This window comes from Ochotona curzoniae, unplaced genomic scaffold, assembly GCF_017591425.1.
Source record: "Ochotona curzoniae isolate NIBS_2020 unplaced genomic scaffold, NIBS_Ocur_1.0 scaffold_4701, whole genome shotgun sequence".
NCBI classification, from domain to species: domain Eukaryota; kingdom Metazoa; phylum Chordata; class Mammalia; order Lagomorpha; family Ochotonidae; genus Ochotona; species Ochotona curzoniae.
In genome coordinates this window covers 54995282-55139460 of record NW_024467122.1, presented here as the reverse complement: position 1 = coordinate 55139460, position 144179 = coordinate 54995282, and the positions used below count along the sequence as shown (strand labels likewise).

The 144179-nt window shown below is 38.9% G+C and overlaps 3 protein-coding genes across 5 annotated transcripts; all 3 read right to left on the bottom strand.

The window, feature by feature from the left end:
* Nucleotides 1-1222: 1222 nt before the first annotated feature.
* On the bottom strand, nucleotides 1223-13057 carry DUT (deoxyuridine triphosphatase). The gene is made up of 7 exons (XM_040969365.1): nucleotides 12807-13057; nucleotides 12192-12330; nucleotides 10157-10248; nucleotides 8298-8342; nucleotides 2786-2860; nucleotides 2585-2655; nucleotides 1223-1569 (listed from the first exon to the last, which is right to left on the bottom strand). Exons 1-7 carry the CDS (start codon nucleotides 12997-12999, stop codon nucleotides 1513-1515), a joined length of 672 nt encoding a protein of 223 aa, XP_040825299.1. The 5' UTR covers nucleotides 13000-13057; the 3' UTR covers nucleotides 1223-1512.
* A 23536-nt stretch (nucleotides 13058-36593) lies between these two features.
* Nucleotides 36594-115336, bottom strand: SLC12A1 (solute carrier family 12 member 1). 3 transcript variants are annotated; one of them, XM_040968498.1, is made up of 26 exons: nucleotides 114880-115336; nucleotides 106226-106360; nucleotides 106007-106082; nucleotides 100897-100992; nucleotides 98598-98737; nucleotides 97108-97218; nucleotides 96167-96278; nucleotides 94725-94852; nucleotides 89154-89238; nucleotides 86538-86689; nucleotides 85138-85245; nucleotides 84698-84821; nucleotides 82811-82912; nucleotides 79804-79959; nucleotides 77201-77300; nucleotides 76565-76676; nucleotides 66636-66776; nucleotides 64066-64172; nucleotides 59763-59845; nucleotides 51090-51233; nucleotides 47916-48047; nucleotides 47571-47682; nucleotides 45782-45868; nucleotides 38778-38913; nucleotides 37467-37534; nucleotides 36594-36848 (listed from the first exon to the last, which is right to left on the bottom strand). In XM_040968498.1, the coding sequence occupies exons 1-26, from the start codon at nucleotides 115294-115296 to the stop codon at nucleotides 36713-36715; spliced, it is 3300 nt and encodes a 1099-aa protein (XP_040824432.1). In that variant the 5' UTR covers nucleotides 115297-115336; the 3' UTR covers nucleotides 36594-36712. The 3 variants fall into 3 exon arrangements, with proteins under 3 accessions (XP_040824432.1, XP_040824429.1, XP_040824430.1); XM_040968495.1 differs by lacking the exon at nucleotides 100897-100992 and adding an exon at nucleotides 100284-100379; XM_040968496.1 differs by lacking the exon at nucleotides 100897-100992 and adding an exon at nucleotides 99697-99792.
* A 6272-nt stretch (nucleotides 115337-121608) lies between these two features.
* On the bottom strand, nucleotides 121609-133189 carry CTXN2 (cortexin 2). The gene is made up of 2 exons (XM_040969074.1): nucleotides 133024-133189; nucleotides 121609-122081 (listed from the first exon to the last, which is right to left on the bottom strand). The coding sequence occupies exon 2, from the start codon at nucleotides 122022-122024 to the stop codon at nucleotides 121779-121781; it is 246 nt and encodes an 81-aa protein (XP_040825008.1). The 5' UTR covers nucleotides 122025-122081; nucleotides 133024-133189; the 3' UTR covers nucleotides 121609-121778.
* Nucleotides 133190-144179: the final 10990 nt, after the last annotated feature.

The following is a 144179-nucleotide window of genomic DNA, read 5'->3' as shown; positions in this document are numbered from 1 at the left end:
TTTATTGGAAAGGCAGATATACAGAGAGGAGAGACAGAGAGGAAGATCTTTCGTCTGATTTCACTCCCCAAGTGAGCGCAACGGGCCAATACTATGCCAGTCCGAAGCCAGGTGCCTCTTCCGGGTCTCCCACGCGGGTGCAGGGTCCCAAAGCTTTGGGCCGTCCTCGACTGCTTTCCCAGGCCACAGGCAGGGAGCTGGATGGGAAGCAGAGCTTCCGGGATTAGAACCGGCGCCCATATGGGATCCCGGGCGTGCAAGGCAAGGACTTTAACCACTGTGCCATCGTGCAGGGCCCGAAAGTGTATGTTTTTTTTTTTTTAAAAAAAAGCGTAACACACCAGCAGAGCTGCCACAGATTTTAATCAAGGTAATGCACAGAATCACCTCCAAGTGTTCCATGAAGTGCTGTTTATTTACTCAAGCACATACTAGTGATGGAAAAACCCGATGTTCCAAGCACTCATTGATACATTTATTTTAGTTTTTCCTTGCATATGGCCTATTTTTGCCTCTTAAGCAAGGAGAAATTTGTGAATGATAGTTAATCCAATTTGCATAAGAGCATAAAATTCAGGAATAAATGAAAATTCCCAAGGTACATGGAGTACTTTCACTAACATCCAATACCTTATATAGGACATATCAAAAGGAAAATTAAAAAAAAAAAAAAAAAACTTTTTAAAGATTTATCAGATTTATCTTTTGTTGGAAAGGCACATCATATTTATTTATTTAATAATATAAGAAAGTCAGATTCATACAGAGAGGAGAGACAGAAAGATCTTCCATCTGCTAGTTCACTCCCTTAATGGTCACAGCAGCCAGAGCTATGCCAATCCAAAGCCAGGAATCAGAAGCTTCTTACAATCTCCCATGTGGATGTAGGGTCCCAAGGATTTGGGCCAGCCTCGACTGCTTTCCTAGGCCACAGATAAGGAGCTGGATGGGAAGCAGAGCATTCAGGACACGAACCAAGGCTGATATGAGACACTGGTGCTTGCAAGGTGAGGATTTAACCACTGAGACATTATGTCAGGCTCAAACTGGGGAATTTATAAAAGAGTCTTAAGATTAAAAGCATTCTTAGAATAATAAAGCAAAAGGAAGAACAAGATATAACTTTTCTCTCAATTTACTCAATAATTTGTATCTATGAAAGAATTCAAGTGTATTAATAAAAAAAACATACCAAATGTTTCATAAAGCAATTATTTAAAAATTGCTGGCGAGGTATCCTTTATTGAATTAAACAATACAGTACCACTTTAAAATCTGAAATTGATACACATTTCACTTTGAAGTCACAACAGATTTACATACAATCATCAACTGCAGAAAAAAATAGGGAAGTAACTTTGTACCAAAGATGTTTTCCTTGTTCAAAAGCAAAGGAGATAATTCTAGAAGCTAAAGCCATTAAGTTTACAGAAGTGCAAAATTCTAACACATTAAAGAAAAATTCTCTCTAAGAAAAGCATGTCTTTTCATTTTCTGTTCTTGGCATAAATCTTAATTCTTCCCAGTGGAACCAAAACCTCCGGAGCCCCTTTCAGTGTCATCCAAGGCCTGAAAGAGAGGAAGGTGGTAAGCCACACATCTAACTTCACGTTTCTTCAGTTCTTCCTTCATCTCAATTGGAAGACTTTTATTCTTTTTATATCTTTTTAGCAGAGATTTCAAATAAAAAAAAAAAAGAAAAGAAAGAAAATTGGCAGCATCCACAGGGGTGCCAGTCTGTGTACTGGCTAGTCCACTCCTGATCCAGCTCCCTGTTTGTGGCTTGAGAATGTAGTGAAGGATGGTCCAGATCCTTGGGACCCTGCACCCGTGGGAGACCTGGAAGCTCTTGGCTTCATTGTGGCCATTTGGGGAGTGAATTAGCAGATGGATGAGTTCTCTGTAACTGTGCCTCTCAAATAAAAAGAAATTTAAAAATTTTACAAAAACAAAAAACAAGGCATGGTACAGTAGCCTATTGGCTGGGGTCCTCGCCTTGCACACACCAGGATCCCATATGGGCAGTGGTTCTAACCCTGGTGGACTCACTTCCCATCCAGCTCCCTGCTTGTGACCTGGGAAAGCAGTCAAAGAATGGCCCAAAGCCTTGGACCCCGCACTCACGCCAGAGACCCAGAGGAGGCTCCTGGCTTCTGATCAGCTCAGCTCCAGCCACTGCAGAGAGTTGGGGAGTGAATTATTGGACAGAAAATCTTCCTCTCTGTCTCTCCTCCTCTCTATATATCTGACTTTCCAATAAAAGCAAATAAATCTTAAAAACAACAACAACAAAAAAAAAAAACAAAAACAAAACAAAACAAAGCAAAAAGTTTAAAGCTCAATTAAAAAAAAAAGGCTAGGGACATAATAGAATAGCACAGTGTATTCAATTTATCATCCAAAACAATCTCACATAATAACTACCTAAAAAAATATTTCAAGAATCTAAAACCAAATTTTTAATTTTCCTTAGAATTGGTCATGTATTATCTGTCTACAGACAGCAAATTGAATCATCAAAATTCTATTTCTTAACTTAATATGATATATTATCATTCAATATCTACTCAGCTTTTATACTTACTTTAACTTCTTCTATTTCTGGATAAAAAATCCGTTCACAAATGAGCTGTGCAATCCTGTCACCCTTTTTCACTTCAAAGAAAAACAAGCAAAACGTTACTGATATTTTGCTGTTGAATTTTCTAGCCAGCTTTTTTCAATGAGAATTTGAACATTCTGTTATTCACATATGCAGAACTCAGAAAATTCACATTTAACATACCTTCAAACTTTTCTTTGCCAAAATTGAACAATACAACACCAACATTTCCTCTATAATCTTCATCTATGACACCAGCTGCAGGAAAAAAATACAGATTATTTTTGTAAGATTTTCTCAAAAACATTCCTATATAACACTGAGATTTCTATGACTGCAACTAAGTAAGTGAATGTGACTGTGCTATGTAAAGCCTTGAACTAAGACACATTATAACTAGAAAAATGAATTTGGAAAATAGGCCTGAATCTCATAACCTCCCACTCTTAGCTAAAGCTGGTGAGCATTCACTTCAAGCTGAGGGCAGTGATTACCATTTCCAATCTACTGTTTACCCACCACATACTTGCCAAAAAGACTAGGAGAAAATGATGATTTGTGTTTTAAAGTTTTTCCTGGTAGAAGTTTTCTTCTAATATCCAGATTGAAATATGACAATCATAAATAAAAATGTCAAAGTCTGAGGATCTGTAGTGCTGACACACTTAAACAGCAGCCTTGCAAATATCTGAATACTTCATTTTTGTTCATATCCTTCTTCTGTTTTTAAATGGAAAAGCTGTTCATTCTTAAAGCATGATCGAGTCACAAGATACTAGCATGCGAGTTTAGTAATGAGAACACACTCACATGTCACTGGTATCTGCTTGTATTGTAAACACAGATGCCTTTTTGCAGGGGAGACCTGAGCAGCCAGCTCACTGCAATAGCCCAGACAGCTACATTTTACCAGACCTACTGGCATTCAACTTTGGCCCAAGAGTTTAAATGTTTCCTTAAAACCTGGTTACAAACAAATTAAGTGTAATAAACCTTCTCATTTCTCTTCCTCATGCTGGAGCCCAATGCACGTATTATTTAAAATGTACAAGTCAGTGGGTTATAGCATATTTCAAGTTGTGAAAAATCACAACCAACTTTAGAACAATTTCACCACTCTAAAAAGAAGTTTCTGTTTCTTAGTGGCTGAGTGACCACCGTGACTCCCAATTTTTGTTATGCATATGAATTCTTTGCCTTAGTTTGCACAGGTGCACAGGACCCATAGGAACAAACTACCAGAAGCAAGTAAAGCCGAATTTAAGGACTAAGATTCCTGATGCCAATAATTTTATGAGTGTAGATTAAAGGTACATAAATTTTTAACAGCGAAGAAACAGGATAAATCTGGAAGTGGGATGAAGAGCAGCAAAGACAGTTCATCTCCGAATCTGGAATGAAATTCTTGTTGTACAGCAAAAAAACTTAAGTCAGCTTCAAGAATCTTTATTTTTTTTTTCCACTGCCATCTGTCCACTAATTTATCCTTATTATGAAAAATAAGATGGGACCAGCTGTTTTCCATATTATCTATATGGAGAAAACTGAGTCTGAGAAAGACAATGTAGACTGACCAACTTCTGATGTTTTGGGTCTTTATCAGAAAAATATTAGTTACCCCAGAAATATTATGAATTATACACATAGAGTAAAAGCTAGTAATATTTGCTCTATCACCCTGAGTTAGCCAAAATTACAGTGATGTACGTAACACATTACTTCTTTCCACTGAGAACGTCACAGGAGCACGCGTGGCCGGCCGTGCAGGTCTGCTTTGCACTTGGGCAACCCACATTCCTGTGCCTGTGTTTGAGTTCCAGCTCTACTCCTGCCTCCAGCTCACTCACTGCTGATGCAGTGTCTGGAAGACAGCAGGTGACGGCTCAAGTGCTTGGGTTCTTGTCACCCATCTAGGAGACCCAGATTAAGTTCCAGGACACCATCTTCAAGCCCCGCCCACTTGAGGATCTCACAGGTGTTTGATGACATAGCAGCATCTGGGAGCCCTGTACCTCTCCAAGAAGAGATTTTTACAAGCATAAAGCATCACAGACATCATCTGAGATGAATATATACGAATCGGATTGACTCTTAGATAACCCCAGCTTGCTTCCACACTTTACTGCCAGAAATAAACAAGGCAGTCCTTCACACAAATCCTTGTACACATACCTTTATCCTTTTCATTCTTGTCAAGCAAATACCAAAAGACACTCTCCTGGATGAAAGGGTATATTTTCAATTTTGAAGCCTATTGCTAAATACATCGCAAAAAAGATACATTCAAATTTCCAATAGCAATACTTAAGAATGTTCATTTCCAATACTAACACCAGATGGTAGTAATCTTTTAAATTCTGGCAAATATGTAGAATAAAAAAAAATGATATCTCTATTTTGCTTGCATTTCCTGAACTAGTGACAATGCTTTTTACTACCTGTTTATTAGACCTTTGCATGTGCTCTTAAACACATTATGATTTTTTTCATTGTCCTTTTTCATATGAATTGCAAAGATGCGCATATTTTTTAACTTAATGGTACACAGACTTCCTTTTTATAAAGTTCTCTGCACAACACTTTATCAGGAATACTCAAGCTAAGATTTTATGCTTAGGATACAAAAACATGAAAAGCCTTTAACTGATTAAAAGAAATGAAGTCATATGAAGTCAATGAAAATGCATGGCAAAAGAAAAAAAAAAAAAACCTCATGATGTTCTTTTAGCCTGAATGCCAATGGTAGAAAAACCCAAATCACCCAACTGTCAAAAAACCTAAAGACATTCTTTCTTTGCATACAGAATTTAAACACCAGAAATATTTTCTTCTTGAAAAAGCTGGAAGTATCTTGAAGTTATCACTGGAAAAATCCTGCACTGGAACTGGCAGAGTGATTAACTGGCTTCAGGTAAGAGTTTCACTGTGTTAAGACTCTGGCATGTCATTTGTTGGAAGCCTTTTGTGAACACCATCCACACCTACCAGATGTGAATTCTGAACCGAATCCTGCATATTCATCTTTTCTCTTTGACCCTACTTGCAGCCTGGGAGTTGCAACAATATCTCTCCCCAGGAACAGAGCCTGTTGCCAACTATGATAAACCTGTGCCCAAGAGACATTTTTAAGATGTCTGTGCCCAAGATCACACCACAGTGTGATTTCATGAATAGCACCATATCAACCACTAGGCAAACTGACTTTTCACTTCTTTTACATGAATTTTTTTCCCAGAAGGATGTTACACAGATTAAAAATTATTGAGAAAAAAGTTTCCACATTAAAAAATAATAATAAATTAAAAAAACCTGTGAGGTCCTAAAAAGGCAGGGATCATAATTGCAGTTTGATATATGCCCAGAATTGTTGGATTGTTTACATGCATTACGGTTTAATCTTTCTTCCATTCAGAGACAGGTTCACTAATCCACATTGTGCACATGAGGAAAATGAGGCTTAGAAAAGCGAATTTTAATAAGTTAGTGACAGAACTAGAACCAAGTCCAGTAGTCACTCCCAAGTCCCCAATCCTTTTGCAACTTGTTGAAATTTTCTTAAAAAAAAAAGCAATTTTTACGTGCTCAAACTTTTACTTCAAAAGGGTATACTTGACATGATAAATGTAGTTTTGAAAATCGGTGAGCTCAACCAGAGAGAGGACTGTCAGGGGAAGTCTTTCATCTGAAACTCAGGCCCAGAACTGGGGGCTCCCTCTTACCACACAGCACCACCTAGTGTCGTCAAGGGGGGACAGCAGCAGGTCTGACAGAGGGCCAGGTTTCAGCACTAGAGGTACTGAGCCTTAACCAGCAACCCATTTCTATCTTGTTTACTCTCATCAGCAGGCAGAACCTTACTCAACACCCTCAGATGGGTGTGTTAGAACAGAGCTGGGGATGGGGCAGAGTAATGTCCATGACTAAAGTGCAGAGGTATGGAAGAGCAGAGTGACACTAAATGGATGATTCTAGCTCGGTTTATTTGACACAGAGCTCTGTCAGATGGGGGATATTAATCCTCCGACCACTTCCCAGATAGCAGCAACAGCCAAACCGAAGTGCTAGTAGCTTCTTCCACGTTGTACACGTGGGTGCTGGTGCTCAAGCACCATACTGCACTGCTCTCCCAGGAACTGTAACAGAAAGCTGGATCTTACTCAGAACAGCCAGGACACAACCGAGCACCACCATGGCCACCAGCCCCAAGTCTCCAGTGTCCAAGATGAATCAACGTGGCCTACTACTCTGAGCCAGTTTCCTCATCTGTTAAAGTCTCAATAAACCGACTGCAAAGACAGTAGGAGAAAAATTCTAGCACGCTCAGTTATCTGAAGGCCGGAAGATGTATTAAGTAAGGTTCTCCCTATCGACGAGGACAGAGAAGACGGGCATGGAAGCCACATTAATGTGAACAAGTAATCTTCAGCAAGGCAGCCCCATATTAAGAAGGTAACATAGTCCTACCATGAGAAGGTGCTTAGAAATGCAGAAGAGTGGTGGGTTAGCAGAGGCCCTGCGATTCTTGAAGAAGGGGCCATGAGGAAAAGCTAAGTTTGGGAAACAGTAATTACTCTCTGTTAAAAGAGAAATTGGCACCACTGGGGATTTTCTTAGTAGAAAACTTCAAGAAGCAGTGTTTTCCAACTCTTATTTTGTAAACATGGATGAACTCTTTATTAAGAGCCAGAAAATTCTTACAACATAGTCCTGGAACCAGTTCATGTCCCAGCTTCTTTCTGATTCAGCTGGTGGCCTCGGAAAAGCAGCAGACCGCAGCCCCAATGCTTTGGCCCCTGCCACCTACATAGGAGGCGGGGAAGAAGCTCTTGCCTTCCGCCTTGCCCTGCCCTGGTTGTTGCAACCATCTGAGGAATGCTCTCTCTCAAATCTTTTCTTCTACTGTTTCTTAAGTCTTGTATGGAATGGCGTTTTCTTTTGTCCCTTCCCCCTCCCCTGCACAGGTTCCCCTGTATTATGTCCTAAGAATTGTGTAGTCCTTCAACAACAGTCACAAGTCCATTGTTTTTTTAAGCATCATGACACTGTAGTAGTATAGGCAATGGTATAAAGTCCAGCATTCTATTGTCAAGATGTATTTAATAATTTCACTGGGAATCCATCTTTGATTCATTAGTGGAGATATAAACTGCAATCAATCTTCATTTCATGGTATACTTGCCTCCATTATACAGATTCTCTAGATGAGTGTAAGTGTGTGTGTGTGTATATATGTACATATATATATAATTACCTATATATCTACTGAGTTTGTATTTTACATGAAAGCTGCCTTATAGCAGATAGAAAACATGATATTTGTTCTTCAGGACTGGACCATTTCACTGAGCATAACGGTTTCCAGAAGAACCATTTTGTTCCAAATGATAGAATTTCTCAAATAAATCTACAAAAAAGTTGTTTTCTATAAGAGTAGTTATTTTTGGATTAAATAAGGGTTATCATTGAACCAAAGCAAAAACTTCTATCAGCGCCTAGTTAACCTCTTAGTAATTAAACGTTCTCAGATAGTATTTGAAACTATATCCTATCTGTCCACTACTTTTGACATGGAAATGTCCGGAGGCAAAACAACAATACTTCATCTTCTTTTCTTGTAAACAAAACCTGCCATTTGAAAATATACCACCTTTTAAGCAAACATATTTATGGAATAAAACAAGGAAATGCATATTACCTCCTACGTCTATAAAGTGTTTTGCAGCCAAGCCAGAACGTGGAGCTGGAAAACAAAACATGTCAGTTTTTCTAAGAGGGCAGCACAGCGTAATTAATGACACTTAAAGCAAATCACTATCCTCTCCTCCAGTATCTCCATTTTCATCTTAATTTTAGCAGATGGCTACGAAAGAATTCTCATACTATACTCTTACTGCCAAGGTTGAAAAGCTTAATCTAGAAAAAATTCAGTGACATTTCATTGAAAACCAATTCCCAGTGAATTGAGGATTTGTGGACGTCTATAATGAACTGAGAGGCGAGCAGGTAACGGAAGTCTAGAGAGGTCTGCCAGAAGCTTGACTAACACAACACAGGAGCCTGCAGCTGGCAGGGACAGAGTGCTGCTTGAGGATGGAAGCTCAGATAGGGACGAGGAAGGGGGTAGGGCGGGAAGGAGACCCAACCAGGCAACAGCACAGCTTGGCTCTAGGACTGGCGCTCGGGACTCAGATGCAAGAAGACGTGCTTGGACGTAACACACGGTGGTCTGAATACATGAACAAGAATAAAAGGCCAAATATTAGCAAGGTAAAATGCCCAAAACATCAAAAATTCAACTCTAGTCTTACCTTATTCTTAAAATGAAAACATAAAAAAAAAAAAAATCATTCAGTCTGTGCCTTACATCTGCTGACCATTACTTACCCTGACTTCCAGTATTTTCTTTTAGGATACATGAAGTCAGGCAATTTGTCACAAATGCTGCCTCTTTCTGCCCTGATCCAAGAGGTTTTGAAAGATCAGCATTGTGGCAAAGCAGGTAAAGCTGCTGCCCTGCCATTGGGGGAGCGAACCAGCAGATGGAAAATCTCTCTCTCCCACTTTCTGTGAACCCTTTCAAATAAATAAACCTAAAAAAAAAAAAAGTTTTGAACACACTGGTGACATGTGACTTGCTAAAGCAAATCAAATCTGTTGATTTCCATTCCATTCCGCCCCAGCTTTTTCCAACGAGGCATTTTATTCTAGAACATTATGTCTAACTGATCTGTTAGTGTATCTCTAAGCCCAACCACAAAGATTAAAAAAAAAAAAAAGGTTCAGTTGGAAGATATACTCTGGGAAACCAAGCGTGCAGGACTGTGACACTCATAAAATGCCAGCTATAATTATCCTAAAGCCCTCATCTCTTTTCTTAAACATGCAGCAGCCACTCCCATCACTATCTTCACAAAATCTGATCTCTAGGAAATCTGATTCTTGAAGGGTATTGTTGGCAGTAGTTTCCATTTAAAAATCATCTAGATTTTAAGTTTTTCTCATTAGCATGAATTCTGACAACTGCCTGAGCCAACAGGAGCCTCTTCAAAGTTCCAGTGAAGTATCAGAGATTGAAGAGCAAAGGCAGGCGTTCGGTGCAGGGATTCAGGCACCATCCCAACACCCACAATCCTTTCTGCAGTGCCTGGATTCCAGCACCAGCTCCACTTCTGGCCAGTTCCCTACTAACTGGCACCCCGGGAAGCAACAGGCTCAAGTAACCAGGCCATGCCGCCCACCTGGAAGACCCAGGCTCAGTTCCTGGCTCCCCGATCGGACCCGGCCCACTGGCAACCACTGCACAGCGTTTGGGGCATGAACCAGCACTTTTCATCTGTTTGCTTTCCAAATAATAAAAAGCGACAAAGAAATAAAAAGACAAAAAGCAGTTAGGTTAATGAAGTCAAGTCAAAACACTTTTGCTATCACATGGTACTTCTGAGTTTTAGGAAGCAATCAAAACAATATCCCTGTACTTAGCAATAAAGTTAACATGAAAGACCTTATTACAAAGGAAGAATTTAACCAAAATTACCGATACCTTAAATCACATACCTACTCTTCCATAGCACCCAGAAGGAAGAGATATTTGAATGTCTGTTTTCACAACAGCTTTTTCCATAGGTGGTATTGTATAATCATAGGCACTAAAAAGATATCGAAAGGGAAGAATTGGTATTTATTTATAACAGTTTTTATTTTCTTTCCATGTGACTGTTACACACTGAATAGCTTTAAATATATTTGATTAACATAGTTCATACATTTTACCTTGTTATTACTTTCAGATTCTTCCCATTTCAGTTTGTGAAGTAGAAATTTTCTTTTAGCTTACTATTAAACTGATGATAGCTTTAGACATAATTCCCCATGAGTTTATTTTGGTGGAGGGAATAGATTTCCACAGTGTAAATGTCTTCACCTCTAAACAAAATGCCATTGGAAGACTCCAACTGAAGTACTTATCAGCATGAAAAAAAAAGTATACGCTTTATTCACAGGAAAATGAAGAATCAAGGGAAAGACATTTAGCGGACACCAGGCACTCAGGAGATGCCATTATATTCCCACAACAACCCCACACAGAAAGAAAATGGGTGAAGGAGCTAGCGGGACGACTCAATTAATTAACTCTCTGCCTGCAAGCATCCGCATGCATTAACTTCCCATCCAGCTCCCTGCTTGTGGCCTAGAACAGAGGGCGGCCCAAAGCCTTGGGACCCTGCACCTGCGTGGGAGGCCCAGAAGCTCCTGGCTCCTGATCAGGTTTCAGTCGTTGTGGTCATTCGGGGAGTGAACCAGTAGATGGAAGACCTTTCTGTCTTTCTCTGTAAACCTGCCTTTCAAAGTAAAACAAATAAATCCCGATTTTGAAAGAAAATGGCTGAACAAAATGGGGGAGGGGTGGGAACAGTGTTAGAGATGCATTTTATTTCTTCTGCTTGTAATTCACCAAGTTCTCCAAGCTGAAGCCAAACTTCACTGGAGACAGCCACTGCCAAGCAACGGAGCCTAAGGTCCAGCTGGCAGAGGCCGCTGCGTGCTTTCAGTGGAGCACCCTCCTCCACAAGAATTCAAACATTGGGCAACAAGCAAAGCAAAAGGTACTTCCGTCAAATCTCTTAAGGTATTACTGCATGCCTGCTTCTCTCACTTAAATCCCCTCTTTAAACAGCTAAGACCCGATTTACTGAACAGATAGGTTATTTCCAGGTCACTTTCAACGTACAGAAGGCCACGCAATTCATTACATGGATGTTGAAAGCATATTAAAGCAAAGACTCCTGCAGGACTCAGAACAGTACCCAGGCACACACCTGGGAAGGATCTGGGCAAATGACTGACCATCTGGGTACTCATTACGAAAGCACGGCACCCTACACTTCCGTTTCTGTTAGGGACACCATACACATCTTCCTTCCCTTCTGCAGGGCCTGCACCAGATGTGCTCGCTAAATTCGGGGTAAAAAAAAAAAATGTGCAATTCAAAGCCTGGGACAAATAACCCGCTAAATTCAGGGTAAAAAAAAAATATGTGCAATTCAAAGCCTGTGACAAATAACCTTCTATCTTTACAAACTCCGAAAGGTGTAAAACAAAAAAATAGGCCTACTCATTTAAGTCAAGAATAACAAGAAATCGTAAATGGAAAAGTTTCTAGCACAAGTAAAGGGCTGAACACTTAAAAGGGTATGGCTGGCACCCCTGCTTTTCACAGTGGGACCCCTGGAGAAGTGGATGTGCCCGGAACCCATGCTTGCAGGCGGGCAGAAGCCTTCACCAACCCTCGGGCGGTGCGTTCAGGGCAGCATGGCAGTGGGCCACGAGGTCCCAGGCAGACCCCATTCTCCTTCCCTTTCCGCCTGCACAGACAATTCACCCCTGCACACTCACCCTCCCGCCCTTCACCCCGAATCATGGAACTCAGGCTAGGGCTTCCCAGGGCCATTTCCAGCACAGAATGTTAAGAATTTGACCTACACGCAAAAAAGGGTCGTTTTGTTCCCCTGGGTTGTGCGGCCAGCGTTTCAACACAAACTGACAAGATTTCGCGCGCTGGCTGCACGTGGGGACCGGGGCCCGCACTCACCTGTACAGGTCGTAGCCCGCGGCCCGTGCAGACCCCCGGGTCGGGGCCGTGGCGTGCTCCGAGAGCCGGGTGAAGCGCAGCCGCAGCATCCCCTCCTCCGCAGGCCGGGCCCGCTTGCTAGGGGACGTGGCCGCAAAGTCTTCAGAGCAGGGCATGGCGGAGCGGGCAGAGCGAGGGGCGCAGGAGAGCGCACGGTAAGCACACGCGCGGGAACCGCCTCAGACCCTAAATTTTACCGCCAACGCCTGCCGGACCCCGCCCTGCTCCGGACGAGTCCATAACCCCAGGCGAGAAGGGGTGGAAAGGCTCACATTTGAGTTGGGAAACCATTTCTGTGAGCACATTTGGGTGCAGAAAGGACAGAGCCTCTGAAAATCGATCGAATGCAGAGCATAACCGCAAGTAGGGAGAGATCTTTGGCCATTGCGCCGGCAGACACCGAAAATGTCCCCCCAGTCCCCTCCCAGTTCAGGGATGGCACAGCCTGTCGCGCGCGCGCGGGCCCCAGGCCCTTCCTCCCGCGGGGCGTGCAGCCCCCGCCAGGGCCCCGGGACACGCGGGACGGCCCCTCCGCGTGTCCCCACCAGTCCTTTCAGCCCGGCCCCCCGGCTTTACCGGCTCGGCTGCAGCCTCGGCTCCATCCGGTAGAACTGGACAGCGGCCGGGGCTGCGCGGAGGGGCCGAGGGGCGGGCCGGGCCTGGAGAGCCTCTCAGTCCCACAGCCCAGCCACGCTTCTGAAAACCTTGAGCCCAGCCAAGGCGGAAGGAAATAGCAGCGGAGCGCGGTACGAGGAACGAGGGCAGTCATTTCCTCCGAGGTTTGGGCTGGCTGGTGGTCGGCGCCCGAGGACGCGCGCCAAGCCCGCAGCCTCCATGCGTCCCGGCGGAATGACCTCGGAAGCAGTCACCAACTGCTGCCGCTGGCCATAGGGTCCCGGGGCGTGTCCTCTGCCGCCTCCCGCGGCCTCCCATCAGCATCTTCTGGCTGCAGCGTTTGCCGAGGGTATCCCGCTAGGTTCTGTTCCTCGGCCGACTTACCTGGGGCGGCGGTGTGCGCCGCCATGATGCCCAGGGTCCTGATCTGAGAGGTGCGCACTGCGCCCGGGACCGCTGCCTAGGCTCAGGGCGAGATGGCACGCTCCATTGCCTGCCAGTAACCGGGCGCCAGGCGCTGTAGTTTGCCCGCGAGAGAGGCGGAGTGAGCGCGGCTGGCAAGGACAGCACCTTTGGGAGTCTGGACCTGGAGGGCGGGGTGCGGCAAAGAACTCTATGGTGAGGTTTCCAGCACAGATCCTCGGCCACCGTGGTGTCGTATACAGTGAGGATGAATACCAGGATGGTCTGGATCGTTGTCAAATCACTTTTCTGGGACCCACGAATCCCCGGTTCTCTCCAGAACAGACTCCAGAGTCATATACTATATGTTTCAAAAGAAGCAGACGCCCTAAGGGCAGATTCAGAGAAATGGCCAGTGAAAATTTCCCGTCAGCTTCGTGGCGGAGCCTTTTCACGCAGGCCCCCATCATCTTTTCAGTGAGCTTTTCCCTTCATTGTTGGCATGCTTATTGAGGCTATGGAGCACACTGCTTACACTCTGGCTTGGAATATTGTTAATACCCTGAGACCTCCTCCAAGTGAGGCCCCTTCACCACCCGATCTGCCCCCCTGATGGCTTCCCAGCCCTGTCTTAGACCTTCATCCCGCTCAGCACTGATGTGTCTGGACCCACTGGACTTTGACCACTGGGTGTTGAGTTTACATCCATTGTGAAGCAGCCGCCCTTGTCTTCTCATCACAGGCATTTTCTAGCGCATTATCTTGATTTTTTTTTTCTGTTTAGACAACAGAAGTGTTTGGATTTCTGCTCCTGTGCATTGTCTGTTTGCTGGAGTAGGTAATCAGCTCCAAGAGGGCAGGGACTTGATCTTTTTTCCCATTTGTATTTCTGGTGATTAGAGTGATGCTTGATAAATATTTGTTCCCTGGTTGAATGATTGCCATCACGTAATCCATCAGCTCCTTCTATATCAATCTTCTACGAAGCCTTTCTTTTCTCCCCTGCAGTTCTTTAATTTTAAGCAAAGGTCCCTGGCATGTCTTTTTCAAGGCCTACAATGGAAAACAACATTGCTCCCCTTACTGACTCCTCCACAGTTTGCTCCTCATCAAATTATACTTTTCAGGGACAACACTTCCCGTGGTTTTGGATTCTTCCAAATTGAAGATACTTCTCTATTTCTATTATCTAAACATTGGGTTATGTATTCGAAAGAGTTACAAAGAGGAGATTTTCCCTTTGCCAGTTCACTTCCCAAGTAGCCACAATGACCAATGCCAGATCAGGCTGAAGCCAGGGGCCAGGAGCTTCTTCTGGGTCTCCCTCTTGGGTTGCAGGGGCTCAAGGACCTGAGCCATGTTAAGCTGCTTTCTCGGGCGTATTAGCAGGGCGTTAGATCAGAAATGGAGCAGCTGGATTGCACGTTGGTGGGCAAGTGGGATGTGTGCACTGCAGGCTGCAGCTTAACTGGCTGTGCCGCAGTGCTGATCGCACATGTTCCTTTTTTTTTTAATACCATGAATTTCCTTCGGAATTAGTGTAGATGAGGATTGAAGACTCTTACCCCTTTCTCCAACCTGCCACTACTTTAATAAGGATGTTCAGGTTATCCCCATCAAGTTAATAAGCACCTTTTTCTTTTTGTTGTTGGTAGTGGTGTGGTGTATTTATTTTACCTGCTGCTTGTTATTTTTCCTAATGTTAAGTGGATCCAGTGCCCGTGTGACAGCCAGTTAGGCACTAGATACACCAGTTACTCTGCAAGTTGTATTTCCGCCCAGAGCCCGCCCTCCTTCCTTGCTCTTCTCTTCGCTCCAGTCTGTGCTGGTGGCTGCAGTCCTGCTGAGTAGCTGTCATCCTGGCACTTCCTTCACTGCACCCCTCCTGTAGCAAAGCTTTGGTTGTATGGACTAGTAACGTCTTGGTTTACATCTTGTTTGACTGAAATCTTTTCCCTAGTAATTTCCTGTAAAAATTCCCATGAAAGATAAATTAAGCCCTTGCTTGTCCTAAAATGCAGTGATTACAATGAGTTCCCTTTCCCTCATTCGTGTAACTTCCTTACAACCAGTAGTGACTTCTGCCCTGTCTTTTATAACACTACTATATCATTTAGTGCTTAGCTCTAGATAACCAGGGTATAATCTTACGTAAATGCATTTATCTTTTGCGTTAGTAAGAGCTCATAAACTTATGGATCTTTAAAGTACCTACTTCAACAATTTATACAAAATATTTGACATACTATCTAGTGCCAAAAAAAGTATTCCATTAATCTAGATACAGAAAGTGTTTATTATTGTCTCTTTTTCATATGAGGTTTCTTTTAAAAAGGAAAAAGGCAAAAAACTAGAAGGTAATAAGAAGTTATGATTGGAGCCAGTAAACTTTTAATGCTGCATTTTGACAACTTGCATTTTGATAACTTGATATGAACATACTAATTAAATTTTGGATAGTGCAGTTAGGAAGGACTAAAGCTATTCCAACCTTAGTTTATTTCATGTTGCTGTCTTCATCAGCATATAGTTATCCTATCAGTCATGTTGATAAGATAATCTGTGGCAATACAAACCTTTTGACAATGCAAATTAGTATGTTGTAAGCAAAGTTATCTTCCCTATCTTGTTCATTACAGGGATTTCATACTTATCAAGGGCCTATATGGTGATTATACTAATTGCTTTAAGAATATTTACTCATTTAATCACAACAGCCAGTGGAAATCAGGACTGTTATTCCCCATTCTTCCCCCACCACCCCCCTTTTTTTAAAAAGATTTTGTTATTTTTTATTTGAAAGCAGATTTTTTTTTAAGATTTATTTTTATTATTTTTTATTGGAAAGGCAGATATACAGAGAGGAGAGACAGAGAGGAAGCTCTTCTGTCCTATGATTCACTCCCCAAGTGAGCGCAACGGGCAGATACTATGCCAATCCGAAGCCAGGAGCCTCTTGCGGGTCTCCCACGCGGGTGCAGGTTCCCAAAGCTTTGGGCCGTCCTCGACTGCTTTCCCAGGCCACAGGCAGGGAGCTGGAAGGGAAGTGGGGCTGCCGGGATTAGAACCGGCGCCCATATGGGATCCCGGGCGTGCAAGGCGAGGACCTTTAACCACTTGCGCCACTGCGCCGGGCCCTGAAAGCAGATTTTACAGAGAGAAGAAAAAACAGAGAAAGATGTTTTCTATCTGCTGGTTCACTCCCCACTTGACCACAGTGGGTAGAACTGAGCCCATCCAGAGCAATGAACCAGGAGTCAGGAACCTCTTCTGGGACTCCCACATAGGTGCAAGTCTCAGGGACTTGAGCCTTCCTCTGCTGGTTTCCCAGCCCATAAGCAGAGCTGGATGGGAAGTAGAGCAGTCAGGACACAAACAGGTACCCATATGGGATGCTGGCGCCACAGGTAGAAGAGTATCGTGCTATGCTCCCCAGCTGTCTGTTTATCATCCCACTTTGACAGACGGGAGAACCCAAACCATAGAGGTAAAATAATTTGCCCAAAGCTATACAGATCACAACTGGGGGTTGGGGCTATGGAGCTCTTGGACTCTGTTCCCCAGGAGCAGTGTGTTCTTCAGCTATCACTCAGGAATGGAAAAGGTGAAAAATCTTAATAGAAGACTGTCGTCATTTCCCATACTATTTAGTTCTGTATCTGAATTCAGAATATTCCGGTTTGGGTCAAAATACCTACTTTTCATGCCACAGTTCTCCCTCACTAGAAATGTATGTAATCCAAGAATAGCCAGCAGCCATTGTTGTTGTCGTATCACCAGAATTTGAAAGTGCTATTAAAACGGTTTAGTTCAAGGGATGGTGTGATGGTTCAACTGGCTAATCATCCATCTGCTAGCATCAGCACTCCATATGGGCTCCAGTTTGTGTCCCTCCACTTCCCATCCAGGTCTCTGTTTGTGGCCTGGAAGAGCAGGAGAGGATGGAATCCTGCTCCTGTGTGGGAGACCCAGAAGAAAATCCTGGCTGCTGGCTTTGGATTGGCCAAACTCTAGCTGTTGTAATCATTTGGGGAGTAAATCAACGGATAGAAGATCTGTTTCCCCTTCTCTCTGTAAATCTGCCTTTCCAATTAAAAAAAAAAAGATAAATAATCTTAAAAAAAAAAAAGTTTTATCCATAATACTGTAAGGAAATCTGAAGTGTCTCATGTTCCCTCAGGAGTATGCGTAGCCAAAATTCAAAACACTAATGTATAGTTTGTGAAAGCCACAGGATTGTTTTTGTGAGGCTCTTGAAAAGAGCACAAAGGTCCTAAAAATACAAAAGTACTTCAAAATGTGAAAAAAAAAAAAAAAGTGGAAGTAAAGCATGATTATGTTGATGCAAAAAAGTGAAATCCCTTGGAGGCTTGGAGTTTTTTCAGGCTGCACATTTTCCATAACATTTCCAAAAGCCCCTTCTTATTTCATAAGACCAGCACGTGGATCTTAACTTGATAAGCACTCAATAGATTGGAATTAAATTGAGTGGCACTTATATAAGCAAGGAAGGGGCCAGCAAATAACACAACAAGCATGTATTTCTACAAAGCTGCTTTGGACTACCTCACAAATTAATACCTCTTTGTACTTCAAAAATTCAAGTGGCTCAGAATGTACCAACACAGTTCTCTCTAATACACTGAATAACCAATCTTTCTTAACTAACATAATTATCATGAAAAGCTGACTCTGAATTATGGCTTACATGTAGGAGTACCAGGGAACAAAATTTCTGTAATTGCAATCTAGAGAACCATTGATTTTTCTTTTAGAAGTATCATTGAGCTTGCACGATTAACCACATCAACAACCAGTTGGCTCAAGGGGCAAGGGACACAGAATAATTAATTGAGGGGAGTTGGGTTAATGCAGATGTCCCAACCCTGTCACAAATTGTCTATTCTGTTTCCCAAGTGAGGGTGATTCTGCTTAAGGAACACTGCTTTGGGGGTTCTTTACTGAGCAGCTACTGAGGTCAAGGTATCTTGGAAAGAATTTCTTCACACTTAATCAATATACCAGCTTTGCCCAAATGACCTCGCATTATCTTAAAGGAGTGACACCAGGGCTATTGTTCTTAGGAATAAATTAGTGGTAAAATTTAATTAGGGATAATTATTGACCAAGCAACAGTCACAGTCTTTGTTGCATAGTTGAGTGGAGACCATTTAAGCAAATATTCAGAAAAAGATGCCTCACGACACTCCAGCAGGACTGAAAGGCCAACACTCATAGCTGTCAAGTGAGATTTTGAGTAGGAAGTAACACATTTGATAGTTTTATTTGCAAGATTAGACCAGGGGAGAGATAGAAAGTGGTTCGGGTTATAAAAGGTATGCTTGCAAGCTCTTGAAGAACTAAGCCAGCTCTAGACTTCCACTGCCTGTCCTGGATCAAGGGATTTTTTTTCCATGTTGTATCTCCTCTCATCTTGGAAGAGTGTATAATTGAACTGGAAAATTAACCATATAATGTGAAACAAGTAACCTTTCAATATGATCTTTGGCTTATAAACCTCAAAGTATAGTGGAAGCTCAGGCAATATTTTGGTCTGTAATTATATTGGACCCAATGTCAAACTACTCATCGGGAGAAATCTGCATTTTTTTTTAAAAAAATAAAGATTTATTTATTTTTATTGGAAAGGCAGACTTCCAGAGAGAAGGAGGCACAGAAAGATCTTCCATGTGCTGGTTCACTCCCCAAATGGCCACAGTGGCTGGAGCTGAGCTGGTCCAAAGCCAGGAGACTGCTCCAGGTCTCCCACATGAGTGCAGGAACCCTAAGGCAGAGAGCTGGATGGGAAGTGAAGCAACAGGAACATATACTGGCTCCCATACGTGATGTCGGCACTTACAAAGCAAGGATGTAGGTACTGAGCCAGGTCCAGAAACCTGTATTGTAAACTGCAGTTACTGATGCAGATCTGAGAACCAAAAGAATTTTAACTCATTTTCTAGGAATTCAGGAGTTAAGATAGCCTTTGTTTAAAATACTCAGTCTTGTCACTTAGTTCTGACCAGCTTGTGTTGTATTAAACATAAATTGATCAATCAATTGGTTCATTGTTTTCCCACGGTTCTTCAGGCTGGAATTCCAACATCAGGATGCTATCACTGTGGGATTGTGATGAGGGCTTTCCAGCTATTTGATGACCGTTTTTTCTGCATTCACAGGGACTTTCCCTGGCTTAGGATACCACTGTGTCACATCATTTTAACCTAATTACATCTCAAAGGCCCAGCTCAAGTACCATTACACTGGCAATTAGGATATCAACATAAGAATAGGAGGGAGTAGCACAGTACCCTAGCAGCTAAAGCCCTACCCTTGCATGCACCAGGATCCCATGTGGGCGCCGGTTCTTATCCCATATAGGCAGCTCCGCTTCTTATGCGGCTCCCTGCTTGTGGCCTGGGAAAGCAGTCAAGGATGGCCGAAAGTCTTGGGATCCTGCACCCACGTAGGAGACCCATAAGAGGCCCCCTGCTCCTGCCTTTGGATTGGCTCAGTTCCAGCTGTTGCAGCCACTTGAGGAGTGAATCAACAGCTAAAAGATCTTGCTGTCTCTCTTCCTGTCTGTATATCTGACTTTCCAATAAGAAAAAATAAAGAATAGGAGGGAGATACAAGCACAATGAGAACCAAGATATATAAATAACACTGATAGACATATGACTGCTTCTGAAGACTATACTGTTGTAATAATATGGGGAAAATCAATCAGGGGTGCGAATTTGGGGAGGGAGTATGGAAATCCCATTCCCTATGGCTTTGTACCTTAGAAATTCAAAATAAAAAATAAATGCAATTTTAATTTCTTTCACTAAAATTAGTCACTTTATGTAAGTATCAGAAAATCATTCACTTAGCTTCAAAAGGTTCATGGAAATGGTTATTATGAAAAAATTAACCATGGTGTGAAAATCTTTTGCATCATAATAAGCATGTCTTAATTCCATTTTCTATCTTTTTAAAGGTTTTTTTTTGTATTTTAAAAATCAAGTAAAATGTCACCCTTTTCAGTAAATAATGTCTCAGTTTTAAGCACTTTAAAAAGAGAAATATATTCTTGAACAAGTGCCTAAATTATTTCTTAGTATCGACACATGTTTTCAGTTTAGGAGTGAATTCTAAGATGCCAATTATATTTACCATGTAGTTTCTGCAGGGGATTGTCAGCTTCCCAGGAAAGCAACAAATAATTCTCTTGTTTTTTGACCCTGAAGAGAGGATAGTATCATCCGAAAGCCAGATCCCTGCTGAATTTTCCTGCCACATTATTCTTTTCTGCGCCCATATGGGATTGTGGCACGTTCAAGGAGGGGACTTTAGCAGCTAGGCCATCACTCTGGACCCCAAATTCTTGATTGTATATGAGGAGTTTGAGCATCCCTTCATTTTGGTTTCTCCAATAGGAGAGTTAATCTTTCACAGATAACTGGGGTAATGAATAACATGTCTATGTCGACCCGAATGATGTGAAAGTTTCTTTAAGGAGACTAGAGGAATTAAAAGACTAGATTAGTAGAATGAGCTGAGCTTGCAGGCTTTAAAAATTGGGCAGAAAATTTAATATTTGATGCTATCAGTCAAATATCCTTAAATGAAAGCCATCTTTAAGCCTTATTCCATTCTGAAAAGCATACTACATAGAACAGATTAAAGCAGAGCTTTTGCTATTGAGATGGTATCAGAGTACCACAAGCTTCCTATCTTCCCTGATTCCCAGACCCAGGAAGAGCACCACAAATCTTCCAGTGTTCCAGAGTGCTTAGTTGGTAGGGTAGGGGTTGGGGAGAGCCGTTTATGTATTCTTCATCAGGAAAGCAGAATGAATACAGTGATATTTGATAAAGACTTTCATGGAACAAGATTTTCTCAAATTACCAGAGGGGCTAGAGAGATTGAAATTTTTCTGTTGTGCTAATCCAAGCTTAAGGTGATGAATACTGTACAGGTTTTCTGTTGGTGCTGGAGCAAATCACCATGGCCTTGAAGGCTTGAACTTTATGTTTCTTTGTAGTTCTGTAAGTCAGAAGTCTGACATGGGCTTCACTGGGCTAAAAATAAGGTGTTGGTAAAGCTGCCTTCCTTTCTGGAGGCTCCATGGGAGAATCTGTTTTCCTGCTCTTTCAAGCTCCTATGGATTGCCTGCATTTTCCTGTGTTTGACTTTACTTCTGCTGTCTGTAAAACTCCCAACAGCAAGTTGAAATCTTCTCAAGCTGCCACTGTTATCTCTGGTTCTCTGACCCAATCTCAGAAAGCCTCTGGTCTTTTAAGGACGTGTGTGAGTAGATCGGACCTTCTCCAGGGTAATCCCTCAAGAGCTGTAACTGTAATGATGAAATGTCTTTCTCATCATGAAAGGTTAATATATTCACAGGTTCTGAGGCTTAGATGTTTCCATCAAGCAATAATTCCCTTTTAGCTGGATGATGGCCCAACAAGTCATTGTAATATGGTAGAGGAGTAAAAGAGATGGAGGAAGATCCTGAGATCAAGTAGTAGTCATTTGGGCAGCTTTATTCTTCTTCAGCTGTTGGAAGGTGTACAAAGGTCTGTGCATGCCTCTTTGCTGCCTTTAGAGGAAACAACTACAGTCATGAAAGAATCTGGGTGACTTCCAGCTATGATCCAATAAGCCTTAGAAAAACAGATCTGACCTATCCTTGAGTGTCCCAGACACAAGTCCCCCTCTTCCTCCCTGCCCCACTTTGTACCAAAGCACTGCTGCCTTCTGTTGGCTCCTGTTGCCCATCCATTCCTGAACTGGTCCCTGATTAGTCCTACTTTCTGGGACCAGAGAGTAAGACAGACAGAATGACTAGAAATTGGAGATGGTGTTGGGGCCATACTGGGATTGGTATGTGGAGATCCTGGTTTACACTAGCGGGTGATTTGGTACAGTCACAGGTTGTGGCAATCAACTGAGCAGAATGTGCACACAAGAGCCTCCAATAGGAAGGATTCCTCGTTAAGACACAATCATGAACAATTTTGATCTCTTTATTTCGCAGCCTCATTGGTTGCACCTGATTTCCTCCATGACATCCAACAACTGTTGTATGTTCTTTTCCCTTGGCAGCACACAGTTTTTCCAAATTAAAAAAAAAAAAAAAGGACAGGAACAAAAAGGTTATGCATTTCATTTCTGTCTGTGTAAACAAACCAGACCCAGTAATTACCATAGCTCCAATTTCTTCTGAAACTTTCCATATTTAATGTGCACACCGTTGTTGTTGCTACTAAGTCTCTGCATATATCCTGGAAAGTTAATCCTGAATTAGCAAACAGGAAAACTGATTAAAGTTGGTACAGGTCCATGGTTTTCATATTTATAAAATTCAGAATTTCTGTGAAGAACTGTGTAATGCAAATTGAATTATCTTCCAGACTAATAACAAAAAAGAAAAAAAAGGGGGGTAGGGGCAGCAGCTGGAAACAATGGTAAAATAAGGGTATCCATGCAGGGAGATGTATAAATTATGTGTGCTTTGATTTTAGTTGACTGTAATTCAGTATTTTTCCCCATGAAACGTCCTTCACTTACGAGGCTGTACAAACTCAATGCTCTTCAGTCTAAAGTGAATATTATCCAATCTTCATAGAGTAACGTTTCCTCAAATTTTAGACTTTCACCAGCAGTTTTTCACTGAGCTTTGAAGATAGCATTCATTACCCGTCTTCATGAGTTTTTTAATCACTGTCTTTCCTGATGGCTTTTGGGCCAAAAAAAAAGAAAGAAAAAGAAAAGCTAGGAAAGTGAGAGACAGTTATTTCTGTGCCTGTAGTTGGTAGCCTTGGTGAAATTGAGTATTAAGGAATTTATGTAGAAAATTCATGTCTACATTTTATTTTAATATGTTGGAATCATTACAGTCTCTGCTACTTAGAGTTTTAGTTCCCTGTCAACCAATCCAGTGTCCTTCTACAACGTGTTGGGTGCCCCATGAGGCTGATGGTATGGGCCTCACCGATGAGCTCTGTGTCTTCTGGATTCCAGATCTGGATAATGGAGAACTCCAGGGTGAGACCAGAGTAAGGAGTGAGTAAGACTAGGTCCCCTCTGGTTGGCAGCATCGCACCACTAGAGACCACCGCTCTTGGAAATGTCAGACTGTCCTCATGACTCTGGAAATTACTTTTATTTCACTTTTTCCTGCCAGGCCTGGTGAAGTGGGTAACACTGCAATATTATAGGCTTTTGACTATGTTCTCCTTTATGGTTTTGATTTCTTACATATGACCAATACCCTTTTGTAAATCCTTAAATTACCCTCAGTTAACCATGTCCTCTACATCCTTCTATGGTTCTTACATGATTGGAATCTGGTTTGTTCAGTCCTACTGTTCCTATATGTAAATACATCTACATTCATCTCACATCCAGGGCCAGCATCAACATCTCTTACTGGGACTATTAACTAGTCCCTGCTTCTATTCTGTAGGTATCAGAATCTCCTAAAAGTTTCCCATCACCTATCTAATGGCTAAGGTCCTGTATGATCAGGCTCATCATTCAGTTTCATCTTGAATCCCATTTGGCTCCTAGGTTCTAGCACACATAAGACTCCTTTGAGCTTGGGACATGTGCCCAGGTGTTCATTCTGTGTGACTCCATTCTATTCCTTGCTCTCGATTTATTAGGCACTGTCAAAAAAGAAGATGTACAGAAGGAGATTGGCTTAATTTGGGTTATTGCAGTGGGAAGAGCACCCCAGATTTGAAAATTAGAGCATGTATTAGTTTTCTATTGCTAGTATTAAAATTGCCACATAACTGGTAACTTAAAACAGATTCATTAGAATTCTGAAATGAGTTTTATGTGAATTGATGGGGCAGTTGTCAGACTTTGTAAGACTTTGTAAAGTCAGTGGTTTTTCCATTGTCTGAAATGGGACGCTGTTAGATGATTTTGATAAGAGGAGTGACAAGTTCTGTTTCACTTCACAGGCCTGCTTGAGCTGCTGTGTTAAAGTGAAGCCAAGGAATAAATTCTCATGCAGGAGACCATGAAGGAGACTTCCACGGTGATAGAGGTGAGCAGTGATGCAGGAATGCAGCGGGGGGGATAATGAGAGGTGGTTCCATCCTGAAGCCAAATGAAAGGAAGCCTTGGAGGACTCCAAGATCCATGGCAAGCGTGGGGCTGCCACATAGTACATGAAGAAGACTGCACAAGAGCAGCTCTGGGAGGGAATATCAAGGGATCAGTTCTGAAAGTATCGAGTCCAAAGGGCACAGACAATACATTTTGGGGACATAATGTACTTTCTTCACACATCTGTGAGCATTAGGGAGTGTCAGCATGACCATCCCTAATGTGCTGCCTGCTGGCAACTGGAGCAGTTAAACATCTATCCACACTCATCGCCATTCACTTTGAATTTCTCACATGGCCTGAAAATAGTTCTACCACCTCTTTCTTGGGAAGAAGTGCAATAGGGAAATCTGAAAAACCTGAGTAAATCATAACAGGGAAGTCAAAGTCAGTTTCCTTTTCTTGATTGCTTGAACATCCAAAAGATCAGATAAACCAAATTTGGAGGCTTAGGAGAGCCACTGCTTTTGGGGAGATAGCCGCATAAGAACAAAGACCTTTGCTCTGGCCTCTGAGACCTGCTGCTGTGCCACACGGCCGGGCAGGGACCAATATCTTTCTCTCAAATATCATCTGCCTGGTTTTGCCTCCTAACTATCTTCTATTGCAAATTTTTCTAGACTCAGAAAAGTAAATTCTCATAGCCTCAGAGTTTATTGCGCTGTCTCCAATGCAATGACATTCATGGCCAGGCCGTTAGGCCTCAACCTCTGACAATTTTTTCAGCATTCCTCATCTTGAACCTCTCACCTAACCTGAAAATACACTGTTTAAATCTTAGGTTAGAGCTGCATATATATTCTGTTTAGCTTTTGAAAGAGTCAATCCATGTAAATTAATTTTCCAGGTAACTGAAACTTAGCCATCTGTTGATATTAGCCATGTGGACAAGAATTTTTCTGAGGATAAAGTGCATATATCCTTGCTTTCTTAAACAGGATACAGAATATAAGATTGAGCCTTTACAAAGATGGTAGGGGGGCTGCATGGGGCTCCCTTGCTGGACCACCACTCCCACCAGTGAGTGTGAGAGCTGGGATTGGGGCAGATCAGGCTGGCCAGGGCTACAGTACCTGTTGGCCTCATGTGAGTAGGATCAGGGGAAAGCCAGGTTGGGTCAACTGTTCCTACTGGTATATGCATAAGCCAGAGTTGGTGTGGGATAATCGAGGCTTGCTGCAGCATCAGCTGGTAGATGCTGGCATGGATGTGTGTGTGTGTGGCGGGGGGGAAATTCTGTGAAATCAAACTGCAGAACCACCTTGAGAATACAAGATCTGGGAGTGGGTGGGGGATGAGAAACTGTGGGCACCTCCTTCTGGGTTGCGACTCTGACTGGTGAGCATAAGAACCGGGACTGGGACAGGCATGGCTAGACAGATTGGCACCTGCTGGCATATGTGTAGGCTGGATAGTGGGGCTGGTCTGGTTGAACTAGGCTTAAATGCCCATATTGGCAGGCACAGGACCCTGGGCAGGGGGCAGACCTGGTAGGGGATATTGCGGGTCACTCCAATTAGGCTACAACTGCCCCTGGTTTGCATGCGGGCCACATGTATGGTGGGCAGGATTGGGCTGGACTGCAACACCCATTGGTTTGTGTAGAAGACAGGTCTGAGGACAGAACTGACTCAGCAATTGCAGCCACCAGCATATTTATAAGCTGATTGGGGCGACAGACTGTGCCAGACCCTGTTCTGGCAAGCACACACAAGAATCAGGTCTGGGGTCACCTCAGATGAAGTTTCGTTGGGGATCCCTCCAACTGAACCACTGGACTCAGAACCCAACCATGGAGAGAACTGCAGGTTCCATGGTCTGACAGTGGAGTGCATGTGTCAGAGGTGGGCCTCCTAGGTGGCTTAGAAGGAGCAGTGGACAGCATCTCCAGGTGCACATGGAGGATACAGCAGTACATTGGAACCTGCAGAAGACACATGGTAGCATAAGGAGGATGGAGGACAGAACAAAATGAACAACTACCTCAGCCAAGTGTTGGCAGCGAATACCTAGGCAAACGGAGGCTAAAGTGGACTATGTCAACCAGTAGATTCTGGAGAGATTTCATCGTGATTGGAGTGCTGAGATCGGCAGTAATTCAGAAAACCTCTTGAGCATGACTCTAGGAACATACCCCACATCAGGGACCTTGGGATGGCATCGGGTGGCTGTCACCCATGCCAGCATGTGGTGGTGGTTGGGAGGCTGGGTGTGGCTTCTCTTTTTATCTCACCCCTTTCCACAGATGCAGGAAGGAAAAAAAAAAAGAGATTGTGGAAATAATGATCTTACCCACCCTTCTGTAGCACCTTAATCACCAATGTAAAAATCATCAACAAGAAGTTGTATTTTGTTAGCTATAACTTAGAATAATAAAAAGAAGTTATTGAAAAAAAATTGAGCCTTTATGCCATCTCACAAAGTGACATCTCCAAGCTTTCTTGAGGTATGTAGTCTGTGCTGCATGTTTCTATGACCTCAGATTACTGAATTTCTGAAAATTATTTTATTCTTTCAAATGCTATTTTCCTATTTTATCCCTCGTATCACGTAATCCTAGTTACTGCCTTTTTTGTGTTTGGAAATTGTTATTGTTACTTCCTGTGATACTGTTTTGCAAGTGTAGGGATTTCACGCTCTCCACCTCCCCTGCCTCCCTCCCTATCCTCCTCTTACACCATTTCCCCCCATATTTTTATAATACCACTGTCCTTCAGCAACAATCCCAAGTCCAACATTTTGCTTCTTAAGTGTGTTATGGTACTGTTGGTATTGTCAGTGGTGGAAGATCTAGTTTCATATTGTCAAGGTATGTGTAACAGTTTCGTCAGGAATCCTCCTTTTATTTGGATTAGGGAGACATGCTGCAATATATCTTCACTTCCACTGAGCTAATCTCCATGTATAGTTCATCTATGAGAATGTATCTGTTTTGTGTTTGCATGAATGTTACCTTATATCAGAGAGAACATATGATTTTTGTTCTTTTGAGGTTGATTTATTTCACTGAGCATAATGCTCTCCATTTGGGACCATTTTATTGCAGATTGTAGCTTTTGTTCTTTAAATGGCTGAATGTTATTCCATTAAGTAGATGTACCACAACTTCTTTGTCCAGTCTTCCTTTTTTTTTCTCAGTGTAATAACCAATGACTTTTATCATAATAGTACATTGGCTTCTATATTTTTTTTTACCAAATTGTAGAATTTATCTAGAGAAAAAATATAAATGGTATATTTAGGATAGTATTATTTTGCATTCTAAAATGCCTTAATGAATGTATGCACACTAAGCTGCTAAAGGCATCCTATATATTAGCTTGTAATGCCATCTCTGGCTGACAACTCCAAAATTTGTTTTTGTCTTTCTCTTTTTTAAATTATTTTGTAATACAGTTCCCCAAACCCCCTCCCCCCCTCTGATTTTTCCAGTATTATTACAGTAGTGTAGTCCTTCATGAAAAGTCCCATCAGTCTGCTTTTAAGATGTATCCTAACATTGTAGGTAAAGACAATGATAGAGCGTCTAGCATCCTATTGTCAAGACATATTTAGCAATTTCATTGGGAATCCATCTTTGATTTGCAACTAGAAATGCATATCGCATTGCGTTTTCACGCTGGTTATGATAGTTTCTATTATCTAGCTACAATTCATCCCCTTAAATGAAAAACCATAAAACAAAATCAGCAAAAGGAACAATAGAAAATTTACAGCAACATGAAGTTACTATAACTTCATGCTACTGAATGACCAATATGTTACTGAAGAAATGAAAAAAAAAAAGTCTACAACCTTCATGAAAGCAATGCTACTATACGACCTATGTGTCACTGAAGAAATTAGTAAGACAACTTTTTTAAAGAAATATAAAAACAGAAATACCAGAACCCATCAGAACCCATTTGTTACATGAGATGTAGCAAACACAGTATTAAAAGGGATGTTTATAATATTTTTCCACCATTATCCCTTGTGTTTTGTAGTAAAATAGTCTATCAAGTGTTGTCTTGATCCCAACTTTCTGCTCTTTACATGGGCCATTACCCTGTTGGCATAGGCAATGGTAGAAAGTTTAATATCATGTTTTAAAAAATTGAATCAGCGGGTATGTGGTGTAGGATCACCTTTTTATTTTTACAGTAATAATTGCTTATTTGCTTTATAAATAAGTGAAATGGCATAATAATAGAGATTGTTCCATTTGTTTTTCTTTCTTTAAACAACAACAAGTAGCAATTGAATTTGTGAGCTGTAGATACTGCCACAGTATATATATATATATATATGCTTTTATATATATATATAACATCTGATGCTTAGTTCAGGGTTTACCACAGTCAACCAGATCCTGTCTTTAGCTATTAATCCACATTATCTCCTCTGTTTGCAACAACTCAAAAGGGCAGAGTCTCCTAATAATCCCTGTATTCCTCTTAAGAGCCCTGAGTCTGAGAAAGACTAAATAATAATCCCTCCATTGGCAAGTAAGAAACCAGATTCAATGCTTGTTCAGCTCCACATTTAGAGCTCTTGATTTTACTACTCTGCTTTTCTCCCTCAATTTCTTTTTGTGATTTTTTTTTTAGTTACTTTAGACAATTCTTAAATCTTGGGCTGAATGTTAGCTTTCATTTTTCTTATCTATGAGTCCATTTATAACTGTAAGCTTACCACTTATTCATACTTTGTCAAAGTAAAATATACTTCTTTGTTGAATTCTTGGTGTCATTTTGACTAAGTAGTCAACAACTGCACTCTGTTTTCTGATCTTATTTAGAAGGATTTACTCAGAATGAGTAAGGTTTTTTTTTTAATATCACTTTTATTTTTTTGAAAGACAGAGTTAAGGAGACAAAGGCAGAGACAGATGTCTTCCATCCATTGTTTCATTTCCCAAATGGTCAAAATGGCCAGGGCTAGGCTAGGCCAAAGCCAGGAGCTTCATCTCAAGTCGGTGCAATGGCAGTCACTACACTCAAGTCAGTGCAGTGGCAAGTGGCATCCCCTACTGCTTTCTGGGACAAATTAGCAAGGAACTGGATCAGAAGTAGAGCAGCTGGGACACAAACCAGTGTCCATGGGATGCTGGCCTTGCAGGTTTTGGTTTAACGTACTATACCAATGTACATACCAACGAATAAAGCTTTCCTATTGTTGTACAATTGTAAATAATGTCAGCTTTTTCTGTTTTCTGTTTGTTTTTAGATCTGCTTTTTTATTTAAAAGGCAGATTTCCAAACAGAGAAGGGGAGATGGAGAGATCTTTCATCTGCTGATTCATTCCCCACTTAACCACAGGCTGGTCAGGGCCAGGCCAAGCCAAAGTCTAGAGCTGGGAGCTCCATCCAGGTCTCTCACATGGGAACAGGGGACCAAGGGCTTGGGCCATTATCTGCCACTTTCCCAGATGTATTAGCAGGGAGATGGATAAGAAGTGGAGCAGCTGGGACTTGAACCAGCATCCACATGGGAAACCAGTGTCACAGCAATGGCTTAACCTGTTACACCACAGTGCTAGCCCCAGTCATGTCACTTTTACTGTATTGTGATTTTAAAAAAGTGATATTCACTGTTACTACCCTTTAAAATTTACTGTTTTCTTCATTTCTAATACACAGTTTGCTTTTATAAATATTCTATAGATGTATAAAAGATGATATATTCTCTGTGGGTAAACATTATTGGAACTATTAAATCTACTTTTAATAATGTAGTTTGAATTCTTCCTATACTTGATCTGTCAAAGACAATGACATAGTGAGCTGTTTCCTATGAAAATTGACTTTCTGTGACTTCCCTTTTGTTCTCAGTGTTTCTTGTATTATTTATGTCAATGCTGTACTGTTTGCTTAGTGTTCCATTATTATAGTTACATCATGGCTATATATATTTTATAAATATAAAATAATACTCTTCTGTCCTTCTTAAATCTTTGTCTTAAACTATGAAATTACGTGTTTTCAACCGTATTCTCTTTGAATGTTGTATTCATTTTGCTTTAATTTTTCTCTTGGTTTTTAGTGATTGACTTTTAGCTTTTTTTCCAATTGTGTCTATAATGGTTACAGATAAGAGCTTGTACTGTTTTCTTTAAGCTTTACTCTTTGTTAATAAAAAAGAGTTATATATTTATTTTCTCTATGTTTCCTACACATTTTGTTCTTCTATTGCACGATCCTGTATTACTTCTCTCTTTTCTAATGATGCATTTTAAATCTTTATTTTTGGTGTTTTTTTTCTGTTTGCTGTTGTTGAGAGGCAGAGACAGCACTCCCCCCAACCCTGCTGTTATACCCTCCAAAGGCACACAATGACTGGAACTGGGTCAGGCTGAAATCAGGAGCCAGGAGCTGCATCTGGGTCGGCCACGTGCTTGGCATGGATTCACCTGCTGCCTCCCTGGATCCTCGTCAGTAGGAGGCTGCAGTCGGGAGCCAGAGGCAGGAGCTGAACCCAGGTTCTCCGTGTGAGATACACATGTCCTAACTGCTACACCAAATGCTTGTTCCCAGCTTCCCCTCTTATATGCTCTTTGTATCTTGCAATTTTCCACAGCATTCTCTTGTTTTCTGGTGCTGCTAAGGAAATGCTCCTCCACAATGCCCATACATACTTTGAGTGCCCATGCATCTTCTTTTTTTTTTTAAAGATTTATTTTTATTATTTTTTATTGGAAAGGCAGATATACAGAGAGGAGAGACAGAGAGGAAGATCTTCCGTCCGATGATTCACTCCCCAAGTGAGCGCAACGGCCGATGCTATGCCGATCCGAAGCCAGGAGACTCTTCCAGGTCTCCCACGCGGGTGCAGGGTCCCAAAGCTTTGGGCCGTCCTCGACTGCTTTCCTAGGCCACAGGCAGGGAGCTGGAAGGGAAGCGGGGCTGCCGGGATTAGAACCGGCGCCCATATGGGATCCCGGGCATGCAAGGTGAGGACCTCAACCACTGTGCCACCGCGCTGGGCCCCCATGCATCTTCTTAAGGAAGCCATTTCTAAATGTCTTTGGTATCTGGCGTAAGAGATCCTGGAAAAGGCACAGCACTCTCTTATTCACACACCCAGCCTCAAATTGCATCTCCTGCAATTACATGCCAAGCCTTTTATTCTCAGATGCATGGGTTACAGGCTGACTTTAGAGAGCTTGCTTTTAACCGCTTCCCAAGTGAACTGAAGACTGGATGCATTTCTAAAAATGTGTCCTGCATATAGCATCCTTCCTTAGTTTCCTGCCATGGAAGCAGATTTTTCATATTTTTCATGTCACTTTGATCATTTCAGGAGAGATCTGATAGGTTATAGAGAAGCAGAATTAGATTGCTTTGCTCCAATGTGTGCATACTGCACAGAATTTAGTCACCCAGGATTTAGAGTGTCTACAAGACACCCAGAGAGAAAATGAAGGGAACTGTTGATGAAACTTAGGAATTTAGCACTTGGAAAAATCTGGGTATAAATATAAGCTTAGTTGTAGAAGTCAAATCGCATAAATGAGAGGGACTTCTTAGACGAAAAAGTTCCAGAATCTCACAGATAATCAGACAATATAGATCCTGATCCCTCTCCCAAGAGGTTATGATTCAACAAGGCTTAGGTATTTTTCAAAAATGTATACTTCTTTTCAAAGCTTCCATCAAGAAATTTCCAGAATATTAATGAAAGAATTCATGGCAATATTTGCAGTATAGTGTTCATATATGTGAAAGTTTTATATGTATATATTTATAGAGATAAGGCAGGTTCATGAATGGCAAAAAATGATGAAGATTTTGAAAGTCATTGTGAGGAAAGGAAGATACAGAATGAAGGGACAAGGAAAACTAGACACCTGGGGCCCACATTGTGCTACTACAGGCTAAACTGCAGCACATACTTCGAATCTAGCTCCCTGCTAATCCACCTGAGAAGGCATTTGAAGATGGCCCGGAGACTTGGTCCCCTTCCACCCACATGGAAGATCAAAATGGAGTTCCTGGTTCCTGGGTTTTTATAAATATTCTATAGATGTATAAAAGATGATATATTCTGGATCAGTCCTGGCTGTTGTGGCTATTTGGGGAATGAACCAATGGACAGAAGAGCACTCTATTGCAAATAAAGAAGTAAATCTTTAAAAAGAAAAATAAAATTGGAATCAAAGCCCGTGATTTCAGAACTTTGTCCTTCTTGCTCAGAAACCTGCGTGCCGATGGAAGAGATTATGAACACAAGAATTGATAGAGTTTGTTGTGTTAGGGAAAACAAAGCACAATGTTAGGGTATAAAGGTTATAAAAATTTGCTACTATCTGACCCTAACCCCTGTCATTTCAATTTTGTGCTCCCTCCCTCATTCCTTTTCTTTTTTTTTTTTAAGGTTTATTTATATTTTTATTGGAAAGGAAGATATACAGAGAGAAAGCTCTACCATCCACTGGTTCATTCCATAAGTGGCTGCAACGGCTGGATCTGAGCTGATCCAAATGAAACCCAGAGCCAGGAGCTTCATCGGGGTTGCCCGTGCAGGTGCCGAGTTCGAAGACTTTGGGGCATATTCTACTCTTTCCCAGGCCACAAGCTGGGAGCTGGAAGGGAAGTGGAGCAGCCAGGACATGAACTGGCTCCCACATGGGATCCTGGCACATGCAAGGCAAGGATTTAGCTTGTAGGCTATTATGCTGGGCCCTCATTCCTGTTCTTAACCTCCAAATTCCTACTTCCTTTTTACAATCCACCTTTAACCTGGAATGCAAAGGATATCATTCCATCCTATTTTCTTGCCAGTAACCATTAGAAAATTAATGCAAGTCACAAAACTAACAAATGGTGAAACCAAGATTTGAGTACAAATCTATCTAAGTTTTGTTTTGTTGTTGTTTGTTTGTTTGCTTCATTTTAGCACTATCATAATTACTTGGTAGACGGGGAAGACGGGGAAGAAGGATTTGGTGCCCCAGCAACAAGCAGTGCTGTTAGCAGGAATCTCAGTGGCAGGACTGCAGCACTTGAGGCCACACCCTCTTCCCATCTGGGCAGTACGAACACCTGTCCTTTTCTACCCTACCCATGACCACTCTTTTTTTTTTGTTATTGTTAAATTCCTTTTGCTTTCATTTTTAAAACTATATTTGTTTCATTTTATTACACAGTGTCATAGGCTCTGGGATTCCCCCAAACCCTTCCCCCACATTGAATTCTTCCACATTGTTACAGTAGTATAGATCATAACCAGTCATGATATCGTCATTGTGGACATGGACCATGCAGAGAGTCCAGCATCTTATTGTCCAGATAAATTCAACAGTTTCATTGGGAAACCATTCCTGGTCTGAAAATAGGGCTGACAGAATATCATCCCCTCTAATGAAAAACCCCTACACAATTTCAACAACAATTTACAACATCATGAAGTTAATTGACATGGTATTAAGTGACCAGTATATTAGAAAATACAAGTTCTTAACCACATCCTGTAACTACTTCATTGACATCTCAATTATAGTTTATACACAGGTGACTGCTATACACTTTAAAATAATTATATGGTACTATTCAGCTATCTCATGTCTATTTTCATTTGTATATTTAGCAGCTTAAAGTATTCAAATGTAATTTCTACTGAACAATGTGGAATTTAGGATAGTCCAAACAGGTTTATACCTCAAACAAGCCATATGTTAACAACTGAGTTTTAGGAGGGATGTGCAGAGAAACCTTCAATACCTTAGTGAGGAGTAACTAATCTTTGTGTCTTACCTAGTTAGGTATATGGGAGTCCAAACTGACTGTTTCCTCTCTGTTTTAAGCTTTCCTTATGGGTCTCTGTTTATCTGATCTATTTTTTGTGGGGGGTTGGAGGGAATGTTCCAGAGCAACCCTGATGTCATTGCAAGAGAGGATGGGGAGCCCAAGTTGAAATTGAGTTAAGACCAAAGAAAGCTCCCCTCCCATGTTCTGAAGGAAGTTTACTGTTCTTTTGTTTCTGAGGACCACTTAGGGCTCCTGGCTGTTGTTCCGATGATATTAGATCCTGCGAAGATGGATCTGGGCTTCTTCCATCCCATGTACGAGATCTGATAGGTAATGGACGACCTCAGAGTTCTCAGCCTGTGAGGACACTCCAATTCCCCGTGGTCTCCTTGACAGATGGAATATAGTCCTTGGTGCCCATATTTGTAGTCCTTGGTGAGGATCTGGGAGTCTCCACAGTTGGGATATAAGCCTCCTCCTGTTCTTCTGCTCCACTCTGGGGTTTTCCCCCCGCCCCCGCTCTGCATATGACTTCCTGTTAAGGGACTGCAAATGACCACTCTTAAAGGACATTTTAGCCCCAGAATTCCTTGTGAATATGACTGTAAAATTCCTTGTGAATCTTCCTCCATCGTTTTTGTTTCTTTACTCCTCACTCTCACAGGTTTTTATTTATTTATTTATTTTAAATATTTATTTACTTTTATTGGAAAGTCAGATTTACAGAGAGAAGGAGAGATGGAAAGAAAGATTCTCCATCTGTTGGTTCACTCCCCAAGTGGCTACACTGGCCGGGCCAGAGCTGATCAGGAGCCAGGAGCTTCTTCCAGGTCTCCCACACAGGTTCAGGGTCCCATGGCTTTGGGCCATCCTCTACTGCCTCTCAGGCCATAAACAGGGAGCTGGATGGGAAGTGGAGCAGCCAGAATACAAATCGGCATCCATGTGGGATCTTAGCGCATACAAGGCAAGGACTTTAGCCACTAAGCTGCTGCAGCAGTCCAACTCCCACAAGTTTTGATCCCAAAGGCACAGTATGCGCTAAACTCTCAGTGTCCATTTCCCAAGGAAACCAATGTGTAATGGCTCTGCAAACAACAAAGGCCAGAGTTTTCCATGATAGAATTCGTATTACTTCTCACTCCCCCAAACGCCCTCTCAAGTATTTCATTGAGATGCTAGGTCCACATGACACTGGTATTAGCAGGACTAGGTCCAGTCATCTGGATGTCAGGTTAGCTGGAATTTAGCTAAGTAAAAAGGCCCTACATTTGGAATAGGGACATCTGTTTGCTTAAACTTTGCAGATTGTTTCTTCTCTTCCTGTAGTTCTCATGCAAGCAGAAAAGTCTAGCTGGCAAGTCTGAATCTAGGACCCCAGTTGTCAACTATCGGTACCAGACCACTGATGGAAATTTTCAGGTTCATGTGTGATATTCCATGACACTGCGCTTTTAGTGACTGAGCAGTAAAAGTATGACCTAGGCCAAAGCAAATGAATTTCAGTGCTTTTATTTCAGGTTCATTTTTCCACATATGTTTTCACAGATTAACAATCAAAGTATGTCAAGAAAAGAATCAAGTCATTCATCGGAAAAGCAATTTTTTTTGTTGGATTGTCAATATGATTAAACATTAGAGGTGCATTAACAGTTGAAAAAAAATCAGTTGCTATATATCTCAAATTTTATAAGCCTTCACACTTCACATTGTAACTATTCTGTTAAATCCATACAATCACCATATATCATTCAAGACATATTTTGTAATGATAGTTTCAAAGTTTGTGGTACTTTATTTTCAATTACATATCTTAAAGAACTTACTTCATTTGTATTAATTACCTAACTAGAAAAAGGATACATAGTAACATCATGATGGAAATTTCTAAGTATTTAGTAGGACGGGTAGGTAGAGTTTACATGTTAAGAATAAAATATATTTAATTTAATCAAAACCAATGTTGCCTTCTAATCTGGGTAATATACTTTTCAGTCAGTAGCAAATTCAAGCTAACTGATTGGTAATCACTTAGATCACTCTTAAGTATATAATCAGTTACATTAAATAAACTAAGTACTTTTAAACATTTTATAGACTCAGATACTTCTTAAAGTTTTCAGTTATTGAGTTTTAAATCTTTGTAGATAGAGGCTTCTCAGGAGGCCAAGGGTTTTACACGTTTTACACCCAGTTGGTCTTCTTCTTTGATAACCACCCATGGTTACTCTCTAGGCCTATCAATAAGCATTCATTGAGCACCTGCTGTGGAGCTGAGGCCTGTATGATGGTCTAGAAGCTACACTGTAAAAACAAAAGATTAAGGATGCCTGGAGAAGCTTACAGTCAAATCAGTGATTTTCATCATCTGGGTTTGTTTACTATTTATCAACAATAATGACAAAAATGTTTTTTTAGGAGTAGCATTGGTTTTGAGATCCCCTTTAAGCTAATCAGAAAAAACAAAACATCCGGTAACTAAGAAAAAGTCTAATATGGCACAATTTATGTAGATTATGCTAGGACAATCTCCAGAAGTTTGTATATCCTAAGATCAGATTTGCAGCATAAACTATTGCCACATATTATTAATTAATCCTACATTGTTATTTTCTAATCTTTCATGTTTTATGAGTAAAATGTCAAAACATTTTTGTGATTTCCTCTAACTAGTAAGACAGGAGGAAGGTTCTTTGTGAGGAATTCCAACCAAGCCATATACAACAAATCTGATATAGATCCTTTTCTTGCCACTGGAAGGCTCCTAATGGCAGAGAAGACAAACAAAAGAGAAAATGAGAATCACCACATGCAGTAACCTTCCTAGCACTTCTGAATTATTTAATAACCAGTGGCCTGAAACTTTCACACCTTTTTCTCCAAATAAAGGCACTGGAATAATTTTGAATATAGATATTTTCAATATATAGTTACAGAACGAACTACAGACCAGAAAAATAGACTTAGATATTACAAAAACAAAACACTGTTCCTCTAATTTTTAGGTAGAAATTATTTTTCCTAGTAGTTTAAAGCTCTTAGACTTAGGATAAACCTCAGAAGCCAGCTACCCAACCAAACAATCTACCAGATCATTTTGATATTATGTGGGTTGCAGGTGGGCATATGTCTTTGGCCATATGGGTATGGCATGACTGGCAGAAAGTCCACGCCAGCCCCTCTACAGCCCATGGGCTGAAATGTACAGGCATTGTCAGGCTCTCAGGGTAGTACTGATTTTCTTTTACTGTCTAAAATCTCACATATTCCTACAAAACATCTGTATACCCAGCTGAAGGATCATAGAATTTGAAAATTGGTCAACCCACTTGCACCTAAAGATTTCTCTGTACTATTACTAGACATTTGCAGGGATACTTACAGGACAATGAGATTGGCAGCTCTCGAGTGCTCCTGCAAGAGCTCATTCAGTCGGACTTGGCGGTAACTCTGTGGACAACATTCAGGGTTAGCTGAGTGCAGTTCTCCCCGGACTATGAATCAGAATTTATTTTCTTCAACTCACAAACAGTCAGACAGCCTCATTTAGGCTTGGAAGTTTTCAATGCTCTAAAGCCTCACAAGAAAATTTAGAGATATAAAAGAATGAGACCAGATTCTCATTGTGCTACAATGTCTTATTCAATTCTGGGGTAGGGTTGTGGGAGAAAGCAGTCTTGAATAACACCAAGGGTAGAAGTGAATGACTGGTTTTAGGGAACATACTTTTGGTTAAAGAAAATCTATCAAATCTTGATATGATAACTCATGAACATAGACCATATCCTAGGCTACCATTTCTGTAACTCTGTGTTTTGTCAGTACAATGGATTGGTTACAATTAAAAAAAAAAAAAAGCTATCAGAGCCTCACTTGGGAAAATAACCGTTTTGCAATGGTGAGACTAACATTTATTGTTACATTTCACTGGCTCAGAAAATGAGGCTCAGATGTGTGATTTGGTCAATTATATAAGTTTTTGTAAGAACTAAACAGCTTGTTTCACATGGAACTTGATTCTAGTTTGTAATTTTTTTAAAAACTAAATCTGAAAAAGCTTTTAGTATTGCTTAATCTTTCCAAGTTCACCTCCTCATAAAGTTTGTTTGGATTTTGTAGTTTACAAGTTCTTATGGTCCCTTGCCTTTAATGTGCAACTCAGGAGTCAGTACTGCCTAGTTTTCCATTCTTATTATCAGTAAATTCATTTGGCACAGGCTAGAAGAGTGTAACTTCGTCTTGCTGGGCTCTCTTGCTCACTATTTGAAATCCATCTTACAGTGTGCACCAGCAAATCCAACTTTCTTTGTTAGTTTTCATACCACCTTCATCAGGCTAGAATTCTTTATTATTGTGAATAAACTCAAGTGTGAGTCAGCCTACTTTTATATTACTCTGTGCACATACTGACTGAAATTGTTTTAGATTGATGGATTTGTCATCTATTTTTAAAAATTAAATCTGAAAGATTTAACAATATGTACTTTAAAAATAATTTCATCTTTGGAGAACAAAATGAATATTGTTTTCTAAATCTCCATATCCAGTAATGTGATTGAAAAGCACTTGAAAATTATGGGAACCCTGGATCTTGAATAATGCAATTCAATAATAGTTACATTACTTCTTAATCTTTAAATCAAGAACTAGTTAGATAGCAAAGTAAAAAAAATTAAGGAAGACAAATCCTTACCTTTTCCTTCACTGCTTCCAATTCTGCATCTGTAATTTTCCATGGAGTTTCTCTTTTTAATTTCTCAGCAGTTGTTAAATCTTTGCAGCTTTCATGGAGACGATATGGTTCAATCATCTCTTCAAAGAGTTTCCAGCTGAAATTGGAATTATAAAAGAGGCCTCACTGTGGGAAACTAACTTATTATTTCATGGATAGTGCAGGTATGACTGGCTCTGTTGGTTTGGAATCAGAGCTGAATGTCATGCAAACCTTTTAAGAATTATCTGTGCAGGGCACTTACTGTGAGAAAAACTGTGGCCATAGAACTGCTTCTCCAAGGAAAAGCTTTAATGTATTTGAGGCATTATTAGCCTAAATATTAGATCTTCAATATTAAGGCACAAACACATAGTTAGTAATTGTTCAGCAAATATATATTCTGCACAGTGTAATCAAAGACAGTTTAACCCATAAGTGAATTTCCATCACCATATTAAACAGTTTCTTTAAGAACCATTTGTAAATGAATGTAGATGAACTAGGCTTCTTGGAGGTTGGATAGGACAACTCATGGCATCCCCCACTCTTGGCTGGAAGCTGAGGGCAGGCAGCAGGAGCATAGCAGTGGCTTCCACCGTCTTTATGGTTCTCAGCAATTTGGATGTTTACTGCAAACTACAATGTTCTTAACCTTCTGGTGTTTGAAGTTGCTGCCTGAGAGTTTAAGATGAGCATTATTCAAGTCAATTATAAGGAAAGAAAAAAATTTAGTAATATTTTAATGGCCAAAAATCTGGGACATGGAGGAGGAAGCTAAAGTAAGTATCAAAATGCTAGATCATTTTAATACTTGCTGAAAATTTTCCATTTCTGTCTTATATAATACTCCCATAAGGTTTACTTAAAAAATAGCATAAAGGAAAGCTTATAATCTATGACAGTTGTTATCTTCAACTGCTACTTTAAGGGCATCTGTAGTATAAACATATTCTTTGTTTTTTAATAATGTGCCTTACTCATGATTTAATAACTTTGGAAAGAGTGATCATTAGAACCCATATGCTCTTAGGCTGATAAATTAAAATATGATGCAGTGAGTTCAATTATCTCAACAGCTGGCCTGATTTAAGACTTATAGACAAGAAAAAGTATGGAGATTACAAATGAGTAGAGTTGTCCTTAGTAGTGAGCCTTTGTTAGGGGATTGAAGAGACATTTAATACAGTAGACTTCTGTTGTATTGCTTTATTTAGAAAGAGCTGAAGACAGGAAGAAAATCAGACTGATGTACTTTATTATTTTTGGAACCATTCAATACTCTATTTGCTATTACCTTGAACGGTGGTTAGTCAAGTAGAAGAGTGCTGGCCTTGGAGAGTAGAGCCGTGTTCTTACTCTACCTTTCCCATTTCGCAACTTGGCCTGGATAACCTCACCTATGGAGGAGGAGTGACCAAGGCTGTTGGGAGCTATGGGAAAGTCAGGGTGTAATGACAAAAGGCTGTCATAATGACAGAAGGGTGTAATGTTCCAAAAGGTGCTGAACAGCCAAATAATGGAGGTTAGTATTGGTAGGCTCAGTGTTTAAGCTCTACATATATGTATTTCAATTGGGATGAATTTGCATCTCAGCAGAGATCCCTGTTAGAAAACAGTACAGAAATAATTTACTAAGAAACAAAAGAGGGATGAAAGTTTCTGGTTATCTCCTCAGCAACCACATTATGTATTTACCATTGTCATTTGAATGCTGTGTCTGCCAAAAGGCATGGCCAGATGGGTCCATAATTCAGGCAGACTTGAACTGATTGGCACCCAGTGTTACCTTGACCTCAGTGAATGGCTGAGGCCTTAGGTGAGTTTTGCCTTAGCAGAATCCAGGACCTGAGTTATTGGGGAAGAAATGAATTTTTTCTCCTACTGAACAGACATGAGCAACTTTGTAGTTCTGGTTGCTGTTGGTAGCTGTCTTGCTTTTCTAAGTGAAATCAGCTTCCATGGATTATTTCATAATGAAATATAGAATAGGAAAATTGAAAACTAATTCTTGGTAGTAAACTTAACCTTTTAGATCAAATTTAGTCTAAAAACCAATTTATAATTGTATTTTTAGTTAAATACAATTTAGTCAATTTCCCATCATGTGTGTCACTATGCCTTAGTTGTTGTTATATTTGCACGATAATGGATACAGTAGGTTATAATAAGGCTGCCTTTGTCTGTTCTTTTTCTTTGCGCTCTTACTTCTCCTTGTCTATGTTTAGCGTTGATTTCTTCAGCACAGAGCTCAGCCTTGAGCTGGCTGTTTTCCAGCCTTCTAACCAGGTGATCCTAAGATGAATTAAAATTTCTATTTTGAGTCTTATTAGAGATGAGCTTTCTCATAAATACGTTTATGCTTTTTTAGAATAATTCAAACAGTATAGGATATTAAATACAAATGAAAATTCAGTGTTAAAGATAAATAGCTTCCCTGCTTTTGCCATCTTTGTTTCTTACAAGAAAGTTTTCAAATTTTTAAAACATAAACACTTTGCTCCAGTCCACTGAGATTTCTTCCTTCAAAATAATGTGCTAGAGTTGTTTTTGTGTTTACTGCAGCATCTTTGAACTAAATCACATAGTTAATTACTTCTAGTTCCTCTTTGATTTTCACATAAAGATTGTTGTCTTTTTGGCCTATGACTTTCAATTCAGTTTATACAATAAAAAGCAGAATTTAACCACAAGAGCTTTTTAGTTTCTCCTAGTTCAATTATTTTCTCATTAGCTTTGCTTTTGTATTCCCTTTCACCCCACCCTACCAAATTTATAGATAATGTTTCTGTGACAAAATGCCTCCATCAAGCTTTGCTGATATTTTATGAGTTGTTGAAAGATTTCCTAAAGTCAACTTAAGGGCACTTAACATTAGTCTCCAACATGGAAATCATTGACAAATCCACATGCATTTCCTCTGGAGACCAAGAAGGACTAGTGACCAGTGGATTGTTTTTAATGATCATTAAGGGATGTCAAGTAATGAAAGGACACGTGAGAGCTGAAACAGAGCCAGTGGTTACTCTCTAAACGACAGTCCCCATGGTCTGACCTGCATTCGCCCAAACAACACCCAGAAAAATTTCCTTTTTAAAATGATTGAAAATATGCCAGATATACAATCAGTGGTCACAGAGGAGATATTCGTTGTTCTAAAATAAATTTGCTTTTCTTCATAGGAATAGCCATTGCCAACAATAGTCACTGCAGTAGTCACTGCAAACATCAGTTGTGTGATGTTTCATTAAACGCTATGGCGTCGGTTAAGCAGAAGGCTGAGAGTACAGGCTAGGTCCTCCAGCACACGGGGGACTTCTTTTCCTTGCACTGGGGGGACATTAGTTGCAAGCATTCTCTTATTTCAATAAGGATTTTTCCCTTCTGCACTTTCCTCAAGAGCTTGAAATGGTCGAGAGAATATTTCTTCAAAATGTTGACAGTAAATTCATTTACTTCTTGAGGAAGGGAATTATTTTCATGACAGGACTATGAGGATATATGAGATTTAAAGATAGAAAAAAGAGGGGGGGAAAGCTCATTATGACTGTTACCCTAAGGGTGGGAGAGGCTTAGTTAACAGAAAAGAAGTTAACCTCAACATCTTCAGTAATAAATGGGAGAGAACAAAGGGATCTTAAGGTGGTGACCATGGCAGTTGAGCAGAAACTAGTAAGAAAGAGAGGAAAGGAAACAATGACTTGAGTAGAGAAAATTAAATTGGTAGGTTAAGAAATAAAGGAATATAGGAACAACAAAATTATCAGCACGCAGAGATAGTCCTTTCTTATTGATCAGGAAAACAGTATGAAGCATTTTCCTGGAAGAAGAGTATGGCCAATTTGTGCTCTGTCTTATAAATTCCAAAGCCAGTAAGAATCACAATGACTAACCTCTAGACATCAGAGAATAGCCCCCTTCTGCTGAGTATTGGTATGCTTGGCCCTGTTGCTAAGTGGAACATGCTAAGGTTACATCACTGCAAATGCCAAGAGACAATGATTTCAGAAATTAGAACTCGGCTAATGAAAAGTGGAAGTCTCCTAGAGATGACTAAATGACAACCTAGTTCATAGCAGGATGTTAATTCCATTTATCAAGAAGATTTATACATGTGCTCTTAATTTTTAAAGTATTTGTAATTATACAACCAGAAGAATTTAATGTATTACAAGTTTAGATGAAAGAAGAAAGTATCTCAAAGTAAGAACCAGGTTAACCCTGTCAATTATGGCTTTCTTGCCACAGTGGAGACGTTTCCTAAACCCATTAAATGAACCATAACCTTACAGGAATGAGCACCTTAAAGGATATGAAGTCATGGTTTGTCTAGCCAATAAGAATGTATCTTAAATCTGAGTGATTTCAAAAAGCCCCTAATTTGATATACGATAATAATAAATACAAAACCAGCTGGCACTGTGGTATATCAGGCTGATTCTCCACCTTCAAGCAGTGGCATCCCATATGCACACTAGTTTGTGTCTCAGTTGCTCTACTTCTGAGCCAGCTCCCTGCTTACCGCCTGGAAAAGCAGTAAAGAAGGACTCAAGTCTTGGGCCCCTGTGCCCACATGGGAGATATGAAGAGGCTCTTGTCTCTGGAGCAGCTCAGCTCTAGCTGTTGTGGCTATCTGGAGAGTGAACTAGTGCATGGAAGACCTCTCTTGTCTCTTCTTCTCTCTCTGAAAAAACCTGCCTTATTAATAAAAACAAATAGATGAATCTTTAAATAAAAACAGTAAGTTGTTTGTGAGTTTTACAATTACACAGGCTTTCCAATCTTCTTGCACTTTTGGGATTTCCAATGAAAATCAACACTATAAATATGTTTGAAATATCATTGTTGTAGACTGAGTTTTTGCATCCTCACCAATTTCATATGTTGAAGTGTTAACCTCCATTTAATGATATTTGAAAATGCAGCCTTTGGATGTAATCAAGTTTAGATAAGGTGGTGAGGTTGGGGCCCATAACGGGATTAATGCCTTAAGATAAAGAATAAGGGACCTTTCCTTCAGCAGTGGGGAAAACCGCCAGATGCAAACCAGGGAACTGGCCCTCTACAGGACTGAATCAGCCAGCACTTTTACCTTGTACTTCCTACTCTTCAGAGCTTAAACAAACATCTGCTCTTTAGGCCATGTAGCTTACGGTATTTTTTTTTTTTCTATCAGAATGAGCTGATGGAGATGATTCTAAGTTGATAACAAATGAGGGCTAAAATGAAGTCATATTCTGAAGGTATTTTGTTTACTTAAACTTTTTTTTTCCAAAGAAAATATTTAATAGTGGAGTGAGGGGAGAAACCTAAAGAGAAAGTGAGAATTCCCATCTGTTGGTGAGAGAGCTTGGGACTAAGAGCAGGCCAGCTAATGGCATCCCACAGCTGCTTGCTGCTCCTCCTTCGCAGCATGTAAACTCTAAACAAGGCAAGGTGGCAGGCCCTGTAACAAACACTGATCACTGATGACCAGATCTAGGTTTTGATAAAAACAAGCTGGAAGGGGTTCCATTACAACTGTCCCCAGCCTTGTCAGTAACTAATGTATAACCACTACTATTGTTCCTTGGAGGCAAAGTGGTAAAGACATAAAAGCCCCTACCTAGACTGCAAGTCTCAGCAGCTTCAGTCTCTTTTCAGCAGCCCTTCCAATCTTATCTGGAGCTTCTCTTTCTCTTACCTAAAGTTTCACTTTCTCTACTCTCACAGGTTTGTCTGGTCTTTCGAATCTTCATCGACACCAGGACACAAACTCAAACTCATCTTACCAGATCTAGAACACTAGTTCATTATCTAAATGCTCACAGTCATCTGGGGGCTAAAGCTAAGAGCTGAGGCTGGGAACCGGAACCCAATTCAGGTTTCTTTCTGGTATGTCAGGGAACCAGCTACTTAAGTCATTAGATGCTGCCTCTGATGCCTCTTATCAGGAGTGTGGAGAAACAGCTAGGACTTGAACCCACACACTTTAAAATGGGATGTGGGTATTCTAATCAGTGGTTTAACCACTAGGACAAATACTTTCCCGCCCCCCCCCCATTTTTTTGAAGATATTTAAAATTTTGTTTGTATGCATCAACGGCAGAGATATACAGAGAAAAATACAGAGATTCACAGAGATCTTTGATCTGCTGACTTAGTGTTCAAGTACCTACAAAAGCCCGGGCTGGTCCAGGTTAATCTAGGAACCCAAAACAAAATTCAAGTCTCCTGTGCCTCCCCTGTGGATGGCAGGGCTTGAAGTACTGGATCCTTCACCTGTTGCTTCCTAGGGTGTGCACTGGCAAGAATCTGGAATCAGAAGCAGAGCTGGGACTCTAACCCAGGCACTCTGATATGGGATGTGGGTATCCCAAGGAGCAAATGAACCAGCTGAATAAATGAACCAAGTATCTGCTGGTTGAGGATACTTAAGTGGTTACTTCAACTATGCCATTTTCTTTCAAAGCCAATACATTTCTTATTTTTAGAGATCCTCTCCCCCAAAGTTCATAGGCCTTAAGCACTTGAACCCTTTTGTGGCTTATAGCTAAAATGGACCTGGAGGGTTGGTACTGTCATTGTACCAAGAAAACACAAGCTTATTTCCACTTCTTCTGTGTCAGCACTCCCCATCCAAAATGTCCCAGTAGTACCTCAAATAAGAAACTAACCTTGAATGCTCAGGCCAGAATAATCTAACTTTGGGCTTCGTGCTATTCTTGCTAACTGAGGGATCAAGAACAGCAAGAAGAATTCTAATGTGTAAGAACACCAGTCTGAGTTTCAAGAACTGTCTCTGTCAAGCTCAACTTTATCATAAAGCCTTCCCTTCCCTTTGGAAAGTACTTGATAGTTCTTTGTCATTATGTGAAGATCATCATTAAATTCTATCAGGAAATTACTGCACTAAACATGTGACATTTTCATTCTTTGATAATCAACATAAAAGAGAATGAGGGATAACTTTAGGGAATCAACAGATCTTGTTAAGCATTTCATACCTTTCCTTGTTGGGTTTAATGTTGATATCACCAATGATATGGATGTCTGCAAATTTTATCCTAAATTTGCTCAAAAGAGAAGCCATCCTGAAAATGGAAAAGAAAAACACTTCATCATTGTGTATTTAACTATTTTCAATCAAATATGTTTTGTGTTTGAGTTAATATATCAAAGAAAATCATGTCTTATTTTAGCTTAGTTGTCAGTCAGGCTTTATGGTTAATGCTAGATTTTCATTATTGTACTTTGTTGGATTCATTAAATGTAGTTCAAGTTATTCCACTGAAAGCATAAACTCTTATAAGTACAGACAGTGGAAACATCAACTGTTACTCTGCATTCATGTGCCAGGAAAGATGATGCAAAACTCACCATACTCCTTTATTACTTAAAGATAGCAAATCTTAATATTTATTGACTACTTTGTTACTGATAATTTTTGTAGCCACAGATAAATTACTGACAAGCTAGTAATTATCATATGTTACATGGTTATATGTTGGAGGTCTTTGTCCTGACAACTCATAATTTTGATATAATTTCAATTTTATGGAAATGCTGCAAGCATAGTGTGAATAACTCCCAAAGTCACCAGTTGTTTTTTATTTTGCCCCATTTGATTTGTCATTATCTTTGTTTCTCTCTTTATCTGCTGATTTTCTTCTGTTTTACAGTATCTTACAAATATCAGGCCCCTTAAATATTTGGATGAATGCTTCCTAATGACAAGGATACTCTCTTATAACCATAGAGTACAATTTTAGCAATTAAAACATTTGACATTTACTTCATGCTATCAGCTAATCTACAAACTATCTTAAAATTTTATCAATTGTCTGCACAAGATAGTAAAGGCTTTAAGAAACAAACATTACTATAAACATATTAAATTCAATTTCACCATGACTCTTTATGAAAAATTAAATACATATAATATGTATGGATATTATATTGCTGCAAGTAAAAATAAATTCACAAACTCATTAATGTATTAATATAATGAATATACATTGATACACAACTATAACCTTCTGAGAAAGAGGATAAAATATAAAAAAATTAATAAAATTCTATCATTGTTTTGTGATTTCTGGATATCACAGGACTCAGGACTCCAATATGCCACAAATGATTACAGATGATTCTCAGGTTTCCTTCAGAGATCCCTGGATATATCATATTCCGGGCAGGCTTATTCTTTAATTCACATATTAGTTTTCAATGGCAGATGAATGAAACAGACTTGCAATTAAGAGTGCCTTAAAAAAGTATTAGAAGAGTTCTCAAAAGGCATCCATCTAAACTTTTCCAAACTGCACACAAGCAACTGGAGGCCAGATGTACATGCTGACTGCTGTGGACTCTTGCGATCCTTTGGGGACTAGGCTGGTGTGAAGACTCCAGTGCAGTCTCTCCCATCTAGTTCTTTGCTGTTCTAAAAGGGACTACCATGAATTAGCAGGCATAGATCCCACAAATACCAGAACACTAATTTGTTCATATTCTTTGTTTCTTAGATGTGATTACTCAGAGCAAACAGTCAGTATACAAGATAGTGACACTCAGCTCTCTTTTTGAAAGCATTGTGGCAGAAAAGATGAGGACTTGAAGGCAGTGATTAGAAAAATCATGCAAATATTTTATTGACCAGAAAACCATGTAAACGTGTGGCTATCTTGGTGGCTTTGTCTTTCCATCTAGTGTGCCTCAAAGATAACCAAATTTCTTAGAAATTAAAGCTTTAATGCAAGCAACATCTGAAATGACTTAACATAGAAAGCTACTTACGCAATTTTTTCTTCTTCAATGCGGTTTATCTTCCCCCCAACATAAATTCTTAGTTTACAGTCTTTCCATTTTTTTCTGAGAGTCAAGATATAGGGGATAAGGAGTGTTAATCCTGTAATAAAGAATAAATTATGACAGAAAGCATGAGTAAACCTAACTATAAAACTTTGAATAGCTATGTATCTCTATTCATTCTCACACCATGACTCTTAAAAATTTATAAGCTGTAAGAACATAGAAATATTATTATCTAACTGGCATTGTTTTCATATACCATGCATTGTAGTTTGTTAGATTTATCAGAATAGAAGCTCTACTCCCTAAGGTATATGCTGCAAGGTTTACCTCCATCATCAAACAACCACCAAACATCAATTGTGCCTTTTCCTTGTTTCTTTTTAAATTGAGTGCTGGCTTCCACCAGTTTCTGGTTGAATTCTCCCACATGCATCGACTGGATTGTGTTGATGCTGCTGTCTGAAAGGAAAAAGAAAGTGATGCATCTATTTGTCCTTTGAGGATAGAAACAGGATAACTTTCCGATAAATCCATTGATGAAAATAAAGAATGAGTCATGAGTTCATGTATTTTGTATCTGTAAAGTTAAAGGAAAAATCTCAGAATAATTTAGATAACCTTAAATAATTAAAAGAGAAATTTGATAATGATTTCCTGGTTATAGCTTTTATTAAAGCAGCATATTTTTTTCAGATCCTTAGTATTCTGTCCTAAAACTATTATTTTGACATAAGAGAATGTTAATAAGCTAACACAAAAGCCACAATATCCCTGTTTTCCCAAATCTAAGCTGTAATTCAACTAAGTATTTTCAATTTTACTTGCAGAAGTTATAGTGATTGGTTTTCTACAAATACACAATGAAGTCTGACATGTTTTTAGAAATATATTCTATGTGGGCCCGGCGCGGTGGCGCAAGTGGTTAAGGTCCTCGCCTTGCACTCCCGGGATCCCATATGGGCGCCAGTTCTATCCCGGCAGCCCCGCTTCCCTTCCAGCTCCCTGCCTGTGGCCCAGGAAAGCAGTGGAGGACGGCCCAGGGCTTTGGGACCCTGCACCCACAGGGGAGACCCGGAAGAGGCTCCTGGCTTCGGATTGGCATAGTATCGACCGTTGTGCTCACTTGGGGAGTGAATCATTGGACAGACGGAAGATCTTCCTCTCTGTCTCTCCTCTTTGTATATCCACCTTTCCAATAAAAAAAATAATAATAAAAATAAATCTTTAAAAAAATATATATATGTATTCTATGTATCTGAAGAGTGGCAGAGAGGGAGAAATAGAAAGAGATCTTTCATCCGTTTGTTCACTTCCCAAATGGCGGGAACAGGTACTGGTGCTCTCTTCCACTGCTTTCCCAGGAACATTAACAGGGAGCCTCAGCCTAGCCCAGCCGTGGCTGTTACAGACATTTGGAGAGCTAAGTCTGTGGACTAAGTCTAAGTCTGTGGACTAAGTCTGTGTATCTATATGTGTGTCTCTGTCTCTTTCATGTCTGTCTCTGTCTCTTTAATTTTATGTCTCTCTAATTTTCATCTGAATAACTATTTAAAAAAAGAAAAAAAAACCAGAAAACATGGAAAGAAAACTGTCCTTATTTCAGGTAGAAGTGCATATAGAATACTGCAAAATATTTAATGCAATTTCCAGTTTAACATGAGCACAAGGAAGTGTACCAGGAACTGGGCCAGGGTCTGAGGAGAGCCCTTGCCACTATATATATATATATATATAACACTATATATATATAGCATTCCTCATTTCGATGCCTTTGGAACTTGCGACTTCATTGCTCTGTTACAAAGATGTGGTATCAGTGTGGTGCTCAGAATAAAGCTGACAGCCTCTTCAGAGCTTCCTGTCTGATCTATGAGGTTCTGAAGACACTTTGTTCTCTGTTGCTGTTGCCATGTTTTGGGCCTGTCAGTTTGAAGCAATTATCCTGTATTGTTTTTCTATTGCACGGACTGCTGAGAGTGAAAATAAATTTATTTGCAATATGGGCCAAACTCTGCCTTCCCTTCCATGCACATCACAAAGCATCCCAGGACTCTGATGAGTGCCTTAGAGGCAGAGCTGTTCTTGATCTAGAACTCAAAAGAGCTGTCAAACCAGAGCACTGAATGGGCCTGCTTTAGAGCCGCGTGTGAACTCTTAGATATTGAAAATAGTGCATAATATGGTTTTCCTGTTCTCAACAATGAGACATGCTGAATTTCAGAAGAGTACATTTTTGCCCAAACAAGTACTGTGATGCACAAACAAAGCTTCCAGAATAAACAACAAATACTGCTTTCATTAGTGAGGATGTGAATTATTTCCTTTCTCCATTTCATAAAGAAGAGCACTGGGGTATGCGTTGTCTTTTCAGATTGTACCACTTAAGCAAAAAATCAGAATGGAAGGGAGGTAGTAGTTAGTATCCTGAACAGTCTTATGCTTGCTTCATCTTTAGATTCAGACATATCATTTTTCAAGAAAATGTCATTTTAAAATGACTAGTAAAGACTCAGTTCTGAAATGGGGAGATATAGGTATTTCTCGTCAATCTTTGTAAATATATGCGTTATTAAGTTATAGGTGAAATTTTGTCCTTGAGCTATTGAAGAACAAGCAAACGGAGCCAGTCCAGTTGCAGGGTAGGAGAGGGCCTCTTTGAAGGGTTAACCACCCTCAATGCAACCTGGAAGACTGTTTAAGACCTGCTTGGACCCTGCTGTTCGACTTGGAGACTTCAGAGAAGTTCTCTTCCCTTAGTCTCAGAGTATGACTCTAACAGCAGGATATTTGTTCACGTTCTGGTTTTCTACCAGCAGAGGTCACTGTGGATTTCATAAAACTCAAGTTGCATTATTTTGGAAAGCAAGCTATTAAAGAGAAACAAAAGTAGATATTTGAGTCACCTGTTTATAAAACCCACAGCAAGCTCTCCCAACCTTTGGCTCTGTCTTTGTAATATATGCTAGATACTCAGAGATAAATGTACCACTCCAGCGCAATCTGTAAGGAGGTTAGTATTAGTGAAATTCTAATTCCAGCATTTTGATATACGATGATAAACATGCCTTTCTGGAACTGGGATTAAATTTGAACCCACTATTTATGTGTGAGTCAATTTTAAGTCCCTTGAATGTCCACAAAGTAAGAAAGGTTGTGAATAAAAATGTCTAGGTATTGGTTCTTGAATTTTTATCCCCTCTGTGTTTTAACTAAGAAATGTCTATTTTATGGCAAGTAGTCTAAGCACTATGTGATTCCCAAACCAAATAAAATGATTTTAGAATAAAGTTTTATGATAAGATAGCATAAAAGTACTTTAAAATATGGATAAATGTCAGTGGTGTTTATTTCTTATTCACATCACCTATTTGAAATAAATCTTTCAGTCCCTCCCTACCCTGAATGCCCTTACTGTCTTAGACACTGATTTGTGAGCCTTTACAGATGTTCAGGTCGCGCCTTGTCTCGTATTCTCTCTTGTAACTTTGCAGAAGGACGTACCTCTCTTAGGAGCTGGTTTAGGGATGTTCAGCTTGCCAACTTTCTTAAACAAGCCCCGGATGCCTCCAGCACCTTCTTCACCCTCATTGTCTTTGATAGTGGCCTCCAAGGCCAGCCTCTCCTGTTCCAGTTTCTCTAGTTCATCTGATGGAAGAAGACAGAATCATGTACTTCATTCTGATGAACAAATGCCTAGGAACAATCTTAGAAATTCTTTCAGTGCTTAAAATTATATGGAGATTATGCATAATGTGATTTTTTTTTCAGAATGATTATTCAGAAGTAATATATTTTAGTGAATTATATTCAGAAAGTCGTTATATCTGGTTAAGAAAAGCAGTCTAACATGTTAAGTTTCAGTACATGAAATCATTCCTTGTGTGGCTGGTGTTGTGGTATAGTCAAAGAAATATTCTAAACTAAGGTTTCTGTGTGCCAATCCAAGTTCAACTTGCTAAAAAAAAAAAAAAAAAAGAAGTTCCACAACATTCAAGTATGGGACAAGAGCTAAACTGTGCAACCTTTGGTGCCCAAGATTCAGACCCACTATCAAGCTTTGATGTTGTGTCTGTTTGCTTTTATACCTTTTCTTGATTCTGATTTTAACAAAAAGTTTTCTACCTTCTATCTAATGCATGAATCTTTCTTTGGCCTCAGCTTATATTGGATCAAGGTATGTATTTTTTTTCTTTAGATTTACTTTATTTATCTGGAAGGCAGAGTTATAGAAAGAATAAAGAGATAGAGAGAGAGGGAGAGAGAGAGAGAGCGAGAGCACGCTTCTATCCACTGGTTCACTCCTTGGTTGGGCTAGGCTAAAGCCAGAATCCAGGAACTCCCATCTGGATCTCTCATATGGGTGCAGGGGCCCAAGCCCTTGGTCCATCTTCTGCTAATTTCCTATGTGCATTAACAAGGAGCTGATCAGAAGTTGAAGCATTTGGGACTTGAACCACTGCTGGCACTGCAAGCAGCAGCTCAGCTTGCTGTGCTACAGCATCAGCTTCAAAGCAAATACATTTTAAAAACAGTCCTATAACAGTGCTGCACTGATAGCCCTTTTTGCTTCCACGGGCAAGGTGGCACACTATGGCCTGCCAACAACAGTGCCTTGGAAAACAAGCAATGCTTAGAGAACAAGGGGAGAAAATGTGTTGTAAAACATTGTTGGGGCTTCTGTAAATGTCAGCCCTGGGAGCCTACTGCCTTTATCCATGAAGCTATACAAATTCAAGATTTATCAATTATGTACTAACCAAGTGTGTCAAGACACTCACATTCTTAGATGATGCTCTTATTCAACTCCATGGATTCTCTGGCCCCTTTCCAGGTCTTAGCAATTAATCTTTGGCCAGTGGCATGAGATTTAAGGTCAAATCGCCCATGTGATTTTCTGCAAAGCTTCAAAAGGTCCTCAAGATCAGCAGCTGTAGAAAATCTAAGAAATTAGACTGATGGGATTAAAGCTGAGCCAGGAGTTGCTCACCCCTAACATTGGAAAGGTAGACAGGCTAGATTGCTCTGGGGACCACAAACCATTTTACTTCTGCTGCTGGTTTTCAGCGACACTAGAGGTGTCTCATTTACTTTTTCTGTGCCTCAGATTTTCTGTCTGTGAAATGGAAAATTGTACTCTTCTCCCTTTCCTATTCTCTTACCTTTATAGAAAAAATAGGCAACAATTTCCACATCGCACTTGGAATGTCTTAAAGAACAGAACAACAACTGCATCCTCTAAGAGGTGAATTTATGCTGCTTCTGGGAATGGGCCTAGCCATGCCAAGGAAATTGAGTATCTTGAGAAACCAGGAAATGATTTTAGCAGTTTTTATTTATCTTCTACTTTTCAGGTGTTGAGGACTGTGCTATATTTTATTCCTCCCAAGCAACTCTGAGATGGATATTATTAAAAACAAAACAAAACAAAACTGAGCCTCAACAGTTAACTAACTGGAGTTAGCGTTGCAGGTTAACACACTTTGAATGCAAGGATATCTGCTTGATTCTCAATCCTGTGTGTTTCCCATGAGGAAGACTTTGTTTCTGATTAAAATTATTTCAGCATTGGTTTACTAAATTGCAGCTGTTCAGCGTCATGTAAACCTAAGCACTGTCAGTGCATGATGTCACGCCAAGTAATCCCCCAAAGTGATGACCCTTGTACGTGCTATTTTACTATTTTTTTTCAAATCTATTTGAAAAGCAGAGAGACATAGAAACATGTCATTGTAAAACAAGGATCCTAAAGATATAGAAAGATGAGGCAGGCTGTTCTATAGAGACAGCATGGGTAGCTACACCTTCTTGTCTGCATTGGGTTACAATACCATAGCTGTTAGTCAGCCTTCAGGGTGTTGAAGGAGCCAGGTGCATTCTGCCTCCCCCCGCCCCCCTGAACTTCTTTGGGATAACTACCAGGGTTACCCTGGGGAGAGGGTTCTTCTCATTTCATTTTTCTTGGCAGGCACCCGCATACCCTGTGATTAGCCACTAATTGCCATGCTCTTTGTCCTTTAGTTTGGACAAAGGCAGAAAAAAGATAAATCCTCTTTTGTAGGGGAGTCAGCTGGTTGAGCAAGCTGGGAGCTGCTCCAACAATTTGCTTACAGGTCTGTGCACAGCCCTTCCAGGGCAGAGCAAACTGTAAAGTCCCAGGCTTGAGAGACAAAACCAAATTTTGCTTGAATGATTCAGATTTAGCTGCTCCCTCAAATACCGTACAGAGGTTGGCAGCGTCTGCTCTAAAGGCCAAGTCTGTTTGCTTTGCCATCTTGGATTTTCAGGTCCACACAGTGGTGTGATCTTCATTTGTACAGCGATTCTGTAAGTTCTTATTAGAGGTAATTCTTAATTATTGACTTTACAGGTAATTAAGGCCTTCTTCCATGCACTCCCTTTTCTTCAAATTTCAGGGTTAAGTAGCAGTGATGCTTTGATTATCTGCAAGTCAGAATGATCTGTCTGGCATTCCGCTTGCCTCTACTTGCTTGGGAAATTAGAAATAGATTTTGTTGGGGGTGGGCATTTGGCTTAAACCACCAGCATGCCACATGGGTGTGCTTGAGTCTGACACCTGGCTTCTCTCCGGGCTCCAGGTGCTTGCTCATGCAGATGCTGGGAGGCAGCAGTGATGGCTCAAGTGATAGGGTTCCTGCCATCCATATGGGAGTCCTGGTTTGAGTTTTCATTGTGGCTTTGGCCCCAGCGAGGGGCTGTTTCAAGCATATGGGGTGTGAGCTAGCAGATGGGAGCACTCTCTCTATTTGTATCTGCTTCTCAAATAAATTAAAGGAGAAAAATCTTCACAAAGACTGTCAAACACTACTTTCAACAAGGATACTGGCCAGCTGGCTTGGAAAAGTCTGCTAGTAGTACACAAAGGGGTCGAAGCCAAGGGAGTATCTGAGGGAGTATGAACAGATTCAAATTGATTTCCATGAGGCTAGCAGTAAAAATCACTCATTCTACCACAATTGCAACCATTATCATTATTATATTTTGCATCTTTTTAATACGAGGGGCAGAGAGCAAGCATGCATTTCTCTCTGCTGGTTTGCTCCCACAAATATCTACAACAGCCTGGAAGGCTAGCCAGTTGCTAGAAATACAAACCCTATCAGTTGAGCTGCCACTATCACTGCCTCCCAAGATCAGCATTAGTAGGAAGCTGCAGTAAGGAGTCAGAGGTAGGACTTGGAGCCAGGTGCAGGGGGCTCTAACTGGTGGCTTAACCGCTGGACCAGATGCCCACTTCCATTACTACATTTTTCATGTTCAGCAATTGCAAAGCCCTTTTCACACAGTAACTCATATGGAACTAAGTGCAGATAGGACTGCTGCCCGCTATCCTACTCCCCGTTTATTAGTGAGATTAGGAAATAACGTGATGAGTTCATGGTTTCACAGTTAGTGATCCTGGTCTCCTGCTTCCATAACTAATATTTACACATCTCTGTTCTTTCTTGACATATCCCAAGTGTAACATCTATCTGTTGAAGTAGAACTCAGTTTCGTTTTTTCCAGAGACCATTCCTGAATGTCGTGGTTAGAATGAATCTCTTCTACATTTCCATAACACCCTACTTAAGCTTTTATTTTGTGTGACTCTAGTAAATAGAGTTCTGAGAAATGCTCTGCATTATTCACTCCAGACTGCAAACTATTGGAGGGCAGAGCTTCTGTCACAGTCCATTACTGTAATTAATTGAACATTTACTGTATGCCAAGGATCATGACAAAAACTTTATGTCCATCACAATCTTTAAGCAACAAATCTGTGTGATAGGTCCTATACTTATTTTCATTGGAAAGTGTGATCAAGTGAAACACAAAGGTAAGTAACTTGACCAAGATCACACAGCCAAGAAATCTCAAAGTCTCAAAGTCTAAATCCAGACCTGTCTATTCCAAAGTGCACATTAGGCTTCATATAAATTCTCCCTCATTCTTTAGTGATATCCAGTCCTCCATGATAGAGTCTGGGCCCAGGTTTACTTCTGAATGGCACTCAAGAATTACTTTTTGAAATAAGTAAGGAAATTGGTCAGTCCTCTTGATATAACTCAATACTTCTGAAAGTGTCATCTTGATAAGGGAAGAATGACAAGGACAGAATTGTCAGGGAGGGGGTGTGAGAAAAGTATAGACAGGAGATAGCTAAAAAAAGATTATGACTTAGAGTCAGTATTATACACATAGTCGTAGAGGGCCTGTTGGAGCTGGTGGTAGTATACCAGGTTGGAGAGGACAGAAGGTATGAGAAGTGGAATTAATTGAAAGACTGAGAGGCAACTGGGGAAAGGAAAGCACTTGGGAATCAGGTAGTAAAAGTATGAATCTTCTATATTAGATAACTCCATATGATATATCATGATTCATGAAGTTACACTGAGAGACACTGAGAAGGTCTGCCATCTTCTCTTTTTGAAAAATAAATTTATCTTCCTTTTATTTGAGAGACAGAGTGGGAAAAGAGAGCAAGAGAGAGGGAAAGTGATAAAGAGCGGTAAGGATATCTTTTCTACCTGCTAGTTCACTCCTCCAAATTCCTGCAACAATCTTGGCTGGGTCAGCTCCATGCCCAAAGTCAGAAATTTACTTCAGTCCCCATGTGAGTGCCATAGTAGGAAGCTATGGGAACCAGAATTGGGTCTTGAAGATTGCCATTTTACTATGAGATATGGACGTTCCAGCAGTGACTTAATCACTGGGCCAAATGTCTCCCCTACTGGCCTTCTCTCTTTTTAACATTCTCAAACAAACATTGGGAGGTTAACATCTTTAGTTCTTATACCAAGAACAAAGACTGACTTCTGAGTTGTATTTTCATGCAAATGCCAAAACTACATTGAACAGTAGTTAACAACATGTTCAACTGCGTTATAAATTCACTGTACAATAACTCATTAGAGTGGCTGGATTTTGAAATTTAATTTGGTTGTCCCAAATATTCTATTCCCAACCATTTTTTAAAATTACAACCTTTTAGAAATAGGCAGGAGTATATGGATCACAGCTCTGAAGGAATAGTCAATTATCTGACAGCAAAATGGAGAGCAGGGAAGTCCTTAGGGGAACCACATTCTATGCCCATTTCATAGCATCTGTTTTCTGAATTAATTATTAAGTTATGATCCTTTCCTTGGTGAATGAACTCAAATCCATAAATGCTCATCTGAATCAATGTGCCAAACCCCAGGTGAAGTCCAGTTGCATTGAAGGCAGGAAGCAATCCTGCAGTGGTTGCCTTCTAATGAAGTAATTATTTACTATGCTGCCATCTGTCTTTATTTTGCCAAGCTACTCGATCAGACACAGCAGTATCACCATGCTCTGAGATAGTTATAAATTGTTCCATGCTTACATGGAATACTTGACCACAATATACTGTGAATTGTGTTTCATCCCTAGTCCTTGCCAGTATAATCTGGACTTTCTGTTGTAGATGGCAAACTTGATAAATACCACCAGAAAGCTAACAATGTAAAATGCTATGTTTTTTTGTGCTGTGAAGCAATAAATTAATTTATTAGGAGAAATTATCAGTCATAAATAATGGGCAAGTTGTGTAATATATAAGTTAGAATGCTATAAGCATCAATCTTATTTATATCAAAAGTTATTCTCATATAAGCCTGTGATACAGTATGGAAATAATTGTCATTACTGGTAAATTACCTATAAAGCTGATTTCTATTCACTGCTTTATTAACTACAGTATATGGGCACTCTGAATTGCTAATATTTCCTTTAAATTATAATCTGTGATGACATTGTGGTGCCTGTGTTACAAAAGCTATAGTGATAATCATTAACATAGTGTAATGCAATACTTAAGATTTATCAGGCTCTTATTAAGCCCGGTACTGCAGTATAATATAATGAAATGCAAGCCTATTTCTTCCAATTCAAAATCTAATATGCGGTTTTTCTCATAAATTATATAAACTTCAAAATAATGCATGAAAATGTGGCACAAAGTTAATTTCTATCATTATGCTGTTGTTTTTCCTCATGCTCTTCTTGTATTTGTATAACAATGTTTTTGTTCACCCTAGATAGTTGGTACTTACAATAATTTTATTAGCATCCAACTGTATTTTTCCTTTCTAGCTAAGAAGCAGAAATAGTTGAAACATCGAAGTTGATTTAAATAGGATATGTTTCCTGGGAAATTAAAGGGGGGATGCATTTCACTGCTGGGATTCTTTGAGGAACTCTACAGAATTTGCTTGGTGTGTTGTTTCACAGAAATAAACTGATAGTACATTTTGGTGGATAGAACAGTGATGGGTGGGTGCAATATTTTTCAACTATATCACATCTTTCAATTTTATAACACCAAAACAAAATGCAAAGCAAACGTGGAATCTAAATGCAAAATGTTTTGGCATTCTCATTCTTAAGATAAATACTGCAGCAGCACAAAAGCTAGGCAAAAAATGAAGATAAGGCCTAATGCTAGTTTCTTGTAGTTGTCCTTAGAGGCGCAGGCAGACTGCCCCTAGGCTGAGGATTTTAAGGAATATGTGGAAACTATTTTGTCCTAATCCTGCATCTCGGATTTCACCACTGTCTGTCAAGGTGAAAGTTATCCTCTTTGTCTAGCTCTTTCTTTTCAAGGTAGTAAAGTGGCCTCAAGCAGCTCTGCCAATTACCAGCCTGTGACCCCTGGGTAAGTCTCAGTTTTATCAGCTGTGAAATGGAGGTGATGATAATGCTTTCCCGATAGAGGAGTTGAGATGATAAATGTTGTATGAGTCTGTGGAGTGTGATACATGGCACAGAATAAGGGTTCAGAAATGTTGGCTGTTGTTGCTACTCTCCATTCCTAGTGAGGCTTCCTTGGTTCAAGCTGTTGTCTCTTGTTTTGATTATTGCGGATGTCTTTTGACTTCAGTTCTCTCTGAGTCCTTGCCTTGTGAAAATTAAGGAATATGAGACACAAAACTCACAACTGACCACGTTGCTCTTTCACTTATTCCTTTTCACTGGTTCCTCATTATCTACAGCAGATGGCACATGCCTACTTTTCAACATGACAAATGAGGCTTTTCCAGTTGGAATTCTTGCAGGGTCAGCTTCATAGCCAACCATTGTCTGCTTCACAGCAATCACCCTAGTGATGTGACTGTATCTAGAGGCTCATTTAGCTCATTGCTCCCGTGTCTTCATCATTGTCCGTGTTCTCCTCCTGACCAAAAGTACCATTCCCCAAACTCTCCTTCATATTTTCTGTCTCAACGTTGCCTGGTTAGCTCCTACTCAGAGCTAACTCCTAGCTCTCACTAAACCACACATGAAACCTCAGTTTCTCCTGGGAGCCTCTTTGTGGTTAGGTATCTCTTATCTCTTTCTCATAATACCTTACTTGTACCCATGAGCCACTAAAAATATCCATTTCCCTTTCCAAGGCTGTGCATCTTTTGAGTGTTAAGATAGTAATTATTAAGCTTGGTCTATCCAGGACCTGTGTCTGCACTATCCATGCCCAGTATGCAACAGGCAATGAGATTTTACCTTTTGTCTAAGTGTTGTGTAGACAGTGGTCTTTATTGTGAAGTTCAGCTGAAGCAATGAACCGTGGATTCATGTCCTGAATTAATCTTTTAGTCATTATTTACATGTTTCTCATTTCATACACAAAGAAAGTATGTTTAAATTCTAAGACGAAACAAGTATACCAAACTCTACAGAGTTAAAGCTGAGAAGCACTAATCTGAACTAGTGTTTCCATCTCTGACATAGATTAGCAGTTCACAGCATGATGCAGCCAGGCTCATTTCCATGTTAGCTACAAACCAATTCACAGGCAAAATACATGTTTTTTCTGAGGAAGGAATTAATCTTCATTTTCTGGAACATCTTGCAGAAATTAATTCAGCAGGCTATTTTGCTGAAGCTGTTTATTTTCTTTGATGCTGGCTTTGTGATTTTGTGATAAGAAAACTAATTGATGACAACCTAAAATTACTGTATGTTCTGGTTAGCAGGGCCAAGACCACTTGTGTTAGCAACTGGAAAAAACACTGGGAAGTGCACAATTGTGAGTTAGCACTGCAATGTAAATCCCACCATTAGGGAATTTTGTCTATATCATGACATGCTGTGTCTCTATTACCACTAGAAGACCAACATCAGGCACATAAAAGATGCTCAATAAATATTACATACCTTGAACCTGAAGAACCTGAGAAATGTCAAAACCTTGGCTGATTCTGACAATGACCACGCCAATCTCAAAATCAAATGCATCACTGAAAGGAGAAGTAAAGTTGTTAGTATTTCCGTTTTTAAAGTATTTATGTGAAAGGCAGACACACACATACACAACAAACACACACATCCTCTGGTTTACTTCCCAAATGCCTGTAATATCTGCGACAGGGCCTGGCTGAGTCCAGGAGCTGGGAACTCAGTAGGGTCTCCCATGTGGATGATAGGGACACAAATGCTCGAGTCATCATGTCCTACTTCCCAGAGTGGGCATTAGCAGGTCAAGACTTGAAACCAGACACCCTAAAACAGATGCAGGTGTCTCAGATGATGTCCTAAATGCTAACTTAACTGTTCCTTTAACACTGAAGTTTTGGACAGATATTAAACTTGTTTTTAGACTTTTGATGTAATAAATACTTTAGAATATAGCCAAGAACTTATGCCTTTAAGCCTTTTAAAAACATATTTTAGGTAGAAGTAATAAAATCATTCACTCTGAACAGCATCTTTTTTTTCCAGATAATACTATCAATTAGAATTCTAATTAAGGGCTCATCATATAGTTTTACATAATTGAGTTGCTTTTACATTTTTATTTAAAAGGCAAATTTTTATAGAGAGAGAAGAGATGGAGAGAGAGGTCTTCCATCTGCTGGTTCATTCCTCAAATGACCATAAAGGCCAGAGCCGACCTGAGCCGAAGCTGGGAGCTAGGAGTTTCTTCTTTTCCACATGGCTGCAAGGGCTCAAGGTCTCAGGTCTCCACTGCTTTCACAGGCTGTAAGCAGAGAGCTGGATCGAAAGTGAAGCAGCCGGGACATGAACTAGTGCCCACAAGGAATGCCAGCATTTGCAGATGGAGGATCATTAGGCTAAGCTATTGCACCGACCCAGAATTGTTTTTATAAAATCAGCAAAATAATTACCAGCATATTTATAGCTGAGTTAATGGCCTGCAAAGACTTTGAAAATATTATTTATCCCCCAACTCCCATGAGGAGGGTTCTTCTATGACATTTTTGACATCAAGTTTATGATTAAAAATGACTCCAGTTTATATCATGGATTTTGGATAGGTCATTGGGAGCAATACTTTTTCATGGTAACCTGTGTAACTGAAGATGGATCTTATACCTTGTCTATTTCCCAAACATTGGAAATAGATTATAATAGAGAAGTAAAGGCTCTCTGATTTCTACTCCTGTAGTACATTTTTTCCATGAATGAAGATAGAGGCAAGCCAATTAATTATTTCAGTCACAAAAAAGCTTTTTCTTGGGTGGATGTTTTTGCTAGCAATTAAGATGGGTTAAACATGCAACTAAAGTTCCTGTCTCCAGGTCCTGCAGACATACACCCTGGGAGGCAGCAGGGATGACTACTGCCCATGTTAGAAACCTGGATTGAGGTTGTGGCTTCACTTTGCCTTCAGTGTGGGAGCACACCAGTAGATTGGAGCATTCTCTTGCTCTTTGCTGCTGTCTCTCTCCTTCCCTTTCTTTCCTGTGCCTGTATCTCCCTGCCTTTCAAATAAATAAATAGAAGCAAACATTTGTCTTATCAGTTTCTTGGCTCAATCTCCTGTAGATCTGAAATGCAATACCTTTTACTATATGCCGCCCTGTCCCTAGAAGCAATGCAGTGTGTTTACCTTACCATAGGAAATCAAATTTCCAAAGGCCAAAACGGATATGAGTTGTCAGATAATTTTGTAAATAAGCTCACTGTAATGTGAACATCCACTCAAATGTACACTTAACAAAACAGATCCATACTAGTGCAAGTTTCCACCAAGTAAATTACTCATACACAAATATTGTTTCAAATTTTCCTTGACCATAAACCATAGAAAAATTTGTCTTACAGAAAAAGTTCTAGATAATGTGTTAGATGTCCCAGTGCCTAAACCATGTGAATACATCTCCTTCTGTGGTTAAAAGGACGTTGTAATGTGATCAGGTTCACGCCTTTGGGATGGGGGGATGAGCTAGGATTATCTGAGTGAACCAGGGTAATCATAAGGAGGAGGTCATAGTGCTGTGATAAGAGAAGACCTTGACCACTGTTTGCTAGTTGTTAAGACTGAGAAGAGGACCTTGAGTGAAGCCTACGTGTGGGCAGCTTTAGAAGCTGGAAAGGACAAGGTAAGGAATTTGTCCTTGAGCTTCGTGAACACAGCCTGGCCCATACCTTGGCTTAATTTAGCACAGGGAGATATGTGCCACTTTTTTAACCCACCTAGCTCTGAGATGAAGTGCATCTGTGTTGTTGTAAGCTACTCAACATGAGGAAATTTGTTAGGGCAGACATTAAACACTCATGCACATGCTAACTAAACGATTCTTAAGAAGAGGAAAACAAAATCTCGCACTCAAAAAAAAAAAGGCAAAACACTATGTTCTTGAAATAATATCCTCATGTTAGCAACTATACTGTTCTGTAAGTCATGAAATAACAAAAACCTGGAAAAAATGCAGTAGAAACACACAACTGCCTTATATTCACTCCACTTTATTACCAAGGTCAATTATTAATTAGTTCAATATTGCTAGGTTTGGTTATTTTGACCCCTTTGAATGTTAAGAATGTTTGGCATTGGGGGGAGGTTGGTTGGTAGATGATCTTAATAATTTTTTATTGAATAATGGATTCTTTGATTGAAGAATCACATTGCCATTTGCTTCCTTTCCTTCCCTCTTTCTCTGTTCCCCAGTGCACTTCCAAGACTGTACACTTCAGCAGTTGACTGTGATTCTAAGTGTATTAAGTGCTGTGTACTGTTTATTTAATATTATAAATTAGTATTGCCATATAATACTAAAATTCTGGCTTTAACCTAATGGTTTAGCCTTCATCTTCTAAATCAGAAGGAGCCAGCTGGCAATGCATAGTACCCAGGGTTTATATCTTTGGTAAATGATGCATTTAATAAATATATAGCCTCCTTACATTAGAAGGACTGTTAAGTGAATTTCAGTTTGGTCAGTATTGCATAAAATTCAGGAAGATGAAAATTATTTTCTCATACTTCTTTTAAATAGAGCTAAGAATGCCTTTGTAATTATGTCACATAAATCTGCCTAAAATGAGGACAAGTGAAATGCTTGTTATTGCTGGGGGCAGAGGAAATAGCCTAGTGTGAGAAGCATTAAGCATGTGATTGTTTTGAAGAGTTAAAGATTTCTTCCCTGTAGTTGTACCAACTTCCAAGTGCTGTCATACCTCCCAGGGCATGTTCTGAATGCTGTGGTGCAACATCAGAGCCTCGCCACATCCCAGGCACAGAACAACTTGCTTTCTTTTTGTTGACAGAAAAGATGGCTGTCAGGCATAACATTGCTTTTGTTGTGCAAATATTTTCAAGGCTAGAAGAGAGACTTTCTAGAATGTATCTTTGTGTAGGGAATTAATTTTATTTTACTTAAAAAAGGAAATCAAACCAGGTAATATTTTGGGATACATATAAGCATACATGCTTGTGGACACACATACACACTTTTGGAGGTAACAGTATTGGAAGTTAAGTTTGAATTTGAATGGTCTTGGGTTGGAATCCCAACTCTGTTATTTAACTAAACTGTGATTTTTTTGCATGTCACTTACATTTTAATGTTCCTGTTTCCATTTCCATTAAGAACAATAATGTTATTCCATACTTTTCTAAAGATAATGAAATGGGATAGTTCATGATAAGGATGTTAGCCTGGTGCTTGCTAGTCTGGTAAGGTTTCTTATCATGATCTCATTTCCAGGAGTCTCCAAATGTTTAGTGGTTGAATGACTCACCACCTTAAATTACATTCTCTGCATAAACTGATTTTGATACACCTGGTTGCACAAGCAGCTGGATTATAGGATCCCTTGTTGACTTTGGGATAGTGAATGTATTACCCAGTGCACAGAAGTAGGACTGACTTGAATGTTATCAGCCAAACCAAGATTCCAGGTGTTTTGGAAGAAAAATCTCTTCATTACCCAGCTGTTCTTTGATTTTACTTTCCTAAACATGCTGAAATTGTAAACATTTGCCTTTCCTTTGACACTAATGTCTCCCCTCACTATCACCTGCTCCCACACTCTCTCATCTCTTCTATGTTTGTTGGTGTTGTTTTGCTTTGGTAAAGAATTTAGAGTATCAGGAGAATGTGCTTTTCTTGGGCAATTTGATCTGACGCAGAGTGTTGTGCGCAGTACAAGTTATGCACTACCCTGGTTAGTGCTTCATAAACAAGAGAGCATCTTGAAGGCCATCACTTACTGTATAATTCCCACGTAATTCTCAATCTCTGTCAAGGGAGATTTCCTCCAGTTTCTTTTATATCCCATCACGAGCGTGTTTGGCTTCATTCGTCCTAAGCCTGAGGCCTAAAAAGAGGACATAAACACTTGGGCAATCCTTGCTGTACCAGGAAACTACCACGGCAAATGAAAACTAATGTCCGAAAGAGCACCGAAGTAATGTTCTGAAGATTCTGAAGATTAGATTACATTTTAGTGCATGTCCTTCATGCCCGTACCCAAGCATAAAATAGGAAAATTAGTTCTAAATCATCTCAGCCATAAATGGATTCTGGATGACAGAAATGTAGCTTTTCTAAATTAGCAGTCATTTGCATTTCTTCTGACACACTCATTAAAATGGTTCAATAATTTAAAATCAAGTGGGGGTCGGCTTAACTGTTGATATGCATGTTGTAACTTAGTGGTTCAAAGCTCATTTCTACCTGTTACAACCATAATGCCGTTTGCAATAAAATACATGTTTGGAAAATTCTTACTCTAAGGATCACTGAAATTTCTGCCTATATTATTTATTGAAGAGTGACTGGACTGTGTCTCTAAAAGCTAATCATCTTGCATGGCAGTATCATTATTAGCCATCTTCCATATCAAAAGTTTTGTTTCCCCCATTAGATGGTTTTCAGTTAATGAAATTTAAATTGGCAAGATTATAAAAGCACCTTTTAATCACTACGTGCTATTGGCAAGATTATAAAACACCTTGTAATCACCAGGTGCTATGGTATGTGTTGCAGGAGAGTAGTGAGGCATACTCATTGGCCTTAAGGTAGAGGAGAAAAGATACACATAATTCTAAAAAAATAAATACAAAGGCAATAGAAACCTACACAGAAGCACAAAAGCAAAATCTGGGATTCCAGCTGAGGGCTTACAGCTTCATGGGATAGGTGGCATTTGCTCTGAGCCTTGGAGACTGGTTAGACCTTGACAGGTGAAGATAAGAGGAGCAGTGAGAGTAAAGGAAAGCCATTCTGGATCACAAGAAAAGTGAAAGAAATGACCAGAACAGGACATTGTAGACGTAACAGCAGTAAGTTGAAGGAGATAAATGCCAATGGAAGGTTACTGAAATATACTTTACCTCCAGGATATTTGGTGTTTTGTTTTTGAATGAAAACGAAATAGTTCCTTAGAGCCAACATTTGGCACTTAACAGGTATGTGGCAATATGGATTAGATACTCTTCCATGACTATAGTTTGGAATGTTGTCAACCGTATTATTATTTCTTAGATTAAAGAAAGTTCTATCCAAAATGTGATCACTGGTGTTGCTTCCATGTGATACCACTCTGCCCTTCTGCCATGAGCTTCTTCCCTCTGCTTGTATCTGAAGGAATTTGTGTGAATTTGTGCATGTTCAATTTTTTCACCATTTCTTCCAAATTAACAATTATTTTTCATACCATATATTTTCTTTCCCTATTCTTATTCTTTATATGCATTTCCATCCATAGTTGAAATTTTTATTGTTTTACAGGCTGTGGTGTAATTTTCTATTAAATGTGTAACCTTCTCAATATATTTAAGCCAACAGCTACTGCAAAGTAACTATTTCTGAAAGAAGAATCAGCATTTTGCAGTGAATACCTATTTCCATGGTTTAGTGAATTAATAAAATGCAAGGAGCTGCTCATGGCTGGCGGGTCTTTCAGAGACTGCTTCCTTGCATGTGTAGCTACTTTGTGCAAGTGTTCTTTAGACAGGAAATCTTTAAATTTTTTTAAATGTCTACATTATTACAGATTAACCAATTTACCCCTTGTGCATATAAGTATTTGAGTTACCTTGAATTTGTGTATTTCAAAGTATGGCACTTAAAAAGCCAAAGATACCTATACTTGGGCTTTTCAAACATAGAAAAGCCAAAATGTTTAGAAAGCCAAGCTGTACAATTTCTGAGGATGCCTTGTATTGGTTAAATGTTTTTCTGGCACTCTAAATTATAGAGATGGAAACGAGGGAAAGATTTTATGTATCTTTTATAGAAGAGATAAAGAAGGAAAGAATAATGGAGAAATGATGTGCCTCACATTGAGCAGTAGGAATCCAACATTCTGAAGATAACTCGGTACAAGGACATTTTATGCCTAGATCACCACGCATTAATTTTGGTTGAGTCTAGCATCTACCCTTACACCATTTGCAAAAGAAAAAAAGAAAAAGAATGCCTAACTTGAGCTTTGCTATCTGCAGTATGACATGCAAAAACAGTTTAAAGTTTTAGCAGGATCCCTACCCACCAGCACAAATTTGCATTTCAGTAAGTGTGGGGACCTAATGTATGCTGGTGGTCTAAGGCAATCTAATTTTCCATTTCCAACATATCTCATAGTGATAGAAGCCGCCCCCCCCACCAACTTTTGTTCTAGCTCTGCTTAGCCCCAAGAATTAAGAAAGAACTCCCTAACCATGTGTATTGATCTCTGAGGTGAGTTGCTAAGCCACAGCCATTTCACTGTGAGAGCTTCATTAACATGGAGTGCTAATTGTTGACTATGTCTGCCTTCCTTCAATACCATCCTTACCTGAAGGAGACTTCGGACACCATCCCTAAAATAGTCTGCTGCCACCGCAGCATAAAAAGCCTTGATTTTGTTCTTTATAAGCCACTCCTGTTTTTTCGCCATGCCACTGTTCATCTCCTTAACGCACAGCTTGCGTGGTCCCTGTACAACACAATGAAATATTGGTTAGAAGAGCTGCTATTATACATCACACTGCTGTTGTTTTCTAAAGGACAAAAATAGCTAGCAATGCCCTATTGAGGCAAGAAATGGGAGAGGGAAAAATACCTCACTAAAGAGGGTTCATGCAGCTTTAACCTTTTTGGGGGGCAGACTGTGAGCTTACATTATTCACTTTCCACCCCATATGTCTAGATTTATTAACACCCGGTTAATGAGTTTTCATGCTGAATGTAAGGAATCACTGAGGGCATACTGGTACATGAGGAAAATACTGAACATGTAAAACACGAGACTGAGGATAAATACACAGTCAACTTCTGGCTCAACAGCAAGAGCCACTTTCACACCAAAGAAATCTCAGGTACAAATCGCTAAGAAATGAGCAGAGTTCTTGGGAGCTAGAACATGGTGAGCTGTGAATCCTGCTATGAACTGCATGTCTTGACAGTTCCATTAGGTTGATATATTGCTTTTTGTGTGGTCAGACTACCCTTGAAGCTATTCCTTGTGTAAGTGTGACACACTTCTGTTCAGCTTAACATTTCTTTTTCACTCAATACATTTGATAAAAACAGAAGTTCACATACCTATGGCATAAGAAGAGTTGAAGAGATTAAAAGAGGCAGTTATTATGATAGATAAGGCATTTTAGAATTTCCAAGTTTGAGTCTGAAAGCCAGTTTTTAGCTAACGTTCTGGTCATGTTTGTTCTTTAAAGGATCAATGTAGGTTTTTATTTTTTTCTTCTCCTTCCTAAATTTAATTCAAAAGATATTTCTGGGAGTAGGCATTTGACTTAGCAGTTAAGCCATTGGTTCCAATACCTCCATCCCATTTCATAACACTGGGTTTAACACCTGCATCCACCTGTCAACTCCAGATGCCTATTGCAGACCCTGAGGGGCTGGCTTTGTGATGCAGCTGGTTAGGATGATATCCCACATCAAAGTGCTGGCTGCTCTTCTTCAGTCCAGGTTCCCTGGGAAGAGAACAGATGATGGCCCAAGTGCTTGGGCCCTGCCAGCCATTTGGCAGACCCAGATGGAATTCTGCGCTTCTGGCTTTGGCATGAATCAGCACTGGCTGTTGCAGCCATCAGGAAGTGAACCAGCAGATGGAAGAGCTATCTTGTTCCATCTCTCTCCTCCTTTCATCCCCTTTTTTCTATTACTGTACCTTCCAAATAAATAAAATATTCTGGAAAAAAATAATACAGACCCTGAAAGACAGAGGTCATGGCCCAAGTGGTTGGTTTCCTGTCACAACGTGGAAGACCTAGGGTGAGTTCCTGTCTTCAGCTGCGTCCTTTCTTGACAGGTCATTGCAGGTGTGGGGGGAGTGAACCAAGATATAGAAGTGCATGCTTTCTCTTTCTCTAGCTATGTCATTTTTTCTATCTATGTCATTTAAAAATTTTTCCTTTTTTGTATTTTTAATTTTTTCTTTAAAATAAAATAAATTAATATTTGCTTTTATTTATCTGAAAGAGTTGCACAGAGAAAGGAAGAAAGACAGAGATGGAAAGAGATCTTCCTTCCGCTTGTTCGTTCCTAAATGGTCGCAGTAGCCAGGGCAGTCCAGGCCAAAGCCAGAATCCCAGAGTTTTTTTTGTGTGTCTCATGGTGGTGCAGGGGCCCAAGAATGAGGACCATCTTCCATGCTTCTCAGGCACATTAGCAGGGTGTGGATCAGAACTGGTTAGCCAAATCTCAAATTTGTACGTATATGGAATACTGGTGTCACAGGCAGCAGTTTAATCCATTCGCCAGGTCCAAATAAATAAATTTTTTTAAGTTACCGTGATCATCTATTACATGTAAAAAGTGTTAAAAGTTCTACATTCACTCCATAATCATTTTAATTCATATATTTATATTTTGTTGTGATGCCTTCGATTTCACATAAATCACATGCTATCAATACACAGCATTTCTAACAAGCTCCTAGATGACATGCATGCTGCTTGTCCTGAGACCATATCTGGAGTCATGTTTTGTAAGATTTTAGATAGGAGAAAAAGAGCACTGGGATATATGAAAAAATGTCTAAGCTTTACAGTCAAACACAGATATCTAAGAATGAAGCTTGGCTATCTTGGAAGTCATTAATTGTTTCCAAGCTGTGAAGTAGAAATGCACTGTCTGTCATAAAAGGTTGTTTGGAGTCGTGAAAATAAAGTTCCAATACAACGTCTGGAAAATAGTAAGAGCTTATTCCAGCACGAATTTTCTTATTGTAAATGAATGCTCACAATCTCGTTGAAGTCTCAGATCCCATTGTCTTACTGTGTTTGCTCTATAACAAAGCTGCAAGAACAGTATGCTAAGAGTCAGGATCTTAGGTTTAGATTTGTGTCTGGCACTGACTATTCTGGGTGTGTCATTTGTCCTATCTTGATGTAGTCCCAGCATTTATAAAAATAAGGCAGCTGCCTGAGTCGTCACTGCCCAGTAAGATAGTCATTATCCAGTATTTCTAGTTTGCTTTTGAAACGTGGCTAGTCCACACTGAGATGTGATGAAAGTGAAAAATATGTACTGGATTTTGGATGCTTAGTACCAGGAAGGTAGTAAATATCTCAATATTTCTGTATTGCCTATATATTGAAATATTTTGGATATATTAAGTAGTAAATATGTTATTAAAAACAACTGTATCTATTTCTTATTTCTTTTTTTTCTGGTGACTTGAACATTTTAAATTGCTCATGTGGCATGCATTATATTTCCATAACAGAAAAGGAGATAAGTTCTGGAGTCCCTTTCATTTTAATATTCTACTTAGATGAAATCAACGCCTTTATATGGCTATTTTTACAATATATTTCTACAATGCCAACTTATAAACTTAAAATAAATACCTTCATTGAAGATAAAAGATGCAGAGAATCAAGAAGTATAGTTATTAAAACAAAAGACATGAGCAAAAAAAGATACATTTTATGGATCAAAGGTGGCCCAGATTTTCTAGTCTGTCAATGCGTTTTCATCCATTAGTCCTTTTTCGGGCATTCTAGACTCCATCAACAACAAAGGAGAGAAGGAATATTCTACTGGAGGAAACCCAGTGGTAATAATAGCTGTTGCCTGAAGAATAAACAATTAAAATGTTGGGCCATCGGTATATTGAGTTGTAGTACATGACTATGAGCCCTTGTGGAAAATGGCATTTATTTGAATAAATGTAATCAAAAGTATCTATTAGTATCACATAAATTCATATTAAATATGACTAAAAGATTTATTTTAATACCCAACTTTGTGCCAATTTGAAAAGGTAATAAAAATATTTCATGCGAGTTTGGTGCAGTAGCCTAGTGGCTAAATCCTTGCCTTCCACGCTCTGGGATACTATATGGGTGCTGGTTCATATTTTGGCTGCTCCACTTCCCATCCAGCTCCTTGCTTTTGGCTTGGGAAAGCAGTAGGGGATGGCCCAAAGCTTTGGGAACCTGAACCCCTATGGGAGACCTGGAAGAAGTTTCTGGCTCCAGGTTTTGGATCAACTTATCTTCGGCCATTGTGGCTACTTGGGGAGTGACCCAAGGGATGGAAGATCTTTCTCGTTTCTCTCCTTCTCTTCCAAAAATAAATGAATAAATCTTAAAAAAAAATTATATAGGAGCTGGCATGATTGCTCTACTAGCTAATCCTCCGTATTCAAGCAGCAGATTCCTATACGGGCGCCAGTGGTGTCCTGGCTGCTCCAGTGCCCGTCCAGCTCCCTGCTTATGCCCTGGGAAAGCAGTTGAGGATCGCCCAAAGCCTTGGGATTCTACAACCACGTGGTAGACCCAGAAAAACTGCTGCCTGCTGGCTTCAGATTGATTGGCTCGTTTAGGGAGTTAACCAGCAAATGGAAGGTACTTTTCCCTACCTGTCCTCTGTAAGTCTGCCTTTCCAATAAAATAAACAAATCTAAAAAAAATTTGTGTAGAACTTCTTATTAAAAGCATTTATGATACCCTTATTGAATGTATTCATATAAAGCTAGACTTCAGTACAAATGTATGAATGACAGAGAAAAATAACCAAGAGGGAAAGCACACTGAAATACAATAACCCAACATTCAAGAATGTCATAGTCACAGAAATGGATTAAAATATTAGAGAGATTACCTGCACTTGAGACCTATGAATACATTAAATTAATACAGGATTTGAACAAAAATTAATATTTTACATATGTTATGACTTGGACATTGACAACTGGGTAAAGAGTTTCTAATTATTTAGTCTGGAGAAGTTGATGTGATAATGCTTCAAATAAATGAATATTCCAAAAAGGAATTTTGCAGAGATCCCAGCATCATTGGGATCAAATAGAAGAATTTGAACCAAGTAAAATGTTCTTTCCAACTTTTGTCTTTTAAAACATGGGAAGTGTTACTGGTCTCTGCTTTCATTGCTGCTTTGGTTCGGAATGTGGAAAGGAGTATGTTTCTCAATGTCATTTAGTCCATATATCATCTCACCAAGTGTCCTGGTGCCCATTCACAGGTCATTTCATTCTTTCTGTCTTTGGTCATGTCACAATTTTATTAACATCATGACATGGGCTCACTGACAGAAAGAGAACCGATGCATCTAAAGAGTATACAATTTTTTGTGGGGGAGAAGTGAACAGTGGAATTAAGAGGAAGACGACAGAAGGAAAAATGAGAACTGTCGTTGTTCCTGGGTTATTTGGGCTTGAACAGCTCTCCAGTTAGGGGATAGTTTTCTGCTCTGAATTTTCTTGAGAAATTCTATAAGAGAATGAGTTTTTTTTTTACTTTGTGGAGATATTAATACATTTTGGAACAAAAGGGACAGAAAAGGCGAAACTTTATTAGGATAGGATTCTACATGAGGAAGCTGACTAAAGATACCATTTTTTAAAAAGATGATTTTAAAAATTGGAAAGGCAGATATACAGAGAAGGAGAGACAGAGAGGAAGATCTTCCATCCAATGATTTATTTCTCAAGCGGCCACAATTGGAACTGAGCTGATCCAAAGCCAGGAACCTCTTCCCGGTCTCCCACACAGGTATAGGGTCCCAAGGCTTTGGGCCGTCCTCAACTGCTTTCCCAGATCACAAGCAGGATGGGAAATGGGGCTGCTGTGGCACAAACTGGTGCCCATATGGGATCCCTGCGCATTCAAGGTGAGGACTTTAACTGCTAGGCTACCGTGTGGGGCCCAAAGTTATTTTTTTCATAATGAAAGAAAGGATAGTTTCAGCTAGTGTGAAATAATGGGAAAAACAGATAACAAAATAGATATGCATTTTTATATGCATGCATGGAATAATTATAATACATAGAGTTTGGATATTAGGGCCCATGGGTTTGCAATGGTCACAAAGGAACTTCACCTTGACCTATATTATTTATTTCATTTAAAAATGAATGGCAATATTGTGACAAATATACAAGCAGCTGTTCATTAGGAGTGGTAGAAGAGGTGTTTCATTCCTTTTCATGTGAACTTGCTCATATTCAACAATATTGATCTACAAAAATGTGCATTTCATGATTCAATCTATTCTTTTTCTTAATGTCTTCAAATTAAAAATAGAAAGTCTTGGACCCGGCGCCGCGGCCTAGTGGCTAAAGTCCTTGCCTTGAACGCACAGGGATCCCATATGGCTGCCAGTTCTAATCCCGGCAGCCCCGCTTCCCATCCAGCTCCCTGCTTGTGGCCTGGGAAAGCAATCGAGGATGGCCCAAAGACTTGGGACCCTGCACCCGCATGGGAGATCTGGAGGAAGTTCCTGGCTCCTGGCTTCAGATTGGCGCAGCCAGCACCGTATGTTGTGGTCACTTGGGGAGTGAATCATCAGACAAAAGATTTTCCTCTCTGTCTCTCCTCCTCTCTCTGTATATCTGACTTTGCAATAAAAATAAATAAAATCTTAAAAAAAACTAGAAAATCTTTTGCAATTTTAAGGCAAACAACAAAATGGGAGAGTGGCATATTTTGGGGAAATAATGATTTTTTAATTCAATCTGCATTATAAATACAAGATCAGTTGAATCACATTTGTTCTTTACAAGTATATCTGTTTTTGTTTTAATAACAATAACAATAAAAATACTTTGCCTGTAAATGCAAACCTGACAATATGGAATGAGGAGCTATTGAAATAGGATTCTTCTCATATGAGAAAGTTAAGTGTGAGCTGACACTGCCACATTTTTAGAACTAAATGTGATAAACCTAGACAGTCAGTGGTATATAAATCGAAACTAAGTTCTCCGCAATTATTGAATTAATTATTTTCCTACCTACTGTGAATTACAAGTGAGAAAACTAATCGATAAAAAAAAGTCAGGGTTTATTTATGTCAATATTTAAGGTGGAACTGGGGAAGGTTACACTTGTAACTCTTAACTCAGTACTTGATTCTCGTGGAACCCACTGACTTGAGTATGCTGGAAGGTCAAGTCCTGGTCCTCTTTTCTTCTCTGATGATGGAAGTGAGATTCAGAAGCACAAAATTACTTAGAGCATCTTAGGATTGAAGTATGTTATTGGTTTACTACGCGGTAGTTCAAAGAACTGAAGACATTTTCAAATCTTACAAAGCTGAATTTCTTAAAGAAGTTCAAATTTGCCTTGGTAAAAGGTGCTTTATCTTAAATATAATGAGAAGGATACAAGCAGAAGAAGGAGGAAGAATTTTGATAAGTTAGGGTAGGTAACTACCCTAAACAGGAGATAAATAGGAGAAATAGGAGACCATTGTGAGTGTGTGGGATGCAACAGAAAGTAGTTTTCTTATTCTCATTTCCATGGCTTCCAACATGGTCACTAACCCTTCAGAACCACAATTGCTGCAATAAAGGGCAGCTGGAGTTAAACGATTTTAGTCTACGCAATGACTTCGAAATGTCCATGTTTTGCTCCTTTCTGGTAGTGTAGCAGCACTCCAACCAAGTATTTGCATAGCTGACGTGTACCAGAGGCAGGGGACACAATGCCTGCAGTGCTGTGGTTGGTGCAGTGGGAGTGCATGGTACACACTGAAGTGCTTTATCATGATTAAGTTGCTAGTTACCTAAAAAGTTCAAAATCCAGTACTGGAACTGCTTTTTCTAAGAGAGGATGCTTTAGTTGAAAGCATTATTTTTCTGGAAAAAAATGGCACATCAAAAATAATGAGAATTCCATTGACAAAGTGAGTAATAATAGCTAACATGAAATGAGCATTTACTATTTAGTAGCCACCAAACTGAGTATTTGGAAATTTATCTTATGTGCTTTTCACAACAACTGTAACATAGGTGCTGTTTTGTTATTCATTTTGTAACTCAAAAAAATTCAAGGCACTAAATGCTGTGCCCAAATAATTCATAGCTAATGGGTAACAAAACAGTGACTCAGAATTTGCTAGGCTCAAAGACCATGAGTTCCAGCTTCCTAGAGTAATAACAAAATTTTCATAGTTGAGGTAGGTATTGTAGCATAGTGGGATAAGCCACTGCATGTGATACCCACATCCCCGATCAAAAGGGTTTGAATCATGGCTGTTCTGCTTCCAGTTCATCTGCCTATGAACTGGAATGGCAGCATGCTGGCCCATCAATTGAGCTCCTGCCACTGACACAGGAGACCCAGATGGAGTATGGGACTCCTGGCATCTTCCTGGCTTGGTCTTAACTGTGTGTATGTTTGGGGAATAGCTAAGTAAAAGTAAGATTTCTGTCTCTATGCTTTTCAAGTAGATAAAATTATTTTTATTAAACGTTCATATAAACGTTTCTGAAAATTGTCATTGTCTTACTGTCATCACTGCTTAACATGTTCCACAGAAAGCTGGCTTTACCATCAGCCACTTGCACTTTGGGGAAAACGTTTCTAGGGAAGTGGTGACTCTCCTACATCGCTTTCCATCTGTTTCTTTGTTAAGATGACTGACAACTGAGCCCACAGTGTAAGAATGCTAACAACATCTGAAACCCCAGTAGCTCACAGAAAGTAATTAACTGATCCAGCAAATGTTTCTGTTCCCGGGAGAACATGGGCATTCAGAAACAAGACTCTTTGGGCTTACATGAGGTGGGCAGTAATGTACACTGCGGTACAACATACATGTCAAACAACCAAGGCCATTGGAAGTAGAGACTTGGGTACCTACTCCAAATGAAATGATGCTACTCTGGCATCACAGCTGTTTATTATAGTTAAACAAAAAAGGGTTAATTACAAGCAATATATATTGTCACCTAGACTCCCCTGCCAATATATGACTGCTTATACTCCAAGCTCATTTCTCCAGTCTTGAAGATATTTTATTGTCTGTTAAACTGAGTTTTCTCTAAATTGCTGAAGAAGAGAAACACCCCAAACTGCTTATTCCATCAAAAGTGCTTTCTATATTATATTGACCAAAATGAAATCCACTAATCTAGGGCACCAAAGTTGATAATGTGAGAAGAGGATGCTTGATGAGATTTTTAAAAATCCTCTGGAGTCACAGTTGGCCATTACTTAACCTGTCAATCTTAAGGATTAAGTAGAATTTCTTCCACTACCTTCCTGGATAATTGCATTGAGTTATATTGTTTGAGTTACTATCATATAAGCATCGAGAAGAGAGAGAATATAACCAACTTGCTTCATATAGCATTTATAATATCAGTTTTAGCCTTAATGACATTGTGGTAAGTTAGCTCCCTGCCTTAAGGCAGAGAAGACTAGCCCCAAGTGTCACACAACTTCCTGACAGCCCTGTTCCAAGGCAAACAGGAAATTTAAATAGTGGTACCTGATGCCAACTAAAAGCCCAGGATAAAGGTCTTTTAAGGGTTTCTTATGCTAGTACTACACAGAGCATTCCCAGGTGACATGAACTGACATAGGGTACATCATGTGATGCGGTGATAATTTAATACTCCTGAATCTCGCTTTCTCAATCAGTACAATGAAATTGGACTTATTTTCCTTTCTTGCTCATCAGGCTGTTGTGTGAACTGAATAAGAAAAACTGTAGGAAAATATTCTGAAGAACATTTAAATATTTTAGTGCTACAGAAATACTTTGACATAAGTATTTTGAGTGGTGTGTGTGCACATGTGTTGATGCGAGTGAGCTATGAGAATACAATGATGGTAGACTAAGATGTAGAACTTACACTTAATATTTTATCCTAATTTTTATGTTTTCTCTCCACTTAAGAAATTGGTTAATAATTGTGCTTAAATTTTTATTACCTACTTGGAATATTTCCTAGAAAAACCAGCAATAAAATAATCTACAACATGCTTTCTGTACACAAGGGAATTCTTTAGAAAGCTTTGGCTTTACCAAAGACATAGAAAAGTAGGTTTAATTCCCTGGATATTTCTAGTGCCATCAAGTTAATCCAAGTATTTAATCTAAGTTCTCTGTGCAATCAGTTAGGTGCCACCACGTCTGCTTTTCTCACTGTTGGCTAATCTGTATTAAAGTGCTCAATCTGGCTCATTCCATCCTCTTCTATTTCTGTGGACAATTAGCCTAATGCCTTCATTTCATTTCTGAGTCAGTTTTCTTTTTCTTGACTCAAAGACCATCTATCAGAAGTATTTATCACTTTTAGTTGGTGTCCTGTGAAATCAGAAGTATGTTTCATCCACTCATTTAAATTCAGGATCGTGGACCCTTGCTAGTCCTTGTAGGAATCAAAGAAGTCAAGCTCTTCTGCCATTTACTTATTTTCCCCATCTACCTTTTCTGCTCACTGCACTGAAGGTGATCAGGAAGTGATAAGGTATTTTCCTTGGATGAAGCGACTCTTACCACAAAGACTTCACAGCAGATGCAGAGGCCGCTGTTCTTGGTAAAGGCATAAGCGATGTCCAAGAGAGCAGGTCTGGTCATGGGTCCACCTGTCAAGACAATGCACTGGGGTCTGGAAGTGGAGAAAAGGTGGATGTGAGAATTCAGCATTGCAAAAATCCTGTGCATCCCCAATTAAACCAATGGAAATGGCAGATACAGAAGACTTTCGCAAGCTTGTGTTTTGAGGTTCCATTCAAAGTAAGATAAAATAAATGAAAAACAAATTATGTCTCCTAAAATCCCAGCAGGCCATAAAGACTTAAAGCTGAGTAGAGATGATTCCATTGATTAATATGTGGGAATTTGGAGACATCTCTCCAAAATCTCATCACTTGGGCCACCTCTCTCTCCAAGAATGGAAGGTAGCACCAGGCACCATGAGGGACTGTGGTTTGGGATGGATGTTAACTCAGAATAAAAGGAGAGAAGCACTCAAGTACAGGAAGTACATTCATGAAAATATACTAGCTTTGTATGACTCCTAATTTTTAGAATATATCTGTAAATCTTATGAATATTCTGGTGCTCTTGTCTCCCACTAAGGAAAGGCACTTCTAATGTACAAAACTAGGGTGCCCAAGAAAACAACTTTACCTGAAGTTTTTCACATGATCTTCCACGGTGGTTAATTCTAGAGCATTGTCTAAAGCACTAACGTAAGAAAGGGCCTGGGTGGAGGAGCCCCAGTTTACATCTGTGGACAAAAAGAAAAAATGGCAGAAAAATCATTGACCCTTTGTTCACATACCGTGAATAATTTTTACAAACCATTTCCTTCTATAATTTTCCTTGATTGTGCCAGCAGTGATGAATGCCCCAATTAAAGAAAATATAATGTAACATATCCTAGAAAGAGCTTTGTGTCCTTCCTTGGACTATGTAGATCCTTGGAAGGGAGACTGCTTTCCAGCTGAGGATTCTTTAAAGGTGCAGTTTATAAGTCCTGCTCAAGAAGCCATAATATAGGCAGCAGATGTGAGAAAATGAGCAGCACCCGAGTTAGGTCTTCACAAACTCTTAAAGCAAAAGGAAAAAAGTTATTTCCCTGTTGACGGTGTAACATTGTCTTTGTATTTTGAATAGTAAACCTGAATAGCTCAGGAATCCTTACAAATGTCTGCAAAGAGGGTAGGAGTTTCCTATCAAGAATATTAGCTCAATTTTTTTTAGAATCTAACCTCCTTAATAAAGGAGGCCAGCACTGTCTTTTTTTTTTCTTTTACAAATTAAAATGTTGAATGCTTCCCCCTCTGAAGCTTCATAAGATGAAGTCCTGAATACGAACACACAGATTCTGAGATGACAGAAAGAACCTGTTCACCCCAGCCTGGCTCTGTAACATCAAGGGAAGAGTTTGGGAACCATTTTGAAAAATAAGGAAAATGAATATTAATGTTGATTGTGAATTATGCACCAGAGACTAAGGTAGTGAAAACTCTTCCATTCGTTTGGATACTTGTATGAATTAAATACATTTTGAAACATACATAATATCATATATGGAATTAACCTCAAATAGAGAGCAAATCCAAATGTAATTCCTTCTGACCTAGGGATATCTTAGACAAAATTCAAAATGCTAAACCATAAGAGAAAAAATTTAGGAACTTTGGTCCTTCAACCAATGGTAAAGAAAATTTGAAGAGAAGCCATAAACCTGGAGAAAACATTTACATAACACACACTACATCCAGAACATATAAAGAACTTGCACCTAAGTGATTTTAAAGAACTGAAAAAAATGAGCAAATAATTAAACACTTGACTAAAGAAGATATACTGATGATAAATAATTACTGGGAAAATGCAAATTAAGCCACAATGAGATGGAGCTACACATCTATTAGAATGATTTTAGAAAAATAACAGTTTTATATGTTGACAAGTCTGGAGTATCTAGCCCTCTAATTTGATGCTGGTAGGAGTTCTAATACTATAATAGAAAGTAATTTGTCGGTTTCCTATAAAGTTATATATATATGTGCATATATATATATATATATACTTGCTCTATAAGCAGAAATCTCACTCTTAGATATTTACACAGAGAAACAAAAGCATAAAATCCTCTATATGGATATTTGCAGTAGCTTTATATGTAATCAGTATAAAGGGGAAATAATCTAAATTTTTATCAACTAGTTTTCTAAAAATAATACTAGTTAACAACACAAAGAAACAAACTGCAGGATACAACATGGATCAATGTAAAAGCATAATACTAAGTGATTGGCAGCACACTAAAAAAACCACTATATATTATATGATTTTATTTATATAATATTGAAAAGTAAACACTATAAATAAAATCCAGAAAAGCAGTTGACACGAGCTGGTGCTGTGGTGTAACTGGTAAAGCTGCACGCTGTGGGGCTGGCATCCCATGTGGGCATTAATTTTGATCCCAGCTGCCTGCAAATGCATTTTGGAAAAGCAGTGGAGGATGGCCCAAGTAACTAGGCTTCTGCACCCATGTGGAAAGCTCCTGGCTCCAATTGTTGAACCAGCCCAGCTCCTGCCATTGCTGCCATCTAGGGAGTAAATTAATAGATAGAAGATCTTTCTCTCTCCCTTACCACAATCTCTTTTCTCCCTGTAAGCTCTTTCAAATAAATAAATATTAAATAAATATATTTTTTTTCAAAAAGAAAGAAAAGCGATTACCAGGGCTAAGCCCAAGGGGAAAAGATGGACTATATAGGGCCTTAGGAGAACTTCTGAAAGTGATGAAAATATTCTGTATCTTGAACATGGTAGTCATTATAGGATTGTTTACATCTGTCAGTGCTGGCATCATGGTTTAGAGGATAAAATCACTGCCTGTCATTGTGGCATCTCTTATGATTGTTGATTCATGTCTCCGCTGCTCTGTTTCTGATCCAGCAACCTGCTGACAGCCAGGGAAAGGCAGCAGAGGATGGTTCAACTGCCTGGGGCCCTGTCATCCACACGGGTGACCTCGATGAAGCTTATGATTCCTGGTTTTGCCCTGGCTCAGCCCTAACCATGATAACCTCTTGGGGAGGGAATCAGTGAATGGAAGATATCTGTTACTCCTTCTGTCTCTGTTAACTCCGACTTTCAAACAAACAAGTAAATTTCTTAAACTGCATATCTGAAAGGAATGAATTTTATTACAAGTATACAATTTTTTTAAAAATCCCACCAAGGGAGTTCCCCCAGAGTCTTTATCTTACCTGGCTTTTTGTAAGTCACATAGACATAGAGGAAGAACTCAATGACATAGGTGATGACAGCTGCCCACCAGTTGATGACAAACATGACTGCACAGCACAGAACAGCTCCAAAAAGAGATACCCACATGTTGTAAACTCCATATGCAGGTCTCCATCCTGTAATAAAAAATATATACTGAAGGAATTCATTCATGCCATTGCATATTTTAACGAAGCAGGCAAAATGTCTTTTCCTGTTTAAAAAAATTAACATTTTAGAGTCATTTTTCCTATCTCTGCTTGGTTCCCTGGTCTATAGTGGCTGTACCAAACAGGATGTTTTAAAACTGTGTGAAGTATAATCAAGCATCTAACACCTCCATGCTCATGACTACTCCAGATCCCTCTATAATTCCTGAATGCCCCCTGATTGGCTCCCCCCACTAGCACACCTTAAAGCATCTGTTTCTTTGCCATTAAGAGTGGAAAAGAGCCAAGAGGGATGCAAATAGTGGGGTGTAGAGGGAGGGAAGAACTTGATGGACCAAGAGGTTGATACAATGAAATTCTTGCTCGAATTGAGAATACAGAGAAGCTATCAAGGGTCAGTCTGTTTGGCTTTTTGGCAGCTCTTCATTACTGCAAGGGGGTAGTGCTTGCTTATTTAGAAATAAATGATCTGGGCCTGGCGCCGTGGCCTAGCGGCTGAAGTCCTCGCCTTGAACGTGCCGGGATCCCATATGGGCGCCGGTTCTTATCCTCGCAGCTCCACTTCCCATCCAGCTCCCTGCTTGTGTCCTGGGAAAGCAGTTGAGGACGGCCCAAAGCTTTGGGACCCTGCACCCACATGGGAGACCCGGAAGAAGTTCCTGGATCCTAGCTTCGGCGCAACTAGCATCGGCCGTTGTGCTCACTTGGGGAGTGAATCATCGAACGGAAGATCTTCCTCTCTGTCTCTCCTCCTCTCTGTATATCTAACTTTCCAATAAATAAATAAAAATCTAAAAAAAAAAAAAAAGAAAGGAAGAAATGATCTATGGGAAAAAAAGAAAAATGTTTCTATCTGAATTCTTCAACTTAGTACATTAATATGACATGCATTAATTTTTCAAGATTTCTGTATGTGTTTGGGCTTTCTGTGTTCTATTAGAACCTGAAAGGAAAGAAGTTGAGAGACAATAGGGTCAGAAAGGGGGAAGTTCTGGTTAGGAGGGCACATTTGTTAAGGACATTTTAAATTGGGAGCTGCGAGTTTGATCTGTGGTAATGCAACAAGATGGAAGAATCCACCATGGAGCGGGGGAGCAGGTTTTGGGGAAGAGAGGGGGGAATCCCAGTGCCTGTAAAACTGTGTCGCATGATGCAATGTAATCAATAAAAAAAAAAAAAATGGGAGTTGCCAAATCACAACAGAATTTTAAGCCTGCAGGAGCAATTTCCTAAATGGCCACAAGATGGAAACAACACTTTGAAAAATTCACAGGAAATACCCTGATTTTTTTTTTTTTCAGTCTGGCTCAGAGAAAAGAGTAAAGAAAGACATTTTCTCAGTTTCATCTATGTAGTTTTGTATTCTGCTCCCTTACCCCCTTCTCTTTCCTTCCCTTCCTTCTTTAACTTTTTCCTGTCTCTATGAGACATTTGTGGGGGGGGGGGATGACATTGGGGAAAAAACATGACATTAAAAGATAAGTTTATTTTGATGTCATACATATATATGTGTGTGTGCATTATATATATATATATATATATTCATGCCTAGGTTTTCTTTTTTTCAGATTTATTCATTTTTATCGGAAAGGCAGATATAGAGACAGAAGGAGAGACAAAGAGAAAGATCTTCTGTTCACTCCCCAAGTGGCCTGCAATGGCCAGAGCTGAGCCAATCCGAAACTAGGAACTAAGAGCCTCTTCTGGGTTCCCCACATAGGTGAAAGGTCCCAGGCTTTGGGCCATCGTTGACTGCTTTCCTAGGCCACAAGCAGGGAGCTGGATGGAAAGTAGAGCAGCTGAAACTCGAACTGGCACCCATAAGGGATCCTGGTGTATGCAGGGCAAGGATTTAACCACTAGGCTATCATGCCAGCCTCCCCCCAGTTTTTTCATTATGTGAATCTTCTATGAACTTTTCAGACTCCTCGGGTTACTTCACTGTTTTTGGAAGTTGCCATAGCATGTGCTGAGTTGCACATCTCTCTGTGTTAATAGGACATAACAGAACAGAAGGGGGATTCTCTGGTTATCTTCTCTAGCTTCATGTTGGCTGGATAGACGACCCCCTGCCATCTGTATTTTTTCTTACTGACAGCAGGTTTTCCCATGGAGGCTGGAGATTATGGAAGACTCTAAAAGAGCACAAATGTGCGCAAATCCCCAACAAGAAGCGTAGTGAAAAACAGTGCGAGGACTGATAATGGCAAGTCTTACTTCAGGCAGAAAACCACAAGAAATTCTATTGGCCAACAGAACCAAAGAAGAGGTGTGTTGATTCGATGGGAGAAGTTTCTTTGGTGTGAAATTTGGAATGACTTTAAGCCGTGGTCCAAGGAGTACACTGATGCGCAGGGCACTAGCGAGATGGGACGCCACATGAATCTGCATTGCCTGCACCCAGCAGGTAATTATGGGAGTTACTCATCCTTCTCTTCTGCACCATGGGCAGGAAGCAAATTGATAGTAAGGAAGTTTCAAATATATACATTTATTCCACTTCTGTGGTCACTTTCACCCTAGAAATAAATAGTGGTGTTTTTCTACCGCTGAAATAAATGTGATTTCTCTTGCAATGAATAATTTATTGCCACAGGAGAAAATTGACTTTACGGTTGGTCAAAAAGGCCATTGCTCAAATGATTCTTTTTCTATTTCAGAAGTCATAGCCCAACTCACCAAAATAAAGTGGATTATACTGCCCACTAGGATATAAGAAAACATGTAAACACAGATTGAACACTTTTCACTGACTTATTTTACTGAGATGAACTCACTGTTTGCTTGTACTTATTTTAGTTTTGAAATGAAAACTTACCTGGAGATTTGGCATAAGAAGCGTGGAAGCAGGAGAAATTAATAAGTGCATACGAGGCCAGGAAAAAGTTGGAGATGATGGGTGCAATGGTGTTCAGCTCCGCTGGAAAAGAGGCAGAATTGAACATGTAGCGATGAGTGATGAGCGCAGGGGCTGAACAGCTGCTCCTGCCTGGAAGCTTGACTTTATTTGGAAATTGAAAACACAGCTAGCATCTGTCAAAGTTTAAGAGAATAGTGATTTTTTTTTTCCTTGGTGGCTGCACATATATATCGTTAGCCAGAGTTTCCATAGGGGAAGAAGCCAGAGAACCCACCGATCGGGACACAGTGAGACCTCTGCCCATAAGGAGCCAAGTGGGCCTGCTTAGAACACACAGTCAGTTGCCCTGTAGTCATTCTGGAGGCATTGTGTTGTTTAGCTGATATGTCTACAATCAGAAGGCTCTGCAGAGTGACAGGGTAGATGGATACCTGTGTACCAGAAACTCCAAATTGGTGATCTCTGCATACGCACACCACATTCACTGACTGAGGATTCCTATTAGTCACTGTTAGTCTATAAAGGATTCTACCTCTCAAGGCTTACAGAAGCACTTTGACCTCAGTAGTGAAATACACAGCATGGTTTAATCCCAGCTGGATTGTTTGCTGTGTGATATAGGAACAAATGTAAAGCCATCCTCTCTGGAGGTCAGACATCTGTCAGCTTCACAGTTGCAAATGCAGATGCAGCTGAGTTTAATTCTAGCACATGGATAGCAGACAGGCACAGTTGCCACAAAACTTGTGCAGGGAGTTAATGTGTGCCATTTTATGAACTATTTATTAACAGAAAAGACTTGCAGACTCATTTCTTCTTGGACACACCCACAGGATGGCCTTGGCAGTCGGTGGTCTTGGTGTGCCAGAATCTATGCCATTTTAAAAGACTGATTTTTAAAGACAGAATTTGATCTAGCAAAAAATTTAAATTTGGCGTGTTGAGTCACCTAATTTGAGGCTTTAAATTATGCAGTTGGGAACCTCTATATGAATTTACTTTTTTAAAAAAAAAAAAAAAGAAAATCTAAGACACAGAGAAAGCTATATATTCCCCTTTTCAACCTTGCAGAACTCTTAGGAGAATTCAGGAATCACAGTCAGTCAATTCCTACGATTAGTACATCCTATGGATAACACTAAAGTTGAAAACCCTCGCTGGGTTGGCACTGCGATGTTGGGGAAGGCTCTCCACATCTTGGTTTTGCCTCTTTTCCTCTGATGTGCTTATCAGGAAAGGAGAGACTTTCCTCAGGGAAAAGTGAGGAACATGCAGACTAAAGGTGATGCGTGTGTCTCTGCAATATTATCTAGTTTCTATATTGCTTGGGGAGAGAAAGCCAAGAATATTGTTTAGGCAGTAACTGGTTCTCCAATGCTTATCTCTGCCAGTCTTCTAAAGAGCTTGTAGAATGCAGATTTCTTCTCTTGGATATTCTAACTCAGCAATGAAAACATCTGCACTTTCACAACCATAAAGATAGTCACTATGTCACATTTTTAGAAATACTAACACAGGTAATTCAGTTTTGCTGTTAGGCCAATGATCATGGCAGCGGAAGGAGGTTCTGGGATTACCCAGGGTTAGGCAGGTTAGAGAAAAAAATCAGTTGTGCTTGGTTGGATGGATTTCCAACACTAAGATCCAAAGAACAAATTAAAGTTCAAAGTGCACCCCTCCAAGGCCTTTTTCACATAAGGATTTCTCAGTTCCCTCTTTAGCAAATTCCAATATTCCCAAATGGGATATTGAACATGCCGTAGGCAATTTGTCAAAAGAAAAAAGGAAAGCCCTATGAAAACTCAGAATGTTTTGGCTATCAGTAAGAACAAGAAAACTACAAACCAATGAGAATAAATGCCATGGCTATAACGAAAGTGAGAAGATATCCTCTCAGGGGCTCGTTGTTTTTCCCATATCCCTTTGCAAAGAACTGCAGGGCTTTGTAGATGTTGTCCTTGCAGAGCGCCTAATGGGAAAGAAGACGAGAAATTTGTCATTTATATCTATGCACAGTCATTTTCTCTAGGTGTTTCAAACAAGAAAACTTTAGGAAAGATTAAGCGATACACAATATGAGGCCTAAGTTAACACTGCCATTTATCATTCTCTGTGTTATTTGAATCGATCTTGACTATGGCAGACATAGCACTTGAGCCAGATGCAAACATTAACAGCATCAGAAAATGATGGAAAATGACTGCTGGCATGAATGAGCATTTCAGCTTCATCCCCATTCGGTGGGAACAGCAGTGTGGCAGAGTGCTGGTCTGTGCCTGTATTACCTGGAAGACTTTGGGTGCGCTGACCAGGGAGGCCAGGGCAGAGGAGAGTGTTGCAGAAAAGATTCCGGCAGTGATGAGAGGGCCAAACCCTGACACCATGCTCATGACCTGGAAGAGAGAAGTCCTGGTGAAAAGTGACCCATTCCATAAGCAGTTGAAAATAAAAAACAGCACTTTATGCACATGCTTCCTTTTTCACTTCCTGTGATTTGGGGTCTCTTCTATAATCAAATTGCTTTTCTATCTCTTGGGGTAGGGGATGTAGATTGAGAGATTCTAAACCCTAGTTCATTTTCCAAATGCCTGTAACTGCTGGAACTCAAACTGAAATCAGGAGCCTGGAGTTCCATCAGGGTCTCCCATGTGGAAGGCGGGGACCCAAACGCTTCTCCCAGAGTGGGTGTTAGCAGGGAGGTAGATCAGAAGCAGAGGAACCAGGACTTGAACCCTTTGCTGGATGTTAGGTACATGTGTCCCAAGCAGCAACGTAAGCTGCTGCCCAATCTTTTTGTTACTTATTAAATGCTAAATTCTCATTACAGTAGATCCAGAAGATAGTAGAAAGAATAACAAGAAAAAGGTTTGAAGGATTTGACATTTCCCCCTTCTTTTTGCTGTAGTTGTGTGTTGCTTTGATGATGAGACAGCCATGCTTTAGTAAGGCTTGGGAGGGGCTCAGCTGTTTACAAGTCTTTCAAGAGGCATTAGCCTTTGTTCTTGCTGCACATGAAGACCTTTCAAATCTATGTTTTTTCTTTGCTCATTAAACGTAATTTTAGATCTGAGACATGATGAAAAATCTATCAATTTAATTCCTATTTTGGAATAATGACTTCAGTCAAATTAATTTTTCTTTGTTGGTTGTTAAGACAGATGAATGAAGCCTTCATGACAAATTTACTTCTCTTTCTGTTCACCAGGCACACGGACAAATTAATATATTTCTAGTCCTCTAGTTTTCTCAACTTCCCTGGTTCCTTCTCCTTCATTTACCTTTATTTTCTGTGATTCAGTTTCCCTCCTGATTTTGTCTTCCAAGGTATGCCCGGGCCACCCCACAGGATTTTTCTAAGATGAAACCCACTCAGTGCTATTTATGCTGTTCTTTTCACCGTGAAATTTTGCAAGACACATACTCCCAAGCAGAGATCTCTCTTCCTTGTTGATGCGGTTCTTATTACTGCCTGTTCCCTCCTGTCACCCCCTGCTCATAGCAAATGGAACAACAGGATTTGCTCACTTGTGTGATCCTTGTATAATTTTTCATCTCCCTTACAAATTGTTCCTTGCTGAATGCAAATCAATCAATGGACAACTCAGTTACAGATTCAGGAATCTTAGTGTAGATGATGTTCTGAAAATGAAAAATCACTGGAATAAATCTTGTTTTCAATCCTAACCTGGAAATTGTTCATCAGCCCATATTGACATGGCTCATGTCGGCATCTGGAGAAGTCGTAGCCTAACCCGCAGGCTGCTGACCCATTGCAGTTCATCCCAGAAATGATGGTGTCATTCATGCTCCCTGTGGCATCTCTGACCACACACGCTCCTGTGGGAACAACCACGTTTGTCATTTCTTTACCAAGATTCTGTACCCTTTGGTCTCTCTACTGAAAAACATACTTAGTTGACATGGAATCTCCTCTGTTCATGGTCAGTGCTTCCTGGAGCTTCTGGGTCCTGGGAACACACCCTCTCAGTCCAAGGCTGCTCCTGGACTGCCTTAGGTGGCTTAGGTCCTACATCTCACTTGCTGCTATAAGAAAACTTGAGGGATGAGATTCTGTCCTTACTCTCTGATCTGTCAAGGTGTATGACAGGGTCATATTTAATACAGGTCGTTTTCATGGAAAGTCCATTTCATGAAAAAACATATGAATTAAAGTTTTGATGCAATGTATCTTTTTATTCCATCTGTCCATGAACCTTTTGAAGAACCTTTGTGCTTATGTATACTCAGTTCATATTCCTGGCTTAGGGCTACTTGATTGTTTCTCCAGTAGAATGATCCCTCTCTTCATCTGGGAGAGAATTAGGGGAAATAAATACAGAATTCCAATAATTGAGAGAATGAAGTCCTTGCTTTCAACAAACAATAATCCTTGCTTAATTTTTAAAACAGTTTCCATGTTGTATACAAAAAAATGGAGGAATAAAACATTAAGATATCATAGGTAATGCTAATATTAATCAAATATCTATTTCAAGTTACCCATTCCATTATCTTCACACATTTCAGTACATCTGTTATTGTTTATTATAAATATTCTAAGATGAAAATCTTTATGCATAAAATTTTCTCCTGTATTTGAAAATATTTCTCTGGGATACATTCTCAGATCTGGAATTATAAACACTTTAAAGACACTTGATATCTTATTCACTAACTTCTCTTAAAAACTTTTCTAAATGTAATCTCTGCTAATTACATTTTTGATAAGATTATGGAAAAGTATAACTACACAAGTGAAATATAATCACATGTAACTTTTTGAACTGCATAAAAGACAAACTAAATGCTAACCAGTAAAATTACTCGTTTTACTTTGACATCTCCTCCCTGGGGCAGATTCTTATTTCTTGCTAATCATCTCAAGGAAGTTCCCAATGATAGGAACTTACGAAAACCTTTAGTCTTGGCCATGGAATTCACATTGTTTGAACCTGAGGAAGATTTCAAAATCATAGAATCTTCAAGTTCAAAGAGCCAATATAATAATCAGTATAGGAATCCTTTTTCTCATATCTCCGAGAGATGACCTGATAGTTTGCTTAAACACTTGAACTTATGGATGTTGTTCTCATATCCCTGAAATTATGAATTGTTGGTCACTAAGCAAAACTGTCCATTTCAGATTTTACCTCTGTGCTGGCCATTCCTGTCCTATTCACTTTCTGTATCATATACCTACACAAGATTTCTACATTTATGCGTATATAAAGACAAAATTTTCAATCGTGAAGGTAGGTAGACAAAAAGCAGATGAACCTGAAATTGCATCTGTAATGTTACTCCTTTCTTCATTTTAACTTTGTGAAAATGAAAACCATTTGGGAAATTTAACTTCAGGTGATTTCAGTGTCAGAAAAATGTACTCATTTACTTTGGACAAAATCTCTTTATGTGTAACTAAATTTAGAAATGACACAATACATTTGACAAGTTTATACAATGTTCTCAAATAAGACACAATGAGAAAGGCAAAAATCTAAGTACTTTTCCTAGTCACCTTACCATAAGCCAGAAATCACTGGAATGTGCCCTTTGGTAAAATGGCCATCCAGGCTTCTTTTGGGCTCTAAGCTGCTGTTGTCTTCCCCGTTGTACCCAGAAAAATGGGGAAACCTGATTTCTTCCTCTCCTGTATAAATAAGAGGCAGTCCACAGTGGAGCCAAAGTCAGCCTAAGGCACACCAAGAGAAAACACGTATTTTCTGCTAAGTAAGAAGTGTGAGGGCTGGTAACCCAAACTGCCAGCAGCTGGAATGTGTGCTGATTTCCTGCCAGTTGGTAAAGTGACATTTCTAGCTGAGGGACAACAACGCAAGGATGAAATATAACTATACATTCCATATCTTTCCTGTCTTGCTAAGGTTGATTTTGGTTTTGGTTTTGAAGTTTGGTTTTGTTTAGGTTTTTGCTTCTGTTCTCTGTCAGTTAATTACCTGCTTTCCACGGCAAGGAAGTTGTGCTCTGTAAGTGGCAGCTCCCTTACCAATGGAATTGCCATTTAGATAAACAAAATGGGAACCCTGTTTGTGTCCTGGTAGAAGTACATTCTGATTAGTCCTGCTTTAATACTGAATCTGAAATGTCTGCATTCAAATTCCTGCATTTTATTAATAACTTCATTCAAATTCCTGAACCATCAAAATCATTGAGGCATCACAAGTGGAATTAAAAGTGTTGGTTTAAAGATATTCTTTGTAATTCACTGAAATGACAATATATTTGAAGAGCATCCCAACCTTTTGTAATTCTGACATTCTGGCACCAGAGGCATACTACTTACCTACACAAATAGCAACAGCTATGTAGGCAATAGTGGTGATGAAAATGGCCAGCATAGTTCCTCTGGGGATGGCATCTTGGGGGTCCTTTAAAAATAATACAAAGACAGAGTTAGGACAGGATAAATCATTTTGTTATTTTTGTATTTTCTGAATTTTTTGGCTCCCCTCCTTGAGTAGTTAGGTTTTCTTAAGAATAGATCAGGCAAAGTGGCAAGCTTGATTTCTTTTTAGATAAACACAAGTTGATCAGAATGAGTAAAGAAATATGTATTACTTACTCCAGGTAATACACTCACCAAGACCTTTCCCATCCTTTACCTCCTGGGGATTTGCTACAGATGGATCAGACCTTGAATTGTTAGGAGAAAATATTCCGGTATCTGGCAAATGGATGGTCTGTTTGTGTGTTTGTGCTACACTGCATTTAGGCTTGCCTTTAAAAGCATTACTTCTGACTTAGCAGAAGACGGATAACCTACTGAATTCTCCAGTCCTTCAAATCCCCAATATGGATTCTAGTTTAGCAATGACTGCAGAAGGAATTATTTAATTCTCATAAACAGGCATAAAGACGCATATTAAAGCTTACACCAGAAAATGGTAATCTCTCTTGCTAATAAATGTATGCATTCACTGAGTTGGCATCATATCCCATTAAATTCATCATTTTCTATCATATTTTGGATGCTTAAAATAATATTGAATCAATTTCCAAGGATAATATTGAATTATATTCAGTTAAACTTATCAGGGATTATTAAGTAATTTTGATATACTCATTGCTTATATATGCAGTGTCTGCTAGAAGTAGAAGTCAAATATGAAAGTGAGGAAATTACAATCTCCTTAGACCTTAGTCTCCTCACCAGAAGTCATGAGATTTGTCAATACAAATATACAATCAATTCAGCCAAAGAAAATTTGAGATTAAAGATTTTAAATATGCTTACCAAGTCCATCAAAAAGCATTCATGGTGGATGTAAACTCATTTTGACAGCTGAAAATCATAACTGAACCAAATAAATGTGGCCTCCTGGCTGGGGGGGGAAGCCAGCCCTGTGGAGGTACTCTTCAGTCTTTAGTTCCTCCCCACCCTTCTGGGAATAACTACCCACAGGGCTTGTTCTCGTACAGAGCCTTCCTTCCAAACAATTTTCTTGGAAAGTCAATGTAGCAGGTATGTGCGTTTGAGCAGCACATGAAAGGAAGAAGGAATCCTGGTTGAAACCTGTACCGCTCATTTCCTCCAGTGTTCATGCTATGTTTTGACAAGTGTGTTATAGATTAACAGTTTCTTGATATGTAAGTGAAATGTGAAGAACTATTTAGTAAGAAAAAAATATTTAAGGGTAAAGAGGTGTGAATAAGGAAGGCAGTTTTACACCTAAAATCAAAGACCTTTTCAGTTGCTCTTTTTATTTACAACTATCTACCACAAACTCTAAAATTGCCAAATGTAAATTAGATGAGAATCTAATTTTGCCCTAAGACACTAACATATAAACTGTATTGATGTATGACATTGTCTGGTCTAACTGCTCATAAACAGGGTTCAGGACTGTGACAAACTCTCGTTTTTCACTCTACCTGTTAGCTTTCATTCCTCAGTAGTAATTACACACCTAAACTTATCATGTTTATCCATGGGACAATGTTTAAAGTAACGTTGCTATTTGTTGATTAGATCGACCCATCCTAATGCTGCAAGTCTGAAATTGCTATTTAACTCTCTTGATTAGACTTGAATATTTCCCAAATCTTTCTCTTTTTAAAGTTTTATTTACTTTTATTGGAAAGGCAGATTTACAGAGGGAAGGAAATAAAGAGGAATCTGCCATCAGTTGGTTTACTTTCCAAATAGCTGCAGTGGCTGAAGCTGAGCTGATCTGAAGCCAGGATCCAGGAGCTTCTGGGTCTTTCATATGGGTGCAGAGTCCCAAAGACTTGAACTATCCTCTGCTGCTTTCCCAGACCCTACAGAGAGCTGGAGCAGGCATACAGCAGCTGGAACACAGGCTGGAATCCGTATGGAATTCCAGAGCTTGTAGGGGGAAGATTAGCTTGTTGAGCCACAACGTGAAACCCCAAATCTTATAGATACATATTTATAATCATCTATTAGTGATCTAATGTTAGCAAATAGAAAATTCGGGGACTTTGTAGCATATCTTCGAGTTCAGTTCTAACTAAACTCTCATTTCCACAGCATTAATTTAACACATTTATTTAGCCATTAAACATTTCTACTCTTATGTCCTGCTAGCTCCACCCTTGACCAAATCTGAGCTTCCTTTCCCTTCTCATCTGTGATTCCATGGAATCAAATCAGTAAATTGCAACCAGTGTTAGAGGAATACAGTATAGAGGTTGGTGTTGTGGCATAGTGAATAGATGTGCCTTGCCATGCTAACATCTCACTTGGGTGCCAGTTTGATTGCCAGCTGTTCCATTTCAGATGCAGCTTCCTGCTAATGGCCTAGGAAAGCAGTAGAGGTTGACCCAAATGTTTGGTCCTCTCTCACCATATAGAAGATGTAGAAGGAGAAAATATTTAAGGAAAACTTGGTGAATGTGTACTTAATTTGATTTACCAGGTTCTTTTCCTTCAGATTATACCGGAAATATACTCTTTCCATTTTCTCCTAACTCCAACAAAGCCAAACCTTTTGATACTTTCCTCTTCTAGGCCTTAATTCAGACCATGTCCTCTCATTCAGATGCCTGCGACGTGGTGTGACTGATATTTCTGCCTTCTGTCCCCAATTCTTCACTTTCTAATCTATCCTTCAGAAGCTGCTTGTGAGCTTCCTCTAAAACACTTATATGATCATATTACTCCTTTATGTAATTTTCTTAAGAATTCTAGTTTGTCTTGGGATAATATTAAAATTATATTGTTTATAGTTTAAAGAACCTTTGAGTTCTATTTATAATTACATAGCAGTGTAAAAAATAATTGTAAAAGAAGAAATATTTTTACTTGAAAAAATATAATATTTTTCTAAATATTGTACCTTATATATCTTGAAAATTATTATTGACTGGTCTATGTAAATTTTTTGTACATATACTCAAAATCAGAGACTTCTCTTTACACATTAATGCATGATAAAATTATTTATACTAAATGCCCTATCAGGCAACCACTTATTTGTGGGGAAGGGGAATCTAAGTCTTGTCTTTTTCAGCAGAGATAACATCTTCTAGTTCTCTGCTTATTCCCAGAGTTTTAAGATACAGAGGTTTCTTAGAAATATGTTAACATATTTATGAAAATTCTATGTATTGCAGTCTGCACATAAAAAATTCCCACTGGTATCTTTCTTTGTGCTTTTTTCCCCAGATGTTCCTCTGTTTGTCCTACTGACAAATGCTTACTCCACTATTGAAATCTGGATTGAGTATCACCACCTCTGAAAGCTTTCTGTGCTTTTTGGGGTGGGCCAGTGATTTCGATTTTCTCTTCTCCTTGTATATATCTCTTTTTGCTTGTTCTAATTCATAAAGTTAACTCTGTCTCCTCCTTCAACAAAGATGCAGAAGCTCTTTGCTTATCTGGTGACTGATGTGAGCAGATACTTAGTAAGTGTTGGTTAAGCTAAACTGACCTTGAGGCACTGGATATAAACTTGTTTCTAAATCTTCAAAGAGCACGGTAGTTTTTCATTTAAAGATATATCTGTAGTTTGCAGAAATTTTAGTCAATGACCTCTGGTACTTTCCTGAGAGTTGACAAACCAGAAACAACATCCATGGCTAAGTTTCATTATGTGGTAATATTACTTGCATCATTTTGAAGAAGTTTATTAAATTTTCTGGCTTTGGCATAATTTTTTTTAAACCCCCTGTCTCTGCTGATGTGTTTACTATGATACTATGAACCATTGCACAAATAAATCTAAACACTTTTTATATACTGATAACTATTTATCCATGTCTTTCTAGTTCTGAGGATACAACAATGAATAAAACCAAAAGCAAAGGCTTCGTTTTTCATTCTAAAGCAAGTGCTTCTCACTAAGAACCCTCCTACTCCATTCTTCTCACCTTTTAAGATTATCCAGCTGTATCAGATTTCTCTGGTTCAAACAGAAGATGCTTTTCACAATTTCCTTAGGTTGGACTGTTTTTATTATCTGCTGTATCTAGAAAACTTTTATATTTTCTCACCAATGGTTTTTAGTCATTGCTTCCCTAACTTAAAAATTGTTGTGAAAGTATCTCACAAGCTGCTAGGGCAGTTTATGGTGTGCATTTATTCATGTCCTCAGATGGCTCTTGAAAATACTTTTCTGTCTTCTAAAATTGATTATAACTTCATTGGAGTAAAAACTGTGTCTTCTACTCTTTCTATGTTGGCAGAAACTGTTTGTTGTCCCCTACCTTTATTAGTCTTAATTTTCTTCCTCTTGATTGTACAGCTTCCTAAAGTCTTATTTGGGCACATAGTTGTCCAGCTGGGTGCTACATTGCTCAAGCTCTTTTGGAAATGTGTAATATCATAATTCATAATTCTAAATTCTGGCTGACAGAAATGTCAATAGAAACAATACATTCAAGTTCCAGCATCCGTTTGTCCCTATTCATTCGTTCTCCTATGCACTGGAATATTGTCTTGGAAATGATCACTCTTCTTGGGCCTTGCACATGCGGGAAGCTCCAAGGTGCTGGTGAAACTAGAGAAATCCTCTGAATTCCTGGTATCACTTTTGGAGATCTTTTATTATTCCATTAGATGGGCACTGAGCTCAAATATTTACACATAGAAAAATAAACTGCCTCCTTCTTTTAGCCACTGTTAATAATCTTTTATATAGCATTCAAATAAAAGTCCCAACTAATAATACAATGCTTTTAATATGTACCATGAAATAGTGTAGGAGTGCTAATAATATGGTTGAATTTTTTTGTTATTTGCATGTTTATGAATGTTTCATGTCCTCATTCATTGTAGTTTTTTTTTTTTAAAGGAAAGAAATCTTCCATCCACTGATTCAGTTCTCCAGTGACTAACTCCCAGGGTTGGGTCAGGCCAAAACCAGGAGCCAGGAACCAACCTGGCTCTCTCATATGAATAGCAAGCACCCAAGCACTTGGGCAATCTTCAGCTACTTTCTCAGGCAGTTAGCATGATCTGGATTGGAAGTGGAGCAGCATGACACAAATGGTTATTCTTACAGGATGCTAAGTCTCAGCTTAACCCCGTTGCACCATAATGCTGGTCCCACATTATAGGCTTTAAGTAGAAAAGATGGTTCTGGCTTTTTTTTTTTTTTAAAGAAAATGTTAGCTACATTTCTTTTTTTTTTTTTCTTTTTTTTTCTTTTTTTGTAAATATGATACACTATCAATCTATTCTGCTCTCTGTTATCACTCAAAACTTCTGGAAGATCTGATATTGGAATCCAATTTTGGCATTTGAAGAAATAGTCAGAAAATGTTGCAGAAATCTTATAGTTTTGAATCTATAGGGAAATGTACTCACATTTAACCTCTATACCTCCCATACTGTCCATCAACTACAGCACCATTTCCCAGAACTACAACAAAGCAAATAGAACAAACATACCTCCAAGTCTCCTGAGATATTGGCACCAGCAAGTATCCCAGTGGCTGCTGGGAAAAAGATGGCAAAGACAGAGAAGAAGCCTTCACCCTTTGTGAAGCTTGGCCCAAAATTTTCTGCAAATATTGATGCTACAATACAGATTAAGAGAAAATTAGCATTTTTCAGTATTGGAGAGAAAATTATCATTGATTTTTATATTCCTATGTGGAAATACTCTTACATAGACCATCCTACATGGAACGACCTTGCAGGTATTGGTATACTCTTGATGGAGACTATGTTAATAGTTATCAAAAGCTAGAAGTATACATAGTACAGAATCAGTGATTTTTGTGTCAGCAAAGACCTAGACTGCTTGATTTTTGTGAATTTAAAATTTTCTCATAGCGATGCTGGCGTATTCTCTAGTAAACCATAAATACTCATATACCACCGGTCCCACACATATAAAACTGCATTACTAAATGCAGGAAAACCTTAAATAATAAATACCATTTACTGCGCTCTTTAAAAAAATTATAGGATCACTTTGTGGGGATGGTTATCTCTCATTTTTCTACTACTATTTGAATCTTTTTACTTCTCACACTCGCAGATTGGATTTTAGACCAAATTCTCTAATACAGGAGGGTGAGAAGTTTTGTTCATAAAATACTATAGTGAGAAGTTTTGTCCCGGTTGCCACCAAAATACTTAGATGAGAAGGAAACAATCCAGAGGGAAAATAGAAAAGAAAAACAAGGGAAGAAGAAAATGTGAATAAAAGTCTAAGATGCAAAAATGAGGAAAAGAGAAGAATAGACAGGAAAAAGATGTTGGCAGCAAAGCAAAGAGACAGGAAGAGGTGATAGGAAAACTAATATTGCAAAAAAAGTAAACAGTGAAGGAAAAAATGTAAAACCCAAGCAGTAAATTTTTGATAGGAAAGAGTGGGTAGGTAGAGTAGAATTGGAGAGAGAAGTCAAATGCCTCTTGATATTATCACAGGATCCTTGGAAACCTCACAGTGGAGCATGACCAGTTAATGCTTAGCACGAGAAGCTGCAGGGAAAGTCTGCCTGGAACCAAGAAATATCATGCTTGACTTGGGCTTTTTTAAACTGTGAGAGACAGAGCTAGAGCTGGGTTGTCTCTCCTTTTAAGTGCTCTACTTTTCTGTGGTAAAAATAATTTGCGCAGTATTAAGACTTATTACTCACTTCCATAGTCACCACCTCCTTTGGTTCTCAAGATTCCCTCAAAAATTTATTATCACCCCTCTCAGATAACCAGGAAAATGTGAGAATCAAACACAGTGGGTGATCCAATGTCCCTCAGATCCATATTTGCTCTTTCAGGAACCACACTGGTAATTTGATCACTGCGGTTTTGATGCTGGGATGGTAATAAAGGGGAACCATAGTAAATCATTTATCAAAAAGCAGTTAATTTGCCATATATACCTTGGTAGTTAAAGAAACCTCTGGATCTCTTCTCATTGTTAGATGGAATGACAGTTCCAATGAAGAAGTTTGCAATAGCAATGAGAAGAATGATCAAAAGAATCACTTGAGCCTGGAAAGGCAAAGTAAAAGAAGTTCAAATTAGATTCATTTAAAAATATACATGTCAATAAAAGTTCTAAGTGTCCATTGGAGAAAGACTCTAATTTTCCAGTTAAGACCCACCACCTAGAGTAGTTACATCCTTATAAAAGGACATCTTAGTAACTAATTCTACCTGCAGGTGCATGCTCAATGGAAGAATATGCTTGGGTTCCTCAAGGTGACATTTCAAGAACATTCTAAGTAATCAACTATTACTTTAGCCCCAGTAGCATAAAGGGAAACGAAAGCTTTAACACTGACAAACTTAGAGTTGAATTATTCTCTAGGCTACTCATCAGACAGAAATTTGCTATTTTAGCTAGTAGATAAATCCAGACATTTCCTAGCCCTAAAGGCTATGATGTATTTGGGTTTTCTGGTGGAATTCTGAGTTTCAGAGATGAATGGTAGTTTCTGTCTCTGTTAGTTTCCACCATTACACTTGCCATTGTTTGGGGGCTTCACAACCCACAAACAAGTGGGGAAGCCTTCATTTGTGACTGAGAGACATAGCCTCCTAATGTGGACTGCTGGTGTAATCATAAGGCCTCTGTGCATTGCAGATGGCAGCAACCTTAGTGACTGTACTACTGTGATGATAGCACCAAGAAGGACAAAACACAGGCGCCATCCAAACGTGTCAGCTATTGAGTCACAACTGCTGGGAATTAGTGTTTCGTAGACTTGGGGTTCCACCTGGTAGCAAATAACAGCAATTCTCTTTGAACATGGAATTTTTCTATCTCTGCTGTTTGTTGGGGGTCTATCAGTGGTTGATAACATTTTAAGAAATTCACCTTTGCTTCCCATTCCATCCCAGCGACTGAAATTCCCAGAAGAATCACCACTGTGATGGAACCTATTATTCGGATGTCATTGGTTGGATCCACCATCATTGAATCACTTTCCTAGGAAAAGAATCACTGACATGATTAGAGATTCAGCCTTTTGCATGTGTGTCTTCTTGTACCACTTATAATACCTGGGGTCATTTTGGATAACAAAAAGATGAAGTGTTCATAAATTTAAGAAAATTTTTAAAAATCTAGCATTATTTTGTTTCTTCCTTACAATAAGCCTTTGACAGTCATGAACAGGAGTTAGAAAGTTTAGAGATGAATTCTAATTATAGCTTTTGAAGATATAGTACACATTCAAATTCTGTCTGCAAACACTTGTTGCATTTTGTTTCAGAAGAATGAATGGTTATTTTTGAATATCAAGGGAATGCAAGGGGTTTTGAGTGGTTAATTTGAAATTAATGTGAATATTGAAAAATTAAATGCTGTTAAATATATAATCAGATCACAGAAATCTGATACTGCATCTCTTAACGATAAAAGATTATCTAAAGGAAATAAAACATTCACTTATTCATCTGAACTTCAAGTAAAGGTTTTTTCCAATTGAATTTAGTTAGTGCCAGTGTTATAAGAGGAAGACTAGAGGTTTGTTTTGATGAGGTAATCACTGTGACTTCACACATGCCCTTCTAGATGAGATAACCAAACTAGAAAATACCTAGTTTCCTAAAGTAGATCTTTCCAGTGTTCTAACTTTTTTTACTTTTGGAAATGCATAACCATAATAACATTTTTACTACTCATAGTAATATGCATCACTTATCTGATGCTTCATTTTCATATGTTACTTCATTTGACCTATACAACCTTTCTATGAAATATATACAGTAGGGCCCGGCACAATAGCACAGTGGTTAAAATCCTCGCCTTGCACGTGCTGGGATCCCATATGGGCGCCGGTTCTAATCCTGGCGGCCCTACTTCCCATCCAGTTCCCTGCTTGTAGCCTGGGAAAGTAGTCGAGGATGACCAAAAGCCTTGGGACCCTGCTCCCGTGTGGGAGACCCAGAAGAGCTCCTGACTCCTGGCTTCGGATTGGCTCAGCTCCAACCATTGCGGTCACTTGGGGAGTGAGCCTTCGGACAGAATATCTTCCTCTCTGTCTCTCCTCCTTTTTGTATATCCACCTTTCCAATAAAAATAAATAAATCTTTAAAAATATATATACACAGTAGTATAATGGGTTTATCTTATAGCCTTGGAAAACAAGGTCTAGATAAATAAGAACTGGCCCCACCAATCTCAGCCAATAACTGTGAGATCTGGGACACAAGGCCAGATCTTCTGATGCTGGCCCTGTAACTCCCACCACATTGTCCAGTTTCCTGTACTCATGCTGCCATAATGACATTTCCTAATGCCCTAAAACAGCAAGAAAATGGGGTTATCTTACTTGGCCAAAGACGACAAAAGCTTTTAATTACCTTAAGAAGATCTACCACAGTCTCAGCAAATCCCACCACATACATTGCAACAGCGACTGCATTGGCAAAAGCAAAGATCAAGCCTATTGACCCACCGAACTCGGGCCCTAAGCTTCTGGAAATAAGATAATAGGCCCCACCTGAAACAGAAATGAACATGCTTTACACTGAGGAACTACTAAGGGATGAATTTATGCGATCAAATGACTATGAACATCTGAGAAGATCTGAATTGCTAAGCAGGCTAATAAAAACCTAACTTCCTAATAATAGGAATCATATGTTACTAATAAACTATCCCTTCCTTGTACTCTGCAAAGTATGCAATAAAAGTATCTGATGTTAAAATTCAGTTTATTGAGACGTAAATGGGAAAAGATGTCGCAAAAAAGAAAGAAACCTCTTTAAAAATGTTTTATCTTTAAAAAAAATACTGGAGCATTAAAATTAATGATGCAACTGAAGCAAAATATCACATGAAAAATGTTTCAATGTCAGGCCTTGATTGAAAAAAAAATGATATAGGCTGGGACCAACATTGTGGTTCCGTGCATTAAGTTGCTGACTGAGGTACCAGTATCTCATTTGGGTACCAGTTTCGGTCCCGGCTGTTTCACATCTGAACCAGCTCCCAATTAATGTACCTGGAAATGCAGCAGAAGATGGCCCAAGTCTTTGAACCTCAGGAGGCTTCTGGCTTCAGCCTGATCCAGCCCGGGCTTTTGCATTCCTTTAGGGAGTAAACTAGCAGATGGAAGATTCACCACTACCACCCATCTCTTCCTCTTTCTGGCCAAGGAGCATTGTGTTTGGAATGAGCCCTGAAGGCTGGACACAGGAGTGGTTTACCAACTGGGGACCATTAGTAATTACTTTCTTCCCAGTGCCAGCTGGTGGCAGAAGGGACCAGAGAAGATCACTGCAGACGGGACCTGAGAGACAGTCCTAGTGCTTTCCCAGAGTGCATGGAAACCGAATAACTACTTTTAAGTTTTGGAGGACTAAGGTCAACATTCAAATTTCACTTTACATATGAAACCAACTCTAGACATGACTGCATCACCACAGCACGTAGTTAAAAGTAAAGTAATTAGCTTACCTCCTCTTACTACTCCATTTGTGCAAATAGCGGACATAGAAATACCTGTGAGTGTTGTCACTACCACACTCAGGCCAATGACGATAACTCCAAGACCTGCAAAATGCCCCAAGAAAAGTGCTTGACTACGGGACTGGGAGAAACCACCAGACCTTCAGGAGGCATCTCTCGGAAGCTTGTCTCAGAAGGATCAGCATTCCCAAGAAAACCTGAAATGTTCTGAAAGATTCCATTCCATGAAGATCTCCAAAGCACCTGAAATGTACTAAACTTTAAAACTGGAGCCATGTCCAAGAATCATCAGGAAATGGTGCCTGAAAAATAAAATGTTTACTAAGGAGTTTGTGTACAAGTAGAGCATGACCTGCAACGTACTAGAATTCTGTTAGAAAGGTGACCAGAGCTGACCAGAGTAGACTTAGACTGTACTCACAGTGCCTTATGTTTACTTCTTCATCCAGGACCTCCAAATAGTTAACCAGACTTCAAGAACATTGGGTAACTTCTTCCCATTAAAAAGGATTATACAAAAAGTTTTGCCTACCCGTAGCAAGTGATGAGGGCATTAGATATCTTAGAGTTTTTACCTCCACGAACAAACCCGTTAGTTGCTATTGCAGAAGTTGACAACCCAGTAATAGAAGTTACCATGGTAGAAAGAAGAATTATGAGAACTCCAAGACCTGTTAGCAATGAAAGATAGAAGATGTTATATTTTACTTTTCTGTCTTGCATTCCCTAGTGTTGCAAACTATACTGTCTTCAAGTTTTCCGATCCATGACTTGGGTCCCAACAGGGTTTCTTTGTGCTGAGAAACTGGCTTGATTGGCCTAAAGATCAAGTCACGGAGCTGCTCATTATGATGAAGCATGGTTTCCAAAAGTAAATGCAATCTAACTTGTAGCCCTGGAAAGGAAAAGTTGACTTATGCTCACGTCCTGGGAGAGAAGCTACTCTGGCTGTGAAAAGAGAAAACATGACATTTGACCTTCTCTCTTGCTTAAAAGGAACCTGAATGAGAAAGTTGGGAGTTTGACAAAGGTTAATCCTTCTCCATTTTTCTTGCATCCCTTTGCCTGCAGGGAAAAGGAACCAACCTGCATTACCTTTGAAATACGCCAGAAAGGTCAGTGGTGAGCTATTTGAGCTTGTGTTGCCTTTACCTTACAAATGATGTTGCGGGTCACAAGTTTAATTACCTCCTCTGACACATCCATTTGTGGCAATAGCAGAGGTGGATAAACCAGTGATACCAGTCACTGTCACGGCTAAGCCGATGATAATCACACCAAGACCTCAGTTGAAAGAGGAAAAATAAAGCCAGTTAAATGATGAACAAGGCATTGGGTCATTTACATAAAAGCCAGCAAGTCTAGGGTAATCATTGTAGGATAGCATTACAATTTAACAAGTTGGCCAGGCAATCAAGAAGAGAGTACATGTTCAACTTTTAGATTTTTGCCTATAGTAGTTTAGGTTCCAAGAAGCTGAAGGCCTAAAACACACAATGCTGGGTTGCACACAACCAAAGAGTTGTGGCTGATCAAAACATAGGGAATGTGACCCTCAGCTATGATGTTCTAGACACCCATGAGTATAATAGGTGATCTCTACAATTTCAAGCTTGAAATAGAACTAGAAATTAATTAGTCAACCTTCTAGGTAGCTGTTTTTATGTGCATTTAATTACATAGGCGCAGAACATTACATACAGCATATAAAATTGCTCATACAATAGATCGGTAAAGTGGACAGTATCAAGCTGAAGTATATTTATTTATTTATTGTGTAACCACTGGCCAATTAATCATTTTCAGAGTTAAAAAATCTTAGGGAAATCAGGGGGTAGGGGGAGAAGCATACTGCATGGAAAACATTACATAATCAATGATACTGCTTCTTGATCAAATCTACAGTAGTCCTTTTTAAAAGATATTTATTAAAAGCCTAACATAGATCCAGATGTGTAGTAAAGAATGTGAGAAATATAAGGACTTAGTACAATGAAATGGAAAATTAAATCTACCTTCCAGGTCAGGATGCAGAAAGACATTAATTAAATGACAGGTAGAAAGCAATAGAGGTCAGAATTCAGAAGAAGGCATGCCTACTTTCCACTTGGAGAACTTCTAGAGGACCATGATTATAGAAAAATAGCCTAAAATATAACCCTTGGATAGAAGTATTGTTTTGAGCTGAAGGCCAGTTGAAAAGCAGATACAGCAGAGGCTCTCTGGCTTTTCCTGTTTGGCTATATGCAAGACACAAATTCATAAACATGTCACCCTTCCTTCTTGTGAAGTAAGGGAAGAATGGACAATGTTAGGCTTTGTTAAACTGAAGGAGGCACCACAACACCTACACAGCTTCACTGTCCAGGGTTACCTTTCTTGAGTTTCTGCATTTATTTAACATCCTATAACTTGCCATCCTGCCATCCTGGAAACTCCTTTTTTTTCTTTGCGCTTGACCATTTATTCACAATTTGTTTACTCCTTTATTAAGATGATACACCAATTGATGTTCTAATCACCCTTTGAGTCACTCACCACCACTGAGTGCTCTCCTGTGTACACAGGGATGCAACCTCAGCTAACCTCTGTTTGTCTCTCAGAGATCTAACTGTTGTCAGGGTAATTTATAGATCCTCATTCTAAGATGGGTAGAGATACAGGTTCTTCTCCCCTAAAAAGCATTCTCCAAAGAAGATTGACTCAGAATTCAGGGAGAAGGCTGGAGTGGGGGCAGTCAGGGCTGTTAGTTCACCCTGGCTCCATGCAGAATATGTTGGACTGAGCAATTTTGTAAGACCCGTATGTGAGAGGAAGGCTCTATAATTATTGCTGGCAGGCTGTCTTATCTGAAGGATGATTAGAAGAGTATATGGCAAAGAGAGGTTATGATCTTTCTGGCTATGCCCCAAGAAGGGAAAGTAAAGGCAGCTAAAGGGTAGAAATGGAAATGAGGTACTAGAAACTGAATCTTTTAAATGTTTTTCTTTTTTATTTGACTTTTTTAATAAAAAGCCATGGGCATGAATTATCACAAAAATGATCATAAACTGGAATCAAATTCAGTCAAGCCAGAGCAATGATTGAGATGTTTCAGCCAATGGGGACTTTACAGAAGTTGAATATTTTGATGTGCTCAACAATACCCTACCTCTAGTGGGTATCTCTAGACTATATTGTCAGCTAAAAGGCAGTGGGAATAAACTAATTGTCTGGCACAAGCTGGACCAAATTACTTTATGCCCTGTAGATTCTTCCAAGTTTGGGGCTGTAAGAAATAGTTGCACTTTCATCTAAGGCTAAATACCACCCGTGGACAGTGTGAGGCCGGCAGAGGCCCCCAGCACGCCGGGGCCCAGGTCTTCCCGGAGTTGGGTTGCTTGGGAATGCAGCCCAAAGTGGGTGGTAAACTCCATCTAAGAAATAGTTGCACTACTACAGTCATCTTATCTCTTGCAGGGATCATGTGGTGATCATCACTTCTGTAACACTATGAGGCCTCAAATTCTTGTGCCACTAGCATGATACACTTATTGTTTGCACATTATTTTGCTCTTGACTTTATTTTGAAGAAGCTTAGTATCAAATGTTTAGCATGCCCCAAAGACTGTACAAGACCACCTGTTTGCATTTCACGACATTAAACCTAGGCTGATTCCATTGTCTCTCTACTATTATTTTACATTTGCCTCTATTTTCCCAGAAATTCTTCATCCATTCTTTGCATTATATGTATTTCTGAAATCTACTTTAAAATCTTGGGAATGAAGTTTTAAATAGTGAGTGATTTTCTTCACTTTAGCAATCAAACTTAAATTCCCAAGGTAAAAGGATGAAAGACATCACAGAACACTTTCACTCAGTTCATTGCTTTTCTAAAGTGTGGTCCTTAAACCAACCTGCTTCCTGAAATGCCAGAGATGTTTACTTAAGATGCAGAGGCCTGGGGCCAGTACTGTAGTGTAGCAAATAAAGTCACTGCCTGCCACAAATGGCTTCGCATTTAGGTGCCAGTGTGTTTTCACCCGGTCCATTTCCACCCAGCTCCCTGATAATGTGCCTGGAAAAGCCAAGCACTTGGGTTCTTCTATCCACCTGGAAAGACCTTGGCTTTAGCCTTGCGCAGTTCTGGCTATTGCAGCCTTATGCAGAGTGAACCAGCAGATTAAAGATCTCTCTCTGTCTCTTCTCTCTCTAACTCTGCCTATCAAATAAATTAATAAATAAGTAAGTAAATAAATAAATCTTGAAAAAAGAAATCCACCTAGAATTTTGATCTTCCATTTAATACAAAAATTATATCATAGATTCACTTTGTGGGGAATCAAGAACATAGAAGTTCAGGACCTAGGGCAATGACTCTCCTGGCTAATCCTCCTCCTTCAGGTACCAGGCTCCCATGCAGGCTCCAGTTAATGTCTGGCTGCCCCACTTCCCACCAGCTCTCTGCTTGTGGTCTGAGAAAGCAATGGAGGATGGCCCAAAGCCTTGGAATTCCATTCCCAAGTGGGAGACCATTGTAGCCACATGAAGAGTGAACCAATGGATGGAAGATGTTTCTGCCTCTCCTTCTCTTTGTGAATCTGTTATTCCAACAAAAGTAAAAATAGATCTTAAAAAAAAAAAGAACACAGAAGTTCAGACATGCCTTCAGATATTAACCGAATCTATCTCAACTTGTGTTTAAAAGATAGTTGGTAATTCTTGATTGCCTTTCTTCTTCAGTCACACTCCGAAGCTCCAGAAAACTAACCTGAAGGAGCCAAATGGTAAATTGAAAAACTGGAGCCAGTTCCCATAGTTTTCCATGTTTCATGTTTGGCAACGGCTGGGTTCCTGACAAAAGCCTGCTTGCTGGTTTTATGATGCATATCAAATGAATGCTTACAGCCGCAGGCTCCAAAATAAGTATATGCTGTTTCATGGAAAATCTGCATCTTAATATTGCCAAGGTTTTGCTCCAGGGTTTCACGCAAAATTAGGTTTTTAAGGGCAGTTTAGTAACTTATTGAGATCATCAAGAAACATTACTTTGTTTGGAGGTATGAGGGTAGCCAAGGGCAAGAGTAATTCTTTTTAATGCAACTTATTTAACACCCATATGTTTGGGCAATAACCTGAACTTTAATCAGATCCTACATTACTCTTCACAATCAATCCAGTTTCAAGTTTATTAGAAAATTGTAAAATATGACTATTTATGCTAAAACTTACTATACGGGCAAACATTAGTTTTGTTTTAATAAGAGTTTTAAGTAGTTAATTCATGTTCCTCGCAATGGCTATTCGGTGGATTTTCCTTTGAGTGATGGCTTGTACTTTCTTTTTAGCCGTCAAAAAAGAGATTTTTAGGGGGAGGTAGAGACTTCTTATCAATCTTACTCCATTTCACTGGCATTTGTTGTCAACATAATGCTAAATGAATTAGAGTCATAATTTGGGTTTTACTTTACTCCAGAAGAAATGAGTCAAATACAAGTGTTTACTTCTGACTTTGAGGGTAGTTTGGCTACACTTTCAAGCCCAGTTTGTGAAAATAGCCAAAGGAATCTCAAAGCAGTAGTAACATTAGCTACTTGGATAATCATTCTGGGGAATAGTTTTGGGTGCTTGTTTTACAAAACAAATGACAGAATGAGTTGATGATGGCATCTAGTCATTCTTGTCTATCATTGAGACCTGGGACAAGGTGGCTTCCTCTCAACCATCGGACAAGGAAGATGAGTGTTAAAAGCAGGTAAAGCCTGAAGGTAGTCATTTTTCCCGATGACTTTCACTTTTCCACATTGGCCGCTGCTGGGCCAGTGTGAACCCAGGAGCCAGGAACTTCCTCTGGGTCTTCCATGTGGGTGCAGAGGCATGAGTGTCCAGGTCATTCTCCACTGCTTTCCCAAGCGCATTAACAGGGAACCAGATCAGAATTGGACAACCAGGAGGACACAAAACAACACCAATAGGTATGCTGTTACCTCAGGCAGTGGCTTTACCTGCTATTCCACAATTCTGCCCCCTAAACATAAATCTTACCTAAAAGGAAGGTGCTTTTTATGTATCTGTACACCTAAAATTCTATTAAAGGTATAAACATTTACTTGAGCTTCTGCTTGCTTGATGAGCTAGAAAACTCCAGTCTCACAGGGGTTAACTCTTCATGGTAAAAGAGGCAGCATTGATGGAGCTCAAGTGCAAATTATTTCTGTGACTCTCTGTTCACATTCAGCCTGAACAGTGAAAACCAGTTGCTTCCTGTGGTTATACTTTATGTCCAAAATTAATTCTTAGGGGATCCATTGCTTACCAATTCCAGCTTCCCCAACAATCCAAGAGAGGCGGATGAAGAGCATGACTCCCCAGATATTCAGCATACACCTCACCTGCGGATCAGAGGAGTCATTGAAAGGAGACAGAAAGGTGACATTGGGCCCTACCCATTTGCCCTTGGAACTCTGGGACCCGGGCCTGGCCTTGTTGACAATCCCACTACAGCTTTGATTGATAAACATAGGAGCTTTCTCACCAGCACACCTTTGACCCATCCAAACTTCACAGCACCAGCTTTGTTTTCTTCCTCCTTATTTTCAGCAAGTTCCTCTCCAGGCATCCCCTCTCCATTAGCAACCCTGTCAGCGGAGCCAGGAGCCACTGCCACATTCTGCATTTTTACAAATAACAAAAACACAGTCATTGGTTAACTTTCAAAAGCAGATCAAAACTATTGACAGAAAGCTTTAGAATTTAAAAAAAAAAAAGGTCATATTCTGGTCATTTTGAAATTTTTGTTGTTTTGGGAGTAGATGGGCTTGTTTGGTGATTTAGAAGCAACACTAAGGCTGTCGATGGGACCTTGACCTCTCACCATTGAGACTATTTTAGATTAAGAAACATTTACCTGAAACAATGATGATAAATCTTCTGACCTCAGGAGAAGGATTTTTAACCAGATTTAAGGAAATAACACATTGAAGATTTTCTTTAAAAAATTAAACATGTCCTATTAAAATTTACAGGCAGTGCAGGCCTGTAATGACATTGTTCCTACAGAGCAGCTTCTCACAGATTGTATGAAAGAACTGCTGCACGTGCTCACATCACGTATCAACATTAAGGAGTCTCGCGGCTGACCATAGGAAGACTGGTAGAGTGGAAACCAAAAGTCAGTCCTCTAATCAGGGATTGAAACTTTTAAATGCTTGTCTGCCCTGTGGTCCAGTTTTGCAAAACAACTCTCCTTCTCAATATATGCGTACTTAGTTCAATGGGTGGAAGACGTCTTTGTTTCTTTCAATCCTTAATTTATATTCTGCATGAAACTGAAAAATTTCACATGTATCTCAGTCTGTCTGGTGCCTGCTTGTGTTCTTCCTCATCAGACCAGTTACTTGAGTTTCCCTAAAGCAAACTTTCCCGCAAGGGCTTTGAAATCATTGGGGAAGTCCCTTATATTCATCCTTTAATTACTGGCATTACAGAATGCCTTCATTTTTATTTAAGTGGTCTAAGTTGCTTTAAGGTTAAGAGGATATGCTGTGATATCACTAGCTAAAAACTCTTGGACAAGAGCACTGTATCCCTGTAAAATGGAACTGGTATTAAATAAGAATTTCACACATGTGAATATTACACAGGCTCTGTTTGGGAATGATTGAAGCTCATGTACTGGCCATACTCAAAGGCTCTTGTATCTTTGGGATTTGGCATACCATTAGTGTGTCTACTGCTAAATGACTCTAATTTGGGCCGTTTACTGCAAATGATTTTGACTTCTTATTTCTTTCTTACAAGACCCTCCTCTTTATCTGAGAGTAATGATTTTTCTCCACCTTTCCTCTTCCATGAGACATTGTGATACTAATGTAACACTTGGGTAACTGAAGTAGTGCAATGTGGGGCAGTCACGGAGTAACGCTGAAATAGGGTCTGCCAGGTAGGAGATCATTGATAAACAACATTGGATCCACAGAGTGGAATTTAAGATCCCTAATTTCAGTCTCATCCATTTTTATTCCTTTTTTTATTCCTTTTCCCTTCTCTATGGGACAGTCCATTTATTATTGCTTCCACTGTGCCATATATAATTAAAAAGGAAGAGAATGAATCCTAATTTTCATTATCTTATCTTCTGACAGTAATGGGGGAAAAGTGAGTAACAAAGATTAACTGAATGGTTAAAATTTACTTTTGAAATAGCTGAGGAATTGTTCAATCATAAGCATCCTTGGTCCCTCGTTTGTACAGATAATTGAAAGCTGGTATCATATATTCGTACCAGTGCAAGATCCTGGAAAACAAGTGCCAATGGTACTGTGGCTGAACTGTGAGGACCCCAATCAGTAACCAGTGCTAGCCGCAAAGGCTAAGTCATGTACATAATTCAAATTTTCTGGTAGCTGCTTTTCACCAAGTAAAACAGGACTGGTGAAATAAGTTGGGCTTAGATATAAACCTTTCAATTTAAATTACTCCTTGTAAAATACCATGTTTCTAATATTTGGAACATAAATATTTGTCAGTAGCATTGCACCCTGCCCTGTAAAAGTGAACTGTTTCTTTGTTTGGATTAAATGGGATGCCATGAGACACAGCTTTAGTCACATGTCTTTTAAAAAGTAGTACTCTGAATAAAACTCCTATTTTCTGATTAAACCTGTCCAGAATTGCTCTGTTCTCTGGTGAAGCCCACTGATGACTGTGACTCATAGATCTAGATGTGTAATACAAATGACTGTTACCACCCCCCTCCCAAACCCTACAATTAGGTTAAAAGATGAGATGGGGGTTTGCGATCACTCCATCAATGAACATTTGTTTGTAGAGGATACCCTTCCTAGTTAAGGTCTCATGGTTGTTTACTTGATCACTAGGATTTGACAATTTGATGCAAAATGAATATTCTGTAAGAGTATGACATAGAAACCATCATATATAGAAGTGAATTAAGCAATAATTTTGCTAATTTTCCAAAAATAGAGTCAATATAGGGTGCTTGATTCTGTTAGGTAAATATATTCAACCTGTTAAAGAATAAAAATTTTGAACCTTTTTATACCACAGAGGGGAAAAATCCTCGTATTTATATTTTCTTCATGGTCTAGTAAAATCAGATAGTAAAATTACAAGTACAGAAGCCATTCCATTACTTTATCATGTATGAACCCCAAATCCTGCATTGTATCAACAGGGATACTTGAAATGTGACTTTGACTATGCCATTAACTCATATATTTCCTCTAGCAATTAACCTCTTTGTGGATACTACCAGTAAGGGTAAATCCAGCGTGTTTTCTGGTTTAAACTGCCTTAAGATAAGACATTCTTTTTTTATCATCTTTCTATTCTCACGTGACAAAGCAAATCTTACTCTCACTGTTTAATAAATGCCTCTTTTGTAAGCCAGAATAGCAATCATGAGCTCAAGTTACCATGAAAGCTCTGCCCGTGAGTTTGGTTCAGAGGTTTGTGGGGACTTGAGGCCTTGCAGCCTCCTTTCTAGTGTATGTTCTTGACACTCAAGTCTCAAAGACTGAAGATTTTATGGTTGTAGCCTGAAACTAGTTTTTCCCTTCATACTTGAATTAATGTGTTTGTTCACACTCCATTACCATAAATTATGACCCATAGCCCTTCATAAATGCACTTAAAATTATATGGCTTTAGGGAATGATTACTTATTTACTAAGAGTTTTACCTGTGCATTAAGAATTCAAGGAAGATAAAGTACATTCAAGAAAGAATGCAAGACTTTTTGATGAAATATTTCCCTCTTCAATCCTACAAAATTAGTGAAGCTTCAATTATACACAGTTTAAGGTACACATTTCTAATGAGTTCTTCTAGATGATGAAACATTAAGTTGTTTTTATTTAATTAAAATATGAAATGATATTTTAGGCCTGAGAAAAATAACAAATATTTTTCTAGGTGTCATCAATGCATAAGAAAATATATATTCTTTAAATTCTGACTAGATATATTCTCAAATCACTACATGGTTTAAGTTTTGAGCCTTTAATCTCATGGTGGTAGAATTCTTAGACAATCATTGGAAAATTTTTACATAAATATTTAGTCCTATGTGGTCCTATTATTTTTAAGCATTTTTTGTTATTGAAATATTCAAACACAAAGAAAGAATAATGTAAGAAATATTACTTTCAACAATTATTAACATTTGGTCAATCTTATTCCAGTTAAACCCTGCCGCCGGATTATTTAAAAATCAATCTGAATGAGAATCAGACATTTTTAAAGTTTTAATCCAGAATAAAAACATGAAAATGAGAGGGCTTTTTGTTTTTTCTTTTTAAAGTTATTGTAAATTAAGTCTAGAAAGTCACAATTTATAATTATAGCATTTTCATTGTATTTGAAAGCACACATTTCCTAACTTGTCATAAAACTGCCACGAATTAACTTGTATTTTTGATAACTTAGGTCAAAAGTTAACTATCTACAATAAATTACCATATGAAAAATAAAATGCAAACATTCTTGATGTTTTTTAAGTATACACTTAAGGGAACTCTCATTCTACTTATTATTTACTACCGAACTATTTACAGCAGTCAGCTAACAATGTTTTTGTACTTTTCCACATACTATTTTATACAGTGACCTTCCAGAGAGATGGCCTTAAGGAAAAAGTCCCACTACGTATCAGAATGAAATCTTCATGGCAAGTATTGCTCCAGCTAACATTTTGGGGGTAACTTTCAGTTACCATGGGCCCTTTAAGCCATGACAACTTGTATTTTAATGTGTATTTTATTTGGTTGCTTTTAGTTTAGGAACCATTTATAGTCTTGAGGAGCCCCAATACAAATGTTACACTTTCAGTTTAGAAATGATTATGTTTTAGAAAACATATTTTTGCCTGTTCTTGTACGGAAGATTAGCATTTCATGCCTTGATTTACATGGTACAGTGCTTATTAACTGAACTACCTGTCCTTTATTTTAGTAGCGATCAAATCATTTTCACTTACTTTATCTCACCACTCACATAAATATCTAATAAATATCTTGAAGATAACCATGAAAATGACTGAGATCCACAATTAATTCTGTAGGGAAGCAATGCAATCTTTTGGTACTGTCCCAGAAACAAGGAGTGAACTGACATCTCCTGCTCTGCCCATCATGATCAAGATGTAGCTATCTTCATTGTGTCTTGTTCCACCGCACCTGATGGCTACTGAACAGGCAGAATACACAGACCGTGAAAAATGACCATGGAAAAGGCAGTGAACTTTGAAGGTAAGTAGACATAGATTCAAATTATTAACCAAATGTCTTTGGTTTCTTAACCATGGATGCTTACAGGCTTCTTTGTTTTCCCATCTGAAAGATCTGTACTGTTTTATCAAACCCATACCGTCTATAAAACAGCAATAATGATAGTCCCTACCTTGAGAGACTGTTATAAGAACTGAATGAGAATTTTACGAATGTTAGCACATCAAAAGTCTCAGTAAAAAGCTGATTGTTCTGATTGTTATTACACTATAATCGATATTAACACTCCTACACTCAGATTATATTCGATGGTTAACAGCCTGTTGATCCAAACATGAAGTTATTTCTGTGTGAATTTTTCGTTTTGTTTTGGCTTTGTTTGGTTTGAATCAGTTTCTGCCTAGCTTGATTCCTTAATTACATATTGCCATGGCTGGGGCTGTGGCACAATGGGCTAAGCTGCTACCTGCAGCACCAGCAGCCTGTGTGGGTACCAAGTTCCATTTCCGACTGAGCTCCCTGCAATTGTGTCTGGAAAAGCACCAGAGGATGACTCAAGTGCTTGGGGCCGTGCACTGATGATAAACCTTGATGAAGGTCATGGTTGGATGGGAAGCAGAGCAGCCAGAATATGAACTAGCACTCAAATGAGATCCCAGTGTGTGCAAGGCGAGCAGGTAGCCACTGAGCCATTGCTCAGGGCCCTGCCTCTCACCCTTTCTAAATCTGCTGTTCAAATAAATGAAAAAAAAAAAAAAACTAAAGAAAATTATATATTTCCAGCTTAAATTTGATATTATTTTGTACTTTTATGATGGTTTATCTCAGAGACCTTACGACACATGACTTTGATAGAAAGGGTGTGTATTTTTGAGGATCTTTATATTTTTCTGAATGTTGGTTAGTATGGTTGTAACACAGTTTCACTTTGGTTAGGAATTGTGTGTGAAAAGATGGCCACATGACTTAAGCTCAGTGCTGGAAGCAGAAGTCTCTTTACAAAGAGAGGAGGGGTCTCAAGTGGGTGAAAACATCAGGGCACAGAATAACACATGCCCCATATATGTTTGAAAAAAAGAATGCAGACAGTTAGGAAGATATAAGTACAGATATTTATAAGCTTATGTGTACGTGTGTATGAACCTGGAAATTTTTGGAAGGACTTAAAAGAAATTATCAATAGTGATTGCCTTAGGGAGAATAACTTAACTTTAATGTCCCATGAGAGACATTTCATTATGTGTTTTAAATACATATGTATGTAAATATGTAAAAATATTTACATTTAGTACCTGTTATTTTATCAGCATATGTTTTACTTTTTAATAAAATGTTAGCATAAAAATCACCACCATGACTGTAAATAGTCATCTGTTGTGTTCTTGTTCATTGTGTTGGATGTACTGGACTTTGTCGGCATGTAAGAAGAAATTAGGTAGCTTGCACAATAGTGCAGAGCACATAATGTACAGGGTCTTTTTTCTGCTTTTAACAATAGTATTTAGAAATCCATGATGTAGAGCCTCCAGTATAGCTCTTTACCACACAGAAAATGAATAGCATTTCTTCAATTGCAAACTCAAACAGTTGAGATTACAAATTCTGTGGATAACTATCACCACTAAAATTTCATATAAGGTAGTGACCTAAAACAATGTGTTTCAAGTGTATTTCCCATTTTACCTGTTAGGACAATACTGTGAATTTTTTCCCATTCATAAATTATAATCAGAATGTAACCTGTTCATGACTAAACATATTATGCTTTTGAGTGTAAATGAATCGTTGCTGTAAAAGTTTTAAAAAATGCTGCCCAACTTGTATATTCCAGTTTCTTTCCAGGACCAAATTATTTAAATAAACACAATTTAAAAAATATATATAGATACTTACTTGAAAGGCAGAGTTTACAGAAAGAGAGAGAAGGGAGAGAGATATTTTACATCTGTTAGTCCACTCTACAAATGGCCACAAAGTTTGGGGCTAGGCCAGGCCAAAATAAGGAGCCCCAAGCTCTATCCTGGTGTCCCGTGTGGGACCCATGGTGTTTTAACAGGGAGCTGGAATGGAAGTGGGACTCTGGGACTGGAATTGGCACTCTAATATAAACTGCAGCTGATACAAATTAGAGACAATGTCAGTCTCAACACAAATACTGTAATTTATGTATTTTCCTTAATCCAAAATCCATGTAGTAGCGCTGTCTTATTAAATAATACTTGCTTTCTAATTGAAATTTAAACAGCTACCATAAAAATATCCAGGGCCACAGGGATGTGGCAACATAAAAGTATCACTGGGAGACCTTCAACTTCATCTCTTATGTTTTGAGGGTGGATGCAGGGACATAGCTGAATGAGGCTTGCTTTGTTCAGGGAAGATAACCTGGAGATTTGCCCATCTTCGTCTCGAGCCTAAACAGCACTTAAGGACAGTGGAGACAGTGTGGTGCCTTCAGCTTCAGCAGCACTGGCTGCAGGAATGTGCTTGTTGTGGGCGCTATAGTTCCCTGACTGAAGTCTGCTCACCATTTGGCAACATGGATATGCCTACACGATTGACTCCTACAAAAATGAGAGTCAGGTTCATAAAAGCAATAACTTGCCACCATACTTATTCAAGAAAATTACACAAAACATTGACCCTACACCTAGTTTTTAATGTATTTGATTTGCCATTCCTTTGTGTCTGAGAAAAAGAAGGCTTTACGCAAAACAATTAAAATCTCAAAAACGATGCAATATCACAAATAGCTATCAAATTTGTCAAGTGTCCCTATCACATTCCTACTGTGTGGTCATTCAAATTGGCTTTGAGGCATTTCTCCTTTATTTCAAAATTTATGGAAGCCATGATTTTCAAAGCTAGAAAAAAAGCTGCTTTTTTTTTTCAATTAAAAATTTGAGTCCTAGGAACAACATGAGTTTATTCCATTTCCTTTTAATGGAGTTAAAATTTTATTTTGTTGGGAATTAAGGAATGAGATGAATAAGGATATTTAAGTCTCAATACCAATTCTCATGAAAGGATCTGTTCGTACAGTTACCACAAGTAATGTGGTAGAGTACCAGCACAGTATCCCTACAATGGGTCATCATTCAATTAAAAAAAATTTTTTTTTTGAGTGAATGGCAACAGACCTGTGACAATCATTCCTGTGACTTCTTATCAAAATCTAGACAAGAATAAATTACATTTGAGTATGTGACATCCAATTATTCTTCATAGCAAGTAATCATATTCCCTCAAGAATGATTTTATTCAGTTATGCTCCAGAAGAGCAGAATATAAAGTCATCAACATATTTTAGAGAAAGTTATAGAGGAAGAAACTCAGTAAGTTTCCAAATGATGTGCTGTATGATTAGAAAAAGTGCTGCTTGATATTACCAGCAGATTTGGGAAGCCTAGCTGTGTTCCTTCAGTACTGAAGAGTTTAGCTATTTCTGCTGCTTCTGTAGCTTCAATTTAATTTTGTTATTTTTATATGTCTAGGTGCACACAGAAGCCTCAGGCAAAAAAAAAAAAAAAAAGAGTAAAAATGCTGAATCTTATCAATCTCTGCTCTCTCTTTAAAGAATATAAAAACACTCATGCCCACTAAAGGCAGGCGCCCACAACATTAACTACAAAAACACTTTATTTCTTTGTTTTACTTTTGATCGGATGCATTAAACTAACTAGCATGTTTAACCAAGTGTGAACTGAGCAGCCTATAATTGCAAAGCAGATGTAATGTATTGCCTAACTTACAGTTAATTCTTTAGTTCTCTATCCTAAGTCTGTGTTTGTGGAGCATTTGTTATGTAATTAGGTTTCCTGGGGACTAGGGACAGTTAGTGAGCTCTTCCTTTGTTTTCTGTTCCTAGCGTGATAAAAGAGGAGGGAATGACCCGAAAGAATAACCTAGCAAGGAACTCACCTGCCCCTCTCCAGCTTACCTTTGCCAGTTGTTCGTGGATCTCCAGCAGGCTGGGCCGGGTCACCTTGGGCCCACTGACGCTGCCCGTGTTGCGATAGTACTCAATCTTGGGGACAGCGTCCACGGTGTTGTGGCCAAAGGTTTGCAGGTAGTAGGTGTTTGTGTGAGAATCATAAGGGTGAAGACTGCCATCTGTTTTGGTATTTTCTCCGCTCTGGAGAAAGTTATCATAGCACTCCTGATTCCCAGGCCTAAAGCTGATTCTGAGTCTGTTTTGCTCGTCCCCAAAGGAAGTTTCTTCATAATGCGGTGGGTCGGCGTTGTCGGTGCCGCCCGCACTGCTCTCATGGCTCTCATTTATGACATTCACTTGAAAGCGACTTGTATGAGTGGGCCCTGAATCCAGAAATACGTTGGAAGAGTTATTCAGCGACATCTTCCAAAACGGATTTTTGGGGTGGGATTTTTTTTTTCTTTGTTGTGTGTCTGCTAAGTTGTTTGCTTTATGATATTTTTAAAAATGGATATATTCCTCCTCAAAAATAAGCACTAATGTGCTTATTTTAATGTAACGTGGTTACATTAGGAGGCTGTTGGATTTTTTTTTTTTCTAGCCAAACTCAGTAAGTGGATTCTTGATATATTGTCTTCTGTACAATCTTCAGAATGTTCTTCAAAGCTGTGGTTGAAGAAGAAAATTAAGCTTGTTCTAAATAGTATAAATACATTTAAGTAGGGATGGAGGATGTGGCAATAGTTTACTTTTACAAGACATACAGTTTTAAACTCACTTCACTAAAAATTACCTGTCCAAGAACCTTAGCAATAAAAATAGTAAATAACTGGGGCTGTGTCAACAAACAGAATTTCCAACGGCACCACTGAAATGTTAGCTCTGTCTGCAGGACTCATTTGGAAGCAGTGCAGTTGGCTTCAATATGACTTTCAGGAAAGATGTGCTCTGCTAGTTGAGAAAAATAAGAATTGATGAGACTGTTTTAACCCTGAACCGCCATTAATCGGCAGTACTAAATTCTGAAATGGCAGCCCATTTAATAATCGCTAAGAATGCATTAAATTTATAGAAATTATAAAAATTTAAAATGTTACATTGTTGTTAGTTTGCAAAAATCTGTACATACCTTCATGATCTCACCATAGATTCATTTCAGGAATTTTGTTGTCTACTCAACAAATGATAATGAGCGTTTTAGGGTGAGAATTTTTAAAAGGCATTTTGTCAAAATGATGTCTATGTAAATTCTTGGAGCTTCTGACAACATTCAAAATGTTTCATTTGCTCATGTATCTGTTTGGAAATGTTACTTTGAAACATTTAAAATATCAGTATTTAGGATAAGAAAATAAATTATAGCCATTAATAATATCATATTCTATATTTAGGTAAAATAAATATGATCTACTGGCTCCCTTTAGTGAAATATTCTCAACATTTGAGAAGTTTATATTTGACTGTAAGATGAACAAACTGTATAATAACTTTCACACTCACATGCCATAAGCTCATTTTAAAACACTGTGTTGACATCATAAAATTTGGCTTTTCAAAGAAAATTCTAGAAAGAGGAAATGAATACAAGCAAAAGTTTCCTTTCTCTTCACTTTCTTAAGCTACTTCTCTGATTAATAATAATAATAATAAAACCTGTTTCAACTCTTGACCTTTTTTATTTTTTTGCAGAAATCACAGGTGAAACTTAATTTTTTTCATTTTTGCAAAAGCATATTACTCTGCAGTCCTTGACTTCCTCACCTTTACTCTTTTCCTGAGAAGCTACATTAGAACATTAGAGGAAGTGAGACTCCCATTCTGCATGCAGTTGTGTAACTTACCACTGCAGAGTCTTCTGCTGAAGAAGCCCCTGCTGCAGCCTCACACAGGCACATATAAGTCATTGGGCTTCTAGCTCAACATGTTAGGCTCCTCCCATTGGTTAGGACCCTTCTTGAAGGAGTTAGCTTTGCAATGATTGGCCTGGAATAGTGTTATACTCCCCACACTGCCATCAGCCCCCAGGGAATGTTAAGTACCACATCAACGAATAACTGCTAGTGAAACATTAATCCTTTTAAGCAGGAAGTAAACACCATTTCTTTAATTTATAAGGAGGGCTGGATTGCTCAACACCACTCCTTCCAAAAACGTGATCACTGCTGCCATCTTGAAGGGCCAAGTTGAGTCCCACAGTCTCAGGATGAGTCCTAGCATCCTGTCTTCAGCATGTATACCAAGGAATTGACCTCCAGAGATAAGTTCCGTATTTTGTTGTTAGACAATGGTGTCAGAACTTACTTTATATTGCTTATACCATATCCCTCTGACTTGTCTTCATGGGGTCTGAGAAGATTGAGAACAAAGTCAATGATCCGTAGGTTTCAAGCATGAATCAAACTATGGGTAAGTTTCCTAGGTACAACCACATGACCTGGGCTGTACCAGAAGTACTTGTATCAAACCAGATTTTGGAGTTTCAGTGAGGAACAGGTTATGCTTGATTGTGTAAATTGCTGATTATTAAGACAGCATAAACAATTTCTCCCTGCAGTTCTACCATTGGTTTTCCATCAATATGACTGAACGAGTGCTCCTTACAACTTGAAAGAAACTACCCATGTGTTTTCCAGTTGCCAGAGGAGTTCACTGCTGGTATAATGTAGTAGTTAAGAGTAAAACTCTGGGCCCAGTGCGGTAGCGTAGCGGTTAAAATCCTTGCCTTTAACAGGCTGGGATCTCACACGGGCGCCAGTTATAATTCCAGCACCCCTGCTTCCTATCCAGCTCCCTGCCTGCGTCCTGGGAATGCAGTTGAGGATGGCCCAAGACTTTGGGACCCTGCACCCATGTGGGAGACCTGGAGGAGTCTCCTGGCTTTGGATTGGCTCAGCTCCAGCAGTTGCGGCCACTTGGGGAGTGAACCATGACCGAAGATCTTCCTCTCTGTCACCTCCTCTCTATATCTGCCTTTCCAATAAAATAAATAAATCTTTTTTTAAAAAAAAGTAAAACCCTGGAGCTAGAATCTTGAATTAATATCCTGCCTCGCCACCTCCTATTTTGCATGAACTCACACAAGTTATTTTCTTATTGGCAAATGTAGATATGGATACAAATCTACGTTGTAGAGTTATTCTGAAGGTTCAATGAATTGATTTGTTGAACTTAAAATAGGACTACTTTGTGCACAGTGCTAGTTTTTGTCATTGTAGCAATATTTGAAATTGGCAGGTGACTTTTATTAAGTCACATCCAGGGTTTTGAGGCCAGTCTTTAGAGATTGGGAGGGATGTTATGCCTGCTAGAATCAAGGGAAAGTTTTGCTGAACAGGTATATATTACAGAAAAGGGTCTGGAGATGATACCTGAGTAAAACCTCTTAGATGCTCTCAGGGAAATACCATGCTAGTCTGGCAAATGTCATTGGCTGTATAAGAAACAGGGACAAAATTACAACCGTGCAGCTATTACTGAATGTCCTCTGAAGTGCCATCAATATGATTTTTTTTTCTATTCAACAAATGGTTATGACTTCCCATATAAGAATTTTAGGTTTATGAACTAATTGCATTTCAGGCATTTCAGACTTCTCTGGCGGGGTTGTTGGTTCAGATCTTGGTTGGAGAGAGTGGGAGTGCAGCTGGTGATACCCAAAGCAAGTTCAGTTCATAAGACCAGGTCAAGAATTGTGAACTGATATCTGTCACTCTCTTTCAGGAGTTAGTTATCTAATTCTGTAACTTTTCTTCTCTATCAAAAATAATAAGTGCCTCTGATACCAATAAATTTCTTTTTTCTTTTCTTTCTTTCTTTCTTTTTTTTTTTTTTTTTTTGCTGACTGCATGGCTGAATACAGTGTAGGATGAATTAGTTTTAGTCTTAGTCTTACATCAGCCAGACATTTTAATTCTATGGCTTTTATCTCTGTGAAATGAAAGTCTTTGTTCTCTATTAAGGGGACTCAGACTTGCTGGAGTAGATGGGAGGTGATTTGAGGGATATGGAAGAAATTATCCCATCCGTAAAGTCAACCATGAAAGGTGAACCCGATTTAGACTCTTTAAAAACCTGGATAAAACAGGCCTGACATGGTGACCTAGTGGCTACAGTCCTCACCTTGCACACACTAGGATCCCAAATGATCTCTGGTTCTAATCCTAGCAGCCCCGCTTCCCATCTAGCTCCCTGCTTGTGGCCTGGGAGGGCAATTGAGGATGGCCCAAAGCGTTGGGACTGGAAGATGTTCTGGGCTCCTGGCTTTAAATTGGCTCAGCTCCAGCCGTTGTTGCCACTAGGGGAGTGAATCAGTGGATGCAGGATCTTCCTGTTTGTCTCTCCTCCTCTCTGTATATCTGACTTTCCAATGAAAATAAACAAATCTTAAAAAAAAAAAAAAGGTAGGTACAGTAACAGGAGCAAGCTGTTTGGAGGTTCGCATCACTGCCTTTTCTCCTATTCTTTATGGTGAGGCTCTTGGGAGGGGGAAACTAGGAGCAGATAAAGGGATGACATTGGACATCTATTTCTAGAAGGGATAGCATTTTATGAACTTTCCATGTTGTATCCATACTGTAACTAGTCTTTTGCATTTTTATATTGTTTCTAGCTTGAAAAATACATATGATAATCCTGTTTTCCCTCAAAGATCTAACACATACAGTAAATCATGAGTGGAAAGCATGAATGGAGATACTCTTATTGAACAGAGTTTCTCTTTAGCAGCATTGGAAATAATATTTCAGTAGCGTTAACATCTAAAATGCTTGTTGGAGTTGAACTCTTGGGAAAAAATGCTCACATTTCATTCAATTTTTTTGCTTTTGCTTTTTTTTTTTTTAAGATCTCTTTTTTCATTTCGAAGTAAAGACTTGGTATTATGATTTTCTAAACAGAACTGAGGGTCTGTATAAGTGTTTTCTCGAGCAGACAAATGCAGTGAAGTTTGGTTCACAAGGAGATGCCTGTTGTCCTGGCATATCCAGCTCTCATCAAGTTCAGTGGGATTCGGAGCAGTAATGTATCTTGGGATAAACTAACATAGGTAGTCAGGATTTCATAGTTTTATAATTTTGGGGTTTTTTTAAGATTTATTTTATTTTTATTGGAAAGGCAGATATACAGAGAGGAGAGACAGAGAGGAAGATCTTCTGTCCGATGATTCACTCCCCAAGTGAGTGCAACGGCTGATGCTATGCCAATCCGAAGCCAGGAGCCTCTTCTGGGTTTCCCACGCGGGTGCAGGGTCCCAAAGCTTTGGGCCGTCCTCGACTGCTTTCCTGGGCCACAGGCAGGGAGCTGGATGGGAAGTGGGGCTGCCGGGATTATAACTGGTGCCCATATGGGATCCCGGGCGTGCAAGGCGAGGACCTTAACCACTGCGCGCCGGACCCTAGTTTTATAAATTAAATTTTAGATTTTATAGTTTCAGAATTACAGGATTTTGTATTATTTTTAAATGAAGATGATGAAGACTTAAGAGACTGAATAAAATACATTACGTCACTTCTTAGAGCTGAGAATCTCTGTTACTTCTCTAATGAAGAGAATAAGTTAAGAAAACAGGGCCCATTTAAATGTGCTTTATAATTTTCAAATTGGTTTAATATTTATTTTATCTTATCTATCCTCCCAACACCCTGTACAGGATGGGTTTCCTTATCTGAGTTTTTTTATGTGGAAAATATGGAAACTATGTAAGTCATAAATATTTTTTTGGGTAGGCCAACATGAGACTCAAATTTCTGAATATAAGCTCCGCTCCTTAATCTGAGAGCTTTTTAATGTTCTCTTAAATCCTCATTCATCCCAGATCTCGGAGTTTCCAGGTATGTTTGTAGTATTCATAGCTACACTAGAATTAAACGATGTAAAAATTAAAAAAATTAACCAATCCTCTGGTTAGTTCCCTCACTGAAGTCCATAGAAACTAGATGACTTGCCCAAATTTGTGTAGCTCTATTAATGGCAAAACTGGGCCTGGACTTGCCATCTCTGGAGAGTGCTGGAAACTCATTTTAATGTTTTTGATAATTTTGAAATGTAAGAGAGAGTATGTGGTTACTTTTAGGGTTTGTATGTTAGTTTTGAGTTTGTTTTATTTGCCAATCTTTTTGAATTTTGCATATTATTAAGAAAGTGATATTCTGTTTATTCTTTGGATGGAAAAATTGAGTCTCTCATGGTAAGACATGAATTATTACAGCTAAAGGGGCCTGTATCTGGAATATAGAAGGGTGCCTGGACTTTTCCGAGGACAATCTGGAAACTTCTAGCATAGCTCATTAGGAAAAGAAAGGAAGCAAAGGGGGTGGCGTTTAACTTGGTGGACAAGACACTGATTTAGGTACCTTGTTCAATGTCAGAGAACGCACGATACCAGCTCCAACTCTTGATTCCAGCTTCTTGCTAACATAGACATCAATAGACAGTAGTAATAGTACAAGTTATTGAATATCTGTTACCATGTGTGGAATACCTGGATTGAACGTTCACCTGTCAACTTTGGCTTTGACCCAGTCCCTTCCAGCTGTCATGGGTGTTTTACAAGAGAAAACCAGAGGATAGCATCTCTCTCTCATTCTTTGTGTATATGTGTTTTTCTTTGTTTTCCTGGCTCTCAAACAAACAAATAAAATCTGAAAAAAAATGAAGGATAGATTAAAGGCAAATTTTGAAATAGATTATAAGTGGCTTCTATGTGGGGTTGACATCAATACAGGAGAGAGGCAAGTGAACAATTGCACAATTGGTTTATCATTTACACAGCCTGATGGATAAATAAGTCACATATGTTTATTAAATTTAGTGGATGAAGTCTGCGCCCTCCAGCACTCTCAACATAATTACAAATGAATTCATGATGGGTCCCAATGGCATAACTGTAAAAACCGTAAGGCTGGAACTCATGCAAGTGCATATTCAAATGTCCCTTTGTCAAACTCTTCAACTTCATCTTCCCACGTGGAAGAAGGCATGCTGCTGTAAGGGTCTAAAAGAATTTTGAAGCATCTGATGATAAGGAGTCCCAAGAAGATACACAAAATTCCGACAAAAGCAAAGCCAGTTTTTTGCTCCAAGGTCAGTGAGAAAGCTGAAACTTCGCTGACACTCATCTTAGCTGAAGAGTTGTCACAGTAGATGCTACTCATTATTCACTGGCACATCGCTGTGGCTCTTGAGAATTCCTGCTGGAATCAATTCTTGGCCTAGGTACAAAGTTAGACTTGTTTTAGTTTTATCTGTATTTGGTACTGGGTGTGAAATTGTTAACAAAAGACGCTTGAAAATATCTTCAGATATGGACTAGAATCAAATTAGCACTGGAGATGCCATTCCTACTGCAGTAATTACAGAACACTATTGTGGGTATATAAAGTGATTACCATAACCGTTAGATATAAAGTCAACTATGAGGGTGACCATTCAAATACTTAACCCTAGGGCTTTTGATTCCTTAGTAGATAATTGAGTCACTGTTTCTTAACTTGGAATTGACATGATTTTCACTTTTTTTTTCCATGTGTAAGAAACACCATAAGCAATCATAGAGTTTAGCATGTTCAAACTACTTAAAGTGCGTACTTCAGCGTCTGTTTCCAGTGCCATTTTGTCTCATCCACATTCTGATCTTGTAAATGCATGTAGTACCTTCTCTTTAATCACCTTAGCTTTTAAATTTTATGTACTTGCATTTATTTTTCTACTACCACTCACACACAAAATGTGAATTTCTTAGAGTGTTGTATTTTTGAGATTATGTTAACATAGGCATCTTCCAAGTGATAGGCAGCAATAATTGTGAACCATTAATTACCTCTCTGCCATGTTCATTAGCTTCTGGAACACCCTAAATAAATATAAAATCCAAGTTAAGCAGCATGTTTTCTCTGAAAATTCAGCTTCAAGACAAACTGCTCAGTCTCCCTCCTAACCACATTTCTACATCTAAGCTTCTATTAAATTGAATTTCTAAATCTGTTCAGAAAGTACACAAAACTGTTTTTGCTCTTTCATGTCTGAAGATAATTAAATAAATCACTTTGAAGCAGGAGGGGAGGGGAGGGGAAGTTGAGAAGTTTTATTAAGATCTTAAGTCTGTATTGTGAAATTTGTTCACTTTATGTAAGTAAAACAAGTAGTATGTGTTAAAAATAAAAGACACTAATTTCCCTTGTAATTTTTTTCTCCTTGTAATTTCTAAGCAATCATATTCAGGAAAATTTTTAATTTTTCATGTATTTCCAGAATTCTCCCATGGTTGATTTCCTGTTCTATTCTATTATGGTCAGAGATATTTGTTTTGTATGACTTTGAGTTTCCTGGTTGGCATTTCTTGAAACTTGTTTTGTTCCCTAGTGTGTGTTGTATTCTGGGGAATGTTCTGTGCCCATTCTATGCAGTTTTGTATTCTGCAGCTGGTGGATAGAACGCTATGTAGATACTGTCTGTCCATTTGAACTGGGATACAACTTAAATCCAAAACTTCGTTGTAAATTTTCTGCCTTGAGGATTGGCTCATGGATGAATGTCCCCAGCCACTGCTAAGCTGCAGTCCGTGTCTCCCCTAAAATTCTTTTTTTTTTTTTTTTTTTTTAGATTTATTTTTATTATTTTTTTTATTGGAAAGGCGGATATACAAAGAGGAGATACAGAGAGGAAGATCTTCCATCCGATGATTCACTCCCCAAGTGAGCGCAATGGTCGATGCTATGCCGATCCAAAGCCAGGAGCCTCTTCCGGGTCTCCCACGCGGGTGCAGGGTCCCAAAGCTTTGGGCCGTCCTCCACTGCTTTCCCGGGCCACAGGCAGGGAGCTGGAAGGGAAGTGGAGCTGCCGGGATTAGAACCGGTGCCCATATGGGATCCCGGGCGTGCAAGGCGAGGACTTAACCACTTGCGCCACCGCGCCGGGCCCTCCCCTAAAATTCTTAATGTTTGTTTTGTACTCATATATTTAGGTGCTCTGATGTTGGGTTCAAATATGAAGACTATGCATGCATTTTTTATACTGTGTGTTTTTTGTGATCATTTTGAAGCTCTTGTATGCATGGATTTCAAAATTGTACTAAAGTAAACATCCTTTTTTAAAGATTTGTTTATCCTTTTCTTAATTTTGACTTTTATGGTATAATTTCATAGGGTCTAGGATTTCGGCCCCCCCAGGTTCCCACGCCCAACTGATTTTCCCCATATTATTACAATAGTATAGTCTTTCATAAGCAGTCATAATTCCATCAGTCTGTTATTTAAGAATGTCCCGACATTGCTGGTACAGACAATGTCACACAGTCCAGCATCCCATTGTCTAGATATGTCCAACAGTTTCATTGGGAGTCCATCTTTGATTTGGAAGTAGGGATGAATACTGCGTTATATCTTCACATCTGGATATGATAGTCTATTATGCCATCGCTATATACTCCCTTAAATGAGAAGCCATGAAAAAAAGTCAACAAGAGATATGAAGTTAAAACAAAAAATTTATAGCACCATGGAGTCAAAAAATGCACCACTGAATAATCAACACATGGGTGAAAAAAAAAGAAAACACAAAAGCCTCTTGGATAAAATGATGCCACCGTGCCATCCATGAGCCAGCAATGAATTCAACAAGAGAAAAGAAACTATGTGGAAGAAATGGAAATGAAAACAAAAATATCAAAACCCATGGAATGCAGCAAAAACAGTGCTGATCTTACAATTTGCATGAAAGCTGCCTTATATCGGAAAGAATATACGATATTTTTAATTTCAAAAAAGGACAAGCAAATCACTTGGAAGTGTTTGGTTGATTAACTCAAGTGATTTTCTTAATATGCTGCTAACTTCCTTGAGAAGGTCACCAAATAGCTTGTCATTCAATAACAGAATGGCACACTGAGTGTTTTCTTTCCATCCTGATTACATGTGATGATTTTCAGATGTTGTCTGTCTAAATGACTGACCCTTATGACTTGGTTTGAACTCAGTTCTCAGAAACTGAGACAGAGTGATGGGGAAAGACAAAAGTTAATAGAACAAGTCTTTAAGTTGTCTGAATCATCCAGCAGGTAATACAACCAATTAATATTAGAACCAGTCAATATTTTATAAAGATTTGGGTTATGAAAGAGCACTTTCTTTAAATCCTGAGTGGCAAAAATATGCAAAATGTTGTGATTTATACCAGTGGTTTGACTGCTTTATTTTTTAAGGGGAAATAAATACTGTTTACTTTTCCTCAATTGAAGTTTTCCCATGAAATCATATTTTTACTTTAATAAATAATGTATAGTGAACTCTATTTTTCCTTTATTTAGAATGTCATTTGGCTCAGAGTGATCAGTATGAAAACAGAGTTTGTATATTATTTATCCTGAACGAGCACAAAAGACTGGGCTGAATATCTAATGATACTGAGACTTAACCAGATTTTGAAAAATTTTTACTAAAATTCAGATTCTCTTACTTTTGTTTGATAAAGGTCATTTTTTGAGATCAGTACACTATCACTTCTTGGTCTTTTGGATAAGATCAAATGATATTACCAGTGCAAGGTGAGATGAGCCGTACCAGATGTGGTTGTGGCACCCAAACAGCACACAGGAAACCCCTGGGGGGAGGGGGAGGGTAGGCAAAGCCAACAGAGGAATGTGGGTTCCCCTGCTGGACAACCACTCCATTGGAGAGCATGAGTTGGGATGAGGGCAGGGCAGACCAGACCAGGCAGGGCTACAACACCTGTGGGCCTCATGTGAGCTAGATTGGGGAAGGGCCAGATTGGGCTGACTGTCCCAACTGGTGCAAGCAAAAATTAGAGTGGGTGAGGGTTGATTGGACCTTGCCACATCATCAGATGGCAGAGGCTGGCACTGAGGCCAATTCTGTTAAGTTAAATGCCAGAACCACCTGGAGAGTGCATAATCCAGAAGTTGGAGTGGCCTAGTAGGGAGATAGTGGGCACTTCCCTGGTGGGTAACTACTCCCACTGGAAAGCATGAAAACCAGGACAGGGGCAGGGGTGGATAGACAGAAAGGCACCTGTGAGTATGTGTGTGGGCTGGATAGTAGGTTGGTTGGGTTGAAGTAGGCTTCAATGCCCATTGACAAGTACCAGTGTGTGGGACACACTGAACATGCCTGTGGTACATACTGGCATGCATGGAACCAGGATAGGGAGCAGGCCTGGTGGGGGTTATGCTGCAGCTCCCACTGGTTTGCAAGAGAACCGAGAATGAAGTGGGTAGGATTGAGCTGGACTATAACACCCATTGGATCAAATTGATGACAGGGCTGGAAACAGAACTGACCCAGCAATTGTAACGACCAGCTTGTGCATAAGCTGATTGGTGTGACGGACTGTGCCAGACCCTGTACTGGCAAATTCACTCAAGAATCAGGTTTGGGATCATCTCAGATGAAGTTTCTTTGGAGATCCTTCCAACTGAACGGCTGATCTCAGAACCCCAACCATGAAGAGACCATGTCAGCCAATGGATTCTGAATAGGTTTCATCCGATTGGAACGGCGAGATTGGCAGCAATTCAGACCTGTTGAACTATCAAAACTGCTTGAGCAGGACCCTCAGAGGTGCCTCACATTGGGGACCTGGAATCGGAGGGAGGCTGGGTGGGACTTTTCTCTATGTTTCTCCCCTAACCCCAGATACAGGGGGAAAAATGATACTAGTGTGGAAACAATGGCATTACCCACTTTCCTGTAGCCCTTGACCCTTTGTAATTTAAAAAAGATCAAGTGAGATTAGTGCACTCTCTGATTCATCTATTTAGTGAATGGAGAACCTGAAAGGCAGAATGTCTACTTGAAGATGCTAGGCCAAGCTTTTACTTAGGTAAATAAGTGGTCTGAATTAGGCTGTCTTTGTGTTTTTCTTTTCTTCTCTTTTGTTTGTTTGTTTGTTTGTTTCTTTCTTTCTTTTTTTTTTGTTAACCAGAGCACAACCTTTCCTAGCCTGCCTTTTAGGTAGTTAGGGGATATATAGATGAAATGAGGTAATAAACCTGATTTATTGAGTGGAGATTGAACTACTTTAAATGTAATCTTTGTAGATTAGTTATTGAAAGATACAAAAAAAATGAGCTGTAACTAGGATGAACACTGAAAAGTCACTACAAAGTTTAAGACTGCCATTAAGAAATCTATAGAGAGCTGAATAGACTTAAAGTAATCTATTTCATTATTTCTTTTTGCTTGTCTAACAAATATATACTCAATATCTGTTATGTGCCAGCATTGTTTTTGATGTTACATAGTGGTGAAAGAGACAAGTGAGTTATATCCCAGTGGAGGAGATGGCTGAACTTATTTTAAAATATCTAACTCTATAGATCTGTATTTATAAATGTATATAATGTTCCAGATAGTGATAGTTTTAAATTTTACAAAAGAAAGCAAAGTAATGTAAGAACAAGAATGATGATGGATGAGAGGGACTCCTTTAGTTGAAGAGATTAGCTGAAGTTTCCCTAGCGGTAAGTCATTTGACTTGAAGCCTGTGTGATGCTAAGGAAGAAGCCGTTAAAGTATCTGGAGGAAGAACTTTCAAATTGGAGGGAAAAGCCATTGCAAAGACTTTGAAGTAGGAGAGATTTCACAGATGATATTCTGAGAATGCAGGATGATTTAATGGTATCAAATGATTAAAGAAAAAGTGGAACTACTTAATCTATCTTTTATTTTAAGAAATCTAGAGTGGTCTTTAGAAATGACAGCAGAATTGTTATATATCAAAGACAAGAATGCAATGTAGATGTTAAGCAAAACAAAATGAGTTTGTACATTTCTTCTACAAAGATTTATAGTTTACAAATACACTTTCATGATGAGTTGTCAGAGTTATATACATAAACAAGTTAATGTCCCAACTTCGGAACAATTATGAAAAACATGTGTTTATGGCTTACATTTAATCTTTGCAGTAAACCCATAGTTAATTATTTAACATATAATTCTGCTAACTAAAAACATACATGAGTTGGATGATTAATTCCAAATTCAGTTTATTTTTCAAAGTTTACTATTGATGTGAAAAATCATGGAAATAGCAATTTTATCATTACATCCAGCAACTCTTTATGATATCTTTGTGGGAAAGATGTGAGATATGTCTGGACAATAGTATTTTTATGTATATTCGTTAATTCACTGCTTTGCCTTGATAAATATGGGGTTATATAACCATGGAGACAGGTCTCCAACACAGTATGACAAAGACTTAGCTTTATCTACCTAATCTTGAGCAATTTTGAATTCTGTCTGGTTTGGAAATATCAAAATTATGACTATTAAATTTTGCCCAAAACTCCATAGTAGCTCATAGAATAAATACCATTCAAAACAATTCTGAATGGAACATAAAATTTAATAAAAAGAGTTCAAACTCCTGTGTTAAAGGAAGGAATTGCACCATCCGCAAAAGGAAGAAAAGATGTGGCTTGGGTATTTATGTAAAATAAATATGCAGATTGCAATTAATCGACAGTTACAATTGGCCAAAGTTGTTGTGGTGGCTGCTTGATAGTAAGAATATTGTCTTAAATTGAAAAAAGACTAATTTACACAAAGGAATAATACTAATATGCATCAATTAGGCATTTGTGAGACTATGTAGTTGGTACACTTAAAAAGATTTATTGAATTGCAAGTTTATATTTTCTGGCTAGGATATTTTAATAAATACAGATCCCACTACTTAAAAAGATTTTAAATAGATATGAAAATATCTTTGCTCAGAAAAGAGCAAAACAACGTGGACTTTTACAAAGACAAGAGGAAACAAAATTCTATTTCATGTTGGCTGTGTATCAAATAATGTATTACATATTTAATTTTGTCACCATATAATTGATATTATTATCTTCAGTGTCTTTATTTTTAAGAAAAATAAAGAATTTCTTTTAAAACAGAGGGAATTAGAATGTCTAAACAAAACAAGAAAACTGAGGTTAATGTTTATGATTTCTAAAGTGAATTACAAGTAATACTATCAATTTTCTAGCTTACCTCTGGGGAAAATACATAGGACTATCTTATTTATTAGAGTATCAACTGCACATGATTGATTTAATATCAATGTAAATGTAAATAGTACTTCCTTTCCCACATGTTTTAATATAGAATCAGGTAACATTTTTTGAGGAAAGTTCGTACTAGATGTTTCTTAGTATTTCTCACTCTAATTTATTCACTACAGTTATTTTTATTGAACATATATTGTGTTTTTTCAATAACAAATATTTATTAACTCCCCTGAGCTGCAAAAGCTTACAAGGGAGAGGAGGAGTTAGTTTTACACTACCTCTTACGCACATCATGCATACAAATATGCATTGTCAGATGCTTTTTTTCTCTTAATATTCATGTTTATTGAAAACCTATTTCTCTGTTGAAGTGCTTTCAATTTCTCAGTAACTGTGAGATTAGTAGTTTATCTTCAGTGTCTTGATGAAAGCACTGAGGAGACTCAAAAAGATACATAAACTTAGAAGGATTAGAGATCACCTACCTGAGAATCAGAAGTGTTTCTGGTGACAGATTGGATTAGAATTGATTCTTGAAAGACAGGAGGATTCATATTTTGAGGGGAAGGAAAAAGCCTGATTAGTCAACAGTGTAGTTCCTGGCAGAAGGCGTTATGGGGCGTAAAACATTGGAAAGGTAGATTGGACACAAATGGTTTTTAATTCGCAGGCTCAGATTTTGAGTCTGCTGCTGTAAAGCTGATGATGAGGCTAAAGTAGATATAAATTTGAGGTAGAGAGCATCACAGGAAAGAGATGTTCAGCTGAGAAGAAATGAAATGAGGATCTGGAAGAGGGTATGGGTTTGAGAGAGGTATATAAAGAGAGAAGGGATGGGTTTAGCAAGAGAGAGAATATGGACCACAATAGCTCTACTGAGCAAGTCTGACAGTGTAATATAGTGTTCTTATTCACCAACACAAAGAACGTGACAAAGCAAAAGACAGGCTTAGAGAGTAAATCAAAAGCTTATCTTTGGACTTAAGGAATTGATGGTGCTCATGCTTGCAGATAGTAGTCATTCCATAAATAACTCAAAATAAATTTATCAGATCATTTGTTTAGCATAAAATTCTTAGTGAGAAGAACATTTTAAGGGTGTTATAAAAAAGCATTTTGCAGAAAAATTTACTGAGGATGGAGAAGGCTTAGTGCAGAGAAGTATTTGCAGATGGAAAATTTAAAGAATGATTTGGGATTATTGATTAGGAAAGAGAAGACCAAAGAATACAATAAGTACATTCAAAAACTTGCATGTTTGTCTTATAGGAAAACAGACTTGCACTAGATTGATACAGGGAAACTTTTTAGTTTCATCAAGGTTTTATTTGATGTTACTGAAACAATGAAAATGGCATTAACCATCCTTGAGCCTCAAGGAATGCCTCCTCTTCAAAGGGAAAATGGAATGGTCTACTGGGGAAAAATCATGACATTAGGAAATATGTACAGGAATTTCACTTGAAATAACGGAGCAATGACGGTAGTGTCAAACAGCATATTGGCAATGGAAAGTAAGCACTGTGAAACAGAGCCTTGAGTTTGGTATTCAGGAATATTTCATAGATAAACAAATTTACACTGCATCCAGGAGTGCACTGTATATAACGAGATTTAGGAGTGATGGGCAATGAGAAAATATAACCATTTGCTTACAAGTAAACTTAACGAAAAATTCTGGTGCAGAAGTTAAAGGCACCAGAGGTTAAATAATTAGACGAATCATTTTGAGAACTCAGCACATAGAAAGTCAGGTAAATGCAGCTGGCTTCAGAGACTATGTGGTTTACGTTTTTAAACCAAAAAAAAAAAAAAAAAAGAAATAAAAGGAAAAGGGAAAAAAAAGAAAAAAAAAGCTGGGTTTGAGGGAATTCAGATTTGTTAATGCAATCTTCAAATAAAAGCTAGGCTTTTATATGAATCTTAAAATTCTTCTACCTTCCAGTAAACATGAAAACAAAATATAGGTTAAGGGAAACTACTGAAAGGGCAAAAGTCAGAGTTTGGAAATGAACAAAAACCCCTTATAACCACAGTCGTGTCAATTACATGAAAAAAGGAAGAAGTTAAGCAAGTAAATAGCAATATGTTCAGCAAATATATGGTCTTGGCCATTTAAGTTATATATTTATTCCTTCAAATACTAGTACCTTGGGCTTAAATTCTTCAAGCAAAGTCCAAACTTTACATATTTTTTTTTTTTTTTGCAATTCATGTGAGGAGTGATACCTTTCTATTGATATAGACCTTGATATGCCGCCATAAGAATATAGTAACAACATAATTTCAACAAATAAAATCTGCAGTTCCTGTACTGAGGATGTCAAGCATATTCCACAGCTATAAGGATGAAGGATACTTTTTTAAATTTTCTCTAGTCACAGTAAGAGACAAGAAAGTAATCATTAGGTTCTGCACAACACTGTAATGCCTACCTCAGAACTCAGAAAAATTTAGATCACGAAGATACAAAACATAAATGAGACATCAAAAAATAACAGAAAAATGAATTTTCAACAAAAAGAGCAGATTGCAAACTTGAGTAATGGTGAAAGTTATTTTCAGTCTGCTACACCACAACATAGGCAGCACTACCTATACAGTTTAAATATCAAGGTTTAAATATACTATGATTAAAATATTTAAGTATATATTTGTGACACTATTACAAGTGATAAAAAGCTTCCTTGAGCTAAAAGTGACTCTTGTGAATATTTATGTTCTCCAGAAATAAACAGTCAGGGGAGGAGATAATACATCATTTCCTATATGGTAATTGTCAGGCACTGAGAATTTTAACTTCTGATGAGTCATAGGATTGGGCCAAATGTGTGCCTGTAGACACCAAAAGGCCCAAATTTCAGAGTCATTTTGTCGTTAGCAATCAGTGAGTGAATAAACAATGTTTCTGTTGTCAGTTATACACATCATACCACTGTAAGTAGTCAAGGAAAGGTAATGTTTTTATAACTATCCATATTCATGAATGTGGGATGTGGAGTTTATTTCTTCTGTGAAACATTTCCTGATGAGGAGACATAAAAAATTCACTTTTCAGAAGTCTAGAGTCATTTAGTTGTATAGAATAATGTGTAATTACAGAAGGCAATGTTAAAAACAAAGTTCTTATTTTTTCAAAGAACCTCTTGTATTTCATTTTGATCAACAGGTTTTTTCCTTGTTGTTTATTTACCTAGTAATGGCATTCCAAACAGCAAATCTGAAATCACTACTATTAGATTGGAACATGACATTCTGGGTGAAAAGTACTGAGTATTGGTCATTATATTCAATAATTCCTAATGCTAATGTCATGGTATTCATAATTTCATGAAATGTGCAGGAAAATCTATTTTAGAAAATACTGTATTTTCCCATACTCACTCATACACAAATCCACACCAAATACAGAGGCTACTAATAAGTAGATGGGGAAAAGCAGCATTACTGAATCCACACCTGCATAGCTAGTTAATGATTAGCAATTATACATGTTGGAATCAAAACAAAATCTTGAATTACAAACCCAGATGTTTTCATGATAGTGCAGTGCACAAATTTCAAGGGTTCCCAGAGACCCAAAATCTTGGGATCTTCCAGAATCCATCCCCAAACCTTTCAGATTTAAGCCTTAAGAGAATTTCCCTGCTAAGAGAATCTTTGGGTGATACTCATTGCTTCCAAAGCACTGTTCTGAAAATCCTCAAAACATCTCAGTAGAGAACCCCTAGACCATCGTTATTATTCTGCGTCGTCTGTCTCCAATTCTCTCTCTACATATTAAATGGAAGAATCATGGAAACTTCCTACAAAACATTATCGGAGAAGCATCAGCAATCTGCGTACACAACACACACACACACACACACACACACACACACACACACACACCACATCCTTTTCTGGCTTTGGTTTTTGCATCAGCATCAGCAGCTGCAGAAATATCAGGGCTGTTTCCCCTTTAGAATTTGAACTCAGCAGACCTGCAGGCTCCCCTCGCCTCCCACCTCTCCTTCCCCGGCTCCAGAAAGGCAAGATAATGAAGACAATCTCATCTGGACCTGCACTGGAGCTCTTTCAGTTAATGCGGAGGGAAAGGGGAGAAAGTTTCGCAGGCAGCAATGTCTCACCTTCCATGTTTGTTGCCATGGAGATGAAATCCAGCGAGTAGACTTAAGTGTTGACAGGTTTGCCTGTGTTCTCGGATCGGCTCAGGGACAACGTGAAAGGCGTGTGTTGTAAGCACCTGCGTGGAGATACAGGACCGCGGCCAGCGCTCTCCTGGCCTACGTGTCACTGTCTGTGTCTGTGGATGAGAGCTAGAAGATGTGGGCGCCTGCCGGGGCGCGCCTGTCTGCACGCCAACGTGTGTGTTTGCAGGAAAATGTACACTGCTTTGTTTGGTGTGCAGTGTGTACACTTTCGCGGGTGATCGGGTGTGTATGTGAGTGGGTCTGATCTTCTGTGTATGTGAGACTGAAAGGAGCTGGGAAGCAAGCCGGAGAAGGGAAGCTGTGGGTTACAGCAGCAACAGGCACCATCTCTTTTTCAGTTCGGCTGAAAAGCAAGCAAGAAGAAATGGACGCTCGTTTTCGCTCCTCTCCGGAGACTATCACTCCTTGTTTCCTCAGACAGTGAGGATTTAATTAATATACACCCCCCTCCCTTCCTCCTGCTGCATCCCCAGCTGTACCGCGGGCATTTTGCTGGGCTCAGCGACAGCAATCTCAGCTGAACACTGGGCACCAAATGCTTATATTAAATTTCTTCTCAACGGATAAGAGAATGAAAGGTGTACTGGGAACTAAGTGCGTCATTGGAAATTCTTTCACCTACTCTTCCCCAAAACGCAGTTGAATCCCCTCCCAATGCTGGAAGTCCGCCCCCGGGCGCTATCCATAGTGCTGAAGTGTTGCCGCGCTAAAAGGCAGCTAAAAGGCATCAAAACAGTAGCAAGGAACGCTGGGACAGAGCCCCTAGGCAGCTGGGAGGCATGTTTGCTAAACATGTTGAATATGTAGGCTTCACATATTGTATATGTAGACTTCAAGTAAGAGTGTCAAAAGTAAAGCAAAACCAAGCAAAAGCAACCTCTTCCCCATTCTTCATCTTTATTTTGGATGTCTGATCCTTTCTCCAAATGTAGTTGCAAGGTCCCAAAATTCATACGCGCATTTTTTTGCATTAATAGTTAGATAAAATATTTTATTTATCCATAAAGAAGCAAATGGGAGAGATTCTTACTGTGAAAAAAGTGGTTCTAAAACCCAGTTTTTCAGAAATGATCAAGACATTGGCTTTTAGTGGAGATACAAAGGTGGAAATGAAACAATACATGAAACCAATTCAGGCCTAAATCAAAGAGGTGTGATAAATATATTCAGGGTCCAACAATTTTGTGTACATACTGTGTGAAAGACACAGTTTTCTATGGACGAGTAAATGGAGGAAGAGATAGCTAAGGAAAATGGGTAAGTACTCAATGTTATCTAGCATACTGCACTGATTGTAGAATAACTGCACCAGTTGTTTTTCTTCCCCATCCAAATATATCAGCCAGGAAGTTATAGGATGTTAAAATTATGAGACAATTTTGTTTGACCATTTTATTTTGGGAAACTTCTAAGGCAATATTGTCTAGGTTTTGGTGTTGTATCCAAAGCCTACAAGTTCTGAGCACCTGTACATTCCCTAAGAACTTTATTCATATTATGAGTTTAGGGAAAATATTGATACAGAATTTGGACATTATTCAAGTAAATAGAGGAAAACAATCTAAGTGTAATCAGCCTTAATACTGAAGTGAGGATAAGCTTTAAATATGCAAAATATTTATTAACTTAGGAAACTTAAATTTTATAAAAAAAACGACTGGGTATTCATATAGAAACACTCTCCAAAATTGGTTTTATTTATTTTTTTTTTCACTTAAAGTGTTTAAACCACCCAAAATGGAGATGAGCTAGCTAATTACTATGGAAGAAAGTGAAAGATAAGTCTTCTCTGATGTTTGCATAGCTCTGATTTTATAGATTTGTTTAAATTTTTCTAAGGAAATCTTTTTATTTTTTTGAAAGATTTACTCATTCATTTACTTGAAAGTCAGAGAGAGACAAAGAGAGAGAGAGCTGGCTTTGGGCCAGTTGGAAGGCAGGAGCCAAGAATTCCAGCCATGGTTCCTTACGTGAGTACTGGGATCATCTCCTTCTACCTTCCCAGTGATGCTATGAGTAAGCTGGGTCAGAAGCAGAGTAACTGGGGCTTGAGCCAACACTCTGCCATGGGGTGTCTACACTGCAAGTGGCAAATTAACTCTCTGCACTACAACACTGGTCTCCCTCACATTCTTTAATGGCAGTCTGTGCTGGAGCAATGTTTCTTGAAATTGAGCATGATTGATAATTTCCTAGTGATCTTGCCAAACTACAGACTCAGATTTCGTAGATATGAGGTCAAGTCTTAGGTTCTGCATTTCCAGCAACAGCCCTGGTGCTGACATGGGTTGCTAGTTTCAAGACCACACTTTAAATAGCAGGTACTAGAGATAATTGTGTTCTGACAGTGCACCCATACTGTGTGAGAAAGGAGATTATTGCAGCTATTATTCTGTGTATGTTTCTAGAGTGTTGCAGGTGTAATTATTCAAAATAGTACAGAAAATGATCATGTAAACATTTCCTGTTAACAACCTGCTTACGAATGTGATACATTTGGTTTTATTTTGCCATTGTTTTAACCCATGTTACAACTAGCTGCATGCTATGTTTTCCTACTATGACCCTCAGACATCTACTCTCAATATAAACCTAGCTTAAGGGAGCAGAACTATCAACCCAATTCCGTTCCTGGTGTGTGGATCTGTCTAAGAATTTGATTGCATGGCTGGATTTGTGATTTTATGACTGTAAATATGGCTCCATGGCAAATGATCACAAAGCTGCTCTTTAAAACATGGATGTTACAGATGTAATCCTCTTCCAGTTTAGTAAGTGGAACAGGGGATACTCTAAACATGGATCTGTCATGTCATTGACATACACACACATGCATAGATTTTCCTTGTTGCTGTGGATGATTTTCATTTGATACAGTGTTTCTACTTAATGCCTTTGAACTGCTGCCATGAATTAGGTTCTGTGATGTTGCCTTGTGCATGACTTTGACCTTTTCTGAGCTTTAGGAAAGGTGGTGATGCTCTCAAAAGTCTGTAGTAGCTCATTCAGAAGACATAATGGATTAGAAAATCCATTATGTTCCACTTCCTTTGCTAGATGCTGGGATACAAAGATAAATGAGATTTTTGTCTTTGCCCTTGAAGAGATAACATTACAAAACAACAAGGCGAGTTCTCCAACACTCTATAGAAGCACAGAGAGTAATAAGCTATTTATGTTTTATTCTCCATTGTCAAAGAAGGGAAGGATTTAAAAATGTTGAACACAGAATGCTTGCATTTTGTCTTTGCTAAAATTCTATAAAAGAAATTATTGGAAGATGTGAAATATACCTTTTATGTGGGTAACTCTAGCAAGTGTAGGATTTATTTTCAGAGCAGTCCAAATGATTTGAAGTTAGATGTGTGCATAGCATTGTTCAGATATACTCAGACAGAATTGCATTTATGGTGCTTTGAAGTTGTGTTGTATGCCTGTACACACATGTTCTCCCTGATATAGTTCTTGCCAGATGTAGTCTATTCTAAATCTATAATACGGTTATTACTAGTCTTGATCAACCCCTCACATTCCATTCCTTCCACAAAAATGTCTAAGGAGTGTGGATCCTTTAAACATCTCCTCAAAAACACTTCCTTTTAATACCAATTTCATAAACTGTGTTCTTCCTCCTCATTTAAACCAGCCAAGGGTGAGTGATGTGTCCTGATGTTAGATACAAACAAAATCATGTAATCAATCACATTTATCATTTCCTTAGTTACCAGTAGCATCAGAGTCAAAGGAGCAGCCTACATTTATTAACTGTATTTGAGACCTTAACATTTCTATACCTACATTCCCTCTTCATTGATTTGGTTACTATAATTTTGTTTTCAAATGCATATATTGTTTTTACAAGAGTCATCTTTATTAATGTTTGCTGTTATACAAATTTCTCTAATTTTTTATTTAAAAATATTGACTGTGGAGTGAGTATTCCTGATTGTTTCAGGAACTTTTTTTTAAAAGGTAGATATACAGAGAGGAGGAGAGACAGAGAGGAAGATCTTCTGTCTGATGATTTACACCCTAGTGACTGCAATGGCCAGAGCTGAGTCAATCCGAAGCCAGGAGCCAGGAGTTTCTTCCAGGTCTCCCATGCAGGTGCAGGGTCCCAAGGCTTTGGGCCATCCTGGACTGCTTTCCCAGGCCACAGGCAGGGACCTGGATGGGAGGTGGGGCTGCTGGGATTAGAACTGGCGCCCATATGTGATCCCAGCGCGTTTAAGGTGAGGACTTTAACCAGTAAGCTATCATGCCACGGCCCCAGAAACTTATTTTAATAAGATACTAAAATACCAAAAAAAAAAAAATGTCAGCTAGTGGACCTTGAACGTGAAAATCAGGGTTAAATGTTAAATCAGCAGAAAACATGTTTTGATTTCTGCAATAAAGATCAGGTTAACCAAACACTTCTTACTTCTCGTTTGTACTCCAAATAGTGTCCCTTGTATGATTAGAGGCTTCATTATGTTAGAAATTAGGTGTGTTGATTATCCATTTTTTAGAAGACAGACATGATAACAATTTAAAGAGCATGAAAGCCCTACTCTAATAAGAATATTTTAGAAAAAGATTGATACAAAGACATTGAAAGCAAAAAATTTCTCCAATAGATCTGGAAAGAATTCCTTTCAGAGGAAAATTTGCTTTCCTGAATTTTTGCTATTTTGTCTGCTATTTTACTAAGTTTCATTTAGTAGAATCTCCTCTTGAACTTTTCAGACACACATATTACTCTTAGTTTTTTTTTCAAAAGATATAGTTTGTCTTATTTCAAAAGACATAGTTTGTTTGTCTTAAGTCAGAGTAACAGAGAGAGAGAGAGAGAGAGAGAGAGAGAGAGAGAGAGAGGATGCTGATGATGGCTTTAGGTGATGATACATAATTAACTTAAATATTCAGCAATTCACCACTTGTTTTTGAAAAAAAATAAACTCCTCCCCATTTTGAGTGTCATTTGTAGTTACCTATACTTTTTTTTTTTCCTATGATAGTGGTTTTATTTGTTTATTTATTTTTTGATAGGAAATCTTAAGAAAGATTTTGCAAGTTCAGTAAGAAACATATGCTGTCTTTCTACAAATTCATGTTTTTATTCAAAGCAGATTTTTTGGACTTCAAGGAGCTCAGCATAAAATTTCTGCTATAAATCAATGATTTGTGATCTCATTCAAAGATTTATTTATTGGGGAGGAGGGAAGCAAGGAGGAGGGAGAATGGAAAGAAGAGAGAGAGAGACAGAGAGAGAGAGAGCAAGAGAGAGAGAGTGAGAGAGAGAGTGTGTGTGTTTTATTCACTGATTCACTCCCCTAATGGTTTCATCAGCCAAGTCTGGGTTAGGTCAAAGCCAGGAGCCAGGAGCCAGGAATACCATCCTGGCCTCCTGCAGGGCTAGAAGGCAAGCACTTGGGCTTTCCCAAGTGTGTTAGCAGGGAGCTGAACATGAAGCAAAATGTCTGGGGCTGGAATTGGCACCTCGATGTGGGGGGCTGCAATCACAAGGGCTTGATTAACTTGCTATGCCACAATGCTGCCCTCACCTCTTTCTTTAAGGTTTGTTTATTTATTTGCATGACCTTGTTCAAAACTTTGTGACCAGGTTCTGAGTGGTCAAAAGCCACTTCATCAGTTTGCTCTTTTTATTTTTTCCCTTGGAATTCTTCCTCTGGGTCATTTTACCTCCTGATATCTCAAGAGCAGCAGCCAATGCTGAATGTGCTGAAATAGAATTAGCAAGTATAGTAATAGGATGATTAGATTTGATTAGAAAATGACTGTGTGGGATTTTATCAACAGTGAAGAAATTATCTAAGTGAGTGGACTTAAGTGAATTGAACATGATGACACTTCGGTGAAGATAATGATCTAATGCTCGTCTATTTGATGAGTCCCATGGAAAATGAGGTTTTATGTTTTTCTGGTAAACTTGTCTGCAAAAAAAAAAAAAATGCATCAAGGGTTTCAGTTCAGAGTGATCTATTTAAATAAAATTTAATTCCTTTTAACTTTATTTTCTATAAGCCTGTTTCATTTGAAGTGTGAGTCCAGCCCTCTATTTCTTGCAGGATCTAATGAAAAGGATAGGGTACATTGGGCACAGGGCCCAGGATTGCGAGAACCGTCATCACCGCACTATGTATAGGAGTTTGTTTAAATTATCTTATAAGGCTAAAGAAATAAACAAAGACAGTAGTATTTTATTTTGCTGCTCTATTATGTTGCTTCCATAGTGTGAATCAGTGAATACCGAATTGGCAAATAGGGCTGTCAATAGGATGTGGAAATCAATTGCTTTATTTATGACTTTTCCTAATCCATTAATATTTTGACTACCAAGTAAAACCATTGCGCTCCAAGTCCACTAACAAAGCTGGGTGAAGTAAGCTGTGTGGGAAAATGCTGCTACCCACAACGCCCCTTCACTTTCCTTTTCTGATCTTGTCTGTTTGACCACGTGCTCTATTGTTGTACATCAGAACACAGAGTCTTCAACCTTTCAAGGAAAATGAATTTATTAGGAAGCAGAGTGGCAACTATCCCACAGGATAGCGCACCAAGGGGAAGGAAAGTAGGGTTTTTATAGTTAAAAAAAAATGAATATACAAAAAATCATGCAACAGCAGGGTGGCCACTGGTAGCAATCTGTTAATTTTAAAAGCAATAACATCTCGGCAGACAAAGCGAAAGTTACCAAGGTCAGCATGACCTAAAACAGAGAATAACATTAAACAGTCCAGAGGCTCTCGATGTTCCAAGGGCCTTACCTGAACTTGCACTTTTGCAAAGTTCGTGGTTGGTCCTATCACTCTTGTCTGTCTTAACGGATCCATGTCACTCTATCTTGAAAATACTCCCTGCACAATTGTCCCTGGTTTTCACTTTCTGCTTGGACAGAACTTAGTCTTACATTTTTCCATAATTACATAAACTTGTAAAGCTTAAAATACATTGAACTACTTATTTTAACTTGTATATTTATTTGTATTTTTTAAAAAAAACTTGTTTATTTTTATTTGAAAAGCAGAATTTTTTCACAGAGAAAAGAAGAAATAGAAAGAGGCCTTCCCATCCACTGGTACATTCTCCACATGGCCACACTGGCCATAACTGAGCTGATCAGAGGTTAGGAGCCAGGAGCCTTGCAGTCTTTCATGTGAGTTCAGGGTCCCAAGGAATTGGGCCAGCATCTGCTGCTTTTCCCAGACCACAGCAGAGAGCTGGATGGGAAGTGGAGCAGATGGGATACGAAATGGTGCCCATATGGGATCCTGGCATGTGCAAGGTGAAGATTTAGCCACTGAGGCACTGCACAGGGCCCAGGGATAGGTGTTGTTGCACGGTAGGTTAAGTTCCTGCTTGGAATGTCCACCTCTGCTATCAAAGTGCCTTGATTCAAGTCTCCCCTCTGCTTCCAGTTCAGCTTCCTGTTTGTGTGCACCCAGAAATGCATCAGATTACGGCTCAAGGACTTGAGTCATTGCCAGCCAGCCAGGTCATATGAACAGAGGTTCTGACTTCTAAATTTGTGTTGGCACAGCCCTGAGGATTGCAGTCCTTTAGGGAGTGAACCAGCAGATGGAAGATCTTTCCATCTCTGTTTTTAAAAATTAATAAATGAATACTTTTTTTTTTTGAAAAGAAGAAAGTCAAAGGGTCGATATTGCATTGTAGCTGGTAGAGTGGTATAGACACTGCTGTTTTTTTCAGACTGGCCCCTCTTTCTGCATAATGTACATTGAAGTGAATTTTCATTTTTTGATAGCTAATTGTTAAATCACTCAATAATATTTCACTTTATTGTTATGCCAAAATTTATTTATCCATTGACCCATGGAGTGATGTTATTGCAGAATTACAAAGATGCTATAAACGTTTAGGTGCAGGCTCTTGTGTGGGCATAAATCTGACTCTTTGGTGAATAAGTAAGAGCAGAGGCATTGCATGGTAGGATCTTGTTTAGCTTTATAAGAAATTTCCAAAGTGGTTTACCTTGCTCATGCCTCCCAGCAATAAATGTCCTTATTACTCCATGTCCTTGTCAGTATTTGGGGTTGTATGCTGGATTTCAGACATTGTGATAGGTCTGTAGCAGTAAATAACTTATGCTTTAATTTGCAATTCCAATTTTCTAAAGAGCTGTGATTTAGATAGTATTTCGTAAGTTTATTTTCACCTGGTATTTGTCCTAGTCTTGTCTTACTTTTTAATTAGTGTATGTGTTTTTTCATTGTTGAGTCTAAAAGTTCTTTGCAAATTTTTGATACAAATACTGTATTGGATATGTGTTTTGTTAAAAATGATCCTAGTTTCAGAATCATCTTTTATTTTCTTAAGTTGTCATTTATTTCAAGTACATGATTTTGTAGAACCGAAATTTTTCTTTTCCAGACACGTGTACACTTTTAAAGAAAAAAAATCTGTAAACTTGAAATAAGATTAGTAAAACATAACAAACCAAATAAATTCACAACTATCATATTTTACACAAAGCTATAGAATGAAAGCTGGTAAGATAAGAAGTCATCTTTTGGAAACTCTTAAAGACAACTGAAAATGCCTAACAAGATGTCTTCCAATATCGCCTGAATTCAATGGAAAAATAAATTTTAAAAATACTTATCATTTCTTTGAAAGGGGACGAAAGTTACAGAAAGAAAAGGAGGGATCTTTCATGTGCGAGTTTACTCCCCAAATGGTTGCAATGGTAAGAAGCGGGGCTGGCCCAAAACTGGGAACCAGGAGCTGTTTCTGTGTCTCCTACATGCGTGCAGAGACCTAAAGACCATCCTCTCATGCTTTTCCAGACCATGCCAGGGAGCTAGATAGGCAGAGAAGCACCACGGGCTCGCACCAGCACGCATGAGATACTGGCACTGCAGGTGTGCAGGTGGAGGATTATCCAGTTACAGCATGGCACTGGCTCTGGAAAATAAGCCTAAATTACTGGTTATTGTTTAAAGGAGTACTTAAAAATAGGCTAGAGTGAGCGTTTTAAGGACTAATTTACATAATCCTTATATAACATTATAAATTCAGGTGGTATCTTCGAAAATAATTTTTTTTTTAATTTAAAAGGCAGAGCTACAGCAAGAGAAGGAGAGACAGATTTTCCATCCTCAGGTTGACTCTATAAATGGCAGTAACTGCCAAAGCTGAGTTGGTCTGAAACTGGGAGTCAGGAGCTTCTTCCAGGTCTCCACATGGGTGCAAGTACCCAAAGCTTTGGGCTGTCCTCCACTGCTTTCCCAGGTCACAAACAGGGAGCTGGATGGGAAGTGGAGCAGCTGGGACACAAACTGGTGCCCAAACGGTATGTTGGCACCACAGCAGATCAAGCCACTATGCCCACCGTTGCATTATGCCCTCATGAGCTATTCTTCTGTGACTGTCCCTAGGAAATCAAATGGTGCTCAGACAATAGGCAGATGGAAAAAATAAGCTCTGGTTTTTTTTTTTCAGAAAATATGTTGTCACTAGTTGACAGAAATATTAGAGATCTAGATGCAGAATTGTAGTTTGATGTTCATGGACACTTACAAATGCCTATATTTGCTTTGTGACTTTGGGACAGTCAGAACATTCACCCCCCCCCCAATTAATAATACCATTGTAGGCTCCTTAGTAACCTACAGGATATTACAGAGAAGTTGAAACTTGTTAAAGGAGTAATACAAGTACTATGTCACAGTGTTTTTGCATACTTTATCACCTTTAGAAGGACTGGATTTCTAAATCTACTAGGTACAGTGAATGACTGTATTGTTACACAAAATAAAGACCAGATTTCCTAAGCACACAAAAACTTAGATGACTTCTGATAATCATAAATGGAATTTAAATTGCCTTTCAAACCATGGTAGCATAGAATTACTTCTAACCACTTCTCTGCTGTATGAAAAAAGTCCCATGGTAACAGCCAATCATTGTAAAGATGAATCAGCCTCCTCATTTTTCTCTTTATAAGCAAACCTGAAATTCCATGCCTCAGTGTTGCTTCTGATCACTTTCAGTTCAAGGTCTCTCCATTTGTAAATTGTCTATCTGTGTGCATAATAAATATTAAAATCCTGAATTTGCTCTTATTCCATGTTTGATGGGATCAGTGAACAAATGAATAGAGTAGTCCTCTGTGTGTGTGCTCCGCCCGGAGCATACCAAATGGATGGGAATGGTGCTGAACATTGCCTGATAATACTCAGCATCATTCTCATTTTTCTAAGCTTTCCTCCCATGAGATAATTCTCAAATTCTGTGATCAGCAATATTCCAACCAAAATCCAACTAGTAAGAGATGTTGTTGCAAAATTTTGGAGGAAGAAGAGAAGAAATTCTCTGGATTGGACATGAGGAGTACTGAGACTTACTTGCTGCTCCAGGTCAGAGATCACTGGTGGTGGTTGCCTATGATTCTCATCCTTCCTGACTTTTCAAATTCTAGCAATCACTTACAGACTTTGCTCTCCAAACTCTATCGATGGTTGTGTAAGACTGTCATACTTAATGCATTGAATCTCTTTCTGCATGGTATATCCACAGTATTTGAATCAGTCAAAACATCTATTTCTTTTTATATATATATAATTTTTTAAGTAATGATTACATAGTTGATCAGGGTAGAAAGGATCGAGATTTAGGGAAAACTGGGTGAATTCATTGCTTCCAAATTTGCTATTTCTTCTTGTTGTTCCTGGGGGAAGGGGAGAGACAAAAGGGGAAACCACTCATGACTTTACACACATCCCAGTATCTAAGGATGAGGAACTGTCACCTCATATCAATCCAGAGTCTGAATGTGTACATATTCTGAGGTTTCTATCCAAGTTTAGATAGTTCTGAAATGCTGCTGATTTCACCAATCCAAGGATGATGTCCATTGGCTCCATTCATTGAGATTTTTTTGCTGTCATCTTTTGTTTGGGCTAGTTGTCCAGTTAGTTCTGCTCTTCTGCTACAGCACCAAATGTGCTGCCATAGTGTCCTTTTACAACAGGACCTGCGTCTATTGCTCCACCTTTTTTATTAAGTAGAGCATGTTCTTGCAGGCAAGTCCAAGTACCCAGGCCAGA

Excerpts from the sequence above, each read along its gene's own strand:
- DUT (XM_040969365.1), bottom strand. The coding sequence starts at position 12,999 with ATGACTGCCCTCGTTCCTCGTACCGCGCTCCGCTGCTATTTCCTTCCG. Across the intron at positions 10,249-12,191 it reads GCGGGCTACGACCTGTACAG|TGCCTATGATTATACAATAC; the intron begins GTGAGTGCGGGC and ends ATATCTTTTTAG. Across the intron at positions 8,343-10,156 it reads TGGGTGCTATGGAAGAGTAG|CTCCACGTTCTGGCTTGGCT; the intron begins GTATGTGATTTA and ends TTTGTTTTCCAG.
- SLC12A1 (XM_040968498.1), bottom strand. The coding sequence starts at position 115,296 with ATGTCGCTGAATAACTCTTCCAACGTATTTCTGGATTCAGGGCCCACT. Across the intron at positions 82,913-84,697 it reads CATGGCATTTATTCTCATTG|CGGAGCTGAACACCATTGCA; the intron begins GTTTGTAGTTTT and ends CCTCTTTTCCAG. Across the intron at positions 38,914-45,781 it reads ATTAAACCCAACAAGGAAAG|CTGGAAACTCTTTGAAGAGA; the intron begins GTATGAAATGCT and ends TTCCAATTTCAG.
- CTXN2 (XM_040969074.1), bottom strand. The coding sequence starts at position 122,024 with ATGAGTAGCATCTACTGTGACAACTCTTCAGCTAAGATGAGTGTCAGC.